Source organism: Myodes glareolus, chromosome 22, assembly GCF_982192425.1.
Source record: "Myodes glareolus chromosome 22, mMyoGla1.1, whole genome shotgun sequence".
Classification (NCBI taxonomy): Eukaryota; Metazoa; Chordata; class Mammalia; order Rodentia; family Cricetidae; genus Myodes; species Myodes glareolus.
In genome coordinates, this window is record NC_142047.1 from 11,774,848 (window position 1) to 11,898,909 (window position 124,062).

Here is a 124,062-nt window from a genome sequence, read left to right on the forward strand (position 1 = left end):
GGATTGTTAAAACAACCCTGAGCAGCATTGCAGGAAATACCATTCCAGATCTTAAAGTATATTACAAAACCGTAGTAATGAAAACAATATGGCACTGACACAAAAGCAGACAAGGAGACCAATGGAACAAAATCAAAGATCCAAACATGAGGGTTTTTTTTAACTTCAGCCAGTTAATATTTGACAAATATACCAAAATTATAAACTGAAGAAGAAAAAACATCTTCAACAAATGGTGTTTGGTAATTGGATGTCTACAGCCACATGAACAAAATTAGACACTTATCTATCACATGGCACAAAACTAACTCCAAATGTATCAAGCCCTAAACAGGAAATACTGAAAAAGCTAGAAAAAAACATAGGGAGACCCCCTACCTGATACAGGAGTAGGAAAGGGCTTTCTGAATAAGAGTCCTGTACACTAGAATTAAGGTCAATGACTGACAAGTAGGTCTTCATAAAACTAAAAAGCTTTGGGGCAGATAAAAATACAGTCAATTAGTGACTAGGAAGTCCCCAGAATGGCCATAAATCCTTGTCAGCTGAATATCCACAGAGGACTAATATGCCAAATATACAAAAGACTCACAAAACAAAGAGTCAAGAAAAAAGAAGACTCCACTTGACAAAATAAGATTAAGATCTGAACAGAAAGTTCTCAAAAGAAGAAAAACCTGCCTAAGAAATATCTAAAAAGTTGTTCATTATTCTTAGCAATTAGAGAAATGCAAATCAAAACAACTCTGAGATTTCACCTTACCCCAGTCAGAAGGATAAGATCAACAGGACAGCCTACAACAGGAGCTGGAGGGGATGCAGGGAAAAGGCAGCATCCGTTCCCTGGTGCTGGGATTGCAAACTGGTGAAGCCACTCAGAAATTAGGGTGGAAAATTCTCAAGAAGCTAAGAATATGGCCCAGCTATACCAGCCCTTGATGTATGACCACAACACTTGACATTCTACTCCACAGATCCTTGCTCAGCCATGTCCGTTGCTGCTCTGTTCTCCATGGTTGGGAAATGGATACAACCCAAACGACCTAGGAGTGGGGCGTGGATAATGAAGCATTGAGTGAGGTCAGCAAGACCTGAAAGGATGGACGCTGCATGGTCTCCCTCAATCTGAGGCGCCTAGCTCCAAATCTGCAGACGTGAGTGCATGGTCCAGGGCAGCTGCAGAAACCAGGAAAGTAAAACAGGACCATTGCCAGGACGGGGGAGTCTGGGAGTGATAGAGGGGGAGTGATGGGGTACAGTGATCTGATGAAGGAGGTGGGAGGGGGGCTTTTTTGGGAGGATGAGGAGATAAACACAGAAGAAAGGAAGAGGAAAAAAAACAATAAGGATGTCTAAAAGAGCTACAGAGTACCACACTATGAACTATTTACTTTTAAAAAATGTATAATACCCACAACTCTTTCTATGAATATAAAGTTTTAATCAACTTTTCTCATCTTGGCTGCTTGTGACCCCCCAATCACCTGTCTTAGTTAGGGTTTCTGTTCCTATGATGAAACACCATAAGCAAAATGCAAGTCGGGGAGGAAAGGGTTTATTTGGATCATACTTTCATATCACTGTTCATCATCAAAGTAAGTCAGGACAGAAACTCAAACAAGACAGAAACCTGGAGGTAGGAGGAGCTGATACAGAGGCCATGGAGGGGTGCTACTTACTGGTTTGGTCCCCAGGGCTTGTTCAGCCTGCTTTCTTATAGAACCCAGGACTACCAGACCTGGGGTGGCAGCACCCACAATGGACTGGTCCTTTCCCATCAATTACTAATTAAGAAAATACATTATAGGCTTGCCTATACCCCAGTCTTATATTAATATTGATCCTCAGTGACTTTAGTACCCCACTCACCAATAGGTAGGTAATCCAGGCAGAAACTAAACAGATAAATGCTAGAATTTAAAAATGACATTAATCGAATGGACCTAGTGGGTATTTACAGAATATTTCACTCAAACACAAAAGAGTATACCTTCTTCTCAGCAGCTCATGGAACTTTCTCCGTAATTGACCACATACTTAAGTACAAAGCACATCTCATCAGACATAAGAAAACTGAAATAACGCCCTGCATCCTATATGACCACCATGGATTAAAGATGAATATCATCAACAACAGAAAGCTTACAGACTCGTGGAAACCGAACAACTCACTACTGGATGAGAAGTGGGTAAAGACAGAAAGAAATTAAGAACTTTTTAAAAGTGACTGAAAACGACAACACAACATCCCAAACTTATGGAACAGAACAAAGGGACTTCAAAGAGACACGATAATAGCACTAAGTATCTATATAAAGAATTGGAAAGATCTTACATAGCAACGTAACAACACACCTGAAAGCCTAGAACAAAAAGAAGAAATAACATCTGAAAAAGAGTAGATTCAAGAAATAATAATGTTCAGGGCTAAAATCAATAAAATAGAAACAAAAAGTACAAAGAATCAATGAAAGGAAAATTTGTTCATTTAAGAAAATCCATAAGATTGGCAAACCCTTACCTTAACCAAACTAATTAAAATACTGAGAGAAAAGATCAAAAATAGAGGCAAAAGGAACACATCACAACAGCCACTGAGGAAATTCAGAGAATCATCTGATTTTACAAATCTGCACTCCACCAACCAAACTGGAAAACCTAAAAGAAACAGACAAATTTCTTTATATGTGTGTGTGTGTATGTGTATATATATATATATATATATATATATATATATATATACACACATACATACATATGTCCTACCAAGGTTAAATCAAATTAGATAAGCAAAACTAAGCTTGGTGCAAAGCAGATCTCTGAATTCAAAGCTAGCCTTGTCTATAAAGCAAGTTCCGGGACAGCCAGAGCTGCACAGAGAAACTTTGTCTCAAAAACAAACAATCAAACAAAAAAGGTAAGCAATTTAAAGATACTCATAACCATTAGTGAAACAGAAATAGAAAAGTTTCCCACTCAAAAAAGGAAAAGAAAAGAAAAGGAAAGGAAAGAAAAGAAAAGAAAGAAACCCAGGGCAAGATGGATTCAATGTAGAATTCTACCAGACCTATAAAGAAGAATTAATGCCAATATGCCTCAAATTATTCCAGACAATAGAAACTAATGCCCAATTCTCTTTACAGCTCAACAACTACCCTGACACCTAAACCACACAAAGACGCAAAAGTAAAGAAAATTACAAACTTGTTTCCTTTATGAACATAGATACAAAAGTTTTCAATAAAATACTTGCGAACCAAATCCAAGAATATGTCAAAAAGATTATCTGCCTTGATCAAGTTGGCTTCATCTCAGAGATGCATGGTTGGCTAAAGATAAGAAAACTGATAAATGTAATCCGTCACATAAACAGGCTAAAAAACAAAAACCACATGATCATCTCATTAGACTCAGAAAAGGCTCTTGACAGATCCAACATCCATTTATGGTAAGTGCCCTGGAGAGATTGGGAATGTAAGGAATATGTCTCAATAGAATAAAGGCAATTTACAGCAAGCCCACAGCCAACATCAACCTAAACAGAAAGAACTCAAATCATTTCCACTAAAATCAAGAACAAGACAAAGATGAATATTCTTTCTATACTTACTCAATATATTACTTGAAATTTTTGCTAAAGCATTATAACAACTGCAGGAGCTCATGGGGATACAAATAGGAAGGGAAGAAGTCAAAGTATCTTTATTTGCAGGTGATATGATTGTATACATAAATAACTCTAAAAACTCCACCGGAAACTCTTACAGCTGATAGACATTTTCAGTAAGGTAGCAGGATATAAAATTAATATTCCACAATCAGTAGTCTTCCTGTAAACCAATAACAAACAGACTGAGAAAGAAACCAGGAAACAACACCTTCCACAATCCTCTGAAGAGGCAGAGGGGGAAGGGAGGGACGGAGGGAGGAAGGAAAGAAAGAGTGAGAGAGAGGAAGGAAGGAAGGAAGGAAGGAAGGAAGGAAGGAAGGAAGGAAGGAAGGAAGGAAGGAAGGAAGGAAGGAAGGAAGGAAGGAAGACAGGAGAGAGAGAGGGAGGAAGAGAGAGAGCGATCCATTCTATAAGCTCTGTTACTCTAAAGAACCCTGACTAAGGTCGTTCCCTTTCCCCTGGCTGGCAGCGCGGAGGCCGCAGGATGCCTGGCGTTACTGTAAAAGACGTTCACCAGCAGGAGTTCCTCAGAGCTCTGGCAGCCTTCCTCAGAAAGTCCTGGAAGCTGAAAGTCCCCGAATGGGTGGACACAGTCAAGCTGGCCGAACATAAAGAGCTTGCCCCCTGTGATGAGAACTGGTTCTACACACGAGCTGCTTCTACAGCACGGCACCTGTACCTGCGTGGTGGTGCAGGGGTTGGCTCCATGACCAAGATCTATGGAGGATAGCGGAGAAACGGTGTCAGGCCCAGCCACTTCAGCAGAGGCCCCAAGAGTGTGGCCCGCCGCGTTCTCCAAGCCCTGGAGGGGCTGAAAATGGGGGAAAAGGACCAAGATGGGGGCCACAAGCTAACACCTCAGGGACAGAGAGATCTAGACAGGATTGCCGGACAGGTGGCAGCTGCCAACAAGAAGCATTAGAACAAAGGATGCTGGGTTAATAAATTGCCCCATTCATAAAAAAAAAAAAAGAACCCTGACTAATACATCTCCTGACTCATAGATCAGTGTGTCACTCAGCCAGCATCAGAGACGCTTCCTCCAGCAGCAAATAGGACTAATATGGAGATCCACAACTGGACAATGTACAGAAAGTAAGATACTCTCTGTAAAATAAAGAAGAATGCTCAGTTAAGTGGGATGACCCCATCAAATCCCTCCCCTCAGGGCTCAAGGAACTATACAGAAGAAGGGCTAGAAAATTTGTAGGAGCTGGGGTGGTGGATGACAGCAAGGATAGTGTTTCTAGATCCAACAGAACGGAAGCACGTATGAACTTAGAGACTGTGACAGCATGCGTAGGGCCGGCACAGGCCCAAGCCGGATGTGGTGGTGGGGACACAAGCTCCCATCTCCAACCAAGAAGTTATCTCCAATTAACAACCATTCACATAGGAAAAATTAGCTTCTCCAAGGGCATCTCATTGGGTGTACAAACCACATTTAAGGGCAGCCTCATGCCCAGCAGTAAACGGGCAACAGAAAACAAACAAATGCCACAGTATTTTTGAAGATATTTTTTAAACTTTATTGGTCTTTTGCTGCATATTATGGTTTCTGACTTTGTGTGTGTGTGTGTGTGTGTGTGTGTGTGAGAGAGAGAGAGAGAGAGAGAGAGAGAGAGAGAGAGAGAGAGAGAGAGAGAGAGATCCTTTCAGGGTTTTTTCTGTTTGTTTTCTTTTGTTCTGAGGTTTTTTTTCTGTTTGTTCTTTAAAGAGGGAGAAAGAAGGCATGGAGTTGTAAGGTGAAGGGAGATCTGGGAAGAGATGAGGGAGTAGAAACCATGATCAGAACACATTGTATGAAAAATTTATTTTCTTGTTTCCCTTTTATTAAACATAGATTCTCTTCTCACACACTATAATCTGAATACAGTTTCCCCTCCTCGACTCTGCCCAGTTCTTACCCACCTCCTCTCCCATCTGGATCTACTCCCTTTCTGTCTCTCATTGGAAAAGAACAGACTTCTGAGAGATAACAGCTTCTTTCTTAGGTCCATTTTCTTGCAATATCTTTTTTAACCCTCTACCCTGAGGTAATATCTGTCTTTGGTGCTGAGGTTGTTTTTTGGATGCAGCAAAAGGATGGGCCCTGTTTTGTATCCATTCTGTTGGTCAGTATCTTCTGGGGGTGAATAGAGACCATTGATATTGAGAGATATCAATGACCGATGATTGTTGATTCCTATTATTTTGATGGTGGTGATGGTTGTGGTGGTGTGTGTGATGTGTGTGAGTGTGTGTATGCATGTGTGCATTTCTCTTCCTTTGATTTTGGTGGTCTGGAATTATTTATCCTCTGTGTTTTATTGTTGTAGTGAACCTCTTTAAGTTGGAGTTTTCCTTCTAGCATCCTCTGTAGGGCTAGATTTGTAGATGAATATTGTTTAAATTTGGTTTACTATGGAATATCTTATTTTCTCCATCTATGGTGATTGAAAGTTTTACTGGGTCTAATAGTCTGGGCTGTCATCTGTGGTCTCTTGGATTCTGCAGCACATCTGTCCAGGACCTTCTGCCTTGTAGAATATCCACTGAGAAGTCTGGTTTAATTCTAATAGGTCTGCCTTCATATGTTACATGGTCTTTTTCCCTCAAAGCTTTTAATATTTTTTTTGTTATGCACATTAAGTGTTTTGATTATTATGTGGTGTGGAGACTTTCTTTTCTGGTCCAATCTATTTGGTGTTCTGTAAGCTTCTTGTACCTTAATAGACATCTCCTTCTTTAGGTTAGGAAATTTTTCTCCTATGATTTTGTTGAAATCATTTTCTGACCCTTTGAGTTGTGTTTCCTTCTCTTTCCTCTATTCCTGTTATTCTTAGATTTGGCCTTTTCATAGTGTCCCAGAACTTCTGGATGTTTTGTGTCAGGAGAATTTTAGGTTTAACACTTTCTTTGATCAATGTATGTTGTTGGTTGTTTTTTTTTTACTCTTTTGTTCTTTTGGAGGCCCACCATTGAGCTCCTGAATAATTACACATGGAGGCTTTTTCTTAATTATAAATACCTGGCCTTAGCTTGGCTTGTTTCCAGCCAGCTTTTCTTAACTTATATTAGCCTGTTTACCTTTTTCTTCTGGGATTTTACCTTTATTTTTGTATATCTTTTTTTTAACTTCTTACTCTACGGCTTGCTGTGTAGCTGGATGACTGGCCCCTGGAGTCCTTCTCCTTCTCTCAATCCACCCCAATCTCCCTTTTTCTATTTATTCTCTCTGCCTTCCAGCCCCACCTATCCTTTCTCCCGCCTTGCTATTGGCCATTAATCTCTTTATTAGACCAATCAGGTGTTTTAGACAGGCAAAGTAACACCGCTCCAGAGTTAAACAAATGCAACATGAGAATACAACACATCTTTGCATCATTAAAACAAACGTTCCACAGTACAAGCAAATGTAACACATCTTAAACTAATATTCCACAACAAATGCATCCACTTTTCTATCATATCTCCAATGCTCAAGAGTCTTTCTTCAATTTCTTGTATTCTGTTGGTGAGGCTTGCCTCTGTAGTTCCTGTCCAAATTCCCAAATTTTTCTTTTCCTAAATTCCCTCACTGTGAGTTTTCTTCACCAATCCTGCGTCCACTTTATGGTCTTGAATAATTTTATTCACTTCCTTACACTGTTTGTGTTTTCTTGGATTTCTTTAAGGGATTTATTCATTTTCTACTTAAGAACCTCTATCATTCTCATACAGGCGGTTTTAAGGTCTTTTTCTTGGGCTTTCGGCTGTGTTGGAATATTCAGTGCCTGCTGTGGTAAGGTTGCTGGGCAGCAGTGGAGACATATTGCCCTGGCAGTCATTGTGTTTTTATGCAGATTTCTGGGCATTGGGGGATGGGATGATTATAGCTCTAGGTGATGATTTCTGGATTTGAGTCTGTTGGATGAGTGTCTTGTTCCTTGGTTTCTGCTTCCTCCCTGGACATTAGGAGAATGTGATGACTATGAGCTAGCTGATAGGAAATTTCCTGTGGACCTGTTTCCCTGGCCTGCTCAGCTGGTGTGTTCCCATGGAATGCCTACTGATTTTGGAGGCTGGGATAGTGAGATTTGTTTGGGAGAAGTGTGAAGGAGAAGACCTTGTGATCTATTGGGTTTGGGGTCAGTGACAAAGGGAGACACAGCAGGTTTTCCATTATAGAGCTGGAGATGAGCCTAGGGGGTTGGATCTGGGGGAACAGAGGGAGAAGAGTTAGCCCACCTGGTTTTCTGGCATGCCTGGCTCGAGGGTTGGCAGGGAGTGCCTGCTGGAAACAGGGACTGGGATAAAACAACCAAGTGAGGGGAGGGAGGTTGGGAGAGGATGGTCCACAGGAGATGTGGGATTGGGGTGGGGGTGACTACAACTGATGTTCTGTTGCAGAGCCAGGGATGAGACTGGAGGATGGGACCAGAGGGGAAGGAATGTAAACATTGCAGCTCAGATAGAAAGGTATCCTGACAGGCAAGAGCCAAGGAATACCACAAAGTCACTGTAAACATTGCAGCTCTGCTCCAGTGGAGGTGTTACTGCTCTGCCCTGGGAAAGGTTTCCCCAGTGCAAGTGTAACAACTCTGTGCCCACAGGGGAGGTTTCCCCAGTGCAAGTGTAACAACTCTGCTCCACAGGGGAGGTTTCCCCAGTGGAGTGTAACAACTCTGCTCCACAGGGGAGGTTTCCCCAGTGGAGTGTAACAACTCTGCTCCACAGGGGAGGTTTCCCCAGTGGAGTGTAACAACTCTGTGCCCACAGGGGAGGCTTCCCCAGTGAAGTGTTACAGCTCTGCTCCACTCGTGAAAGTTGCTACAGATCTTGTGTCACTGCTGGACTTCAATCAAGCAAAAGGTCACTGCCCACAACAAATCTCACTCAAGAGATTTATTGGGAAGGAAAAATCCAGGAACGTGGCTGCCTCCGCTAGGGTGAGAAGCAGCCGGCAACTGAACAGAATGCAGGACTCATATAGGGTTTCTTGGGGGTGCAGACTTTCCAGGGTGGGTTAGAATGATGAGGTTTTGTAGCCTGATTCTGGGGCAAGCTCGGGGATTGGTGGGATTTCAAGTCCTTGGCCCTGTCCTGGGGTCAAGTAAGGGTTAGGGTGCTTTTCGTTGCTCCTAGTCTTGGGGTAACGTGTTGTGGGATAATTGTACACTATGTGAAGACATATTGTTGTTATTAATAAAAAGCTGAACGACCAATAGCTAGGCAGGAGGTATGGGTGGGACTTCCAGGCAGAGAGAGGATGTAGGAGGAGAATTCTAGGCACATGGGAGAACCTAGAGGAGACACAGAGGAAGCAGGATGGGCAGTATGTGACAGACAGAGATTAACAGAAATTGGTTTGTTTAAGAATTAAGATCTAGTGAAAAACAAGCCTAAGCTAAGGCCAAACTTTCATAATTAATAAATCTCCATGTCACTATTTGTGAGCTAGCAGCACAAAGAAAAATTAAACTACAGTCAACTCAGGGTCAGGCCCTTAGCCCTTTTACTCTACAGTCCCCCCTCTTTTGTTTATTATTAATAAACTATCAGGGGTTGGAAGGGAGCAACACTACCATTACACTAATTCCTGTAGACTGGGGGCATATGGTCAGGATATAATTGGGAGCTGCTGGCCTCTGACTCCAGAGCTAGGGGCTGGTAATTCTGTAACAGCAACAGGTTAAAAGTCTGATAAGAACATTTTGATCTGTTGTTGAAGAAATATAGGCAAGAAGTTCCTAAGGCAGGGTGCAGTAGGGTTAAGAAAAAGAAGAAAGGTTTAAAATGGGTAGCATCCAGTTCCATACTGAGTAAACCAGTGGCCAAAGGCATCAAGATGCTTCTTATGTTTTTTGAAGCTCTGTCTGGAGTTCCCAGACCACCTCTCTCTGCTATTAGTAAATCAAATCCTCTCTGATTTTGTGGTACGACGGTGGCCAGTGAGTCTATTTGACCCTGAACGGTCAGGATGGTCTGAGCCACCCATTGAAGATCCTGGATGGACTGTGAGAAAGGCTGATGGTAAATAGCTAGGGAGGTAGTCAGCCCGCTGCTCCAGCAGCGACACCCGCAAGCCACACCCACAGTTACACCCAGGACTTCCAGGAAGGGTATGGCCTGAATGGTTTGTGTGTCGTACCATGCCGCTATAAATCCAGCGATGGGAAGCAACAAGGGAAACACCAGGGCACCTGTCCCAGACCAGCTAGTGGGTAGGCAGCAATCAACCGAGTGCTGCAGGGAATCGAGGCATTGTGAATGTTTGGACATAGGGACTGGGTGGTAGCTAAGGTCATGGCGTTATTGCAGTCTGTGGAATCCAGTGTGCCCACACGTGTGTTCCTGAGGAGCTGAAGCAGTCTGTGAGACTGAAGAGAGAAATGTGGGAGAGATAAGGGGTGGTGGTGATATCTGGCTTAGAGAAATTAACAAGGAGTGAGAGAGTCTAATAAGAGAATGGGTGAGGTCACAATGGTGGCTGTGAGTTTGACCCAGGAGGGACACACAACCAGTATTCTTCAAAGTGGTCAGGCGGAGCACCATTCAATAGCTGATAAGCACAGCTTAAGCTCTGAAACAAGAGATGGTATGACAGGAAGAAGAGATCAATATCATCAAAAAGGGTGATGCTAGGGATGTCAGGACCTTTGAGGAGCCCTGGACCACTTCTTCTACCGTGTCTATACCTAGGGATTGAGAGAGTGGAGTGTGTAGCCTCTGTATTCTGAGCATGCCTGATGGGCAGCTGGGATACATGCTATTGTAAGTTTACAATGACTCCTGCCTCCCGTCTGGGGTGCCACGGGTCCTTAATTAGGATAAAAGATCAAGTCAGCAGGGCTCTTGTAGGGCCGGGTGGATCTCTGTGAGTTCAAGACCAGCCTGATCTACAAGAGCTAGTTCCAGAACAGACTCCAAAGCTACAGCAAGAAGAATCCAGGAGGGCGGCTGCCTCTAGGGTGGGAAGAAGCAACGAACTGAACAGAGTGCAGAGCTTATATAGGGTTCCTGGGCGAAAGGAGCTTTCCAGGGTGGCTGGGATTGGTGAGTTTTGTGGCCTGGTTCTGGGGCAAGCTCAGGGATTGGTGGGTTTTCAAGTCCTTGACCCTGGTCCTGGGGTCAAGTCAGGGCCTACAAGGAGGGAGAGGTGAGGGTCTTCAGTTAGCTTCTCTGTTTCTCTGTTCTGCTCAGCTGGAGTGTCCCCAGTGGATGCCTGCTGGTATAGGAAGCTGGGATGAGTTGGGGAAAGGGAGGTTTGGAAAGATCTTTGCTCTCCATTGGGGATGAGGTCAGAGAGGAAAGCAAGACCATAGCAAGTATTCTGCTTACAGAGCCGGGGATGAGACTGGGAGATTGGATCTCAGGAGCAGAAGGAGAGGTGTGGATCAGCCTTCAGCCTACCTGTTGCCCTGACAGGAGTGGTCCTTGGGTTAACAGGCTGCCCGCTGGGGTTGGGGTCTGGGACAGAGCAATGAGTTGGGGAACAGTGGTTAGAAGGGGAAGATCTGTGTGCTCTACAGATGTGTCTGGGGGACAGGGAAAGCTGCCACACAACTGGGGATGAAACTGGGGGATTTCATCTGGGGAAACAGGGGGAAGAGAAGATCTGTAGTCAGCCTACCTGGTCTAAAATTAAAAGAGAAAAAAGAAAAACAGTTATTGTCATTGCTGCTTCACTAATTTGAATATTGTGTCAAGCTTAAGTTTGGAAATGCTGCTAGAACCAGGACCGCTTGTTTTAAGGCTTTAAGTGTGTTAGTACATTGTGAGCTAACAACTATGGTTAGCTTAACAGTTTTAATTTATGTGAGTTCATTCTTCTTGTAAGTCAGTTCGGTTTGTGTAAATGCTAGACCAGTGACTTGTACAATGAAAGCTCTAAGCCACTGAAAAACAGAAGTTGAAGAATGTACCAGAAGACAGAAAGGCCTCTCATATTTATTGATTGGTGACCTTAGTATTGTGAAAATGTCCATCCTACCGAACGTAATCTTCAGATTCAACATCATCTTTAAAATTCCAGTACAATTCATCAGAGAAATTAAAAAACAATCTATTTTTACTTTCATAATTAACATTTTATTCATATATGTTAGTTTTCCTTTATAATTATAAATTTTACAGAAAAAAACATAAAAGTTGTTGACATTTGAAAAATCACAACAACCCAGGCATGGTGATGTAGGCTTTCAATCCCAGCACAGGCAAAGGCACAGGCAGGTGGATCTCTGTGAGCTGAAGAACAGCCTGGTCTACAAAGCAAGTTCCGGGTCAGCCAGAGCTACACAGAAAAACCCTGTCTACAAGGACAAGGAGAAAAAGAAAGAGAAGGAGGGAGAGGGAAGAGAAGGGAAAAAAGGAAGGAAGGAAGGAAGGAAGGAAGGAAGGAAGGAAGGAAGGAAGGAAGGAAGGAAGGAAAAAAAAGCCACAACATATGGTAAGTTTCATCCCTTTCTGAGTCTTTGATGGGCTGATGGGTTGAACAGATGATCCATAGAAACTAATGGCTGTTTTCTCATCAGAGAAAAAATAAAACCTTTATCATATTACTAAATGCAAGCAGAAGTATACTGCATGTCTTTCAAGTGTATTTTGTCTGAAAGCAAATTATTTTACTATGAAGATTTATGTCTCCTACTGGAGTAAATTCAGCTCCACTGTCTAGTAAATCTGCTCCTAGCTTATCCCGGGATCCTCCTGGATATCTGGTGTCCCAGGCCTCCGCCTCCATCCTCATCTCTGTTATTCACTTTATCCACCCAGTTATGTCCTCTGGGTTCAAAACGAGTCCATTTTCGTAGATCAAACAAAGTTTATGTGTATGTGTTCTAAGTGTGCACAACTGTTACATGATATCCTGAAAACATAATTTATTTTATCATGTTTATTTGCTGGAGTGGTTGTTTGACTCAAATTCAAAGTCTAAACCCATTTCTTGAATAACACTTGAATAACATCACTTTTACATCACTCGTTGCAAAACAAAATTCAATATGTCAAATCTATTTTATCAGTTCATGGTTTGACAAAAATTTTAAGCTCTATTTTGATGACCAGTTTCAACAGAAAAACAATCTTAATTTCATAAGGAAACACAAAAGATCTAAGATAGACAAAACAATTCTGCTGTTGATTTGTTGTTGTTGTTTTTGTTTTTTGAGACAGAGTTTCTGTGTAGCCCTGACTATTTGGAACTAGCTCTGATGACCAGGCTGACGTTGAACTCAGAGATCTGTCTGCCTCTGCCTCCTGAATGATGGAATTAAAGGTGTGCGCCACCACTGCCCAACTACAAAACAATTCTGAACAACAATAATACTGATGGAGGTATCAATATCTCAGATTTCAAGCTATATTACAGAACTATATAAATGAAAACTCCGTGGTACTGACATAAAAATATACTCATGGACCAACAGAAGCAACTGAAGGACCACATATAAACCCAGAGCCTACAGCTACTTCTTTTTACAAGAAGCTAATAATCCACATTAGAGAAATGGCAGCATCTTCAAAAAGGGTGCTGGTCAAACTGAACAGCTAAGGAAAGTGAAACTCAATCCTCACCTCCCACCCAGAAAAAAAAATAGTCAACTCCAAACAAATCAAGGGCCTCAGCACAAGACCTGATACCCTAAATGTGACAGACTAGAAAGTATGGAATATGGGCATCTGTGTTCATTGTGGCTCTGTTTACAATAGCTAGGAAATTAAAATAGGCTATATTTCCACTAACTAATGAATGAATAATGAAAATGTCATTTATACAAATGCTCAGCTACTAAGAAAAATGAAAGTGTGAAATTCATAGGAAAATGGATGGAGCTAGAAACATTCACTCTGACCAAAAAAGACAGGATGCTTTTTCTCATTTGTGGATGTGCGCTGTGACTCTTTAGCTACGGGTTACCGGACTTGGAATACCCACAGAGGTCAGGAAATCACAAAGCGGCCGTGAGAAGGAGTTGGGAGGGAGGGGAGGAGGCACTGGTTAAAAGGGTTCAAAAGGAACTGTGAAACCGGAAGGGACAAACTGCTGTGTGAGAGGAGAGGACAGGGTGAGGAGGGCAACCTGAAGGGTTAACTAACCCTACAGACTTTTCACACCAGTCACATGGAACAACTGTACAAGTGCCTTAGCGCAGCTCTAACTAAGCACATAAAAAGCGCTACAGAACCGTTACTGGATAACGTGATAACAGAGGCTAACAAATCCAAATCCCAGGCCTGGGAGGGAGGTATTTCTTTGGTAGGTATTGCCTGGAGAATTCTCAAAGACTCCCAAACATTACAGATTATTTCCAACGTTCTCGGTTACTGTCCAGAACTTTACGGTTAAGATCATATTGTTGAGTCATAGATCTGGAAAAATCAAATCGGTACTGTAAGGGAAGCTTCACCTTGCTGGCTGGCTTTCATTGTGCTGGAAATGTGCTATGCATGCTGCCAGAGGAGAAAAGCCATCATCTGTCTTACCCACGTGTGAATCTTGTGAGCTACAGTAATGGTTGGCCTGGCACGACTTGCTCACTGGCACAATAGTGGCATGGATGTTGTGGGCATAACTAGCCCCATTTAGATCAGATTTGAGGTCAGCTACACAAGTTGAAACCCATGCCTGGCCCCATTATTGGGCCGAGAACCTATGGCTAGACAGATAATAGACTCTAGAAGAGAATATACTACTATTATTCTGCTAAATGGACATAAATATCACACCAACTCAAGAATTATCATTTCATTCATAGATTAAAGCACATATCTCTATGCTCATCATAGGAACTTGTGTTTGCAGAAGGAGATAGCACAGAGACCCACAGCTGGCCGGGAACTGGAGACTGTCGAGCGTTCAGCCCTAAGCGGAACATACATACTGCGCTCCTACTCCAAAGGTTCAGCGGTGGTTGCAGAAGAGGCAGAAAGACTGTAAGATCCAAAGGTGGTGAATGACTACAAGGAAAATTGGAGGACAGTGCACATCCAAGGACCTTGGTCAGACTCAGCAAAAGACACAGAGATCTGGGTGCAGGCGGGGCCTGGGGCGAGAGAGCTCACAGGCGTGACTCCTGTCTGGGCTTGGAGGGGAGGCATGCATGGATGACACAGTGTGAACGAAACGTGTAGCTGGGCTGTGTGGGAAGACAGAATTGAGTCAAACTCAGGGAGAGAGCTCGCAAATGGGTGGAAATGGGACTCCACCTGAGTCTGCGCCTGGAGGCTTGGAGTGGCCAGGAGCGGCATAGAGTCCTGGATCGGACACAGCAAGACAGTACGTAGATGCTAAACTAGGGATGTTTTATCATTGAGATGATTATATCACCACCTGCAACCACTGGTTTTCCCAGCACTCAACACATATTTAGTGTTTCCTGTGTAACAGGTTTTTGTCTGATGGAGCACAGTAACAGTTTTAACTTGGAGGTTCGAATGGGTGCATTGCAGGCATAGATACTCTCTTCTGTAGCTTTTAGATTAAATTGATCAGCAAATTAAATTGATCAAATTTCCTAAAACTGCTGCATCGGAGAATGGCTCAGAGGATTCTATGCCCTGAGCGCTAAAGCCTGGGCCCAATTTTGAGTAACTTAGTGTTTGGTGACTTGTGTCTGTTTTCTAGAGTCAACCAAGCTGTTAATTAAACCCAGTGCAGCATCTCCATGGCAATGACTTTGGCATCAGGAGACCCATTGAAGACCTTGTACTATGTAACTACTTTATGGTCACTATTAGCTGTGACTGTGATCATTGGTTAATTAATATAAAAGGGCCTGAGAAGGCTGATTGCATTTGATTTGGGTCTGGGCCTCAGACGCCGGGCCTCAGATGCCAGGCCACGGTTACATGTCTGACTCCAAGAACATGCCGGGCCTTACCTCACCTCAGTGCCCTCTCCTCGTCTAGCAGTTTAACACGACTTCTGCCCTGCGGCCCCTGTGTCTCTGGCCTTTCTCCAGATAGAGAACAGAAAAGAGGAGCTGACCCGTGAAGAGCAGACATCTGCCTTCAACTGATGCCGTTAACACTGGGAAACAAGGGCAAACCTACAACAGCACCCAGGCTTTCCTGTCTCAGGTAAGGAACAGAGGAGGCTGAGGGGTCCCACCTGGGGCAGTGCCAATAACGAATCGGAAAGCCATACTTTAAGGACGCAGTTTCCAAACATTAGTCAGGAATAATTAACCTTAAAGTGAATTCCTACAAAGCTATACATTTAAATTTCATACCTGTTCTAAATAAACTTCATTGTTGCTCTGCCTAAATTTACATAGATGTTTTCATCCAATTCTGATTAAATTCAGCAAGTCACTCCATAGCATTTTAACTGTAAGAAGTTAAACAGTGAGCTTTCTGCAAAACTAAGAGGTACTAGGAAAGATTTAGAAAAAAATACACTACTTAACACAGAGTTCATTATTCAGTAAATGTACAAATAATTGTAGCTGAAGAGTGTAAGAAAATCCTGCATTCTGGGGACACAGAATCACAATCAAGAACGCTGACAGAAAGGCACAGAGAACAGGGAGAAAACTCTAAAACGCAAAAGAAACTGCTATATACAAACAGCTGTCTCCAAGAGCCCGTATCACTGATGGGTACCGTTCTCCCAAGCACAGAGCAAACAGTGCTGTTGCTATTGCCTTCACTTTGGCTTCCTGGCCTTACTATCTTCCAGTTCCCTGTCTGTCAGCTGTCTTCTAGGCTAGACCCTTAAGATGGCTCACGACTGTCACATTTACTGACTTCCTAAAGGCCCTCTGATAGTGATGAGGATTAGCCAGGTCTCTGAAGAACGATCATCAGGCTACCTGCCTGGTGTCTTCTTATACCAACAGAAATGCAAACAGCGCTGTGCGAGTTACTCTCAATGCTGTCCGCTCTTCCACCCCCACTTTCTCGGTTTTTATCAGTTGTTTCAGAATTTCATACAATGGATATTGATTGTATTCAACTTTTTACCCCACTACCCCCAAATCTATCTCCTCTTCCCAAGCCACTCAACTGTGTCTTTTGTTTAACCCATCAAGTCCGATTTCTGCTGCCCAAATACTCTTGGATGTGTGACCCTCCCTGGAGGGTGGTCAACCCACCACAGACCACACGCTTAAAAGTGACCCTTCCTCTCCCAGAAGGTATTAGTTGCCAATTCCTCTCATGCCCACCTCCTCTCTCCATGCTGGAATTTTGTCTAGACAAGAAGGTAGCATCCTCTCTGTGTCCTTCTGAACGGAGGTATTTACAGAAAGGACATCTGCTAACATTTTTGGACCCTGGCCCCAGCTCCAGAATGCATTAATTTCCAAGGTAAAATGGATGAGGCGATGTCTCAACAGATTACACAGGTGCTTCTTTTCTTTAGATATACTCACGGAGACTGAAGGGATGCGCTGCCCTTTCGTCCTTGTCCCCTCCCCCACAGAGCCACTCACACAACATACAAGGTAGTCTAACCCTGGTTCTGTTAGCTTTGGGAGTGAACCTAAGTGGAGTCCCTAACATCTATGGTTCTCAAAGTTCTGGTCTGTATAGGGGAGATATTGAAAGCACATGGCTGTTGTGAGGACCAAGTGAGATTACATAATAAACACTAATTCTAATTACTAATTGCACTGCTACAAAATAGATCCAAATCTTGATTAAGTAAATGATGCATGATGGTGGCGCACGCCTTTAATCCCAGCACTCAGGAGGCAGCGGGAGGTGGATCTCTGTGCGTTCGAGGCCAGCCTGGTCTACAGAATGAGTTCCAGGACAGTCAGAGCTACTCAAAGAGACCCTCTCTCAAAACACAAACAAACAAACAAAAACAGAAAGAAAGAGAGAAAGACAGACAAAGAAAGAGACAGAGAGAGACAGACAGAAAGAAAGAAAGAAAGAAAGAAAGAAAGAAAGAAAAGAAAGGAAGAAAGAAAGAAAAGAAAGAAAGGAAGAAAGAAAGAAAGAAAGAGAAAATGATAGTAATTCTGGAAATATCACAAACAATATTAATAAATTGGTAATCTTGGGATGATGTTTGCAGAGACTGAACTCATATTTTGAGGCTTTATTGTTGTTGCTCACTTGTTTGCTACTCTGTCTCCCTTTCTTCTTTCTTTGTTGAGACATGGTCTCACAACACAACTCTGGATGGCTTTGAACTTGAAGCTGTCATTCTGCCTCCCCAGTGTCGTGAACATAAGGAGTGCCCCACATCACTCACCTTTACTTATTTATTTTGTGAACTGAAAGCTAAAATTGTATTCATTACGTACAAAAATGATAGCTTGAAGAATGCACACATTGTGAAGTGGTTAATATAGATAATTAACACATAGCACGTCACACAGCTTCGCCTTTATGACGGAAGTAACACTGTTAACAAGTCCTAAAATGCAGTATTGACGTTTGCTGTGGCTTCATGATCTCAACGTGAGGTTTACTGCAAGGAAATAAAAAAAATGGGGAGAAAGTTGTCTCTCATCTCACAGGCCTGTATCGATCTATTTCTCTTCAGTAAATGTGCTGCTTCCTGTGTACACAGCAGCACATTAGAGTCCTTCTGAATTCCGATGGCCAGTTAATGCAGAAATAGCTAAATAGCTCGATCAAAACGCCAACATGCTTAGTGCTAGTTATGAAACTACTTATTGTATCCTCAAGATATTTCAGGGAATTTTGGCTTGAAATACCTTTCTAAATGTTTGTAATACCCTGCCTTGAATATTTAGAATTGTACTCTCTTTCGTTTGAGAAAGAAATGTCAATTTAATTAATATTTATATCTATAATACAACATGATAGGTCAGGTGATAATAAACTACTATAGTTATTAGACGATTTGTTCCAGTCTTTAGAAGCTCCATATACTACTGAAGTAAAGGCACAAAATGCTGAAGACATAGCTTAAGATATGTGTTTAATAATTATAAGTCATTCTATGATGAGAATCCTCTAATCATCTATAATTTGATCATTGGTCTTTATCTCCGTTTGCTGTCCTCCAAATAGAAAACCTGGGAACCTCCTTTACTGGCTATCACATGCTGAAAACACATGTAGAAAACCTGGGAACCTCCTTTACTGGCTATCACATGTTGAAAACACATGTAGAAAACCTGCATGTGTGACTCTGAGCAGACAAGGATGCTCATGGCTGGGGGGAGCACTTGCCTTTCCACAATGCAGAGAGGAGCGCCTGGAAGGCAGATTTATATGCAGCTAGCAAGAGCCTTATAGGAGACAGGGTGTCACTTGCTGCTCCTATGCTGTGCTCCTATGGTGCTCACTATGGCTGGGAACTTGCCGTGATCCCTTGCCTCAGCCTCCCCATCGCACTGTGTGCTTGGATTATAGGTGTATGCCACAGAACAGAACTCGCCCATTTTAATTCACTTTAAATATAGGTCCGTAAGCATTCTCTGTTTATAGAATTAGCATTGTGTGTGTGTGTGTGTGTGTGTGTGTGTGTGTGTGTGTGCGCACATGTATGTGTATGTGATCTCTATTAACCCCCACTAGCCTTGAGAAACAGGAATTGTTCACTTCAGCAGAACAATAAAAAATCAGAGTCAAAAGTAAAGGCGATAAAATCTGCCTGAACTCAAAGCACATCTCATTCCTATGCTTCCTAACTTCGCATGAGGGCTGAGAATTTAAAAACTGAACTTAGAACTGCGAATAGATTTACCAAACTATCGGTCAGTAAATCCTTCATGTGAGACTTTGGGCAAGTAACCAGGCGTTACTGTGGGGAAGAAGATGTCTGTCCCTTCCCAGGTCTGAGGAGGGCTAAGAACAATGATAAAAACAAAACACATCAGAAAAGAGACAGCGCTAATCCAGGAGCAAGAAGCCGTAGGGGTCACCAGAACTATTTGTCTGCTTGGACTAAAATTATAAACACTAAGTAGTATCCGGTTTCATGAATGTTGTGCCCAAAGTGCTTTGGTCATATGGCAGATTTTAAAAAAATCAAACACAAGTTAAAAACACTGTTTGCCAAGAATGTGCACAGTGCTTCTCAACATCACAGCCTTAGCAATGACCTCTTCTATGGACCATGTCTTACCTTTGAACCCTGAGCAAATAGATGTCTTGACTGGGATCTATTTCTATATTTATTATTACTGCACATCTAGTGCCTGAAAAATGATTGTAATCACACAGTTTAGTATTTCTGTTTGGTGGCTTCTATTGAAATCTCGCCTAAGGTAAGCTACATTGCCAAACTGCTTATTATTAGCATTAAAGCAATAACTTTGTTTTTAAATGTGATGCATACAATGATATTCACTGTACCTTTCTCACTTCCCTAGATTCCTATGTCCCAGAGAGCAGCAAGGACACTTAAGCTTAGAATAACTCTAGGGAACACAACTCCAAACTCAGATTCTCTTCTGTTCTTTTTCCTCATTTTTAAAATGATCTATTTCTTTTTATTTTATGTGCATTGGTGTTTTGCCTGCATTTATGTCTGTGTGAGGGTGCCAAGTCACTTTGAGCTGCATTGCAGACAGTTGTGACCTGCCATCTGCGTGCTGGGAATTGAACCCAGGTCCACTAGAAGAGCACCCTGTGCTCTTAGCTGTGAGCCATCTCTCCAGTCCCTATTTTTCCTAATTTTTATTCTTTGTGGTTTTTTTGATTGGTTGGTTGGGGGGGGTTGGTTTTTCTTTTTTCCTTTTTTTCAAGACAGGGTTTCTCTGTGTACCATAGCTGTCCTGTAATTCACTCTGTAGACCAGGCTGGCATTGAACTCATAGAGATCCGCCTGCCTCTGCCTTCTGAGTGCTGGGATTAAAGGCGTGAGCCACCACTGCCCAGCTTTTCTAATTTTTAAACTAAATTTGTCTTTAGGGTTTTAATGGATGACATCTAGGCCATGTGGCACAGAAATCCTTAAAATATAATGATAGTAAGCAATCTTTATGCCCAAGAAGAAATAGCCCCGATGACACTGCAACTCAAGATAAGAGCCCACTCAGGACTGAGGCCAATGACAACAGCCTTGCAGAATAGTTAATGATTTACGAGAAACTCTTAAGTGCTTAATGTGGTCCCAGACATGCAGGAAAATTGAGTTCAATATTTATCAACTTCACATCTTTCTCTCAAGGGGACAAATGTATTGAAGCGATATGAAAGCAAGACAATGCAATCTTTCAGAATTAAGGGAACGTCATATTAAGTTTTTCATTCAATGCCTTATATGAGTCTGAGAAAGAAACAATTACTTCTATCAGAAATTACCAAAACTTTTCCTGAATATGTGATTTGAATGGAGCCTAACTATAAGGCACTTATAAATAAAAATATAAATAGTCTAACTTCAACAAATAATAGAGGCAAGAAAGCACAGTGCTCCTCTTTCCGGCCATGTGAGGTACAGGTCTTCAGAACAGCGTGGTAGCTGAGCTTTGCCTTCTCAAAGGAAACACTTTGAAATGTGTGAGGATTTTGAACTATGCAGTAACCACGAATAAACTTTTTATGAGGGGAGTAGCATAACGTTTTCTTATATTTTAATTTGATATTTATATTATCTTATATACAAGAAGATAAATCTGCCATCAGGGAGACAAAGTGGTGAAGACACACAGGAAAGACAGTCATGGAGTGACTTAGAGGTTGTAGGGGGAACGTGGTAAAAGTTTGACCAGAACCCTCTCCAAAGCCTGTAGTTCTCGCTGAAGAAGAAGAAGAGACTTGGACAAGCACTGAAGTGTGGGTAGAATATTCTGTCTTGGGATGGATAAATAGAGAGAAGGAAGGATGTGCCTGAATTTTACTTTAGAGTAGAATAAAAATGCAGAAGAAAGGATCACCGTGATGAAGGTAGCAGATGGCAGAATTTATGGCTCCTACAATAAAATAACAAGGCAAACACAACGGAGAATGTGTAGCTACATGTTACTGGAAAATTAAAGCCAGTAGTAGGAATTTAGATGCACAGAAAATGGAAAGCCAGTGAGCATTGCATGAGCTGCAGACAAGGACGGCGATTTCAGGAGCTGGTTTCCTAGTTGTAGACGATTTCCTTCAAAGACTGTGGATGCAAGTTAGCCAAAGGGATGGGTGCTGCCATGCCCAGGCATCCAAACACAAACCGTGGAATGAAGATAAAAGTACAATTCAGTCAGAAGCTTAGGAACTCGGGGGCTATGCTACCAGGACTACTGTGACGCCAATGCTAATAGACAACAGCTTGACTTCGGATCTTCATTGCGCGGCGGAATAACAGGAAGGAAGAGAAATGACAAACTTAGAAGTAAAACCTGGGAGCACATACAGTATCACTGTCCAGATCACCTCCTGTGTCCAGTATCACCTCCTGTGCTTCTGCTAATGCGTAAGGACTTCCCTCATTCCCTCCCTGCGCGGACTGAACTCTGATAGGTCCTCATCCCCCCCCCCCCAACCCCCACCTCCCTGCCCGGACTGAACTCCGATAGACGCTCCATGGAGTGTTTGAACGGGACTGTGGTAGGCCCTAATGCCCCCTGCTAGGTCCTCAACCCCTCCCTGCCAGGACTGAACTCTGATCTGCTAGGTCCTCATCCCCTCCCTGCCCGGACTGAACTCTGATCTGATAGGTCCTCATCCCCTCCCTGCCCGGACTGAACTCTGATCTGATAGGTCCTCATCCCCTCCCTGCCCGGACTGAACTCTGATCTGATAGGTCCTCATCCCCTCCCTGCCCGGACTGAACTCTGATCTGATAGGTCCTCATCCCCTCCCTGCCCGGACTGAACTCTGATCTGATAGGTCCTCATCCCCTCCCTGCGCGGACTGAACTCCGGTAGACGCTCCATGGAGTGTGTGAACGGGACTGTGGTGAAGGAGTTTGTCTTCCTCGGCTTCTCGACTCTGGCTGAGCTGCAGCTGCTGCTGTTCATTGTCTTCCTGCTCCTCTATGTGTTCACCCTCAGCACCAACGCCGTGATTATCTCCACCATCGTGCTCGACAGAGCCCTTCACACCCCCATGTACTTCTTCCTCTCTGTCCTCTCCTGTTCGGAGACCTGCTACACCTTTGTCATTGTGCCCAAGATGCTGGTCGACTTGCTGGCTCGGAAGAAGAGCATCTCGTTCCTCGGCTGTGCCATCCAAATGTTCGCCTTCCTCTTCCTTGGCTGTTCCCACTCCTTCCTGCTGGCAGCCATGGGTTATGATCGCTACGTGGCCATTTGCCACCCTCTACGCTACACGGTGCTCATGGGGCACAGGGTGTGTGTGGGGCTGGTAGCCGCCGCCTGTGTCTGCGGCTTCACTGTGGCACAGATTATCACAGCCTTGGTGTTTCACCTGCCCTTCCAGGCTTCCAGCCAACTCCATCACTTTTTCTGTGACATCGCCCCTGTTCTCAAGTCGGCATGTCACCACGCCCACTTTACGCAGATTACCATCTTCCTGCTCTGCGCGTTGGTCCTGGTCATCCCTCTGTTGTTGATCTGGGCATCATACATTCACATCATTTCTGCCATCCTCCAGTTCCCCTCCACATTAGGGAGGTACAAAGCATTTTCCACCTGCGCGTCTCACCTCATTGTTGTCGTAGTCCACTACGGATGTGCCTCTTTTATCTACCTAAGGCCCAAGTCCAACTACTCTTCAAGCCAGGATGCTCTGATATCGGTGTCCTACACTATCCTGACGCCATTGTTCAACCCAGTTATCTACAGCTTACGAAACAAAGAGTTCAAATCAGCTCTTCATAGAGTTATAGGAAGAACAGTCACCTTGAGACAATGCTAATCTATGCCCTGCCTTTTTCCAAATAACTAAGAATAAAGGACACGGAGGGAGATTCTCAAGATGGAAATAACTGAGCATCATGTTCAGAAATAGAGACTAGTTTTCCCTCACTTCCAATATAAGATTCAGAACCACACAATGTCTTGCCTTGATGACATGAATTATTGTCCAGTAAAGAATATTACAGGAACCTATTTCTGTTCTAGGGAGCCAGTGTTGAGGCTAATCTTGACTGTCAATGCAAATAGCATCTAGAATCAGCTAAGACACACATGTCTGGGCAGATGTGTGAAAGCATTTCCAGAAGGGATTAGCTGAGGGGAGGTCATCCCTCAGAGAGAACAGAACCTTTCCACATGTAGCCCAGACGTAAAGAGGTCTGAGGAAAGGGTGTCGTCTGCCGGCCTGCTTTCCCATATTGCACCTATGTCTGCTATTTTTGTTGTGGCTGCTGCTGCCACCACCCTGGGATGGCTGCTTTAGAATCCCGACATGGACAAGGAGAGAGGACATGGACAAGGGACAAGGACAGAAGACACGGGCAGAGGACAAGTGGGCCTCCAGGGACCCTCCAGGCCTTTAGTACAAACTTTTCGACTGCTGAGAAGTCAGCCTCATGGAATGAGCATCCATATGCTCTCAGCCTCTGCAGCATGCACATAGCTATTATTGGACTGCACAGCCAGTCTCTATGGTACAGACCATTCTACTGGCTCTATCCCCTGGGGAGCCTTGTCTAATGTGCCTGGAAAGCACTTTTTTCCAGGTTGTGCTCTTTCGAAATAATTGCTGAGTTGTGTTATTTTGATATAATTGTTACAATTTTAATGAGATAATTGGACAACTACCAGTCAAAGCCTGTCACATATGTTATAAACAATTGATGCTCTCATGAGAAAGTCACAAAACAACTATTTGGTGTTTCTTTACGTTTTTAATTCACTGTGTGCTGATAACATCAGTGTATCTAATGAATAAGACTTTCTTTTTCAATTTCTATGCACGGGGAACAAATCAAAGTTTAAAACCTATTTTTCTCAGCATTTGCCAGGTGGAGAACTGTACAAGGAATCTCCAGTATCTGTTCTTCACGTGACTCTGAACCATGTGTTTAGACCAGAACCACAGAGGGATGCTTTGTTTTTCTCTTTATTAGAGACAGGAGCCAAACAGAACTCTGCAACACAGATGTCTGTCATGTTTCCTTCCATGCTCTGCTTGCAAATAAAGAGCCTCCAAATTCATTTTTTTCTTCTTTTTTTTTTCTTTTCTTCCACAAATTAGTTCTTCAGTGGTCTGCTATGTGTCAGTCAACTTCATTTCTTCTGTGTCTTTAAAGCTTGAGACAGTGTAAGGATAGGGCTTGAAGAGAACGAGTACTAAAGCAAACTCGATTGAACTTAGGCAGCCGCTAAGTCATTTTTTCTTTTGCATGATAATGACCTCAGTCTTCTAGCAAGTGTCTCGTGAAAAGAAAATGAACTTATGGGCTTACAACCCGTGAATTATTGTGTATCAACGAGTCATGAGTACACGGGTCAGCAAGATGGCTCGGTGGGTAAAGGTGTAAGCTGTCAAGCCTGAACACTTGATCTTGATCCCTAGAACAAGCATGGTGGAAAGAGAAAAATTAACTCCTGCAAGTTATCATTTGACCTCCACATTTATGCAATGGCATGTGCACCCCAACACACAGGTATATATTATACACACACACACACACACACACACACACACACACACTTGATAATGTAAAGCTTAATAGAAATAAGCTTTTTTAAATAGAAAACAAACAGCATCCCTCAAACTCAAACAACAACAAGGTCATGGATGTTAGACTGCATTTTCTGGCATTTGATTCTCTGTCTTATTTCTCCATATGACTAAAGAAGTAAATGTACCAGACTGGAGAGCTGGCTCAGTGGTTAAGAGCACTGCCTGCTCTTACAAAAGTCCTGAGTTCAATTCCCAGCAACTACATGGTGGTTCACAACCATCTATAATGAGGTCTGGTGGCCTCTTCTGGCCTGCAGGATTACATGCAGGCAGAACACTGTATAAATAATGTAACATATATATTATACATGTAATATATACATGTATATATTATACATATATATTATACATTTTAAATGTGTGTCACATTTAAAAAAAAAGGAAGTAAATGTACCTTGAGCCCATGATCTCTAAAGTTTAAATTGAACTTCTTGGTCTCAGTCATATACACGTACACACACAGAGAGACACAGACACACAGACAGACAGACAGACAGACACACACACACACACACACACAATGGTGGTAGCCCATGCTTTAATCCCAGCTCTTGGGAGGCAGGGCATTCGGATCTCTGTTAGTTCAAGGCCAGTCTGGTCTACAAAGCAACTTCCAGGACAGTCAGGAAACCCTGTCTCAAAAAAATTTATTCTAGTCTAGATTTTGTGGGTGGCCTGGGGAGGGTATAGATGGGAACAGGGATGATCAAGTGAAGGAAGGAAGAGACAGAGGGAGAGCGTATGGGTAGAGATGACTGGAATTGGCGGATTGGGGGCAGATGATATGAAAAACAGTGCAGTGAAAGCTTCCTTGAACCTGGGTGTGACCCTAGTGAGGACTCCTAGTAATGGAGGATACAGAGTCTAAACCAGGCGTCTTCCTGTTATGGGGAAATGACAGCTCAGAGTTTGTGGAAGTAGCCAACCAATGACTGGTCTAACCTGAGGGGACCATGCCACCAAACTGAGCCCATGCCCTATATTGCATGACAAGAAACCAGAAGCATGGATGGCCCCGAGACCTAGGGTAGAATCAAACACAACTGACCAATATATATATATATATATATATATATATATATATATATATATATATATATATATATATAGAGAGAGAGAGAGAGAGAGAGAGAGAGAGAGAGAGAGGTGATTCCTAACAAAATACCCATAGATCGGGGCCTAGTCCAGTTGTCATCAGAGACGCCTCCTCCAGCAAATGATGGGAGCAGATGCAGAGACCTACATCCAAACAGACAGAGCTTAGGGAACCCCGTGGAAAAGGGGGAGGAAGGACTGTAAGAGCTGGAGGGGTCAAGTGCACCAGGAGAACACGGCCCAGAATCAACTAAGCAGGGCTCATGGGGCTCCCAGAGACTAAATCAGCAATCGTGGAGCCTGCTTGGGTCTGTGCTAGGTTCTCTGCCCATGCACTGTGGTTGTCTAGCTTTGAGTTTGTGTGGGACTCCTAACAGTGAGAGTGCGAGGGGTGTCCCTGACTTTTACTTGCTAGCGGGACCCTTTTCCTCCTACTGAGTTGCCTCTTCCAGCCCTGATAAGGGGTTTGTATCCAAACACAGTCCATCTTGTTATACCATGTTCAGTTGATATCCCTGGGAGACCTGCTCTTTTCCGAAGAGAGACTGAGGAGCAGTAAATCTGGGGGAGCGGAGGGGTGCTGGGAGGAATGGAGAGGGGAAGCTGCGGTCAGGATGTATTGTATGAGAGAAGAATAACTAAATTAAAAAAGAAGAGAAAAACCAAAAGAAGAAAAGGAAGTAAACGAGGGAGGGAGGGAGGGAGGGAGGGAGGGAGGGAGGGAGGGAGGGAGGGAGGGAGGGAGGAAATTCAGCCAATTTTGCCCAGCGCACACCTTTAATTTCAGCACTCAGAGGAAGAGGCAGGCGGGTCTCTATGAGTTTGAGGCCAGCCTGGTCTACAGAACAAGTTCTAGGACAGTCAGGGCTACACAGAGAAACCCTGTTTTGAAAAAAATCTAAGTATGCCTCTTCTGAGTACACATAAAAATTTGTTATTCTTTGTCAGGTGGTATCTGTTTGCTTTCTTACCTGGTCAATACTTGTCTCAGGTTTTGATTCAATAAAAAGCTAAAATGTCCCTTAATGGTTAAAAAAAAAAAACACACCGACTTGCCCTCAGTTGGAGTAGGCTAACAAGGCTCAGTTTTTTTCAAAGTGGTCAGCCCTGAAATTATATACAGAAACAAAAATGAACTCAGCAGGTTATATTAAGTATTTGTGAATATACATGCATAGGTAACAACAGTAATTAAAGAATAAGAAGCCATCCATTTGAGAGGGATGCATTTTGATCGGTTCCATCTGTGTCGAAGAGACACGGGAGGTGTTGCAGGGAGGGACATGGAAGGACCGGAGGGAGGAAAGGCTGGGGAGTGATGTGATTACATTGAAATAAAACTCGGTTTTTTTTTTTTACTTTTCCACTTTTTGAGATTATAATATAATTACAACATTTCTCTCTTCTGTTTCTTCCCTCATCCCCTCCCACAGACAACTCCACACACCCCTTCAAATGCATGGTCTCCTTCACTCATCATCATTACATATATATGCACATGAATATATATTCCTAAATATAACCTGCCCATACAGTTTCTGGTATGTATGTTTTCAGAGCCGATCAGTTGGAAATAGACAACCAATTGGTGTGTCTAGGCAAGACCACACCCCCAGCTTTCCTCCATGGCCAGCTCTTCTTGGTGTAGGGGTGGGGCCTGGTAGGCTTCCTCCACCTACTGTGGCATGTCCGTTGGTAGAGCTGCTGTTCAGCTCATGTTTGAGCAGTCGTGGGTGGAACTTCTGACATTAGAGGAGACACAATCCAACAGCAAACTCCCTGATCCTCTGACTCTCACAATCTTTCTTTGTTCCCTGAACTTTGAGTATGGGAGTGTTTTGTAGATGTATCCATTGGGACTGGGCCCCACAGCTCTGTGTTTCATGCCTTTGATGTGGGGTTCCCCTCTGTATACTGTGAATATGTTTTACTACCACTGGTTAATAAAGAAGCTGCTTTGATCTATGGCAGGGCAGAATATTGCTAGGTGAATAAACTAAACTGAGTGCAGGGAAAAAGAAGGTGGAGTCAGGCAGATTCCATGCAGCCACCCAAGAAGCAAGATGTGAGGTAACAAACCATGAGCCTCATAGTAAAATATAAAATAATAAAAATGGGTTAATTTAAGACGCAAGAGCTAGTTAATAAGTCTGAGCTAATAGGCCAAACAGTTTAAAATTAATATAAGCCTCTGTGTGTTTCTTTGGGGCTGAATGACTAAGGGGCCAGGTGGGACAGAAACTTCTGTTTACATATCTTTACCTCCATTCTTTGTATACCAGTTTTTAATATCTGTCCCTACTGTGCCCCATATTTCTATGCCTAAAATTCCCTGGTCTGGAAACCAGGGGTTGACTGTATGCACAAACTGGAAAATATCAGTCAGCCAACCTGTGCTAACTTGATTTCCCTTAATAATACCAGTAAAAATATCATCTTTCCTGAGACACTCTGCCTCATCCTGAGGGGAAAACAAACACAAGGGAGGAAAATCTAGATCACTCACCCATCTTTACCTGACACTTCTATGGTGGCGGGGAGGTCCGAGGCACCCTGAGTAAGATCCTATCCACACCGAACCACTAGAGAATTGCCTCTTCCGTGGGCAGTCCTGGGGTTGTCTTTCCAAACTCCTGTCCCTGGCACTGAGTGCTGGGAGGCCAGCCCTCAGCAGGTCAGGGAAACTGGAGTCGGCAAAACTTTACCTACAAAATTGAATTCTCCATTTCATTAACAAAAACATTTTAACCTAACTTTACTTACAATCTACATCTCTAAATTCTTTCTAAGGGTGCCGGTTGAAATGTTTAATGGTGTAAGCTCCTCCAGCAGCAATGTTTGGGAAAAGTCAATCACTATTATTGTACATACCAGGGGCACTGCCCAGTGAGGGGCTAGGAATCCCGTCAGAGTTTGCAACAACTCATAGATTATGAGGAACATGGTTATTGCGAGAGCAATGAGCAGAGCTGTGCTCAATAACAGCATGAGGGCCTCAGGACACGCAGTCCTTGGGGCTCTGCCTCTCCTAGGCTCACCCAACGTGGTTAGCCTGCTGAGCCGTTTTCTTAGAGTTTCAAAGTGCTTGCAGCTCCTCTCAAATGATCCCCAACATCTCCCCCTTTGAAATTGGTTGAATGAAGTGCATGAATTTCTCTCTGGGCAGAGTGGACAGCAGCTCCCAGATTTCTGAAGGTGACTGTCCTAACCCAACACTCACTAGTCGGGGGTCAGCAGCACCCTATGTGAGACACTTATCCACACCGACCATTAGAGAATTGCCTCTTCCGACATCTTCATGAGAATGACTGCTCTCTGGCCAACCACCCGAGGAGAACTGCCTCTTCCCTGGACAGCTCTCAGTAAATTATCTCTTTCCGGTACCTGTTTGGGCACTGCATGGTGCCAAGAGATCCAGCTCTGAGCAGGTCAGAGAGTCCAGAGAGGAGACGCAGAGTAGGCTGTCCCAGCTTCATTTCCTTCTCTGTCTGCTCCTACCTGCTCTGTTCTTACCCGGCTGTTTCCCTTCTGTTTCTTCCCTGTTTTCCTTTACATAATTTCCTGATGTTTTCTTCCTATATCATTCCTGATGCTTTTCTTTTCTTCTCTAATTTTTCTCTTATCCCTTTTATACTCCTAAGGGAAAAGTGCAAGAAAAGATTTCCTCACAGTGCAAGAAAATATTTCCTCACAGCCACAATCTACATATTTTCCAAAAACAAATTAAAATCTTTACACAGGAAGAAATCACATTATGATCACAAGTTACATATTTTTCTTAGAAGTCCACAAGTAGTTAAACATTTTTCTATTAATTTTCCACCATAATATCCTCACCTCAAAGCAGAGATTCTTTCATAATATATGAACAAAGTTTTAAGGAACCAAGTATAGTTCAGCTGGTTTCTTCTGCAGGCAGCTGCTTGCAGTTTCAGTGTAGCGAATTCCTGTTGTTTCTACTCTACAACGCTAAACAAGGCCAGGTGATAGTGTGGTGCTCACCTTTAATCCCAGGACTTGGGAGAGGGGCAGAGGCAGGTGGATCTCTGTGAGTTCAAGGTCAACCTGGTCTACAGAGTAAGCTACAGATCAAGACTACATTAAGAAACCCTGTCTCAAAAAACCAAGCAGTCAGCTAGCCATATATTTTTCTTTATACACAATAGGGTCATTATTTCTTTTCACAACTTTGCTTTTTTGAGGTGCATCCTAGGACCTGTGATTAATTCTGTAAGCTACGTGACCAAGGGGCTCAGCCCTAACATTGAGTGTTGAGACATAATTGCTTTCTTTGGTCATCAGTCTGTTTTTCCAAAGGCAGAATTCATGGATCTATAATGCATGAAACTTCCTTGTTCTTATTTTCCATCCTTCGGAAATCTCACATGTAACAACAGGGAAGGTGACTTTTAGACTACTTTTGTCTTTTTATATCTCACTGGAGGAACTGGCAGAATAAAACTAAACCATTTCCCTAAACCTCTTTCCTTTCTTAGCCGCCTATATCCTGTAGGCTAACTCAGAAAGTTCAGTTAAACCATAGACCTAACTAATCATCATTGCTTTCATAAAAAAAAAAAAAAACCATATTCATTATGGTCTGGAAGTGAATTGCCCAGTGAGGAGTGGGATTTTCCCAAAAAACTATAGCACTATACCAGATACAGTGGGATCCTTTCCCATAGGAACCACACCGTGCCTAATCCAGCAGGGACACGGCTGCAGCAAGCAGGAAGAAGCGCAGCCGGAGCAGGGGGCGTTCTGGAAACAATCCTCCTGGGACTTTGCCTCTCCGGGATGTACCAGCGTAGCTTTGCTATCCGCTGGGCTATATTCCACGAGCTGTAGTGCTGACGGCAGCTCCTCTGACATGGCCACCGGCAGTTATGACTTTCTAAAATGGTTTCTGTCTGTTGCAGAGAGAAGTACCCCTGATGGCAGGTGATGACTCCTTTTATCTGTGGGTGCAAGCAAAAATATTTAGGTATTGTTGTTGGGATTTTTGTTTGTCTTGTTTTGTACGTTGCTTGGTTGTTCGAGATATGGTTTCTCTGTGTACCCCTGGTGGTCCTGGAACTCAGTCTGTACACCAGGTTGACTTTGAACTCACAGAGACCCCCTGCCTCTGCTTCCTTCAGTGCTGTGATTAAAGGTGCGCACCACCACTGCAAGGCTATGTGTTGCTGTTAAGGAAGTATGCTGGATTAGCAAAGTTGTGCTTGGAAATTCTCCTCCAAGAACCGTGACTTCATTAGCACTGAGTAGTTCATCAGGGTCCAAGTGCCAAGCATGGTTTCCCTCTTACTGAGCAGATCTGAAGTCTAACTGGAAATCTCTTGCTTATCACAAAGGTGTGTGTGTCGCCACTGCGCCCTTAGGGTTACGGTGACCTGTTGGCTATTGATGGGGTTCATAGTCATCATAGCTGGGAGGAGTGTTGGTTGCTTCCGTTCTTTGGAAACTGACATGGAGCCTTCTTGTACCGTAAAAACTAGTCCTTAGGGCAGAAGTATTCAGGGTAGTTCCAGCTCAGGGGTCTCTGGGGCAAGTTTCTGAAAAGCACGATGTCTTCATCAATAGGAACTTACCTTCTACCACTAGGGGGAGACCAAGGGCAACACTGTAGCCTGTATGTTTTGAGAGTCTCTTGACCAGCCCAGGCCAACGACTCAAAGGTGGCTTCTCACGCCTGGTTTGAGTGCATTTTTAGGTGGTGTGTTGGATAGTAGTTTTATGTCGGCTCAATTAAGAAAATGCCTCCATCTTTTGCAACCAGGCATAGCCTCCAGGGAAGGGACTGGGACACCAGCCCAGCCACAAAACCCTTCTCCTACAACTTGTCCTGCCTACAAGATATGCTGAGGTAAAGGCGGTCAACCAATGACGGGTCCAACTTGAGACCTATGTCACTGCCACGAGTGAGACCCCATGCCTGGCTCTGCCTCGAGGCCCAGGACCAGAAGCTGATAGCCCGGAGATCAAACAGAACGTGACTGACAAAAGAAAAAGTCAATGGAATGATTTCTAGTGCTATTCTGCCATACTCATAGACCAGAGCCAAGCGCAATGAACAACAAACAGATGCACAAGCCAAACAAGCCCTCTCCTCCCTGACTTGCTTTTGGGTTGTGGTGTTTCATCATAGCAGTAGGAACCCTAACTAAGGTGATCTTTGGCTCTTGGAGGAATCACCAGCAGCCAAGACGAGAAAAGTTGATCAAACTTTATATGTATATTTATACAAAGAATTGTGTGTACTATAGCTTTTTCAGGCAAATAGTTCATAATGGTGTAAGCTCCTCAAGCCACAGGGCCAGGCCACTCCCGCAAGGACCTCTAATGGCCAGGTTCCACCCACAGAACACTCTAAAAAAGCTCTGGACATGAAATTCCATCAATCTCCACCCTGGAAAGCTCCACACTGTTCGGTTTGCTGCTGTTTCTCACCTGAGCAGAGACAACCACCCCTGGTTTTTTCCCTCCCAATAGATCTCTTGTGTGAGATTTGTTGTGCAGTGTGACTTTGTGGCATTTCTTCGCTCTGGCTGCAAGGAAGCCCCCTCCCTAAAAAGCCCCCCTTCCACCTCCCTCATCAGATCACTGTACCCCTTCACTCCCCCTCTATCACTTCCAGATTCCCCCATCCTGGCAATGGTCCTGTTTTACTTTCCTGGTTTCTGTAGCTGCCCTGAACCATGCACTCCATCTGCAGATTTGAAGCTGGGAGCCTCAGATGAGGGAGAACATGCAGCGTCTGTCTTTGCAGGTCTGGACCATGCACACCCATCTGCAGATTTGGAGCTAGGAGCCTCAGATGAGAGAGAACATGCAGTGTCCGTCTTTGCGGGTCTTGCTGCTTAATGCTTTTTTTTATCCACGCACCATTCCCAGGTCGTTTGGGTTGCTTCCTTTTCCCAAACATGGAGAACAGAGTCGCAATGGACATGGCTGAGCAAGGATCTGTGAAGTAGAATGTCATGTCTTTCGGTCATACACCAAGGGCTGGTATAGCTGGGCCATATTCTTAGCTTCTTGAGAATTTTCCACACTGATTTCTGAGTAGCTTCACCAGTTTGCAATCCCAGCACCAGGGAACGGATGCTCCCTTTTCCCTGCATCCCCTCCAGCTCCTGTTGTAGGCTGTCCTGTTGATCTTATCCTTCTGACTGGGGTAAGGTGAAATCTCAGAGTTGTTTTGATTTGCATTTCCCTAATTACTAAGGATGATAAACAGATCTGAGCTACTTCTTAGCTGGATTTTTTTCTTCCTCTTCTTTTGAGAACTTTCTACTCGGGTCTTAGGTCCATTTTTCAAATGGTTTATATTGTTTTGGTGGTTTTTTTGTTTTTTTTTTCTTGGAAGGGTTTTTAATTTTTATTTTAAATTTATTTATTATTTATTTATTTATTTTGCATCCTAACTTCAGTTTCTCCTCCCTCTTTTCTTCCCAGTGTTATCCCCTCCCTTGCCTTCTGCCCGCCATCACTCCTCCTCTGTGTCCTTCAGAAAAGGGCAGGTATCCCGTGGATATCAACAAAACAAGGACTATCAAGCTGCAGTAAGACTAAGCACCTCTCCTTGTAGTAAGGCTGGGCAAAGGCACCAAAGTATGAGGAATAGGGGTCCAAAAGTTAGCAAAAATAGTTAGAGACAGTCCCTGTCCCTACTATTTAAGAGTCCCACAAGAGAACCAAGCTACACAACTGTCTCATATATGCAGAGGGCCTAGGTCAGTCCCACGCAGACTCCCTGACTGTCCATTCAGGATCTGTGAGCTCCTATGAGCCCAGTGTTCTTGACCCCTCTGGCTCCTACAATCCTACCTCCCCTTTTTCTGCAGGATTCCCTAAGCTCTGCCTCATGTTTGGCTGTGGGTCTGCATCTGTTTCCATCGGTTGCTGGATGAAGTCTCTCTGATAACAGTCGAGGTAGGCTCTTTGTTTTGTGAGGTTTTGTATATTCAGGATATTAGCCCTCTGTGAATAATCAGCTGACAAGAATTCATAGCCATTCTGTAGGCTTCCACTTCACCTGATTGGCTATCTCTTTATCTGTCCTAAAGCTTTTTAGTGTTATGAGGTCCCACTTGTCAGTCATTGGCCTTAATTCTAGTGCAGATGGACTTCTATCCAGAAAGCCCTTTCCTACGCCTACATCAGGTAGGGTCCCCCATCCTTTCACTGTTTTGCGTTTAGGGCTTGATGCATTTGGAGTGAGTTTTATGCAAGGGGATAGATACAGGTCTAATTTCATTCTTCTGCATGTGGACATCCAATTTCCAAGCACCACTGTTGAAGATACTTTTTTTTCTGCAGTCTATGTTTTTGGCATCTTTGTCAAACATTAATATAAAGTAACATGTAGTCATGCTTGGGTCTTAAATTGTGTTCGATGACCTATATGTCTGCTTTTGTGCCAGTGCCATACTGTTTTCATTACTATGGCTCCGTAATATACTTTAAGATCTGGAATGGTATTTCCTCCAATGTTGCTCAGGACTGTTTTAACAATCCAGGTTAAAACTGTGTTTTTTGCGAAAAGGCAGTTACAAACTGAAGTCTCTGACTTGTCTATCAGCTTTCCAAGTTTCCCGCAGATACACTAGAGATGGAGATGCTAAAGTTTCATCCCGCCTTTGGTGAGCCCAAAATAAAAATAAATGCTTTGAGCAAAAATGTTTCCAGGTATCTGCTATAAAACAACTTATATATCTAGATCGCTGTCTCACTAGCCGGTCAGCAGGCAAGATGGCTGGGGGCAGGCTTCTTCGCCACCACCCCTCATTGGACCCTGTAATCTACAAGTCCCACTCTGCCCCCCCACCCCCAACAATCCTCCATGGCATCAGGGGCTCCTGGAGAACAGACACTGCCTGCACCAATTGGAACAAGAGCGGCTCCTGGAGACACACACCTCCCACACAGATTGCATGAAGTGAGGCTCCTGGAGACACACACACCTCTCACACAGATTGCATGAAGTGAGGCTCCCGGAGACACAGACACCAATTTCACCAATTACCTGAAGAGTATCCCGTGAAGGCACAGACTGCCAGAATAGATTGGATGAAAAGCTGACCCTGGAGGCACAACTGGAGGAAGAAATGGGGAGACGCTACTCAAGAACACACTCTACAACAAAACGAGCAATGTGGCACCACCAGAACCCAGTGGATCTACAACAGCAGGGCCTGAACATCCCAATGCAGAAGACACAGAAGAAAATAACCTTAAAAATAACTTTATGAAGATGATAAAGGCCCTTAAGAGGAAATGAAAAAAGTCCTTAAAGAAATTAAAGAAAAGACAAAAAAATGAAAGAAATTAACAAATCCTTTAAAGAAAGGAAGAGAGTCAAGAAAACGCAAACAGGTGAAGACAACACGTCAAGACCTGGAAATTGAAATAGAGGCGATAAGAAAAACACACACAGCGAGGGAAATCTGGAAATGGAAAATCTGGGTAAATAAGCAGGAGCTACAGAGGGAAGCATCACCAACAGAGTACAAGAGATGGAAGAGAGACTCTCAGGCACTGAAGACACAGCAGGGAAAATAGGTTCGTTGATCAAAAAAGATTGAAGCCTGCAAAGTTATAACACAAAACATCCAGGAAATCTAGAACACCAGAACCAAACTGAACCAAAGAATAATAGGGACAGAAGGATAAGAATTCCAGGTCAAAGACACACAAAATATATTCCTCTGTCTCTTCAATGCCTGGTGGTGGACATCAGAAACTTTAAAGATCCAGCCTCTAAGGTTTCCTCTCAGGGTTCTAAAGAGGGGCTCCATAATAAGTGAAAGGAGCTAAAATCTGGTGGTTTAGAAGTCTACTCATAACATATTCTTTCCATCCATGACTCTTTATTGTTCTTTCTTCCTTGTCCTCTATTCTAATTCTTTTGTCCAAACTGCCTATAACTTCTTAGCTCTAATTCTCTATCTTAATTCTAATTCCAATTCCAATTCTCTGCTTTCTTCTTCTTCTTCTTCTTCTTCTTCTTCTTCTTCTTCTTCTTCTTCTTCTCTTCTTCTTCTTCTTCTTTTCTTCTTCCTCCTCATCCTCCTCCTCCTCTGCCTCCTTCTCCTCTAGGAGGTCCTTCTATCTTTGTGTTACTTTCATTGGTTAATAAAGAAACTGCTTCACTTGATAATTTATATATATATATATATGATAATGATTAGCTTTTGGGGAAGAATTCATGTATATTTTATATGTAAGAGAAAGCTGAATAAATTTGTAAAATATAAATGTTTTTGTTTTCTGGTAAATTTTTGTTTTGTGTTTTTAATATAATTTATGCATAAACTTTATCAAGTAACATACAATCGCTATTCAGGCAGGTTTATTTTTGAATAATTTTGAATTACAGAATATTTATTTTATTTTAAAATGTAAAATATGTATATATTGTTATTGTATATTTCTCAAAAACATTCAATTAAAAATGTGTTTAAAATTTTAAAAAAAGGAACGAAAGAAACTGCTTTGGGCCTATTGATAGGGCAGAACTTAGGTAGGGAAGACAGAACTGAATGCTGGAGGGAAGAAGTCAGAGTTGGAGAGACACTATGGAGCCACCAGAGTCAGGCATGCTGAATCTTTGCTGGGAAGACACTGCCACATGGTGATATACAGATTAATAGAAATGGGTTAAATCAAGATGTGAGAGTTAGCCAATAAGAGGCTAGAGCTAATGGGCCAAGCAGTGATTTAATTAATACAGTTTCTGTGTGGTTATAACAGGGCTAAGCTAGCCGGATGGCCGGGATGAACAAGCAGGCTCTCCTCCTACATCCTTCTCCCTCTTCTTCATATTCCTATCTCTGCTGATTTCTGGGATGCTTCTGCTCCAGCTTCTGTTCTCTCTCTTTGTTCTAACCCAGCTATAAAGACCCAAAATCTTTCAGGCATAGAGAGTAACCAGGAAATCTATGTAAACAGACAAGGGAAGTTTATGGCCCTTGATCCATTAGCACATTCTTCCAAATGTAGCAAGCTCTGAGGGCCTTTTATATCTGAAGTTTACACCTATTGCTCTAAGCAGTTGAAACAAAGAGAAGATCCAAGTCTCTAAATTATCAGATCAGAGACACCAGTGGAGGTTTGGTCTTCCTCTGGGTTGTGTGTAGATGGTTAGTTACTTTTCCTGAGAGTAAGACATGAGCGGTAAATCTCCTGAACTAAATCATCAGTGAACTGAGGAAGGTGAGCACGAGGAGTTAGGAATCTTTTAATGCAAGATTGGTTTTAGGTCATTGCTTTTCTTATTTACAAGTTAGGTAAAACCAGGGCATGCTTATTTTTGCTATCTATTTGAGCATCTATGAATCAAAAGCTTTGGGCATGTAGTAATTCTGTGTCCTTGAATATCTGGGAATGTCTTAAGTGGAACACTGTTGCCTGGACCCTAAACATTGACCAAATACCTATCAATAAAGATAATTGCAGGAAGGCAAGTCTCTACCCTTTACATCGAAAAAAGGAACAGAGACCTGGTAGTGGGAAGCAGGTTTCTTGACTGTGTGACTATTTTCATACATAGCCAGGAGATGTGATCACTAAACCCCAAATGCATAGGGAAAATTGTGCCCAGATCAAATAGTGCTGAACTGTGGGAGATAAATCCCAAATTTGTAACAGATGAGAATAAGCTACAGAGAAATCTACAGAAAGAAACAGCCACTTTATTCACAAGGCAATATTTCCAACATGACTTGCGTCTTGGCCTAATTCCTCCAAAAAAGCCCTTGGCTCTGATGGGTTGATTTTGTGAAATGAGGCTAATTAATTACTGAATGATCCAATGACTTATAGCAAGGATAAGTTGCTCAGCTTTGATACTGCTGGATCAAAGAATGGGGGGGTTCAGTCCTGCCTCAACTTGGTATGCCAGAGTTTGTTGATTCCCCAAAAGAGACCTAATGCCCTCTCAGAAATGGATAGGGAAAGGAAAAGGGGGAAATTGGGTGAAGGAAAAGGGGAAGGAGAGAAATTGGGGTAAAGATGTAAAATTTAAAAATTAAATTAAAAACTAAAAGAAAAAATAACATATATCTAATCACTTAATAAATGAATAAAATAGACCTCCAAGATTGTTAAGATGCTATACTGGTATTTTAGAATTAGTTTTCTGGATTTTTATCACAGAACCAATTTTTCTTATAAAATGTTTTCTAGGGGCTAGAGAAATGACTCAGTGAGCAAAAGCACTTACTGTTCTTACAGCAGATCAGAGCTGAGTCCCCAATAACTGTACTGATAGGCAACAGCACCTGTAACTCCAGCTCCAGAGAACATAGCACCCTCTGCTGGCCTCTGAGGGCATCTGCAGCCATGCCAGCATGTGCGCACACACACACACACACACACACACACACACACACACAAAATAATAAACAGAAAATCAACATGGAGAAGGCTGGCCAAACTTCTCAAGGGATGATGGGCATTCAGCTCCATGATGGCAGCTCTTAGCATGACTGATGCTCAAGGTTCCCCAGTAACATTTGAATTCAAATAATGTAAGCCTGCAATAATTACTATGTTTTTCTGATCTATGAGAAGTGACAAAGACAACTGTCATGGAAGTTCAAAAGGCCCTTGACATATGGGCAGCACTGTGGAGAGAACCTGTACCATTTATTTTATTTTATTTTATTTAGCTCTACATTTTTCTCTGCTCCCCTCCCTTTCTCTCCCCTCTCCTTCTACCATCTCCCATGGTCCCCATGTTCCCAATTTACTCAGGAGATCTTGTCCTTTTTACTTCCCATGTAGATTATATTCATATGTTTCTCTCTTAGGGTTCCCATTGTTGTCTAGATTCTCTGGGATTGTGAATTGTAGGCTGATTTTCTTTGTTTAATGTCTAAAAGCCACTTATGAGTGAGTACTTATGATATTTGTCTTTCTGGGTCTGGGTTACCTTACTCAAAATGATGTTTTCTAGTTCCATCTGCTTGCCTCCAAATTTCAAGCTGTTGTTGTTTTTTCTGCTGTGTAGTACTCCACTGTGTAACTGTACCACATTTTTCTTATCTATTCTTCGATTGAGGGGCATTTAGGTTGTTTCCAGGTTCTGGCTATGACAAACAGTGCTGCTATGAACATAATTGAGCACATGTCCTTGTGGCACAGTTGAGCATCCTTTGGATATATACCCAAAAGTGGTATTATTGGGTCTTGAGGAAGGTTGTTTCCTAATTTTCTCAGAAATCTCCACACTGACATCCAAAGGGGCTGGAGAATCTGTATCATTCTTAAAGCATAGTGTCATAATTATCACCGATTATGGACATGTGTGCTCAGTCTTCCAAGACATAAGTTCTTATTAAGTCTATACCAGATTTTGATTTGTTCCTTTATGGTTTATTGTGAACATCATGATTTTGGGACCTCCTGGTGGGAAAAGGTCTTGATGTTTGGGGCACAAATTTTATGATAGGATATAACAATTTTTTTCTTTTAATTGTTTTTATTGAGCTATAGTTTTCTCTGCTCCCCTCCCCTTTCTCCCCCTTCCCTTCTACCCTTTCCCATGATCCCTATGCTCTCAATTTACTCAGGAGATCTTGTCTTTTTCTACCAGTTTGCACACCCCCCAGCAATGCAAGAGTGTTCCCTTTACCCCACAACCTCTCCAGCATAAGTTGTCATCAGTGTTTTTGATCTTGGTCATTCTTACAGGTGTAAGATGAATCTCAGAGTTGTTTTGATTTGCATTTCTCTGATGACTGAGGATGTTGAGCATTTCGTTAAGTGTCTTTCAGCCATTTTAGATTCATTTGTTGAGAGTTTTCTGATTAGGCCTATACCCATTTTTTATTGGATTATTTGTCATTTTGATGACCAATTTCTTGAGTTCTTTGTATATTTTGGAGATCAGCCTTCTATCCAATGTGAGGTTGGTGAAGATCTTTTCCCATTTTGCAGGTTGACATTTTGTCTTATTGACCATGTCGTTTGATTTACGAAAGCATCTCAGTTTCAGAAGGTCCCACTTATTATTTCTCTCAGTGTCTGTGCTGCTCGGGTTATATCTAGGAAGTGGTCTCCTGTGCCAATACATTCAAGTGTACTTCCCACTTTCTATTCTGTGAGGTTCAATGTGGTTGGTTTTGTGTTCAGATCTTTGATCCTTTTGGACTTGAGTTTTGTGCATGGGGATGATATGGGTTTATTTTCATTTTCCCACAATGTCTATATCCAGTTATGCCAGCACCATTTGTTGAATATGCTTTCTTTTTTCCATTTTATATTTTTTACTTCTTTGTCAAAACTCAGGTGTTCGAAGATGTGTGGATTGATATCCGGGTCTTCAATTCAGTTCCATTGGTCCTCCTGTCTGTTTTTATGCCAATACCAGGCTGTTTTCAGTACTATAGCTCTGTAGTAGAGTTTGAAGTCAAGGATGATGATGATGCCTCCAGAAGTTCTTTTATTGTACAGGATTGTTTTGGCTATCATGGGCTTCTTCCATATGAAGTTGAGTATTGTTCTTTTGAGGTCTGTGAAGAATTTTGCTGGGATTTTGATGGGCATTACATTGAATCTGTAAATTGTTTTTGGTAAGACTGTCATTTTTACTATGCATAACAATTTGTTGCATGATGTATCAGCTATGTGATTTGATGTCCTGACTAATGACATCTTTTCTCCCAGCATCCCCTCAGAAGAGGATTCTGTGAGCTCTGCCCCACATTGTCTTCCCATGGCTTCCTTAGAAAAGTAGAGACTTTTAAAGTATACCAATCTTTAGGTGTGAGACCTATCCTGAAATAATTGCAGAAACCAGGACAATAAGGAACTATTGCCAAAGTGGGGGTACGAGATTAGTTAAGAGCTGAAACCTTTTTAAAATAATTTTTGAGCTTATAAAAAAATCACATCATTTCCCCGCTTCCTTGTCCTCCCCTCAAAACTCCCAGGCACATGCACCCACCTCCCTCTTTCTTTCTAATTGAAGGCATCGTTTTCTTTAATTGATCTCTCTCACACACACACATACACACACACACACACACACTTAAAATATAAATGTGATCTGCTCAGGCTATACAATGTTATTTGTATGTAAATTTTCAGGGCTGACCCCTTTGTATTGGACAACCAATGGGTGTGCTCTTCCTGGGGAAGGCTAGTGCTCCCCATTTCAGCTTATAGTCAACTTTATTTGGGGTTTGGCTTGTTCAGAAAGTCCATTCGTTTCTTTGCTGAGGTTACAGAATTTGTTTTTTGGCTGGAGGTCTCTGAAAAGAACTCCTTGGGCTGGTGTGGTGTGGGTCTGTGTGCCCAGTGAACTGGCATCTTGTTTTGATGTCCATCCTTTTCTATTATGGATGTGCCTCTTTTGTCTACATTACAGGAAGAAAAAGAGCTAAACTGAGGCAGAACAATGGAGTCTCTGTTACTTAAGCCACACAGTTAATGCTACAAGTGAGAGTATGTTCTCTATCATGAAGACTTATATATTAGAACAGATTTTTAGAACACATTTTAACATTGAGCACAGTAATTACAGGTGATGTCATGAGGGGATCTTGCTGATGTCCAGAGCACACACGTGTTATGCTTGTGATCACAAAGTCCCACTTTAAGTACCTACATTAGCTGCAGCCCAAGGTTCATATCCCCAAAGTAATATTTCCTTAAAAACCATTTGATAAGCACAGCAGGGATGACAGCAGTAACACAATATATTATACTGTGAAAATACAGTCATATATTCTAAATATCATTTCACATATTTCTTTCTTTGATATGGACTGCCAGTCTCCGGTCTCTCAGCCTGCTGTGTGTTTACTTCTCTCAATTCTAAATCTCTACTTCTACTGCACACACTGCAATAGAGTGAGTCTTCTGTCTGCCTCATAGGATGGCAGAAGTCTCGGATATTTACTCAAGAGGCTATATCATGTTATTTTCTGATATGCTGTTGGCTATTATAATCAAGATTCAGTTAAAGAAAATAAAAGCCAAGAGATGGCACCTCTTTGAAACAGTCAGTACTGGAAATGGTTGTATGGACACGAGGTCTCTGAAGAGCTAAGAAGAAATGCATGTTTACAATTGAAAGGGTCAGCTGAAGTGTTCACACTTGCAATGAGGAAATGACATTGAGAAACTGATAGTTTGAAGGAGAGATGATAGGGGAGTTCAGCCAATCACATTCTGTCTGTGGGGCGTGTTGCCCTAAGGCAAAAATTTACCTATAAACCTGGCGGGTGCGCTTCCCCGCCCTCTCTTGGCCCCTGCTTTCCCTTGGGACTCTGGTGTAAGTTTTCTTTCAGTTTATTAGAGCTGTATCTTTTGTATTAAGCTAGTCTGGCTGATTTTTAATTATCGATCGACCACGCCCGCTACAGAGAGACTCTGGAGTTCTAGCACTAGGAGATCTCAGAAGGGGAAGAGCTTGGCAGCTGATCAAGCTGATTAAATGACAAATGGGGTATTCTCAGTGGGGGCGGGGTGGCAGGAGCTGCCGTAATTACCCAGGGGAATGATGTGGAAGTGACTTATCCCTCTGAGGAGATGCAGTACAGGCTGTGTTGGCTCAAAAACACAGCTCTCACTTCAGAGGAATGAGATTGTTTATCCTGGAGCAACTGGAAGTCATCACAGCCCAGGAACACAGATTTAGAGACTTAGATATCTCAAATATATGTCTACAAAATTTAAACGTCAAGACTATAAACAACCCAGAAAAACGAGTGTCTCAGTTAGGGTTTCTATTGCTATGATGAAACAGCATGACCAAAAATCAAGTCGGGGAGGAAAAGGCTTATTTGGCTTAACACTTCCATATTGTTGTTCATCATTGAAGGAAGTCAGGACAGGAACCAAAACACGGCAGGGACCTGGAGGCAGGAGCTGATGCAGAGGCCATGGAGAGGTGCTGTTTACTGGTTTGCTCCTCGTGGCTTGCTCAGCCTGCTTTCTTGTAGAACCCGGGAGCACCAGCCCAGGTGTGGCACCACCCACAATAGGCTGGGCCTTTTCCCATCAATCACTAAATTTAAAAATGCCTTACAGCCAATTGTTGTAGAATATTATTTTAAGTTGTGTTATATTTGTTTGTGCTGTGAAACATTTGTTTAATGATGCAAAGATGTGTTGCATTCTTTTATGTTACGTTTGTTTAACTCTGTGAAGCTGTAATTCTTTGCCTGTCTAAAACACCTCATAGGATGGCAGAAGTCTCGGATATTTAATCAAGAGGCTATATCATGTTATTTTCTGATATGCTGTTGGCTATTATAAGCAAGATTCAGCTAAAGAAAAAAAACAACCAAGAGACGGCACCTCCTTGAAACCAGCAGTCAGTACTGGAAATGGTTGTATGGACACGGGGTCTCTGAAGAGCTAAGAAGAAATGCATGTTTACAATTGAAAGGGTCAGCTGAATGGCCAATAGCGAGGCAAGAGAAAGGATAGGCAGGGCTGACAGGCAGAGAGAACAAATAGAAGGAGGAATCTGAGAAGAAAAAGATCTAGGAGCAAGAGAAGGAGGACTCCAGGGGCCAGTGACTCAGCTACACAGCAAGGCACGGAGTAAGAAATAAAGAAAGGTGTATACAGATGCAAAAGGTAGGTAGGATAGTTTAAGTTAAGGAAAGCGAGCTAGAAACAAGCCAAGCTAAGGCAGGGCATTTGTAAGAAAGAATAAGATTCCATGTATAATTTATCTGGGAGCTAAGAGAAAAGAAGAATAAAACAACCAAGAATACCCGAAACCTCATGCGGACAGCTTCTCAGCTGAGGTCCTCTCCTTTCAGACGGCTCTAGCGTGTGTATCAAGCTGACTTCAGACTACCTAGCACGATGAACTGTGGAAAATAACAAAAAAAAAAATCTCAAAAGAAGAAAGACAAATGGCTAATGAGCAATTTTAAAAGTTTTCAACATCTGACTCCCCATAGGAAGCCGTACCCTCTCCGAGGAGCGGATGGGGATGAGGTGGGGAGAAGATGGGAGGAGCAGGAGGGGAGGGAGTGGGAACTGGGATTGGTATGTAAAATAAGAAGATTGTTTTTAAAAATAAATATTTTTAAAAAAGAAAAAAAAGTGTTCACCATCTTTAGCCATCAGGAATTTCAGGTGAAAACTCTACTAATTTTCCATCTCACCTAATCAGACTGCTCATCACTGGGCATACAACGGCAACAAGCTGGGGTGGACGTGAGGATACAACAGTGTTTGCACACGGTTGGGGAGAAATGTCCACTAGTGCGGACACTTTTTGCACCAATCTTAGAGCTTCTCCACACACTGGAAGTAGAACGGCCGCACAACCATGGACCACTCCTGGGCACGTACACAAAGCACTTTAGAGCCTACTACAAAAGAAAACTGTATTTAAGAGATTCTCAGGTCCCATCTGTGCTGCATCCAACCTCTCCACCCAGTCAGACCTCCCCACCCTTCTTAAGAGTCTAGCCTGGTGTTTCTCCCTGACCCTCCTCATCCATCCCTTCTCCCACACCCACGGCATCTACCCCAGATCCCACACCCAGTGTCCCAGCCTAGTCTTGGCACCCTGACTACCCGGTAGTCAGTCAGTAGCTACCTGCCACCACCCTCGGGTCCCTTCTGAGACACCCAAACTCTCATCCTAGCCAGAACTCCCATGCCATTCTCCAGGATCATCCACACCTTCTCCCCAAGCCACCAGATCTTGCCTGGGACCCATATCCAGTGTTCTAGCCTAGTCTAGTCACCCCTGCCTGTGCTGCAATCTACCTTTTCCAGAACCCTCCCTCCCTATCCCCAAACCAACCGGCCCATCCCATGACACATTCCACCTTCCCACCCAGCAGGTCCCACTCCCATACTCCAACCTTAGACACAGAGGCGCATCCTGTACATCAGCCCTGTGCCCTCTGTCAAAGCTGACTTCATTTCATCTAAGCCATTTCCAACCATGAGGTCGACCCACTCCCACATCTCTGTCTCAACCTGCTCTATCCATGTCAGACTGAAAACTAACAAATTAATTCATGTGCTCAGAGCTCACTGTGGTAATCCCAACAAGGTGAAAGGCAAAGTCAGCATCTTCTCTCCAAACCCAGCAGTCCGGTAGAAAAGTCTGACAATGAGAATCTCCCAGTTTAACCCCAGAACACAGGATGTAAAAGAGCAGTGGCACACTTCATCGACAGCTCAAGGAGTTAAAAGAGAGCAAGAAAGCTGAAGGAAATTAGGGAGAAAAATGTTGAGGAGAACAAACACTTGAGTGATGCCCAAGAGAACACACACATGAGGCTGAGGGAAATGGCAGACGATCTAAAATTGAGAATAAAATTCAATCAGGAGATAGAAATGTTGGAAAGGCCTCAAGCTAAAATGAAGATATAAGATATAATTTAAGGACCCAATAGTTCAACTCTAAAACTCAAAGGAAAGCATTACAAGTTGAATAAATCAGGCAGAAGATAGACTATCCTGACTCAAACATAAGGTAGAGCATCTAGACAAATAGCAATGAATATGAAAAGAGTCAGTACAGGAAAGTAATGTACAGGAACTGTGAAGCGGCATGAAAAAACTAAACCCTCAAATTATAGGCATAAACGAGGGAGAAGAGTCAATGGTATAAACCAGGTCTTCAACAAGATTGTAAGGAAAAACTTCCCCAAACTAAAAAAAAAAAGACACACCATACAAATTCAAGAAGCATATAGAACACCATATAAATAAGACTAGAAAAAATCCCCATGGTATATCACAACTAACACACTGATTATACAGAAAAAAAATAAAATATATGGAAATCTACAAGGAGAGAAAAACACAAACGACATAAAAGAAAAACCCATCAGAAAAACAACAGACTTTTCAATGGAAGCCATGAAATCCAGGCGAGCCTGGAACAGTGAACTCCAAGTCCTAAATGACCAGCCTAGAACAACACACCCAGAAAACTACCCACCATAATTGAGAGAGGAGGAAAATATTTCCACGATATTAAAAGTCTAAAGAAAAATATACCCAACAGGCAGTGGTGGTGTACACCTTTAATCCCAGCACTTGGGAGGTAAAGGTAGGTAGACCACTGTGAATTTAAAGCCAGACTGTCTACAGAGTCAGTTCCAAGACAGCCAGGGCTACACAGAGAAATCCTGTCTAGAAACAAAAGAAAAAAGAAAAAAATTATATCCAAAAAATCAAACCTGAAGGAAAATAGGAAGTAATATTTCAAGCTGAAGCGAGAAAGGAGCAGAGCAGAGAGGCTGGGAAGAGATACAAAGTCATAACTATTGAAACACAAAGTACCACTGAGAATACAAACACCAAGCTCAATGACATGCTGACCATAATCAGCACATATATTTCAATGACTTTAAATATCAATGGCCTTGATTCTCCAACCAAAAGACTTGGGTTCACTGAAGGGATCAAGGAACAAAATCTACCTACCTGTTATCTACAAGAAACACATCTTAACTTTACAGATAGACCCCTCCTTAGAATAAAGGGATGGACAAAAGCACTCCAATCAGATGAGACCAGGAAGCAAGCGGGCATCACTAAGCTAATATCTGGAAAAACAGACTTCGACCTGGAACTAAAGAGGAGAGAAAAGAAGGACACTTCGTTCTAATCAGGGAAACAATTAACCAAGAAGACATCACTCTCTAAACATAGATGCACAAAACTCTGGTGAGCTCAATTTTAATTTTTTTTTTCTTTTTGGTTTTTTGAGACAGAGTTTCTCTGTGTAGTCCCGGCTACCCTGGAATTTGCTTTGTTGACCAGGCTGGCCTCAGACTCACAGAGATCCACCCGCTTTTGCCTCCTGAGTGTTGGGATTAAAGGTGTGCACCACCACCACCACTGGACTTCAATCTCATAAAAATTCTGGATTTAAAGACACAGCTCAACATTAAGCTATTAACTGTAGATGATATCAACACCTCACTCTTTCCAAAGGACAGGCCATCTGCACAAAAATAAATAAACAGAAAAACATCAGAATTAATTGGCATCATACTTCAAATGTACTTAACAAATACCTGCAAGGTATTATACCCTAACCCCAAAGACTATACATTCCACTCAGCAAGGAGCTTCTCTGACATGGAGAACATCCTGGGACACAAAACAAATTTCTACAAATTCAAAAAGATGAAATCACTCATCGTATCATATCTGACCACAGTGCAATAAAACTTAAAACTCACAGCAAACTTATGGAGATTAAACAGCTCATGACTGAATGATGAATGGGTCAAAGAAGAAATCAAGAAACAAATTTTAAAAAAACTTCCTAGAACTAAATTAAAACCAAAACATAACACAATAAAAGCCCTGGGACAATAGAAAGCAACTCTACCAGGGAAGTTTATAACTCTGAGTGCATATATCCAAAACTCAGAAAGAGCAAATAAATGGCTTAAATGGTGCAAAACAAGAATTTGGAAAAACAAGAACAAACTAACTTCAAACCAAGTTGATGGCAAGAATTCATGAAAACCAGTGTAGAAATCAACAGAATAGAAACAAAGGAAACAATACCAAGAAACAACAAACATAAGAACTTATTCTTTGAGAAGATTAAAGAAATGGAAAGACCCTTGATCCAAGAAATCAAAAGAAAGGAAAGGAGAGAGAGAGAGAGAGAGAGAGAGAGAGAGAGAGAGAGCCCAAATTAACAAACTCATAAATGAACAGGGAAACATCACAACAGACATCAAAGACACTCTGAGTTTTATAGGGGAAGATTTACAATCCTGGACTCCACTACGCTGGAAATCCTAAAGGAAATAAATGAGATTCTACATTCATCCAAACCACCAAAATGAAACCAAGAAGGAGCCAACAACCTAAACAGAGTGAACACAAATGAGGAGACTGAAGCAGTAATTAAAGGCCTCCCAACTATAGAAGGTCCAAGGCCAGATAAATTCAGAGCAGAATTCTACCAGACACTCAAAGAAGATGTAGAGGAAATCCTTCTTAAACTATTCAAAAACAGAACCAGAGGGAGCACTCCCAAACAACCAGAGGGAGCACTCCCAAACTCCTTCTGCAAAGCTAGCATTACTCTAATACCAAAATTAGGTAAATACACAACACAAAAAGAAAACTACAGGCCAAACTCCTGGAGCTGATGAACATAGACTCAAAACTGCTCAAAAAATACTTGCATACAGAATACAGACATATATCAAAAAAGATTACATGCTGTGACCAAGTTGGCTTTATCCCTGAAATGCAGGGATGGTTCATACACAAGCCAATAAATGTAATAGATCACATAAATGAGCATAAAGACAAAAAAAATCACATGATCATCTCAATAGATAACAGAAAAAAAAATCTTTTGAAAAAAACCAGCATGCCTTCATGATAAAAGTGCTAGAAGGACCATACTTCAACGTAGAAAAGCTAAGTATGAGAACAAACAGCCAACATCATCCTAAATAGAGAAAATCTTAAAACAATCCCACTGGAGTCAGAAATGACACAGTGCGGGGCTAGGATGGGGGATAATGATAAATCCAGAAGAAGGAAGAGAGAAAAATAACAATAAGGATAAGATCTAAAACCGTCACGAGGAATCACACTATTAACTAGTAATCTTTAAAAACACTGTAATGCACAGTCATAGTTTAATTTACACATATATAGTAAAAATTTTCATCTGTGCTGACAAATCTTCCTCCAAGAGCCAAAGACCACCTAACAAAATCCCCAACACCAAGAATAAGAAACTCTCTCTTGAGTTATTGGTTATGAATGTCCACAAGACTGCCAAACACTACAGGCTATTGCTATTTCCCCTGAGATGGACGTCCCTATTGCTAAAGACCCCATGCACTTCAGACACAGGGCTCAGGGGACCCTTAGCTGGAACTGACCCAAAAGCCTCCTCCCTGAGGACTGCCTTTAATGATACCAGAAAGCAACATGAAAGCCCCAAAGGAGGTAAACAAATACCAACATGGCATGTCAGCCTTCAGGGTACAGTAGTGGCACATAGGCCTTGGCAGTAATAAAGAGTTCTCTAGTTGGACTTAAGACTCACTCAAGGGGGAAAAACAAGCCTGGGACTGGAATCCTAGGCAACTACCCAGGGCTAGTGACGTCATGGATCTCAGAAGAGAACTTATAACCAGCACACTAACCAGCACAGCCCCTAACTACACTCTAAATATTTGCCCTAATACCAACAGAAAAGTATAATATCCACCCCTCATCAAGGAAACCTCTCTTTACAAAAATCACAACCAATTGAATGCTGAGTTGGGAGGACCACTCCCAATGGACACACCTCCAAAACAAGTCCTGCACCCACTGCTCAGTGAACACCGCAGAAGGGAGGCAGAGAGTTCGAGCCAGAGGATCAGGCAGTTGTTGGGAACCTGTCTCCTAGTAACGTCAGAAGCTACACCACAGTCTCACCAACTTGACTGTCTAAAAATCAGCTAAACAAGGACAACAGTAAACATTCAAAGTTGACAGGGAAAAGCACATGAGGTTTCCATCCTGTAATCTGCTAAAATTTAGCAATAACCAGTGCGTGGCTTCCCTGGGGGCTCTGCCTCTTGGTGCAGACCCAGCTCAGCATCTCCCAGCAGGCCCTCCCAGCCCTCCCTTCTAACTCCCTTCTCTGCTCCCTTCTGTCAGCTGCCATCCCCAGAAGCACTTTCTACCAGGGACCCCAGCGGCCACACTGGGCTGGCACTCAGGTAGGAGATTCTCAACATCCTTCCTGTCCTCCATCATGCTTGGTGCAGACTTAGTCCCGTAGTCCTGTAGCAGCCGACTTGCAGGGGTCCCTTGTCCCCAACCAACTTTATGCACTGGAGATTCCACCACTTGGTGAGGACCCAGGGTTCCTAGTCCTCTTCTCACTGTCGCTCGAGACTTATTCTTAGCCATTCTGACAGGTTTAAGATGGAATCTCAGATGTTTTGATTTGCATTTCCCTGATGATTAAGAATGTTGAGCATTTCCTTAAATGTCTTCTGGCCATTTGAGATTCTTCTGTTGAGAATTCTCTGTTTAACTCTGTAGACCATTTTTTAAATCGGATTATTTTGTATTTTGATGTCTAGTTTATTGAGTTCTTTATGTATTTTGGAGATCCACCCTCTGTCAGATGTGGGGTTGGTGAAGATCTTTTCCCATTCTGTAGGCTGACGTTTTGTCTTGTTGACCGTGTCCTTTGCCTTACAGAAGCTTCTCAGTTTCAGGAGGTTCCATTTATTAATTGCTACTCTCAGTGCCTGTGTTACTGGTGTTATATTTAGGAGGTGGTCTCCTGTGCCAATGCATTCAAGGCTACTTTCCACCTTCCCTTCTATCAGGTTCAATGTAACTGGATTTATGTTGAGGTCTTTGATTTCCTTGGACTTTAGTTCTGTGCATGGCAAGATATGGATCTATTTTTTAAATTATTTTTATTTTATTTAATTGCTATTTTGCCTGCATGTGTATCTGATATTGGAATTGCAGACAGTTTTGAGCTCCCATGTGGGAGCTGGGAATTGAACCCGGGTCCTCTAGAAGAGCAATCAGTGCCAATACCAAACTTTTTATTGCCATAGCTCTACAGTAGAGTTTGAAGTCAGGGATGGTGATGTCTCCAGAAGTTCCTTTATTGTATGGGATTGTTTTACCTATTCTGGGCTTTTTGTTTTTCCATATGAAATTGAGTATTGTTCTTTCAAGATCTGTGAAGAATTGTGTTGGGATTTTGATGAGGATTTAACTGAATCTGTAGATTGCTTTTGGTAAGATTGCCATTTTTATTGTGTCAATCTACCTATCCAAGAGCATGGATATGCTCTGATATCTGATATCTTTTCAACTTCTTTCTTTAAAGACTAAAGTTCTTGTCACACAGGTCTTTCATTTGCTTGGTAGGAATTACCCCAAAGATATTTTATATTTGTGGCTATTGCAAATGATGATGTTTCTCTGGCTTCTTTCTCATACTGTTCATCATTTGTATATAGGAGGGCAACTGATTTTTTTTTGAGTTAATCTTGTATCCTGCCACTTTAGTAAAGGTGTTTTTATCAGCTGTGGGAGTTCCTGGGTAGAATTTTTGGGGTCACCTATCAGAATGGCTAAGATCAAAAATACTGAGGAGAACTTATGTTGGAGAGACGTGGAGTAAAGGGAACACTCCTCCATTGCTGGTGGGAATGCAAACTTGTACAACCACTTTAGAAATCAGTATGGCAGTTTCTCAGAAAATTGGGACTCAATCTACCTCAAGACCCAGCAATACCACTCTTGGACATATACCCAAAGGATGCACAATAATTCTACAAGGACACTTGCTCAATAGTGTTCATAGCAGCATTATTTGTAATAGCCAGAACCTGAAAACAACATAGAAGCCCCTCAACAAAAGAATGAATAAAGAAAATGTGGTACATTTATACAATGGAGTATTCCTCAACTGTAAAAAAACAATAACATCTTAAAATTTGCAGGAAAATGCATAGAACTAGGAAAAAACAACCTGAGTGAGGTAACCCAAACTCAGAAAGACAAACACGGCATGTACTCACTCATAAGTAGATACTAGATGTAAAGTAAGAGATAATCAGACTGCAATCCACAGCTCCAGAGAAGCTATGTTACAAGGAGGACCCTCAAAGGAACACATGGATTGCCCTAGGAAAGGGAATTAGATGAGATCTCCTGGGTATACTGGGGGTAAAGGGGTGGTAAAGTGGAGGGAATGGTGGATGAGAACATGAGGGAATGGGCTGGTTGAGTTGGGGGAGGGATGGAATGGGAGAGCAATGAAAGAGATATCTTGATAAAGAGAGCCACTCTGGGGTTAAAGAGAAACCTGGTGCTAGGGAAATTCCCAGGAACCCACAAGGATGAACCCAGCTAAGACTCTAAGCAACAGTGGAGACGGTGCCTAAACTGGCCTTCCCTGTAATCAGATTGATGACTACGCCAACTACCATCATAGAATTTTCATCCAGTAACTGATGGAAGCAAATGCAGAGATCCACAACCAAACACCAGGTCAAGCTCTGGGAATCCAGTAAAAGAGAGGGAGGAAGGAGTATATGAGCAAAGGAGGTCAAGATCATGAAGGGGAAATCTACAGAGACAGCTGAACCAAGCTCATGGGAACTCATGAGCTCTATCTAGACCAACAGCTGTGGAGCCTCCATGGGACCGAACTAGGGCCTCTGCATGTGAGAGACAGTTGTGTAGCTTGGTCTATCTGAGGGGTTCCTGGAAGGAGGACCAGGATCTATCCCTGATGCATGAGTGGTGCGGGAGAATTATCTGTATTCTGTCAATCATATTTTAATAAAACGCTGATTGGCCAGGCAGGCAGTATAGGCGGGAAAGCCAGACAGGAAGTAGGGGTGGAGCAAAGAGACTGGGAGAATTCTGGGAAGCAGAGAGGTTCCTCTGCCATTCCTGTGCAGACCACGGAAGAAGCAACATGTAAGCTGTCACACTGAGAAAGGTAATGAGCCCATGTGGCTAACGTAGATAAGAATAATGGGGTAACATAAGTTATAAGAGCTAATAAGTAGCCTGACCTAATGAGCCAATCAGTTTATAACCTTATGGAGTCTTGTGTGTGATTTTTCCTTGGGACTTGCTGGCTTGTTGGGGTACTGGGTGGGACAGAAACCCCAACAAGCCAGCCCTCATACTACAGATGGCGCCCACGTGGATAACTGAATCCACAGAAAGCCTGAGGAAGCTTGGGAAAGAATAGAGTAAAGCATGTTTTCTTGGTAGTAGCAATTTCTCGAGTCTGCTCTGCTTGCTAGAGGCAAGCAAATGCTCTCATCTAAGAGAGGCTTCCTGACTCAGCTTTAACTGCAAAACCCTGCAGCTCATTAAGAGGTCCTGCCATGAAACACTTAAACTGTGTTGATGAAAAGCTGAACGCATGCTTTTCGGTTTTCAGTCGTAGCAGGAAAAACGCTGCGCTGTTTTAAAATGCCGGCTTTCTGGGCTGTCCTGCCAGGGCAATCTCTGACTCTTTCAGGCAGGCAGTCCGACTGAGTGTGGTCTGTGAGCAGAATGCTGCAGCTTGCTTGCTAGCAAGGACCTTGAAACGCCATAGAGTTGTGGCAGTAAACATAGCTCTGGCTGGTACCTCAGCCACGAGGATTTAGCCGTCAAAGCCACTGCTCTCCATATTGCTTAGTAAATTAAAGGCTCATGTGGTCAGAAAAAGAGAGATATACAGTAAAGAGAGATTCAAAGAGGAAGAAAACCTCTAAATATTTTACAGTGTGTTAAAAATATATGCAGGCTAAAAGTTAAAGTTCTTAATGTAAAAAAAAGGAAGAAAGAGAATAGTTGGGTGTGGTGGTACACACCTTAAATCCCAATGCCTGGGAGGCAGAGGCATATTGACCTCTGTGACTTCAAGGGACAGAGGTAGAGATTGACCTCTGTGACTTCAAGGTGTGGTAGTGCACACCTTTAATCCCAATGCCTGGGAGGCAGGGACAGACAGATCTCTGTGAGTTCAAGGTGTGGTAGCATACACCTTTAATCCCAGCACTGGGGAGGCAGAGACAGGAGGATCTCTGAGTTCAAGGACAGCCTGGTCTACAGAGTTATTCCAGGACAAAGATATACAGAGAGCCTGTCTCAAAAAGTAAAAGTAAAAATAAAAGAAATAGAAGTAAAATAAAGCTGCATAAATATGGAAAATACACAGAGAATCTTGATACTGTGTGTTATGCTCTCTTTTAATTGTTTGAATGCTGAGGAAGGAGCAACAGTCACCAAAAGACATTTGTTTATAAATGCTGCTGAACTAACCCAAGATAGACATTTTGAAAATACCTTGGCTTCAAAACTGAAGTCAAAAAGTATGTTACTTTGGAGAAGAGATTCTGCTTTTGTTTCCACAGAAAATGAGAGGCTATGGATTTATTCAGAGTTAAGAAAAATCATCTTTGACCAAGGGAGGCCACCTGAGAAATCGACAGGAACAGATGGCCCAGATGACAGAGTTCTACATCCAGAACTGATTCAAGACTGCTGCCTGAGATGATCAAGACTCCCAGGATACTTCAGTCAGGACTTGACTATAACTCTAAATTTTCTTTAGGTCCCCTTAAGACTATCAGCGCCCCCAACCAGCAGGAAGTAGCCTGAAATACTACGCCCACATTCCCAACAAATGGATTATGGGTATTTTTCCTTTGTTTAAAAAAAAAAAGAGAGGGAAATGGTGCGGGAGAATTATCTGTATTCTGTCAATCATATTTTAATAAAACGCTGATTGGCCAGGCAGGCAGTATAGGCGGGAAAGCCAGACAGGAAGTAGGGGTGGAGCAAAGAGACTGGGAGAATTCTGGGAAGCAGAGAGGTTCCTCTGCCATTCCTGTGCAGACCACGGAAGAAGCAACATGTAAGCTGTCACACTGAGAAAGGTAATGAGCCCATGTGGCTAACGTAGATAAGAATAATGGGGTAACATAAGTTATAAGAGCTAATAAGTAGCCTGACCTAATGAGCCAATCAGTTTATAACCTTATGGAGTCTTGTGTGTGATTTTTCCTTGGGACTTGCTGGCTTGTTGGGGTACTGGGTGGGACAGAAACCCCAACAAGCCAGCCCTCATACTACACATGAGCTAGCTTGTAAGAGCCTATTCCCTCGGGTGGGATACCATGCTCAGCCTCAATGCAGTGGGGAGAGGCTTCACCCCCCCCTCAACTTAATGGACCAGGCTTTATTGACTCCCGTGGGAGCCCTTGCCCTTTGGGAGGAGTGGATACAGAGTGGGCTTGGGAGGGGGCATAGGCAAGGGAAGCAAGAGGAAGGGTGGGAGGGAGAACTGGTCGGAATGTAAAATGAAGTTTTAAAAAAAAATTTAAATCATTTAAAAAAAGAATAATCACTTTGAGGTAAAGTATCTTTAATGTTTTCTTGGCAATGATTATGCAAAAAAAGTATTTTAATAAAAAATATAAAATATATAGAAAATATTTATTCTTTGTTCTACTGCAGCCTTCTTGCAGGAGTCCTTCCTTCCACTGCACTTCTACTCCCTGGTGACTCCTTCTTGGTGTTAGGTCCCCTAGCTTGAAGCATTAATCTAATTATTCTTTATGAATAAAAAAATCAGAAGTGACATGTCAACCTGAAACATCAGAGAACAGAGAAGCCACCACCACCTCCTACCTGCTCTGTTCTGTCTTCCAAAAGTGGCCAAGATCCCCTCTCAGTCTGTTTGAAGTTCTCCAAACATCTATGATTAATTTTGGTCAACTCATGGCTAGCTGTGCCCCTTGACTCCAAGCAAGCTTTATTATCAGAACATGATCAAAATATCACACACTTCCCCTTTTTTGTCTAAATAAAAAGGGAAGGCTTTTTATTATATATAGTAAAGCTATATATAATAAATACAATAACTATGTACAAATATATACAGATAAGAATTACGTTAACAATATTAAAATATCAAATTTGCATTTGATAAATTCAGAGAAAATACACCATAATGTATCCTATCTTGGTGACTCCAAAGTGTTGTACCTAATTCACTTTCTATCCAAAACTAACTTTTTATATCTCTCAATCTAAAACACTTTACACCACTTTTGTGAGTTTCTTTTCTGAATTTGATAACAAGGAAAACCATAACTATCTAGTCTTCAACTCCATCAAAGACCCGAAAAGATATATTGTTACCTGAGTAAACAGGAAGTACAGAACAAACAAGTTCCAAATGACAGAAATGACAAATGTAAGAAATGACAGAAGCTAGCTGTCTGGGCAGTCATGCAAGGTTCCTCTGCAATGTTGGGGCATTCATATTCAACCTACAGGCCTCGAATATCTGACAGACTTCTCTGTGAAGCTGGAATTTTGAAAGACTCTCCTGTCTTGTTTTGGCACTTTTCGGCAGTCACTTTCATTTGCGTCCTGCAGAAGCAAACATTTGGGAAGATTTATGAAGTTTTATCCTGTTGGAAATGTGATATACCACTAGGCCAATTGACTCTTTTACTTGAGAAATTTTCTCTGGATGGTTTGACCTTTTTCTTCAGATGTCTTATTCGTTCAGTGGTTTTCAGATTCCTTAGTTGAATGTCTTCATTGTCCTATAAACCAAAAACAAAACCCTGCCCCACCATAACTTCAGGGAGTTTCCTTTTTGGCAAGTTATATCTGATCGGATGAAAGGTATTTGTTGCCGGGAGGGGTGGTGCATATCTTTAATCCTAGCACTTGGGAGGCAGAGGCAGATGGATCTCTGTGAGTTTGAGGCCAGCCTGGACTACAAGAGCTAGTTCCAAAGCCACAGAGAAACCTTGTCTCAAAAAACCAAAAAAAAAAAAAAAAAGAAAGAAAGAAAGAAAGAAAGAAAAGAAAGAAAAAAAGAAAGGAAGAAAGAAAGAAAGAAAGAAAGAAAAAAGAAATGTATTTGTTAGTCTTATAGGTTAGTTGAGATTGAATGGCCACATTGTTTGATGAACTATCACCTCTTCTAATCAAGACGTCTCTCCTGTTTGAATCTAATCTTTATCCATTTTTATGGTATCCATAGCTTTTCTCCTCCTGTGGAAACAAAAGCTAAACCTCTTCCCCAATGTAACACATATCCTGGTTTCCATTTTGAGGTCAACACATTCTTAAGGCATACAGGTTATTCAATTAAGTAGTTTCTTCTATTATCCAAGGTCTTCAACAACTTTCATTCCTTTTTCACTAGCATTTAGAACATTCGAAGTTAATAAAGCATTATGCAATCTACCCCTGGGGGGTCTTTATTACCCCTTTCTGTTTATTAAGCATATATTTTAGAATGCAAATAGATATTTCTACAACTGCTTGTCCTACAGGATTGTGTGGTATACCTATAATATGTTCTATGTTGTAATACACAAAAATTTTACTAGACATATATGCTGGAGCATTATCAGTCTTAATTTGTGCAGGGATCCCCATAATGGTCATAACTTCTAATAAATATGTAATATAAATCAGTCTTTTCAGAACTCAAAGCAGTTGCTTATTGAAATCCTGAATGTGTACCAATGGTATGGTGTACATATTTTAATTTTTAAAACTCTGCAAAATAAAACATATCCATTTGCCAAATTTCACTCCTTTGAGTACTCTTTGGACTACTTTCTGTAGGTAATAAAGTTTGGTTATAAAAAATAGAAGTAGGACATTTCCTTATAATTTCCTTGGCTTGTTGCCAAGAGATGAAAAAATCTTTTTTCAAACCTTGCTCTTAACGTGGTGTTTCTTATGAAATTCTGAGACTTCTAGCACATTTCCTACCAATAGTTGATCAATTTCATCATTATCTTGTGCCAGAAGGCCTGGTAGACCTGTATGGGATATGATATGTGTTATATAAAAGGGGTGATTTCTATTTCTGATTATATCTTCAAATTGAATAAAGAACAAATTTAATTCTGGAATAGGTTCAACAGTTTCAATATGTAAAGCAAGTCATTCTGCATATTGAGAGTCAGTAACTATATTAAGAGGTTCTGAAAATCTAATAATACCATGAGAATAGCAATATAATTCTGAGTATTGAGCAGAATCCTAAGGACTTTGAGCCATTGTACTTAAATTACCTAACTTAAAACCTGCCTTTCCTGATTTACTTGCATCAGTATAGAACCTAGGAGCTCCAGATATTGGTGTTCCCTGTATAATGTGAGGAAGAACCCAACTGGTTCTTTTTATAAATTGAATTCTCTTATTTTGGGGGTCATTTATTGTTAATCCCTCCCAAAATATTACTTCAAATTCTTTGCCAATGTTCATTTTCCACTCATAAAGAGGAAATTTCAGCATTAGTAAAATATACCACAATTTCTGTTGGATTCATTCCCATTAATTGATGAGGTCTCAATTTTCCTTTTAGAATCAGTTCAGAAACTTTTCTACATACGTCTTTAATTTTTCTTCTCCGTTTATGTGGTAAAAATGTTTATTCCAAAATATTATCCTCTTTCTGCTAAAGAATTCCATTAGGGCTGGATGGTGGTGGCACACCTTTAATCTCAGTACTTGGGAGGCAGAGGCAGGTGGATCTCTATGAGTTCAAGGCCAGCCTGGTCTACTAGAGCATGTTCCAGGACAGGCTCCAAAGCTATACAGATAAACCCTGTCTCAGAAAGAAAGAAAGAAAGAAAGAAAGAAAGAAAGAAAGAAAGAAAGAAAGAAGAAGAAGGAAGGAAGGAAGGAAGGAAGGAAGGAAGGAAGGAAGGAAGGAAGGAAGAAAGAAAGAAAGAAAGAAAGAAAGAAAGAAAGAAAGAAAGAAAGAATTCCAGTAAGAGAACAAGTAGGAGGTAGAATAACTAGAACACAGTTGAGTTCTGAATCCAAATGATCCACATGTGCATCCTGCAATATTTTTCTCCATCATAGTTCTTTCTCAGCTTTGGTTGATAATTTTCCTGGACTATTTAAGTCCTTATCATCTTGCAAGGTTTGGAATAAAATACTTAGTTGTTGAGTTGTCAATCCAATTGTGGATCCTAGTTAGCTAATATCATCCAGCAATTTTTAAAAATCATTAAGAGTTTATAACTCATATCTCCTGATTTGTATTTTCTAGGGTTGAAATTTTGTAAACCTATCTTATATCCTAGGTAATTAATATAATCATCTCTTTTTATTTTTTCAGGGGTAATTTGTAGTCCCCAACAAGGCAATTTTTTTTACTTCCTCAAATATTTTCTCTAAGGTATTTGCATCTGGATGGTCAGTGACTATTCTTTATAATACCTTCTAATATTTTTCTCAGAAATATATATTAGTTTATGGTTTGTTTCTGAGACTGGAGGAATATTAATCTGGATATTCCATTGCTGTAACAAGTCACATCCCCATAGGTTCCTTACTATGTTAGACCATATGACTTTAATTATCCTCTCTGTCTTCTGGCCCTAAACATTTGACCCATCTCATGCTTTGTTTTACTTGAGATAAAGTTCCAATCCCTAAAAGCTGAACATTAACTCCTGAAGAGGCCAACTTGGATGCTAAGATTTTGGTGTAATTATTGTTATATCTGCTCCTGTGACTACCAAATCCTCAATTACAATGCCATTTATTCATATTTTTAACTTTAGACTTTGATCATTTATAGAAGTTTATCAAAATATTTGCTTTATGGTTTTTCCTAAAAACTTTATCTTCTAAAGCTGTTCTGTCATCCAAAAAGCAGTACGGTTTTCTATGACAGGCATTAGACTTTTAATTGTTCTGTATAGGAGCTTCCCCAATGCTGACAGGGAATGATTGAATCATATTTGATATGGGGGTCTGAGAGAAGCACCCTCTGGCATTTCCAAGTGACAAAGGATCTCCTTGCCTATCCCATGTTGCCTTTGCCACATCTTCTGTGTGTTCCAGAAGACATGGGCCTTCTATTTGGATTCTGCCTAGAAAAAAACATTGTTCTTAGAAATGCCTTGCCTATAATCTCTTTTCAGATGATCTGATTTACCACAATTAAAACAGCTAGCCTTTTGATTTTTCTTAAAATTTTTAGAAGTCATTTCTCCTATCCAAGTATCATCATAAGTGTGAGACCCAATATCAGCTGTATTTCTAATCCATTCATCTATGGGTTCTGATCTTGCGTTTAAAGGCCTGATCACCTTTTACATTCAGAATTAGAATTTTCAAAACCCAAAGATTTATTTAATAGTTGTCTAACTTCTGGATATGATATTTACAACTGAAGTCAATCTTTGTAAAACTTCAGTGAAGGCTTCTTTTGGGTCTTACACAATTGTAGGAAATGGCTCAGTTCTCTTTCCTGATTCTTTAATCTTGTCTCAAGCATTCAAAGATGCTGTATGGCATAGGGGAAAGGTATGATCATCAAATATAGTCTGTCTTTCCACATCAGCATAATGACCCTCACTGAAGATTTTGTCTTGGGAAATCTCGTAATCTCTAATCCTATCTTGCTGTTCAATGGCCCTAGCTTCCTCTCTCCACCAGGTACTCCACTGTAACTAAGGAGCAGCTTCCAATACTGCTGTAACTAAATCTTTCCAGTCTTGTGAAATAATCCTGTTCCAGGTAGCCCATGAATTTAACATCTGCTTCACAAAAGGTGAATGCATACCATATGAAACTGTCGCTTTCTTAAATCTCTTCAAATCTAATATTTCTATAGCATCCCAGTTAACTCTTGAATAGCCTTGGGGACATCTCTCTGGTGGTAATGATAATGAGAAGCCAATGATAATGGCACTGGGATTTGTCTCTACTGCATGTACTGCCTGGATGTAGCGAGGAGGGCCTTGGACTTCCCACAGGGCAGGGTACCTTGCCCTCTCTCAGGACTGGAGGAGGGGAATGTGGAGGGAAGTGGGGAGGGAAGCGGGAGGAGGGGAGGAAGTAGAAATTTTGTTTGGCATTATTTATAAAGTTAAAAAAAAAGAATGGCCAAGATCAAAAACACTGATGACAACTTATGCTGAAGAGGATGTGGGGAAAAGAGAACACTCCTGCATTGCTGGTGTGAGTGCAAGCTGGTACAGCCCCTTTGGATGTCAGTGTGGCGATTTCTCGGAAAATTAGCAAACAACCCACCTCAAGACCCAGCAATACCACTTTTGGGTATATATCCAAAGAATGTTCAATTGTGCCACAAGGACATGTGCTCAGCTATGTTCATAGCAGCATTGTTTGTCATAGCCAGAACCTGGAAACAACCTAAATGCCCTTCGACCAAAGAATGGATAAGGAAAATGTGGTACATTTACACAATGGAGTACTACACAGCAGAAAAAAATAATGACATCTTGAATTTTGCAGGCAAATGGATGGAGCTATAAAGCATCATTATGAGTGAGGAACCCAGACACAGAAAGACAAATATCATATGTACTCACTTATGAGTGATTCTTTAAACATAAAGCAAAGAAAACCAAATCACAATCCCAGAGAACCTAGACAACGATGAAGACCCTAAGAGAGACATACATGGATCTAATCTACGTGGGAGGTAGAAAAAGATAAGATCGCCTGAGTAAATTGGGAGCATGGGAACCTTGGGAGAGGGTTAAAGGGGAGGGGGCAGAGAAAAATGTAGAGCTCAATAAAAATCAATAAAAAATAGATCAATTTAGATTCACTAACAATATAACAGGTAAAAAAATAAACTCAGATAAATATTTGTCTACAAAAACAAAAAAAAGAAATTATGAAATTTGCCACTAAATAAAGGAGCTAGAAAAAAAATCATCCTCAATGAGGTAACCCAGCCTAACAAATACTGTATGTTTCTCTCATGTGTGGATATTAGTTTTTAAGTCTTCCATATCTGTACTACAATCTCTATAGCCACAACTTAGGTATCTAGTGAGGGATGAGGAGGAAGGAGAAGATCTCCAAAGGAAGAGTAAATACAATATATTTTTATAAAGATATAAGAACAAGATTAGTCAGGGAGTTTTTAAATGAGAGAGGGAGTAATGTGGGGAGGGAAAGCTAACACTGGTGGATACATAGAGAACGACAGGGACTTACAGGTGGAGAGCTAAGCAGTCCAACGATGCACACCCCTGAAGGACAAGCCAAGAGTCCAGTAGTTGTTCAGTCAATGGGGCTGCACGTCTCACAGCCCCAGCCTGGCGCTGGCATCCTACAGGACTGCTGGTCTTCCGCCTACAGTAGAATCCCAAAGAAGTAGATTCCAATGCCAGCAAAGGGATGGATGCCTCAGCAACAGGACAGATGAACTTGCCAGCAGGAGTGAGGACAAGCAGGCAAAAGAGAGAGCTTCCTTCTCCCATGTCCATTCACGTGGGCTGCCACAAGAAGCTATGACCCAGATTTAGGATGGGTCTTCCTACTTCAAACGATCCAGATTTCGGGATTTTTCAATCAGGAAAGAATCCCTCACATGTGCTCATCTGCTTGGGTTTTAGCTAGTTTCAGATGTAGGAAAGCTGACAACCACGATTAGCCATTACAGACAGACTGAAAGACTGTGTGAGACACAGAGAGAGAGAGAGAGAGATTAGTGTGAGTATGTGTGTCACAGAGAAACAGAGGAAGAAAGGGGGAACTTGAGTGTGTGAGAGACACAGAAAGACTGTGTGACACAGAAAGAAAGCATGGGTGTGTGACATGTAATGTCACACATGAGTCAGAGCATGTAATGCAGAGACGCAAAGTCAGTGTGCTATATGTGACGGGGGGCACACGGAGAGATGGGGAGCTAGAGCGTTCATAAAACACAGGAAAGTCAGAGAGTCGGAGAGGAAAAGAGCAACGGAGAGCATTGTATGACACGCACAGAGGCGGGGACAAAAGACAGAGAGACAGAAACAGAAAATGTGAGCGAGAAAGACAGACGGGTGTGTATGAGTGTGTGAGTGTGTGAGTGTGTGTGTGTGTGTGTGTGTGTGACACACAGAGAGGGACAAAGAAAGAGTGTGTGCATGTGACAGAAAGAGACAGACAGATAAAAACAAAGAGGGAAAGAGACAGACAGCATGTGTATGACACACCAAGAGGCAGGGACAAAGGACAGAGAGACAGAAACAGAAAATATGAGTGAGATACAGAGACACACAAGTAAGAGGCAGAGTGTATTGTGACAGAGAGAGAAAGAAAAAGACTATCTGCATGAGACATTCAGGTCAGAGAGAGAGGAGCGACAGAAAAGACGGGAGAGAAGTGAACTGACACACAGAGACTGTGTTTGTGTGTGACACAGAGACAAAGAAACACTGTGTGTGTGACAAAGAGAAATAGAGGCAGGGGATGTAGAGTAAGACACATGGGAAGACTGAGAGTGTGGGAGATACAGAGACACAGAGATACAGAGAGAGAGAGGTCGGCAGAAAGAAGTGTGGGCATCTGAGACACAGTCAGAGACAGAGAGCACTGTGACACAAGAGAATCGTGTATTTGTGACTGAGACTGAAAGATGGAAGACAGTGTGTGAGAGACAGAGAGAGGAAGACAGTGTGTGAGAGAAAGAGAGAGGAAGACAGTGTGGGAGAGACAGAGAGAGGAAGACAGTGTGTGAGAGAAAGAGAGAGGAAGACAGTGTGGGAGAGACAGAGAGAGAGATACAGGGATATAAAGAGGGTACGTGTGACAGAGAGACATGGAGAAAACCCTAATTCCGAAAACACACACTCAGACACGGAACCTAGCGGAATGGAGCTAGAGCTGACCCTCTACCTCCTCCCTGAGAACTATCCCATAATACCTGAAGAGGCTGTGCAAGCTGACACAAGAAAAAAAAAAGCACTGAAGAGCTGGCTACCCAGCCAGAATGCCCATGACACACAGCAATGCTATTGCAGCAAGGGTGCAAGTCACATCTCGGGGACAGCCAGCACCCATCTAATTGAACTGTAGGCATGTTCAGCAGAAGGGACTCTATGCTGCAGAAAGGACTTCATGCCTGGTACTGTAAACCTGGTCATGACCCTAGAGGAGAACCTCCTACTGAGATTGTCCTAAACCAGTATAATTTTTTATAATTTTTAATTGCATTCTAAATACTTTTCCTTTGACACAAAGATAAGTAATGCTCTCACCCTTCAACGATGCTTTTTTGCAGCAGATGCAGCAGCAAACGGAGCTCATTACAGAAATCCATAACTGGTCAAAATGCAGAGAACAATTGACCATGGGACGCCCACTCTAAATTAATGCATTGGCAATGCAACCTGTACACCTAAGGCTTGGGGAACATTGTGGAAGAGTGCTGAGGGCAAGACAAGGAGCGGGAGGATTCGCCCTGACGGTGGCACAGAAGAAGGGCTCATCTGTGTTTGGGAGCAAGGAAGAGGGTGGCTCCTTCAGAAACTCTGGGAAGATCCAGGCTTCCAAGACCAACAGGTCTGCCTGGCCCATTGTCAGGATTGGCCTGGGGGGTGGGGATGCTCAGTGGTAGAGCACTCGCTTACTGTGTTCTAACCCAGGATCACAAACGTATTATTTTTAGAACAACTGGGAGGAGGGCTCAGTCATTGCCATGATTGCTTTACAGACACAAGGACCTAAATTCAGTCCCCAAACCCCACTTCAGAAAGGTTTTGGTGTGGTGGCACATGCTTGCCATCCAGAACCACAGACAGGCAGATAGTTAAATCCCTCGGACCTGCTGGCCAGCCAGCCTAGCCTACTTGGAGAGTTTAAAGCCAGCGTGAGACACTATCTCAGTCAAGATGGACAGCGCCAGAGTAATGGTACCCAGAGTTGACCTCAGACCTCCAGATACACTCCTACACACATATATGCACACCGATACCCCTATAAAAAGTGAACGGAGATCGGGGGTTAGAAGCGGAGGTGTACTTCAATGGTAGAGCACTTGTCTACTGTGCGGTAGGCTTTGGGGTCTATCCCAACAGAAAAAAACAAAATTTAAAAAAAGAATATGAGCTTGAGAAACGGTTCCGTCTATAAAATGCTTGCTATGCAAACATGCAGTGTCCTCAGTATCCATGTATACTGCAGGCTTGGTAATCCTATCACTGGGCAGAGGAAGCATAGACAGGCCAACCACCGGAGCTCCCTGGACAACCAATCTAGTCAACTAGCCGCCGCCGCACGGCCCTGTCTCCTCCAGACCGCCAGAGGGTGCCAGCAGGCCAGGAAGCCTTCTCTCCCGCTCATCTCCATGACCCCCACGGAGGGCTAGATGACCCGGAAGCTGTGGCACTGATAGGAGCAGTGCTTCCAGGTGCGAGCGAGGTGACCCCGGCTGCCAAAGGAGGGTGAGACAGAGCAGCTATGGGGGCGCACCTGGTCCGGCGCTATGCTTGGGACGCCTCGGTGGAGCCTGATCCCCTGCAGATGCCCAGCTTCCCGCCGGACTACGGCTTCCCGGAGCGCAAGGAGCGCGGTGAGCTCAGAGCGCAGGCGCGACCGCAGACCCCGCGGAACTCGGTGTTGCCTGTCTGCAGAGGGTCGGGTCGGGAGAGCGCCTGAACTCCTCTAATGTGGGGGCTGTACGGGTATGGCTGGAGCAAAGGGCTGGGACCGGACAGCCGAGAGCGGGGAAAACGAGGTACTCTTCGTCCTGGGAGGAAGCCTAGGGACGCGGAGCCCAGGGACGTGTTCTCCATACAGGTGATGCATACAGATATGCGTCTCTGTACAGGTGTCACTCATATTTAACTATGTATAATAAGGTCGGAGGTGGGGCGGTAATACGGTACATCTGTCTTGTCTGTGTGATGTGCTGAGAATAGAGCCCAGGGCCTTTTTGTGTACATGCACGGCCCTTGTTCTTCCTGTGTGGTGACATCTCAGACTTACAGAGTGACAGTTCTGGGCAAAGTCCCATTTTGGCACTTGGGATGCTCCATGGTAGCAGAGAGACACTGGCACTATCTTCGGGGAGCCTATTGGGCAAGCAGATGTGGGAAGCAAAACCTGAGGTGTGGAAGCAGGTTTCGTGACAGGCAGTGGAAGCAAAGACTAATAAGAGGCATGTGTATGGAATTAATGAAGCTGGTTCCACGGACGGATGGAGCCCTCACTTTTAAGCAAAGGAAAGGTACAAATTTGCTTTCCCAAAAGGCTTGTGGTGTAGGCTGGGAGTAGCATGAGTTCGAATCCCCTTGTGGAAACGTGAACAGAAGTCTTATCAGCCCAGGTAGGGAACCAATGTAAAGATACAAATGTAGGGAACCAAGGTAAGGATAGCAGTGAAGTTCAGCTTGGTGAATCAGTGAGCTATACTGCAGTTACTGGAGCAGAAGTGGCACAGCCACCGTCACCAAAAGCCTACCCCAGCAATAGTGACCGCTTGTTTAATCTCCTTCCTCCAGGGAGCTTGGCTGATCTGCACTGGTCTCTGGGCAGTCTTTACAGCCTAGGGAAGCTTGAGGAAGGAGTGACCTAGTGAATCAGGTCAGTTTCAGGGCTTCCTAAAGCTGTCATTTATGTCCAGTTCAATAAAGCTCTCCTCCCTGGCTTGGTGGCACACACCTTTAATTGCAGCACTTGGGAGGCAGAGGCAGGTGAATCTCTGTGAGTTCCAGGCCAGTCTGGTCTCCAAAGCAAATTCCAGGACAGCCAAGGCTACACAGAGAATCCCTGACTTGAAACAAAAAGCAAACATACAAACAAAAGAGGTTTTTATGTAGGAGAAAGCTGTCACGTGTGAAAGGCTGGTGGAGCTGCACCAGTGCTCCCAGTGCAGTGCTCCCAGTGCAGGGAGGCAAAGGCAGAGCCGGGTCTCGCTGGTCAGTCAGTCTGGCCAGTAAGTGAGCTCTAAGTTCTGTGAGGAAGACACCTGACCCTGTCTTCTGGCCTCCACATGCACAGGTCGTGACTGCTCAGGGAACCCTCCAGGGGATGGAGCCCAAAGGGTGTGTGCTGGGAGGTGGTGTCGTCACTCCAGGGCCCTGATTCTGGGGAGTCCTCCAGCCCCAACTGAGCCTGCAGGCCACTTATCCACCTGACACCCTGCTTTACCCACAATCGGCTTTGAAAATAACCAGCATTCCCTGCCTCTCTGGCTTGGCTAAACCAGAAAACCCTGGTAAAACTCAGGCAGTCCTGTGGCCCCAGTATCCAGGTTGCTTCCTCCTTGGACCCCTTCTTGTTGTGGAGTCAGACTGGTCTAACTCAGCCCTTTCCCTTCGGCCTCTGAAGCACTGAGATCATAGGCCCAGTGTGCTCAGTGATGCTAGCCTTCGGATTACTTCCATGGCTCTTCCTCCATCTTAGGCATGCTCCTGTTGGAAAGCAGGAACAGCTTCCCCTCTCCACTCCCGTGTGTCCTCAAACTCTTCCTCACCTGTTACTCCAAATGATCTGCCTGGAAGAGCCCCCATTTCAGGTGAACCCCTTATTCAATGCAAGGACCCTGCTTTGGAGTCAGTCTCCTGTCAGCATGTCAATCACTGCCTATCAGTGGTTTTGCAACATTCCCCCGGACCAGACATGGTAGATGCAGCAGCAGGACACAGCAGCGCTGTCTAAAACCAGCTGTCAAATCCTGTTCTGGCCTCACCCTCCCCAGCTTCTCCCTTAATGAAGAGCTTCTCTCAAAACTCCTCAGCCCAATCACTAAGCCCCACCGTCATTCCTCAGTTGTACATTGGCCACCTCCATCTCCCTGGACTCTGATTCTTCCTCAGTTCGCTATTGAGTGCCTAGAAGCCAAGGCCTGTATGTCCTGTCCTGGAGAGTTCCCAACTGCCTTGTGTGCAGTGTCCTGCCAAGTTTATCTCCAAGGGAAGCTTTAACTTTGAACTCAGGAATGACACTGATGGCTTTTTATTTAAATTGCTGTTAGTGCTTTGTTGTGGGTGTGTACGTGTATGCACACGTGTGTTGGCCGTGTATGCACACATGTGTTGGCCGGGAGTCCGCATTCCGAGTGTCTTCCTTGAGTCATTCTCCACCTTCTCCCTCCCTGGAACCACCACACCCTCCGTGCTGCCTTAATTTTTAACACAAGGTTTCATTGTGTAGCGGACTGGTCACAAACTCTAAATCCCCCCTCAGCGTCTTAAGTGTTGAGATCACAGGGAAAAGCCAACAGGCCCAGCCTGAATCTGCTCTAGATCTTGCTATATAGCACAGGCTAGCCTCAAACTTAAAATCCTCTTACCTCAGTCTCCTGGTTGCTGAGATTACTGGCATGCACCCTTCCCTCTGCCTTTAATGGCTGGCATGTACCCTGCAGTCTCAGAGCTCTGACCTCCCCTCAGACCTCCCGTACTCACTTTCCCAGTCACTGAAAAGGACATTGCCACCTTCCTTGGGCTCAGGGCCTGGCCCAGGAGGTGGGGCAGCCCTGATACCAGTCCTGTTGCCTCAAGGCTTTGGACCATTTAACCTGGCTCACCCCTCACCTTCTGGCCCCCCTTTCAAACATTCCATACCCCTGGTTTTTGGTCTTATTGACCCCTGGTCAATAAGGCTGCCAGGTAATGAGTATATTCTGCCTACTTTGTCTCCCTCTGAAGACGGATACCATCTACCTGCCTGGCTCCCCGCTATGTTCCTTAGCAGGCGCAGTGCACTAAAGCCTTGCTGCGGCCTACTGTGAACTGGAGATGAAACAGGATTGGGTTGCTAACCTGACCTCCAGGCTGGGTGGCTCCAGCAAGAGCTTGCCTGCCTGTGAAGTGAGCCCTGGGCCCGAGTACAGAGGTGTAGCATGGAGCGACCACGCTGGCTTCATCAGCCAACTAGAGTAACAACAGAGGTGTGGGTCAGAACCCCGTGACGGCTGTAGAGGTGTGGATCAGACCCCGTGACGGCTGTAGGTGTGGGTCAGACCCCGTGACGGCTGTAGAGGTGTAGGTCAGACCCCGTGACGGCTGTAGAGAGGGGTTTGGAAACCCGAATTGGGAGGCGAGTGCAACAAAGAAGGCGGGGAAAGCCTTCCCTGAGGCCAGCCCTGGGTCCTGTCTGGGCACCAGGCTGTCACAAGGACCTGAGTCCACGTGAGAAGGAGGATGCGATCTGGAAGCAGAGCAGGAGACGACAGCACTGAGGAAGGACAGCAGTGACTGGAACATGGTGGTTAGTGAGGGTGAGGATTCCCTAAGACCTCATGCATACTAGGCAAGCGCACGACCGCTGTCTTTGTTTTATTTTATTTTGATTACGTGTCTGTGTAGAGATTTGGCCATAAGAGTTCAGGGGCCAAACAAGGCCAGAGAGGGCATTAGATCCCCTAGAGCTGGAGTTAAAGGCAGTGGCTGTGAGCTGCCTAACATGGGTTTTAGGAACAAAACCCCAGTTCTCGACAAGAGCCACTGAGCCATTTTTCCAGCCAACTTTTATACATTGTTTCACATGAGGGTTCTCCTCCTTGGCTGCCCGCATTGGCCTTGAACGCACTCTGTAGCCTAGGCAGGTCTTAAACGTGTGATCTGCACAGCTGGGGTGCAGGCCTTGAGCCACCAGGCCTTCTGTGGGAGCATGGTTTAATGCAAGGAAAGGGGGCTGGGACCAAGGCACGGGTGGAGAGGTCAGCCTGCAGACACAGCAGACTGAGTCCTGCTGAGTGACAAAGAAGTGGGATTGTGGGGGCACAGTGGGTACAGGCTGGGGTATGGCAACTGTTCCTAACCCAGGGATGAGACATCCCAGTCTAGAGTAATCACCTTGCCAAGGCCGGAGCACTCAGTGTACGCCACGTACATGGTGACATTTGTGTCGACATCAGACCCATCCATGACAGTTCCAACATCCTAGAAGTTAGCAATGAACTTGTACACTAGGCTGGCTGCACTGGCACCGCCTAATGATGCATTCCTGAGACACTTCATGTTGGCTTAGCTGGCAGCACCCATGCTGGAACGGGCATCTCTCTGTAGAGGGGACGCAGAGCTCCACCTCCATTGGGACTTTTTGGCAGACAGCAGTGTGTCGCTAGAGGAAAGGATGTGTTGAAAACTCCGTACCAGTTCTCACAAAACCCAAAGGAACAGTGCCCCTTCCTTCTATCAGGGTGAGGCCATAATTCAAATGGGTTCTAAACCAATGAGGGACACCCTGGTGTGGCTCATTTGTGCTGTGTGCACCCAAGGGATTGGTGGAGCTGGGGGCTGGCTCTGGTGCTGAAAGCCTCTCTCCTCCCACAGTGATGGTGGCCACGCAACAGGAGATGAATGATGCCCAGCTGACCCTGCAGCAGCGTGACTACTGCGCCCACTACCTCATCCGGCTGTTAAAGTGCAAGCGGGACAGCTTCCCCAACTTCCTGGCGTGCAAGCATGAGCAGCATGACTGGGACTACTGCGAGCACCTGGAGTGAGTTGCCCTGCACCCCCACACATGGACACGGGGAAGAGGCTGGAGTCATCTGGGAGGGGGGCTAAGCCAGAATTTACTGCGAAGCCTCACCCTAGCAAGGGTTTCCTGGTGGCTGGGGATGGAGTCAGGCACCTAGGGCACTGAAACCCTGTCTGTTCTGCCCACAGCTATGTGAAGCGGATGAAGGAGTTTGAACGTGAGCGGCGACTGCTCCAGAGGAAGAAGCGGAGGGAAGAGAAGGCAGAACGGATAGCCCAAGGCCAGGGAGAAGGAGAGGTGGGCCCCGAGGTGGCCCTCTAGGGGTCACCCACCTGCCTGTGGACCTGTCAGTGAAATAAAAGTCTTGGGTCACCTGCCCAGCCTTTTTGTCTGCACTGCCTCGAGGGTGGGAGGAACAGTGTGGTCCCCGTACTTCTACAGAACACAAAGCCCAAGTCTAGCTGGGTAAACAGGTTTATTGTTGCTGCTGGAGAGCCACGGTTACCCCAGGACAGTGGGGCAGAAGGCAGAGTGCTACTTGGCTGAACCCATGAAGAACTTCTCAGAGCAGGAAAGGGATAATGGGCATGCGCAGGGGTGGGTAGTCACGGAACTCCTTCAGGTAGCTGCGATGCTTGCCCTTGGCCCAGATAGTCATCTGGGTGAAGCCCACCAAGGAGAAGAGGGCCACTGTGGGCAGAACAAGGTTATCAGAATGGGGATGCCCAGCCGGAAGGGTAGGGCACTGCACGGGTACAAGGGACTCACCTGGAACACACTGCGTCATGATGGCAAAGCCAATCCAAGACCCCACCTGTGGACAGCACAAGCAGGGTGAAGGCACAGAGGGAAGCCCCACATCACATGTATCTCTGGGAAGGAGGGCAGCAGTCTCCCCAAACTGCTTCACTACTCCCCACGACCCACCCAATACTTTACCTCATGTAGGACCCCAAACCTGGGAGGAAGAAGGTAGTCGGTCCCTCACCTCATAAGTGTAGTTAGGACAGGACACCAACAGAAATAGCCAGGTGAAGGGGTTCTTGGTGGGGTAGGGGATCTTCCTGGTTTTGGACCCTGGCATGCAGAACAAGGGTAAGTCAGATGCCTCACCCAGCTCACCCAGTCCCAGCCCCAGCCCCAGCCCGCCACTCACCAGCTGGCCGCAGGTCCCGAAGAGCCATGTGGATGGAGAAGTTGCCCAGCTGGCAGATCTATCAAGGATAACAGGGTCAGTCCAGAGCCCCTAGGCTCACCCCACCCAGCCACCTCACCTCACCACACTTGTTTGCCGCCCCAGCCTCTTTACCACAAAGATGGTCAGCGCCAGCTTAACCTGCTGGGCTCCGTAGGCTGCAGAAAAGGCAGGAAGAAGAGCCCCATAAGAAGAGGTTATGATAAAGTCACAGGGTGAGGGCACTGTCTGGCTCCACTTACTAGGGGGTGTGTAGAGAGGGTGGTTGATGTAATAGGCCATCCATGCAGCAAAGCCCCAGTAGTAGGTACAGTTCTGAAAGAGAGCAGCTGAGTTAGCCTGGGGTGGGCAGGTGCTGATGGTGGGCAGGGCCAAAAGAGTAAGGATGCTCACTTTGAAGATGTTCCGCAAAGGCATGGTTCCGTGAGAGAAGCGGTGCACGAAGAGTGTCTCCAGCAGACGCTTGATGTAGTGGAATGAGTGGCAGATGCAGGCAAGGCTGGGGGGGGGGGGGTAGCTGACTCAGCTGGGGTTGATCCAGCCCTCCACTCTCCCTCCCACCCACCCTCATCCGGGCTCTACTCACTGCACCACTGTGTGCCGACTGGATGTGAAGTCATATTTGTGGCCATAAATGAATGGTACCCGGAAGTAGAAGAGCAGGTAGATAAAAAGAGGCCCAGCATACTCAGTTAGGAAGACCTGGGGGTACCCAGAGACAAGGTGAGTAGCCCTAGAGCGGCTGAAGGCAGAGACCAGGGAAGGGGTCAGGGCTCACCGTCACCCAGCTGATCTGGGCCCCCAGGTCCCGGAAGAAGAGTGTGGCTGTGGTGCCCACAGGAAGCTTCTGCAAGACATCTTCATCTTTCAGGGACTTTCCCTCTACAGAGATCAGTCAGTATTCAGGTGCTGCCCTGGTTTCCTGACCCCACGCGCCCAAGGGAAAGGCTGGTGGACAGCTGTACTCACTGGGGTCCAAGCGGAGGGACTGGCGGGCAGGGTACCACTGCGGATCTGCTAGGAGAAGGTGAGCGGTTGCAGCACCCAGTGTGACTGGGTTCAGCTGCCTCTCAAGGTTCCCAGAACTCTGGGACCCTGGGCTCCTCCCACCCTGTGCAAGGACACACACGGGGCCAAACAGCAATAGGATTTTGTCCTTTGGATAACAAGAGCATTCCTGCTGGTGGCCACACGGGGGCAGCCTGCCCAGTAGGACGGGCCCCACTCACTGCTCCATTGTGCTGACAGGCCTCTACAAAACCCTGCAGAAGCCCAGGTCCCATCCAGAGGGCTGACAGGAGTGGGGATAGAAGTATAGGGGCTCAGACTCACGTGTCCTGGTGAAGAGGTTCTTGATTTCAGCAATGGTGGCCTGAGGCTCCACCTGACAGAAAACAGGGTAAAGCCCTAAGAGAGCCTAGACCCAGGATCTGGGGCAGGGTGCCAGGCACAGGCAGGTCCCAAGCCAGCTGGCTTCAGTGGGGGTATATCTGACTTCCACCTCCTTTACAGACACACGGCCCTTTCAGGCTTACTTGTCCCATCCCCTACCAGGCAGCCAGCTTCCAGCCCATGCAGGGGCCACAACTGCTCATGGTTCTCAACCTCCCTAGTGCTGCGACCCTTTAATACATGTTGTGACCCCAACAATAAAATTATTTCATTGTTATTTCACAAGTGTAATTTTGCTGTGATGAATCATAATGTAAATATTTGATATGCAGACTATCTGATAGGCAACCCCAAAGGGGTCAAGACCCACAGGTTGAGAACCGCTGCTCTAGATGAAGGCAATACCCCTTAGTGCCCTCTGAAGGACAAGGGGACCACAGCCCTACAGCTGTGAGGAGCCGGGACTCAGGCTCTTGGCACTTCACCACCAGGGCCAGTCCTACCTTGTCCAGGAAGCACAGCTTCTCCCTCGTCTTCGCGTCCAGAATCTCCACCTCGAAGAAGAGAACCGCCTTTTTATGCTTCTTGGCTACCTTGTGGGGCATGGGCATGGGAAGACCATCGAGGCCCTGGTGGGCCTCCTTGGCCACCATGCTCAAGCTGATATCCATGCCACTGCCGGCCCTACTGCTCTGCCTACCAGGCTGTGATGCCCACTGCCAGCCGCCAGCCCCCACCTCCGACCTCCCCTCACAAAGCTGCTCTGAGCTGGGCTGGGCAGCATGATCAAATTCTGCCGCGGTGCTGGAAGGAAGCCTGTGTCTGACCAGGCCCAGCCAAGCTTCAATGCCAGATGTAACCCGAGTGGCACCAGGGCCCAGCCCGGCTAAATATAAAACCAATCCCAGCCGAGTCCCCCAGAGGAGCCACACCACAGTCCTCCCCTGGGGACTACACTCACAGAGGAAGTTGAGTGGCCACAGACCCTCAAAAGTGCCAGGGGCAAGACCTCCCAGAGAAGGAAGAGTCCACAGCCTGTGCAGGGACGGCTAGCCCAGCCCAGCCCCAGTGCCCAGCTCTGGCTGACAGGTTACTAGGCCTGGGGAAATGCCAGCTATCTGGAGAATCTGTGAGACAGATCACCCATTTCCACTTCTAAGCTGTAAGGGACACTGGATTATGTCCCTTGTGCATTTGTGTTGCCAGGGAGGTGACAAATTCCAGAGTCACTGGTGCAGAGTCCATTCCTAAGTATGGAGAGGAAAGAGTGAGCAAAGCCCTCCACCCCCTCCACCCACCTCATTTTTCCCCAGTTCACCCACACGTGGTTCAAAACCAGCTGTACAGCAGTCTACCACATCAGGCCAACACCAATGTGCTCACCCGTGGATGAGTCCTGCTCCAAAGCCTTCAACACACAACCCAGGCCTGCCTGTACCCCTGGGGTCTGCAGCCCCTAAAGGAGAAGACCTAGGCTAGAGCTAGACAATGGTGCTAGGAACAGAGTAAGGAGACAGCCCCCAGGGGATCTGAGCCATCTGGCCCAGAAGGTCAGAGAAGGCTGCTGGCATGAAGTTCTGCACTGCCCATGCTGGCCGGGAGAGGCCTGAGGGCCCTGAGGGGATCTACGACTTCTCCTCCTGAAGGAGGGGGCATCACAGGCCAGAGAAGCTGGCCACTGTCACCTTCATGCTCCCAACAGCAGAGGCCAAGGCAGAAGAATCCTAGGGCCTGTCCCCAGCCTGGCCCGCTAGGGGTCCCTGAGAGGATGTGCATGGACCAATATGGTGCTGGCACAAGGGATGTATGTGCAAGTGTGCATGTATATGTAGGGAGGCCCCATGGAGGTGACCCTACACAGTGAAGTAGCCCTATAGGGCCTGGGTCTGAATTCAGATCAAGGCTCCTATGCCAGCCAGTGGTGCCCAGGACTGCTTGCCCATACATGCCATGCTACATCATGGTAACAGCACAGACAAGAGCACAGAGATCACGTGCTATCAGCTGCAAACTCTACCTCACCCTGTGGCCTGAGGAGCAGATGACTGCACCCCACAAGGACAATACCAGATTAAGAGCTGTCATACGCTGGGATCCCACTAAACAGAAACAAGAGGAAATGAGAATGTGAGGAATGTGCTGGAAGGGGCTAGGTGGCAGGGCCCTGGGCTGCAGGTGTATTAATAGTTGCTGGACCCTATGAGCACAATGCCACATGCTCGGAGTTCATGTGAATCACTGGAAGGCGGCACAATGTCCACTGGGAGAGAAGGCCACAGAGTTCCTGCTGAACCACTCAACAGCTTAAAATACAACCAGCCCCTCTCCCTACTGGGCCAGCTGCCGGGGAGGGCTGAAACCCTACTCTCCCCTAGCTGGGGCTCTGAACAAGGCCAGAAACCCTGGTGCACCAACTGGCTACAAGTGGGTGGCAGGACAGCCGCATGGAGAGGGGCCACACTGAGCAGCCATCCCCAAGCCACAAGGAGAGGAGCTGCCTGAAGCAGGTGAGTCAGGGGCCTCCCCGTCCTACGCAGATCCCCACAGCTGCCTTCTCCCAGCGGGCCAGAGGTCCTTCTCACTACGTTTTTTTCAACTCCCAGAGTCTCTAGAAGGATTTCAAAATCAAAAGTAAGATAAAGGCTATGATAAGTGCAGCAAGGAGGTTGGCTGGGTGAAAAAAGCCAGACTTTCAGGGTCAGAGTGGCCAGGACCAGATCAGGGCAGACAGCAGCCTGTTGGTGTCCCCACGGGGGGGGGGGGGGGGGGGGGGGAGGCAGCGGGAGGAGATGCTAAAGGACATCTGCTCTTTGTGGGTGCTGCAAAGGTGTCCAGTCACAGAGGTGGGGCTGCACAATGAAACGTGCTGAATACCACGTTGTGTGCTTTTGGGGTGGGGTGGCACTCAGGTGAGAAAGGATCTGACTCTAACCCAGGATGGCCTTAAACTCAAAACACTACCTCAGCTTCCCAAGTGCCGAGGAACTGGTTGTCTACCACACCCCCTGAGCTGTGCACTTTATTTACAGTCACAGGAACCCCCTCCGAAAGCTCTGGGACTGTATGTAGGGGCTCTCACACTGTGAGCAGATACTGTACCACCTGAGTTACACCCAACCCCCCCAAAAGCTCTGGGACTGTATGTAGGGGCTCTCACACTGTGAGCAGATACTGTACCACCTGAGTTACATCCCAGCCCCCACAGGCAATGGACAGGCAAAGTGTTCAACAAAAAGAAAAAGAAAACACAGCTCCAGGGTTGTGGTCTCCAGGTGGGGTCTCCCCTCTCCAGACAGAGACTGGGGAAATCTGTGTGCACTTCTTAGACCTTGGTCCCCACACCACTCCTCAGTCACTGCCACTCCCACCCCTGTCCTGCACTTCTCTCTCTCTCTCTCTCTCTCTCTCTCTCTCTCTCTCTCTCTCACACACACACACACACACACACACACACACACACACACACACACACGCCAACCTAAAGTACAACCCTGAAGGGTATCCAGGTCTGGGGTCAGAGAGCACAGCAGGGTACTGAGAGGTGCCCCAACCAGGGGTCCTGAACCCTAAAGGCAGGCAGCCAGCAGGCTCTGGCCTCTCCTGGGGAGGAAGCACCACAGCTGAGCTAAGGAAGGGAACCCTATTAGACAGCTACAGATAAGGATAGCCCAGAAGGATAACCTGAGTCCCCAGGCTGGGGGACCCCCTGCTGCTGAAAGCACAATGGACAGGGTCAAGGACAAGGGCAAGAGCCCTGGCACAGGGCTCCCTGCTGGTTCCGCGATGACAGTTCCACTAGTCTGTGAAGAATTCTCACCCAGAGACTGAGATAACAAGGCCAGGCCCAGCCAAGAGCGACTCCTGCTAGCCCAAGGTCAAGGACAGCAAAGCAGTGGCAGGGAGCAGCCCACCCTAAAGGGTGGGGGCAGGAGTGAGGCGGGGTGTGGTGTGGTGTGGTGTAGCAGGCCTTGGCACTCCACTGTGTGGCAAATGGAGGTTCCTGGTTCTGAGACTGGGAAGCAGCACTCTTGAGGTGGTCCCAGCCTGGCAGGGAACCGCCAAGGCAGAGAAGCCTGCTCTGCATCACCACCGCAGGGCTCCTACCTCCCTCCTCAGGATAGTGGGCACATCTTACTTATCCCATCACCAGTTTTAAAACAGCAACCCCACCAGGCACAGCGGCACACACCTATGGCCCCAGTACTCAGCACATGGACTCAGGATCAGCAGTTCAGAGACAACCCTAGCAACATACCAAGTTTGAGGCCAGCCTGAGCTACATGAGACCCTGTCTTCAAAAAAAAATTGTATGGCTGCAAGTGGTACTCTAGTTCCTGTGACCCGCCGCCCCCTTGCAGTGTCCTGGGCCTGGCAGTCATTCTCTAGCACCCAGTGGCCCCAGGTGGAGCAGAGCTCAGCAGTAACTTCTTATTACCCCTCACAGCTCCCGCCACCCTTGTCTGGCTGCTCCTTCACCTCTCCAGGAGGCTTGTTCTGTCCCAGACCACATCAAAGGCAGCCATGTGGGATGAGCCCCCGCTCCCTGGATGTTTCTGAGCCTACACAGCACTCTGGGCTACCAGGCCTTGCACACCTACTTCTGAAGTAGCCGTACACTGACAGAATGAATCAGCTCTCCAGGCTCCAGCCCTCAAAGAAATATGGGGTACCCCTCAATGGTGACCCAAGAGCTGATTAGGCTCTGCATAGCCTAGAGGTAGCAACACACACTCCCTGGGCACTGAGCTTAAAAAAGACCACTTCCCAGCTATACAGCCCTTGACAAGCTATGCACTTTCTCAGCTGCAGGGGAAGGGGGGCTTCCTCTCCAACTGCCACCTACCATGGTTAGCGTAGGAATTGGAGATAACAAAAAAAGAAGATGGAAGGAAGGAAGGAAGGAAGGAAGGAAGGAAGGAAGGAAGGAAAGAAGGAAAGAAGGAAAGAAAAACAAAGCACAGAAACATTTAACATCTTCCATCTAGAATAAATGCTTCCAAAACACTGGACCAGGCACGGTAGCACATGCCTATACTCCCAGCACTGGGAGGTGAGGGCAGAAGGATCAGAAAATGGGAGGCCAGACCAAGACTTTGTCTCAGAAAAAAAGGAAACGCACAAGAATATCATATAATTGGACTGCCATAGCAGAACAGTGGCAGAAGTGCAAAGGAACCAAGGTCAGAGGGCTGAAAGAATTATGCCCCAGCCAGCTGGTAGCAGTGAACCTAAACACAAGCAACAAGGGGCCATGCGGGGGTAGGAAAGGAAAGGGGGCGGTGACAGCCAGTAGAGGCAGCAATACTTTCCACTGCCCCCTTGTGCCAACAGGTGGAAGGATAAGCCAGCATACAGTCCTAACTATTATGGTCAAGCAGGCTGGGACCCAGACAGCCCCAAGCTTACTCCACTACCAGTTGCAGCAGAGAGACCTTGGGAAGCCATTGTGGCCTCCCGACTCTCTCCCTCCCCGGGGCCTCAGGACAGAGGTGGGGACAAACACTTCCAAGTCTTTCCCTCACTTCTAGCTCACTTCTAGCGAGCAGGGGCAAGGGGAAGGACAAACTGCAGCAACTTGTACTGTCACCAGAGTTGAGGGAAATCGAGATAGGGAGAAGAGAACAGGGACAGAGCTGCAGGGCCAATGGCCCTAGCCGGCAGGAAGCAGGGGCAGGAAGACCACCCGAAGTTCAAGGCTAGTCAGGTCTACACAGGTCCAGGTCAGAAAGACCCTATCTCAAAAATAATAATAACAAATAAAGATAAAAACAATGTGAAGGAATGAAAAGGTTGGCCAAGACCTCTCTATGAGTTGTGTGAGCAAAGGGCCCTGGGGGAAGGACACAGTCATTTCCCATTAGGGAAAGAAGTTCCAGGCAGAGGCCACAGCAAAGACAAAGGCTCAAAGGTTGCACTGTGCCCAGTTTGCCTGAGGAGCAGGGAGAGACCCGGCTGTCCAAGGCCTAGCGGGCTCTGATGGACTCACACAGAGTACCATGCCAGAGCTGGACAAACAGTGTGAGGAGATGAGGCAGAAGCCAAGAGACCAAGATAGTGAGGATGGGAGAAAGTGAATAATGGCTGAATTCTAGACAGATGGACAGCGGAGCAACAGATCCCAAGAAAGCCTCAAAGTGGGGACAAGCAGCAAGAGTGTGACCGCTGAGCCCAGTAGGAAGGAGCAGTCCCATGAAGGCCAGGCTGGAAGAGTGGGGTATGCAATGTCTACTCGCCACAAGGACTCAAGGCACATGCCCTCTTCACAAATGTGGGCCCTCCTGCCTGGAAGCAAAGCTATGGCAGAGAAGCTCACTTTACAGGCCAGCTTGGTGTCACCACCCAGCCTTCCAGGTCAGTCACTAACGTACACATCTAAAACTCTGGGCATTCAACTATGGGACCTGCTCAATGGTTCTAGACGGGGACACTGGCAAACAGTTATAACCCTGCCCAGACACAACAGCTTAGTGAGTGCCTCTCCTTTTGTGGCCCAGTAGCCTGAGGACACTGGAACTGAGTGTCTTGGTTACTCTTCTCCTACTTGATAGAACCAAGACCATGCCCAAGGCTTTCTTACAAAAGAAAGTATTTACTTTGGAGCTCATGGTTCCTGAGGGTTAGAGTCATGGCAAGGAGCATGGCAGTAGTGGTGTCTGAGAATTTACATCTTGAAACATAAACACGAGGCAGAGAAAATTGTGCATGGTGAGGGCTTCTGAATCCTCAAGGTGCCCTGCCCCGTGACACACCTCCTAACCCTTTCCAAACAATTCCACCAACTAGGGACCAAATATTACAATATGTAAGCCCATGGGGGCCACTGTCATTTAAACAACCACAGCAGGCTTCACATTTACACCTCAGATGAGGAAGCAGGGTCCACAAGCTGAGAAGCACAACCAGGTCACCTGGGACTAAGTGCCTGAGTCAGGATATCAGCCATATATGATTTCAGTGATGCAGAGAGCAAGACAATCCAGCCACAAAGCAGCACCTCCATGTGAAAGATTCACTGAGCCTCTGGTCCTTCAGCTAGCTGTTGTGAGCACTCATGAGGCATAAGGGCATGTGCACTCTTCTTAGGGATACTGCGAGCCCAGAGGACAGAGACCTGATCCAACACTGGCCTAAGTAAACACGGGGCAGACAGCTTACCAGTTAGATAGACAGCTTCCCCATGTTCACCTGAGACTCTAGCTCAATGTTTTTGGCCTCCGTTCCCTTTTACTTTCCAGAAATACCCAGTAACCCTAATAATGTTACGATAGCTGCTGACTGGGATGTGGCTGCCAGAAAGCCAGCACAGACTGCACCTGCTCTAGCCCAAACTCGTCCTCCCAGGGTCTTGGCATTTGGCTTCATTTCTCCAGGCTGCACCAGGGGCAAGGGAGCAGGTTCTTCACTACCAGCCTCTCTAGGGGCCGTACTGGGAACAGGTTGCCCAGGGCAGGAACGGCAGAGACACTGGCCACCTATACTTGGCCTGTAACCAGGCCTTGGTCTCCAGTCCCTGTGACAGGAGCCAGGGTCTGAACACCATGTCCACAGACTCTCAATTCAGGACTGGCACCAAGTGAAGTGGGGGAGGGGAGAAGACGGAAAGGGCGGGGGGGGGAGGAAGAGAAGGAAGAGAGGAAGACTGGACTGCAGAGAGCTCAGCAGGGGAATACCTGCCACCAAGACACACACAATTTTTTTTCTGTTGGAGATTTCTTTTCTGTTTGTTTTGTTTTTGAGAAAGGATCTCACTATATGGCCCTGACTGGCCTAGACCTGGCCAGGTAGACCAGGCTGACCTTGAACTCAGAGATCTACCTGCCTCTGCTTCTGCCAACATTTTTTAAGTTATTTTGTGCTAGGTGTAGTGGTGTACACCTTTAAACCCAGTATTCTGAAGTCAGGGGAAGATAAATATCTGTGACTCTGAGGCCAGCCTGATCTACACAGTGAGTTCCAGGTCAGGCAAGGCTACATAGTGAGATTCTATCTCAAAAAGCAACAAAAAGCTGCACTGACCTCTAGCACCACAAAGGGCTAAATAAATAAAAATAAACAAAATGAGATGTGATGAAGGATAAAGCATTTGACTAGTATATGCAAGGTTCCTAGGTTACATCCTCAGCATGGCAGAGAGGCAGGAAGAAAGGGCACCCAAGATCCAATTATCCAGGAGGCAACTCACACAGCCACACATACAGACACAGCCACACATGGGGGGGGAGATACAGCACACCTTTACCTTAAAGGGGCAGTCTCCATTTTCAAATGCATGCAGAATGCATCACCTACACAGAACATGTGGATGCTACAGAGGAGTCAAGGGCTGACCCCTATTTCTTGACTCCAGAACCCTATGTACCTACCTCTACTAACCCAACCTGGCACAGTGAGGCTATACCCAAGTCACCTAAAACCAGAGAAGCCAAATGCAGGATGGAGCAACAACCCATGTTTTCCTACGGGAGGCGAAGGCCACCCTCCAGCCTGGGAAAGCAGGGGTATCTCCAACACGAGGTAAGGTCAGACAGGCAAGGGGGATGTATATGGGAGGCTCTTAACTCTCGGTGGGGTTGCATGGAAATTCACAAAGACTGCTGTGGGCTAAGCACGGTGGTGCACGCCTAGAATCCCAGCACTGGGGCAGAGCAAGCTGCATTCAAAGCTAACCTGGGCTATGCAGCAAAATTCTGTCACAAAAGAAAAAGATTGCTATAGCACCACCCAGTGGACTGACAGAAGAACCCTGCCTAGTTGCCAACATCAGAAAGTCTAACAGCTGACCAGCACTACAGCTTCAGAACTCCCACGGGAAGGGCTGAGACCTACACTTCACAGGCAGAAGGCCCTGAACTCAATTCCTAGCACTACAAAAAGGAAGGAAGGAAAGAAGGAAGGAAGGAAGGAAGGAAGGAAGGAAGGAAGGAAGGAAGGAAGGAAGGAAGGAAGGAAGGAAGGAAGGAAATCTTCCTGGTGGCTGGGCTGTATCTCCCTAGACATCAGTGCTTAATTGTATGCAAGGCCAGGGATTTTATCCTCAGCAAAAAATAAAACACTTCCCCGCCCCGGGCCAGACGGGGCAGCCATCTCCAAACACCCCATCATGCTGCCGCAGCCCACCCAGAAGTCCTCCCTTGCTCTCCCTCCCTTTCCCTGAAGGGCGTGGCCAGGCAGCGCTCATTCGCCCTCCTGCTCTCACAAGGCTGCTAGATTGAGATGGCACCCTACTGATAAGAAACTGCAGCTGGGGAGCACAAGTGTCCAGCCCAGGACAAGGCTAAGAGCTCAGAGGGCTTTTGTTCCTTAGTCTGGACATGGCCTTACTGCAGGAGCTGCCGCTGCAGCCTGGGTACCCTCTGCCTCCTCCCAAGTCGCACCTGTCCTGTTCCCAGGCCTTCACACTTATCACTCTCTTGCAATTGGTGATCTAATACAGACCCCTCTCCATTTCTGGACAGGAAGACTCTGGCAAGCCAGGAGGCTAAAGGAAGCCAAAGATACCAATCTGGGAGGATTCACAACCTTCCACTGTCTCCACCCACGCCAGCAGGCAGGTGAGTCTGCCCATGAGCTCAGTTTGCCAAACAGCCCTCTAGGATCCTATTCACAACTCTTTCTTTTTTTTTCCCTCTCTCTCTCTCTTTCTCTCTCTCTCTCTCTCTCTCTCTCTCTCTCTCTCTCTCTCTCTCTCTTTTTTTGGTTTTTCAAGACAGGGTTTCTCTGTGTAAGGTTTGGAGCCTGTCCTGGAACTCGCTCTGTAGACCAGACCAGGCTGGCCTCGAACTTACAGAGATCCGCCTGCCTCTGCCACCACCGCCTGGCATCACAACCCATTCTTTTTTTTTAATTTTTTTAAAAGAGGATTAGCTTTATTATTATTATTATTATTATTATTATTATTGTTATTATTATTATTATGTATACAACACTCTTGTCTGTGTGTCTGCCTGAAGGCCAGAAGAGGGCATCAAATCTCATTTCAGATGGTTGTGAGCCACCATGTGGTCGCTGGGAACTGAACTCAGGACCTTTGGAAGAGCAGGCAATGCTCTTAACCACTGAGTCATCTCTCCAGCCCCCCCAACTCATTCTTAAAGAAAGATTTCACCTTTACTAGTGATCCCTTTTTGCATGTGAAACATCAATGCCCATTCAGGTCTCTGGAGATTCAGCCAGGAAAGGAGAGCTTGCTGAGTATACATAAGGTCTAGTTTCAAGCCCCAGTATAAAAGAGAGACAGCAAGAAAATGAATACAGTAAACAGTTCTATGTAACACATGAGAAGGTAGTGTGGCATCAGAAAATGAAGCACGAAAAGGAGAAAGGGGTGTAGTGCGTGCGGGAGGCAGGTATAGTTTTTTTACATAAAGTTGTCAAGAAATGCCTCCTTGCCACACTGAAGACAAAGGCAGGTGGAACTCTGAGAGTGTGAAGCTACCTGGCCTACACGAAGTAGCAGGCCAGCCAGGCAACAAGAGTACATGGTGAAATTCTGCTGGGGTGGAGGAGGGAGGATGGCACTCCCTGAAGGAGATGTACAACCAAGACCTGAAGGAGTAAGAGCTTACAGGTGGCCATCCTCAAGGGCCTGTGCATAGTGTGGCCTGGAGCCACGTGCATGACAGAATGAAGAGGTGTAAACAGGAGGGGACAGACAGATGGTCCCAAGGGTGGCAAGGGGGGGGGGTGTGAGGATTTGGTCTTCTACTGTGAGTGGAGCTATGGAGAGCTCTGGGCAGAGGAGAGTAGGGTCTGGCTTGAGTTTAATTTTGCTGGCTTTGTTTTGATTTTTGACATAGGATCTCACTGTGTAGCCCTGTCTGACCTGGAACTCACTCCATACATCATGCTTGTAGAGATCTGTTGCCTCCTGGGTGCTGGGACTAAAGGCGTGCACCACCACGGTGGCCCCAGCTCTGGGCTAAATTCTTGAAGGATCCTTTGGAAAGAATTAGTAGTCTGGGGGCAGAGTCCAGCTTAAGGTTGGGAAAACAATTCCCTCAAAATTACAACAGTGCTAGATATGGAGAAATGATGGCTTTAATGAAGAAAGTGGTTAGCTCTGGCTAACAGGCCAACACTGGCCACTACTGAGGTTTCACTGTTGTTTTTGTGACCTCTCCCCCCCCCCGAAAAAAACTAACTATATAACCCAGGCTAGCCTTGAATTTTCATTCCCTCTGCCTCAGTCTAGAGTGCTGGGCCAACAAGCTTGCTTACATACTTGCTAACATTTTTAACTGATTTGGGGAACAAAAATCAAAAAAGCCTATTTCAAGACACATGTATGCAAATGGAATTCCAACATCTGGGTCTACAGACTTCTGAAACACCCCTCCAGGCCTGTCGGTTGACACCCCAGCTGCTTCTGGGCCTCAGGGACCCAGCTGAGGAAGGGCTACTGGGCAAGACCCTCCTCGGATCAAGTATGGCAGCCGGGCTTTAGTCTGGCGGGGAAGGGGACCTGCAGTCAGATGGACAGAGGGCAGAGGGAAAGGACAGAGACAGTTAAGTGGCTGAAGAGAGGGAGGCACGGTCTGCCATTAAACAGGAGAGGACTCTGAGAGTGGGAGGGAAGCTGAAGCCGAGACTCGGGTTCGGGCATACTATTTGTTTTGTTAGTCTGGGGTTTTTCATTTTCAGTTGTTTAGATTAGTTTTGTTGCTGCTGTTTCGTGTGTGTGTGTGTGTGTGTGTGTGTGTGTGTGTGTGTGTGTGTGAGAACCTGGAAGCTACGCATTTCAACACCGGGAGGCTAAAGCAAGAGGATCTCAAGTTCAGGCCAGCCTGGGCTACAAGGCAGAAACTTTATCTCAAAAATAAAAAGAGCCAGGCAGTGGTGACACACGCCTTTAATCCCAGCACTTGGAAGGTAGAGGCAGGAGGATCTCTGTGAGATCAAGGCCAGCCTGGTCTACAAGAGCTAGATCCAAGATGGGCTCCAAAGCTACAGAGAAACCCTGTCTCAAAAAACCAAAAAGTAAAAAGAATACACCTGGCTCTGGGTGTGGCTTGAGATGGTAGGGTTCTTGTCTAGACCTGCTTAGAAGACACAAAGCCCCAGATCCCATCCACGGCACCAGAAAAAGAGTGTATTATCCCTATCTCCTGCTTTAGCAATGACAGTGGTTTTTTTTTCCCCCACCTTATCATGGGGAGGCTACACATCGATATTTGTGTGTGGCTGTCACATAAGTTTATACAGGCCAGAAGACAAACTCAGTTGTTATTCAACCTTATTCTGAGACAGGCCTCTCACAAGCCGACAGCTCACTGATTCCAACAGTCTGGCTGGCCACAGAGTCCCGGCATGGGGACCACAGGCATGCATATGGCATTTTCACATGGGTATTAAGAATGAAACTCAAGCCCTCATGTTTGCATGGCATACACTTTACCAAATGAGCCATCTCCCTAGCCCCCAGTTATTGTTTATTTATTTATTCATGCATTTATTTATTAAGGAGCATGTGTATGGAGGTCAGAGGACAACTCTGTGGAGCTGGTTTTCTCCTCCATCTTCACTTGGGTTCTAGGGGCTTGAACTCTGGTCCTCAGGCTTGCATGACAAGTACCTTTACTGCTGAGCCATCTCAGCAGCCCTCCCACCACCTTTTCTTATATTTATTTATTGTATATGTATGAGTGTTTACATGTGCACAATGTATGTTCCTGGTGCCCATGCAGGTCAGAAGAGGGTGTCATATCCCCTGGAACTAGAATTACAAATGGTTGTAAACACCAAACTCAGGTCCTCTCTAAGAGCAACAAGTGCTCTCAAATGCCGAGCCATCTCTCAGGCCCCCTACCACCACCATTTAAAGGTGGTATGTAATGAAGTACCTGTAAATGACATCATCTCTAGACTACTGTTCTGGAGACTTTATGTAAACACTGATGGGATTCTCCTAGTCTATAACATCTGAACAGTAAGTTAATACCAAAATATCATTGCCTTTAATTCCAGCTCTCAGGAGGCAGAGGAAGGTACATCTGAGTTCGAGGCTAGCCTGATCTACAGAGTGAGTTCCAGGACAGTCAGGGCTACACAGAGAAACCCTGTCTCAAAAAAACAAACAAAAAACAAAACCACTCCAGGAATGGGTGGTGCGGAGACTTGAGGAGGCTAAGGCAGCAGCATCAGTGGCTTCTAGAGAAGCTGCGGCATCTACCTTGACGCTGGGTTCTCTCCCCTCCCTCCCAGCACTCTGCAGCACATCACGACCAGGCCAGCCTTTCCTGCTGATCAGATGGAGACCGTGGCTGTAAGGCAGGCTCTGCTACAGGCCAGGCTTGCACTTGGTCCCCTGCCTCTGTTACAAGCACAGCAGGTTCCTCTCCTTAATGCAGCCACCAGCTGAGTTCACAGACATAATGGGGAGGGAAAGAACAGAGTTGAAGTAAACTCCACAGTTCCTCAGAGCACACTCCTGAGTTATCTACGAAGGAGATGTCCACAGCCAGGGCCACTGGTATACACCTGCTATCCCAACACCTGAAAGGTTGAGGCAGGAGGACTGCCAAGTCAGCCTAGCTTACATAGCGAGACCCACCTCAAAAGAACTACCATAAAAGGCTGGCAAGTTCAAGGACCTGAGTTTGACTCAAAAACCTACAGGGAGAAAGCCAAGAGTTTAATCCCAGCACTGAGAAGGTATAGGTAGCATTGTCATGATTATGAGGCTCGCCTGGGCTACACAGTGAGATTCTCTCTCAAAAAGAGGGGAGGGTGGGTGGGTGGTTGACATCACTCAGCCATAGTGGGCTCAAGTCCCAGTCCAGCCCTAATGCCAGCCTGTGGCAGCTTCAGGACTGACCAAGCCATCAAGCCTGTGTTTTGTACTGCACCACTCAGCTCTCTGAGGCTGACTGCAGTGGCCTCCTTCGCAGTGATCTAAGTTCCAGTGTTCCTCAGGGCAAGTCTAGGCGAGAAAATCCCACAGCCCCAGAAGCCTAGACCCTTCCCTCAGCAGGGGAAAGAGAGGGCAGAGAACCAGAAGGCACAGGGCTCAGGAACCCAGTCTGCAAACGGTGAGCTCCGAGCCATGATGGCCCACAGAAGGCTCTCTGAGGGAAGTACTCAGGCAGTCTGGAGCACTGGGACTCTCTGGAGCAAGTCACTGCAGTGCCTTGGTGGGTTTGGCTCTTAAAAGCCTTCAGGGTGCTGGGGGCAGGAAGACAACAGTGGAGCAAGTGTGGCTGCAAAGACAGTGTAGAAGGATCAGGAGCCTTGGACTAAGGAAGGTACAGCTGTAGGGGTGGGGGAGGGGTATCTTTTCCCGGCTCCTGGAGCACCACTAACTAGTACATGCCACCAGTTTTCAGAAAAAACAAAGTATGTATGTCAGAGCTAACAAGGTGAAGCATGTCAGTCACGCTAGCACTTAGGACACCGAGACAATAAGGCCATACTGGTAAGTAAGTTCCAGGAAAGCCTCATCAATAGGAAGGTTAAGCTGATTATAAAATGCTTCCCAACTTAACATTAAACTCTTGCTGTGAGCCAGGCGGTGACGCATGCCTTTAATTCCAGCACTCGGGAGGCAGAAGCAGGAGGATCTGAGTTTGAGGTCAGCCTGGTCTACAGAGAAACTGTGTCTCAAAAAACAAAACAAACAAACAAGTGCTTGCTGCTCTGATAGAGTTCCATTCCCAGTGTCCAAGTCAGAATGGCTCACAACGTCCTGTAACTCCAACCCCAGAGGAACCAAGGCCCCTTTGGGCCTCAGGCTCGAATACTGAAGAAAAACCAAGAAAGTAAAGAAAGGGGAGGAACAGCAAACACCAGAGCACTAAAGTAAGGCTTGACTGTCTTCACAGGGACAGAAACCCGCGTAGACTACCATGCACCCCAACCCTGGGCCACACCCTCTGGTGGGCTTCTAGGGAGATGGATCATGTGGCTGCCCGGAGAACTTGCCCTTGTTGTGCTCTGTGGGTCAGCGGCCAGAAACAGACTCTCGTCACCAAGAGATCCACAAGCTCTGAGGTCAGGTGGTAACTAGGAAGGAGTCAGAGCAGGATACACAGACACACACAGACACCCCCCACCCCCAGGGAGAGAAAAGATCACAACACGACACATACACACTAGGGAGAGAAAAAAAGATCAAGAAAGAAAGAGAAAACTCTCAAACATTACACCATTTGGGCTGGGAATGTGGCTCCGTGAGTGCTTACCTAGCACACAACCCAGGGCTCCATCTTCAGCACCAAATAAACCTGCATGGTGGCACACAAGGTACTAGCAGGAGGACAAGTTCAAAGTCATTCTTAGCTACAAAATGTATTCAAAGCTAGCCTGGACTACATGAAAGCCTGTGTCAAAAGGTATGTGTATGTAGCAGACATAATCTTAGCATGCAGGAGCCAAGACAGGATCACAAGTTCAAGACCATAAACAGGCAATATCCTGACTTCAAAAAATAAAAAATAAAAATAAAAACACCTACAGTGAGCATGGGCACATTTGTCCTTGCCCTTATGCCCTGACAGTACAGAAGACCTGCACACTCCTTAAGTGAAGATCACAACAGCTGTAGAAGGGACTTGAAAATGCTTGTTTTTCTTCATCCTCGGGGGTGCTAGAACCAGTCCCCAGGATACCAAGCGACAAAGTGATGCTTCTGATAGACCTAAAGATTCTGGTACTGTGTTTTGACAGCAACCCCAAAGTGACCTTCCCCAAGGTTCTCATAACCAGAGCTCCACCCACCATCTACACATGCACACATGGGTCAGATTCTGGCAGGGTCCTCCAGCTCCAGAGGCTGCCTGATGCCAAGCGTACTTCCTTCCCTACCTGACTTGACGGACCAGGACTCCCATACCCCAGTCCAGGGGCAAGAGGATTCAGAAGGTACCAGGAGGGTACCCCAGGGCTGCCTGCAAAATGACAGAAGCTCTGCCTGCAGTGAAAGCTATGCACAGCTTCCAACCTATTTCCAGTGCTTTTCTCTCTTGCAAGCAAGGCTGGGAGAGGCTGAAAACAAGGAACAGTGGCCCTGTGCCTTTCCAGTACAATGGTTATGCCAGGACCCCCAAGGACTTAAAAATAACCTGCCCTAGATAGTTACACATTAGGCAAATCAATAGGTAAGAGTGTCATCATCCCTGGTATAAAGTTCACACATCCCTAGGGAAGCTACAAACTCATGCTGTGTCCTGCCAGCCTGTCAACATCGGCTCCCACAAGAAGGCTGGGCTCTAGGCAGTGTCTGCTCTCTCAACAGGGCTCAGAGTAAGGACTGGGACAAGGGGATAGGCCAGGGATGAAGACAATCCCAAACCGGTGGTCCGAGTACTGCAGGATGCTGGCCAGCCTCCATCCATCTGGCAGGGCATTAATACTCAAGAGGATATTAGTAGCCATCCAATCAATAAAAGGAAAATAAAAAGACGATTTCTCAAAAGAAATACAAATGGCCAAGAAAAACAAAATATCGGTCAGATTTGGTGGTCACACCTTTAACCCCAGCGCTCAACAGACGGGGCAAGAGGAGCTCTGAGTCTGAGGCCAGCCAGCTGGGCTACACAGCGAATTCCAGGCCAGTAAGAGCTTCACAATGAAAACCTGGCTCAAAAAGAAAACCAGATGTGGTCGGCATAACTTTAATCCCAGCACTCTGAAGGCAGAGGCAGGGATTTCTGTGAGTTCAAGGCCAACCTGGTCTACAAAATGAGCTCCAGGTCAACCAGGGCTAGACAGAGAAACCCTGTCTCAAAATACAAAGACAGACAGACAGACAGACAGACAGACAGACAGACAGACAGAAAAAGCAAGCATGTCAGGGTAGACCCTTCCTGCCTTCATGGCTGTTCCAGGCCAAGTGTACTCCCCAACGTCATGACGGGCAGGGGGCACAGGAGCATGATACTTCAGGCAGCAAACAGGGACACAGACTTCCCTTTATCTAATGATTTATAACCGGAGACTTGGCTGCAGTCAGGAAGAATGCCCAGTACCTCCCTCCCTCAGCCCCAGGCACTGGCATTCTGAGAAAAGTCAAGGTAAAATAACCAAGCTGAGGACAGGCCAGGTGGTCCCAAAAGGCCATGTCCTTTACAATCACATGTCCACTCCCTCAGTCTATCACCACCAAGGGTGACCTGAACTCTGCCACTTGACAGCTATGAGCATGAAGTTTCACTATTCTGTGCTTTAATTTCCCCATATGTCAAGTGGGGATAAGTACCATACCTGCTTCATATAAGTGATAGGGCTAGACCACAGCAGTACTGGCAGAAGGACCGGAGTGAAGGACAGTGGAAGAGCAGGCTTAGCATGCTCCAGCCCCTGGGCTCCTCCCCAGTTCCAGGAGACAGTGGTGCCAGTCTTTAATCCAGAACTCAAGAGGAAGGACAGAGCTCCAGGAGTTCAAGGTCAGACTGGTCTATACAAGGAGTTCCAGCTAGGTAGGGCTGCACAGGAGACCTTGTCTGTTAAAAAGGGTGGAGAGCACAAAAGAGAAACTAAAGGCACTGAGCACATGTACCATGTAAGCACGGTTTTCCAATGATTATGATGGCCAGCTACACTCTCATAGCTGGAGTGAGCATCCCCAACTGTTAAAACATTCTCATCTGTCACTATCAATAGCACCATGAGGTGTTAAGACCTGAACTTGACCAACCAGCTTTCCCACCCAGCCCTGTCAAAGAGCAGGAGTCCCAACCAAAGCCAACAATGTTATCAGAACTAGAAGTCTGTTCTGGAACAGCTCTGCGCAGTGGCCGGTGTGTCCAAGCCACTTGCTCCTCTCTCTCTACTCAGGAGTCAGTGAAGCAAGGTTCTGCTGGGTTCTGGGGGCCTCTAAGTTGCCCACAGCAAAGCTGAGCTAACAACTGCACATCACGGCCATCAGCTCAGCTCCTCCCAGAGTCCTTCGGTCTCCCCACCTTCTCCACTGTGACTCAACCTCCTCCATATACATCCATCCACCTTCTCTTCAAGTCTCTTCTGCTCTGCCTGACCCAAAGCCCTGAGGTACAAGTGCTGGGCAATGCAAGGTACTGAGCTAAGTAGACACTGTGCACCTAACGCTCGCCAGAGCACAGACACTTGGAAGGGACGACCATAGTAGAGATGGTTATCCCTGGGATAACCTCATCAAGATGCAATCAGGGCAGGCAAGGGGGTAGGGAGCTGACTGCAGTACCAGCCCCTTTTTAAGACATGAACATCCCCTCAGTGGCCAATTAAGCTGCTAACCTGATGTCCCTGAAAATGCAATAAGGGCCAATACATACTCATTATGTCATTTCAGGATAAGAAGGCTAGAGGTTAAAACATTTGCCCATGAGGACTAGCTAGTTAGCTAGGTTAAGAGCACCGGCTGCTCTTCCAGAGGACCTTTGTTCAATTCCCAGCTCACAACTGTCTGTAACTCCAACTGCAGGGAATCGGATGCCCACCAACTTCTGGCCTCCAAAGACATCAGACACTCATGTGGTACAAAGATATATACAGGCAGGCATAACACCCATACCCATACACATAAAATAAAAATAAAATTATGCGCCCATGGGCTCACCCCTGCCAGAGGCGGAGAAAGATCTCAGTCCAGCTCTGCTGCAAAGCCTGAAAGTCTTGCTGTCTTCCCAGGACAGAGAATCAGCACAGATACAGCTAACCCAAGTCAGGGACTGGTCCAGGGAAAGCCCGGGCCCAGGTTCAGTTCCTACATGTACAGTACAAGTGTTCATGCTGCCATCACCTGCCCGACTATGCTGAGCAGAGGACCATCTTAAGGATTCTGCAGGGAAGATGTGTAAACTGAACCACTTCCTGCCCAGGGCATGAGCCACACCTGTGATCACGGTCCAAGGCCTGCTAATTAGGAAAGGAGTGAAAGGCTCGTAGCAGCTGGACCTAACAGCACACACCTGCACCAGCACAGAAAAGAAACCTAAAAAGAAGTGTGCCAGGCGGAGAGGTTCATGACTTTAATCCTGGTACCTGAAAGGCAGAGGCAGGCTGATCTCTTGTGAACTCCAGGCCAGGGCTGCCTAAAAACAGTATCTCAAAAAAACGAAAACAAAAACAGACAAAAACAAGAACCTAGACGCAGCACACACACCCTCTCCTGAACGCACAGCCTGGACGGTATTCCTAGCCTCGTCATGCTGCTCACTAACACTCGTGGTTCTTTCACAGCCAAGCACGTTTGGTCCCAAGGAGCAAGCACAGACAAGCTGAGAGGTTAGCCAATCCACGGAGGCAAGTCACTGTTGCATCAAAGGGCCACGCCAGAGCCCAGCCTCAGGGCTGCCTCCGTGTGTGCACACAGGTCTACTTTCCCTTCACCTGTCACCCACCAGCTTTCTGCCTCAGAACAATTGCCTCAGAGCACCAAGTATGGTGACACACGCCTGCAATGCCAACAACCAAGGCCGGGTCAGGAAAAACACAAATTCATGTCAGCCTAGGTTACACAGTGAGACCCTGGTAAAGAACCCAAGGGGCAGGTAGAGCTCTGAGTTTGAAGTTAGCCTGATCTAAGCAGCAAGCTGCAGGTCAGCCAGGGCTACACACTGAGACTCTACATCAAAAAAAGATGGCAGGGAGGGAAGGAAGAAGGGAGGGAGGGAGGGAGGGAAAAGGGAAGGAAAAGAAAAGAGAAAAGAAATAGGAGAGCCAGAGTGACAGACAGTGGTTTATAGGCATTTGCTGAGTTTGGATCGCAGAACCCACAAACACCACATGCCTGTGCCCCAAGCTGTGGTGGACAGAGATGCAGTCCTGGGTATTGCTGGCCTCCAGCCTAGCTCCAGGTTCAGGAAATGTCCCTGCTTCAAAACTCAGGCCAATAATAATAAAATGCACCAGCACCTTCCCTCTGGCCTCTGAACAGGTCCATGAACACACAAGTGCATGTGTGGCATATACAGACAAACAAACAATGATAATAATAATAATTGTTTTAATTTTGAAATTAAGGGCTAAGATCTGGCACGGTGGTAGAGCACTTGTTCAGCACATATGTGGAAGGCCCTGGGTTCCGATGTCTAACATTAAAAACGATAAGTTTTTTAAATGCCTCTTGACTTTGAGAATTTTCATACTAAATCCCTGGAGGGAGCCAGCCAAGCAGAAACCTGCCTGAGGCAAGGTAATAAATTGGTCCAGAATGATCTGTAAGATGGGTACCTTTATAGCCAGTATGGTGATTCACACCATTCCATGAGCTTGAGGTCAGAGGCTCTACCTACAAGGACAGACTCTCATGAGATTCACAGGCAGATTTACAAGGCATAGTAGCCAGCTTCGGCTACCACAGGGATCATCTCCAATGTCATCTCCACTGGAAAAACACTAATAAAAAAAAAAAAAAGACTTGCGCCTATGACAAGCAGCTCGCATACCAACCCTGCTGATTTACACCAAGCCCACATCTAACCTGTTCTAGAAGTTTCACCTCAGCTAGGCCTAGGCTATGGAAGGGATTCTCTTTCCTGCTAAATAAGCTATGAACCGAGCTGATAGGAAACTTATCAAAAAGCCACAGTATCTCCTCCAGGTAGAATCCTGTCCACTGTGCCTTGGATCTTCACTGTTGTCACTAACTGACCGTAAACTTTTCTGAGCATGACCATTGTTTAGGGTTGCTGACCTGCATGCACATTATGTGCACCTGGTTTATGCAATGTCCAGAGGACAGAGGAGGGTGCTGGAGCCCTAGAACTGGTGGTACAGATGGGTTAGACACGTGGTGTTGGGAACTGAACCTGGACCTTCTGGAAGAGCTCTTAACCTCTGATCCATCTTTCCAGCCCCTCAGGCTGGAGGTGCAGCTGAGTGCAAGATCCTGGGTTCCATCTCAGCATCATCAAGTCCAAAACGGTCAGTGTGCATCATAGTATCCCAAATGTCTGTCTATGGACAAAAAGTCTTTTAATTCAAGGTATCCTAGAAAGTCGGTTCTCTCCTGCCACCTTGTGGGGTGCAGAGATCAAACTCAAACAGGCCTTCAAAAAACCATCTCTACCAGATGAGCCATCTTACTGTGTCCAAGAAAGTCTTTTGAGAGAGGGAGGCCTTCCCGAGGACTGCCTTCCCGAGGCTGCCTGCGGGTAAAGGATGGACTCAGTCCTTCAAAAGATCTATCATTTTGCTTTTTTAAATTACATTTTTAGCTAAGCATGGTAGCATACGCTTTTAAGCCCAGCTCCTGGAGAGACAGGCGGATCTTTGAATTCGAGCCTAGCCTGGTCTACAGGACTAGGGTTACAGAGAAAACCTGTTTCAAAAAAAAAAAAATTCTGTTACAACCACGTGTGAGAAGTCAGAGAACAACTGGTAGGTGTTGTTACCATCTTACCAGGGAGGCCTGGAACTCACTGTGTAGCCAAGGATGACTCTGAACTTCTAATCCCAATGCCTTCCCCTCCAAGCATGAGCCACCATGCCTGGTTTCTGCAGTACTAGAGATGGAGCCCAGGGCCTCCTGCATGTCAGTCAAACACTCCAGAAATCTGTTCTTCAGTGTGGGTATCTGACACTTTTCCCCCAAGATCTTAACTGTGAAAGGATAGCTTCCATTTTTATTGGTCTGCACCAAGAGTTCTGAAAACTGGGCTAGAAGATGGTAGATGCTCCCATCCCGGAACGACGGTCTCAGTGGGTACTGGGCAAGTGTCAATAGGGAATAACAAAATACTGCGAAATAACTTTTCCCTCCAAGGTCACCTTGGCTTTCTTTTTGCTTGGGGGTTTTGTTACGTTGTTTGTTTGTCTATTCTGTTTGGTTTGGATTTTTGAGACAGGATTTTCTAGCCCAAGTTGGCATCAAAGTCACTATGTAGTTGAAGATAACCTTCAACACCTGATCCTCTGCCTCCATCTCCCACAGAGCTAGAACTAAGGGCATGTGCCAGCTTGCCTGACTTTATTCCGTGTCAGGGATTCAATCACATAAGGAAAAGTCTCTACCAAATGAAATGCAACCCTATTCCCCAGTTTGGTGCTTATCTGCCTTTGTTGTGCAATGCTGAGGTGGAACCCAGAACTTCATGCATGCATGTGAAACAAGGGCTCCAACGCTGGGCTACCACCAGCCCATCTTAGGGCACGCTGAGAAACAAGGCAAAGGAAAGACTGAAGAACACTGGAGCATATTTCCAGGCCAAACCAGGAGTCCCAGGCTGTGCTCAGGTTCCTAGAGCCAAAGCACCCATCTCCATGGTCCTCAAAACCTACCTGGCCTGATTTTCAAGGAGCAAATTAAAATGACTGACTGCAAATTCCATCTTCTACCTGTGCTCTTCAAACTGAACACAGCTTCTGCCCCAGGGCAAGGGACTAGGTGTGAAAGGGAAAGCACACCAGGGGGAAACAAAAACAAGAAACTTTCTTTTGAAAGCAGAGTTGGGGGCGGGGCATAAGGATTACAGACTCCCACCTCCTGGCTCCTGTCACCTGTTAAAATGATAGAGGTCTTCTAGACTAAAGGTGTCAAAGGACCTGAGGAAATTTAAAATAATTATAATCGTTTTATAATATTATTACACTTGTTACATATAAAAATAATCAAAATAGAGATGACTAGAAGTAGTGGTATTCAATTTGTTATAAAAATAAATTATCTCCCATATATTGGAGATTCCTAAAGTATTTCAATTTCCAGAGACAAGAGGTGGCTGCCAGGGACTGGGAAAATGGGAAATGGGGAGATACTCTATGAGTTTAGAATTTCAGTTTTACAAGATAAAAAAAAAAGTTTAAGAGGCTTGTGTAGCAGGTGCAAGGCCCTGAGCTCCATCCCTAGCAATACAAGGAGAACTGCAGAGATGGGGTAGGGGAACAACACACAACCTATTGGATAGTGGTGAAATTTGAACAATATGTAGACTTAATAATGCTGAGTTGTACAGTAAAATGGCTACCGAAGAAAATGAGCAAGTTTCATCACAAATTTAAAATGTGGGGAGAAAGACAAGCAATCTCTCAATTTGCTAACTCTCATTTACAGAACTGCATGTCTAGTGGTTAGGAACTATACCTTTGAAATCTTCGTTCCCTCTCTCTGTTTTGCAGATACTAGTTGGGATCTTTCGACAGCTCACCTGACAGCTCTAACTTTCACCTATATTCCCAGTAAGAGATTAAGTAAGCACCCAATCTCAGTAGGACAAAACAGAATCGTAGTAAAACGGTAGTTAGCCCTTACTAACGCATTCTTCCTATGAATGTGAGCAATCGGTTACTGTTTTATGATAGTTACTTAAAAGTCAGCAATAACGAAACTAATATCAGTTTGATCGAAAAGAGAATCCCAAGACTTTGTTTTAAGAGGAAAAGGGACCCAAGACTTAGAGTCAGAAGACTTAAGCTTCCAGAATGATCTTGCGCTTTCAGACTTCTTCCCTAGCGGTCACCGGCTGCCGTAACCAACTCCCTCGCCACCCAGGCATCTAGAGCGAAGAGTGGGTGCGAAGGTCGGAAGAGGCAGCCAGTTGCAGAGCCCCTTCCTGAACCCCATGCGCTGACGCCGTGCAAGGATTGTGCAAGAGACTCGCTCGCACCAAGAACAAGAGCTCCGCACTGCACTTCCGAACACCTGCCACGCAGGCCACCGAGGATGCTGCAAGGAAGCTGCAAGCATCTCCTGGTCCTGCAAGACCCTAAGAAAAGGTAGCCCCCAAAACGCCGGGGTAGCAAAAATACCTTCCTGCACATGCGCAATGAGATTTACCAGCAGGCCCCGGGCACACTGCGCCTGCGCCATCGGCGAGGAGCCGGGCCGTACTAGAGGGTCCCGAGGCCCTGAAGGAGACTGTGCGGTCTGCGGCAGTCACGGTCCGGGCCCCGCGCCGCTTACCTCGTAGTGCTTCATGGCTCCTCCACAGGATGGCGCCGCTCCGCTGCAGCTCAGGTGCCGCCCCGCCGCACGAAACACTGCCCAAGCACACACGCCGGGAGACGCGCTCCACTAACTTCGGCTCCGCCCCTCCCTACGCGCGCGTCCCGCCGCCAATCAGCGTGGGGTGCACCCACAGCTCTCGCCACACGACTAACCAATCAGCGTCCGAGACTCAACGCGGGGCGGGGGAGGGAGGGAAATGCTTTACTCCCCCCTCCCATCCAGGCAGGCAAGATTAAAGCAGGGTCACTAACCAATCAAAAGAGAGCCTCGGCGCAACGCGCCGTCTGGCCCCGCCCCTTGCAGAGCCGCTGTAGAAATCCAGCGAAGCCAGGTTTATTTAGGTCAGTGCACCAGAACCGGAGCAAAGCGCTGAGATTACGCTGAGAGCTGAGATGAGGTGAGTTCTAACGTGCAGAGAGGCTGAGACGCCTAAGACATGAAACCTCTGATATTACCACCAGGACCCTTGAAAAGACTCCGTATACCATGAGTTGGGGAAGGAAAAGAAAGCCTGCACCGCCTTCTGCAGTGTCTTCGCTGCTCCTTCCTAAGACACCCCCGGTCAGTCGAGCTGACCCTATAAGCAAAAACCACGTTTGTCTCTGCCTGTGTGATGGTATACAGTATGGTTACTACTGGTCACATGTAGCTACTGAGCCCTTGAAATATACAAACAGAATGACCAGTGCTGCCAATCTAAAATACATGACATCAGAGAATTGTGCAAAGGACTTGCTGCCAAGCCTAATGAGCTACATTCAATCTCAGGGACTCACAAAATGTAAGGCTGGAACAGATTCTGGCAACTTATCGTCTGATCTCCAACAGGCATCATGGTACATGTGCAAACACACACAGCCACATTCATAAATAAAATGTAATTTTTCATTCTGTTTTGTTTTTCGAGACAGGGTTTCTCTGTGTAACAGCCCTGGCTGTCCTGGAGCTTGCTTTGCAGACCAGGCTGGCCTCAAACTCACAGAGACCCACCTGTGTCTACCTTTCGAGTGCTGGGATTAAAGTGTGCACCACTACACTCAGTTTTAAATATAAAATTTTTAAAAGCATAGTGCAGCCAAATATGATGACACACACTCTTAGTCCCAGTACTCGGGAGGTAGTGGCATATCTCTCTGAGCTGTTATGTATATAGCCACATCCAGGCCCTGTCTCAGAAAAACAAAATGAGAAGAATCTTACAAGCATGTTCAGCACTATGAGGACTGAGTGGGTGGAGGTGGACAGGGACACACACACACACACACACACAGAGAGAGAGAGAGAGAGAGAGAGAGAGAGAGAGAGAGAGAGAAAGAGTCATTTGCCTTGAGGCACCTGGCATCAGGTACCATTATGGTGCAAATATATGGTGGGGTATGGGAGAGAGAGAGAGAGACAGACAGACAGACAGACAGACAGACAGAATAGTTCCTGTCTTGTGGAGAGACGCAGATCTGAAGAAGGGAAGGCAGTGAAGAACAGGTTGATTTGGGAGGCCTGCTTGCCACTCTGGGTCATGGTGACATCTGGTCCTGGGCTGCTGCCAAGGGTCATGTCTGGGTCCGTGGCCCTGTTGCAGCTTCAGTCTGTGTTGATGTCATGACACCTGTTACCACTGAAGCTCGTGCGGCTGCCTGGGTCTGGGCTCCACCTGGGGCCAAGTTGGTGTCCAAGGGCCCCCCAGCAGCCAGTGTGACACTGATCTGCGTGGCCTCCACTGCCACTGGGCCCACACTGCTGCCGAGTGCCATGTCTGGGTCCGTGATTCTGCTGCAGCTGGAGTCTATGTTGATATCCACTGCCCCTGTTACCACAGTGGCCCATGTGAGTCATGTGTTGAACTATGTGTTGAACCATGTGTTGAAACACGAAGGCCATGCTGAACTGACCCTGCCCCTCACTTGCATGGAGAATGCTGACCCCATCCCTCGAGGGCCTTGGGATAATGGACCCCCATGACACTGGCAGGGGAAAGCTGTCCCCACACACACACTTCTCTCCCCATCCGCACCCCACACTTGGGAAAGCTGACTCAGCCACTCACCTGATGGGGGTGTTCCAGGAGCCTGGTCAGGGCCAGAAGAACCTACTTACCACCCAGACTCTCTCTAACATCCACCCCATCTATGCCCTGCTGGAGCATGTAAACCCAGGATCTCCATGGCTCTGGAGAAGCACAGGATGTCCGAGAGGAGATTCGGTGAGGATCCAGCATTGACAGTGTACCAGAAGCCAGAGGCCTTGAGCCTGACCAGCAACACATCACACAACGAAGTGAAGTGAAGACCTGGACAAAAGGGCACACGGCTCCCAAGCCCAAGACAAATGAAGAGGTGGCAGAGAGGCTGGAAAGACAAAGGAGCAAAATAGTTTTTGTCTTACTTGCTTTATTTAGTTTTTGTTTTGTTTGTTTTGTCTTTAATTAACATTATTTGCATTTTTATTTTTATCTTATTTTTATAAATTTTTTTTTTAGTTTTCCTTTGACAGGGAACATACAAGATCCAGAGGAACTAGGAAATGAGTGGGATTGGCATGTGAAATTCCCAAAGAATCAATTAAAAAATTATGTTCATAAAAAGCCAAACAAAAAAAATCAATAAATAAAGAGTATATAGTTCAGGGCTGAGGACTTCCCGACTCGATACAAGGTATATGTTAAGAAGAAGAATATAGCTGGGCTGTGGTAGTGCAAGCCTTTAATTCCTGCACTCAGAGGCAGAGACAAGATGTTTAAAGAAATTTGATTTCTAAATTTTATATGTATGAGTGTTTTGCCCACATGTATGTATGTGCCTGGTGGCATGGAGGCCAGAAGCAGAGGGTAGAAGCCAGAAGAGAGCATCAGATCCCTCTCCCCAGTCCCAAAGGTACAGGATGCTAAAAGGGAGGTGAAACATTTCACCCTTCAGAGAGGCTCCTTAGACTCGGGAAGTAAGACAATTGCTTCAGGAAGTCCCTGAAACTGACCAGACTCACAGACATCTCCCTCCCCAAACACATATGAGCAATGAAGACTGCTGAGAGATATCCCGACCACTGGGGCTGCCAGGAAAGGGCAGAGCAGCTAAGCTGACTCCAGAGAAAGTGCCCTGTAAACGTGGCTGTACGCAAGCCTATGGGACATTTCCTTAAACGGTGGCTGATGCAAGAAGGTCCAGCCCATTGTGAGTGGTGCCACTCTAGGCTGGAGGTCCTGGGTTCATAAGCAAGCGGAATGGCCAGGCAATGGTAGTGCACACCTTTAATGCCAACACTCAGGAGGCAGAGGCAGGAGTATCTCTGAATTCAAGTCCAGCCTGGTCTACAGAGCTAGTTCCAGGACGGCCAAGGCTACACAAAGAATCCCTATTTTGAGTGGGGGGGGGGGAGAAGGAGAGAGAGGAGGAATGAAAGAAACAAAGGAAAGCAGGCTATGCACGCCATGAAAGACAAGGCAGCAAGCAGTACTCCTCCATGGTCTCTGCATCAGCTGCTGCCTCCAGGTTCCAGCTCCTGCCCTGCTTGAGGTCCTGTCCTGACTTTCTTCAGTGATGGACTACAGTGTGGTAGTATAAGTCAAATAAAACATTTCCTCCCGGGTGGTTAAAATAATATTAGCTCCCATAGGTTCACATATTTGAATGCTTGGTCACCAGAGAGTGGCACTGTTTTAAAAGGACTAGGAGGTGTGGCCTTGTTGGGGCAGGTGAGTCACTGGAAGTGGGTGCTGAGGTTTCAAGAGCCCAAGCCAGATCCAGTAGCTCTCTCTTCCTGTTGCCTGCAGATCCAGATATAACTCTCAGCCACCATGTCTGCCTGCATTTGGACATGTTCCCTGCCATGAGGATAATGGACTAAATCTCTGAAACTGTAAACAAGACCCAGTTAAATGTTTTCCTTTAGGGGCTGGGGAGATGGCTTAGAGGTTAAGAGTACTGGTTGCTCTTCCAGAGGTCCTGAGTTCAATTTCCAGCCATCACATGGTGGCTCACAACCATCTGTAATGAGATCTGGCACCCTCTTCTGGCCTGCAAGGATACATGCAGGCAGAACACTGTATACATACATAATAAATAAAAAATTTTAAAAACGTTTTCTTTCATAAGAGTTGCCTTGGTCACGGTGTCTCTCCACAGCACAGAACACCGACTAAGACACCGGTTTCCTTTAGTCATGTGTTTCATCACAGCAACAGAGCCCTAACTAGAGTAAGGGGCAATGCACACAATCTCTATGTATCAACAATAAACACACTGAAAGAGATCGTGAACACACTCCCATTCACAATAGTCTCCAAAAAAATAAAATAATTAAGAATAAACATAATCAAGGAAGTGAAAGACCTCTATAACGGAAACTTGAAACCACTGAAGAAGCAGATTCGGGACGACCTTTCCAGATTCCGGGACATTAATTAGAGTAGCAGGAATAACAGCATGATACTGGCACACAAAACAAACATAGAAACAAACCAAATATGCCAGGTGGTGGTGGTACATGCCTTTAATTCCAGCACTCAGAGGCAGAGACAGGTGGATCTCTGTGAGTTCAAGGCCAGCCTGGTCTACAAGAGCTAGTTCCAGGACAGGCTCCAAAGCACAAGAGAAACCCTGTGTTGAAAAAAATCCCCTCCAAAACAAAAAACTCAAACATGAGTACACAGTCATCTAATAGTTGAAAACGTACACTAGAGGAAAGGTAGCATTTTCAACAAATGATACTGGGGGAAAGTGGATGTCCACATGCAGAAGAATGAGCTTACACTCAAACCTATCCCCTGGCATGATCATAGACATACATGTAAAGGGAACCAAAACACCAGAACTGCTAGAAGCAAGCACAGGCTGATCATAGAGATGCAGGTGTAGGCAAGGACTTGGAACAGGACTCTATTTGCCCAGAAGTTATGGCCTAAAGAAGAACCCCCTCCCCAAAAGCAAGGCCATAAAACAGCCCCAAGACTTCAAGAAACTTCCACCCATGGAATTCTGAGAAGCATCCAACCCCTCCTCCTACACACACACACACACACACACACACACACACACACACACACACACACACAAATTGTTCTTAGCCCCTAAACAGCCTATTCTCCCATAGCCTTGGATACTAAACCACAGGGGGGTTGGAGGCACCAACCACTAGAAGCAGCACAAGTCTTCTCCCACTGTTTTGAGGTCTTACTATTTTCCTCTGCTAATTTATTTTCTTGTCATGTTGATGACAAGTGAGACTTCATGAAACTAAAGTTTCAGTGCAACTAAGTAAACAAGTGAAGAGGAAGTCCACAGAGGAGTGGGGAGATCTCCGTTAGCTACACAGCTAACAGAGGATTAATATCCAGAAAATACAAAGAACCCAGAAAACAAAAAGTCAAGAAAACAAATCACCCAATTAAAAAGCAGTCTATGATCAGAATGGAAGAGTTTTCAGTAGAAGAAACAAAATGGCTAATAAGGTATATCTCAAAGTACTCATTTTCCTTTAGAGCTAGAACGGAAATTCATCTCACCTGTCAGAATGGGTAAAATCAGGAAAGCAACCATCAGCAAACTCTAGAGGACGTGGGAAGGTGAACCCTTTCCTGGTGGAACTGTAAACAGGGGCCGACACTATGAAATCAGTACGAGAACTCTCAAAAAGCCAAAAATAACTAAATCTACCGTATAATCCAGCTGACTGCTCCTTGGTATATGATATGACCGAAGGACTCACCATCCTACCCCACAGACACCTGCTCAGCCGCATTTGTTGCCACCCAATTCCCAATAGCTAGGCAATGGAAACCACCTGAGAGTTCTTCACCTGACGACTGGCTAATGACAACGTGGTGCATGTATACTGTCGAACTATTCTGCTGTAAAGAAAAATGAAATCATGAACTCGGGAGGTAAATGGATAGAACTTGAAAAGATCCTATTGAAATAACCCAGACCCAGAAAAGCAAATACCACACATTCTCCTAAATTGAGGTCCCTAGCTCCAAATCTTCAGATCTGAGTCCATAACATGAACTGCAGGAACCAGGAAAGTTAGAAAGGATCATGTCAGGGGTGTGTTGGAGAGGGGAATAGCAGCTTACAGGAGATACGGGGAAACGGGGATGGCTTTAATCACAGAATGGGAGACTGCCGCTACAGAATGAGAGGGAGGGAAGAGGAATGAGTAAAACTAAGGAAGTTTGAAAAAGTCATAGTGGATCATATTATTTTATGTCTACCTAAAATTATATGTAATCCAAGTGAGTGTACATATAGTCTCAATGAAGCTGTGCCAGCTGTGGAACTAACGCACCCTCCCAGAGCCCAGCAGCTCTACTGTCTGGCAGAGACCTCAGTACCAGGCATGAGAAAACCTTTTTTCTTTATTTTAAAATTTTATTCATTTTAAATACCAACCACAGTTCTCCCTCCCTCCTCTCCTTTGCGTCCCCCTACCTCCCTCTTCCCTCCAATACACCCCAACCCCTGTCATCCACTCCTCAAAGAGAACAAGGCCTCCCATGGGAGTCAACAAAGACTGATATATCAAGTTGTGGCAGGATCAGGCCCGTCGGCCCCACCACAGGGAATGGACTCCAAGAAGCCCATTCATGTACCAGGGATAAATTCTGGCCCCACTTCCAGGGGCCCTAAAAACAGACCAAGCCACATAACCCACATTCAGGGGGCCTAGGTTCAGTTTCATGCAGGCTCCCCAGTTGTCAGTCCAGAGTCTGTGATCTCCCAGTAGCTTGGATCAGCTGTCTCTGTTGGGGAGAAACCCTTTTTCACGACTCCCAAAACAATATAGGCGATTGCTGTCGCCCTTTGCTGTCCCAGCTGTTAGATATGCTGAAGTTCCAGAGCAGTTCAGATACAGGATTAGAGGACATGAGCTGGGCTGGACCTGGGAGCCTCCTTCCTGAGGACCAGCTTCCATAGTAACAGAAGGCGCTATGAGGACCAGCTTCCATAGTAACAGGAGGTACTATGGGGACCAGCTTCCATAGTAACAGGAGGTGCTCTGCTGCCAAGGGAAAGAAGAAACCAATACTGCAACCTGAGTGAAAAAAGAAACAAAAAAGAAAGGAAGGACATGACTGCTCCTAGGTACAGTGGAGGAGGAGGTTTACTGTTAGGTAAAAGGCAGAGTGTGGGCAGAGCCAGGGACATCTGAGCGTCCAGAGTGGACTCACACATGGGGAGAGAGGTCAGGAGGGTACCAGGTGCAGCAGCCAGGAGGCCAAGTGTACAAACAGGCATGGGTAACGAAATGTCTGGATTATACAGGGAAGAGCCTCTGGGTAAAGTGCAGCCCCTGGGCTGGAGAGTTCAGGATAGAGGGCAGGGTGTGCCAGATACATCCTGTAACAGGTAGGGTCTGAGGGATGCTGGGAGAACCTGGCAGCCAGTGTCAGCTCTGATATGTTACATAGGTGCCTCAACCATTTCTCAGCTGTGAAGCCTCAAAGTCCAATGACCAGCGTACCCCTAAAGGCGCACTTACATCTTAGCAGTAACAACAGCTGTCTAGCCAGACAGCGATGGCACACTCTTTAAGCCCAGCACTTGGGAGGCAGAGGCAGGTGGATCTCAGTCGGTTTGAGGCCAGCCTGCTCAGCAAGAGGGAAATCACGTCTGGTACCATATACCTGGCTGACTCCAGGCAGCTTGTGACATCATGAATCGTCGAGAACCTGCTACTGCCTCCTTACTACCCCCACAGCTCCTAACTGCATTCTAGGTGTTTATATTTCTACCCACACACAAGGGTAGCTCTCCCTCCTCACCAAAGCAGCAGATTCCCTCTGCGTGGTAAACAGAGCCCACTACAGAAAGCCACAACAGGTCAAAATGCAGAAAGCAACTAACTGCTCCTGGGGCGCATAGACCCAGTCGATAGATCTAAAGCACAACCCCCACATCGAGAAAGAGAGGATGAAAAGATTCTAAGAGTCGGAGGATCAGGAAGTCTGTTGTGTGGTTGTGTACCCTGGGAAATGGCAGCGTACACCCACGATACCTCAATAATATGGCTGCCTGAGTAAGGCTTGAATAATGACATGAGGAGAAAGACGCGCTAATGTGGAAGAGGGAAATCTCACAGAGCCCCACCTTTAGACAAAGAACTACAGGTAACTAAAGACTGCTGAGAGAGAATTAGTCTTCTCCAGGGACGAGCCCCCTAATTGATTATCCACTACTAAGTGATCAGCTCGGAAATCATGTACATATGAACAGCGGCAAACGGACTCTGGTGTCTTCTTTGGGAAACCATCAAATGGCACATGTATGCAGTGGGAGGGACCAGAGGACCCAGAGCCCAGGATTAGGAGGCCACAGTTGCTTCCTCAGAGGACTCAGCAGCAGTCGTGGTCACGGCCATAGGCCCACGGAGGTAAGGGCCAAGACAAGAGGGATTCCTGTCACCAAGCTTGGCCACCTGGCTAAGGACATGAAGACCTACCTGTTCTCCCTGCTCATCAAGGAATCTGAGATTGTTGAGTTTTCCTGGGTACATCCCTAAAGGATGAGGGTTTAAAGCACACACCAGTGCAGAAGCAGACTCAGGCTGGCCAGAGGACCAGATTCAAGGCTTTTGTTGCTATCGAGAACTACAATGGTTATGCTGATTTTGTGGTCCAAGGAGGTAGCACAGCCATTAGAGGCCATCATCCTGGCCACGCTTTCCATTGCCCCTGTGTGGAGAGACTACTTTGGGGAATAAGACTGGCAAGCCACACAAAGTGACAGGCCACAGTGGCTCTGTGTTGGTGCATCTCACCCCTGTCCTCAGAGGCACTGGCATAGTCTCTGGTTCTGTGCCCCAGAAGCTGCTAATGATGGCCGGTACTGATGACTACTGCACACCAGCCAGGGATGGCACTGCCACCCTGGGCAACTTTGCCAGGGTCACCTTTGATACCATCTGCAAGACGTACAGCTACTTGACCCCTGACCTCTGGATAGAGACTGTGTTCACCAAGTCTCCTTATCAGGAATTCACTGATCATCTTGTGAAAACCCACACCAGAGTTTCTGCTCAGAGGACCCAGGCTCCAGCTGTGGCCACCACATAAGGGTTTTCATACAAGAAAAATGAAGTGAATTAAGCCTGTTAGAAAAACGACCAACAGCAGAGGCACACACCTCAAATCCAAGAATCCGGAAGCAGAAGCAGGTTGATCTCTGTGAGCTCAAGGCCAGCCCGGACTACAGAGTGAGTTCTAGGACAGCCAAGGCTACACAAAGAAACCCTGTCTAAAAAAAGAAAACAAAAAAACAAACAAACAAACAAACAAAAAAGAGCCAGGCAATGATAGCACACTCCTTTAATCCCAGCACTCGGGAGGCAGAAGCTGGTCAATCTCTGTGAGTTTGAGGCCCTCATGGACTACAGAGCAAATCCCAGGACAGGCTCCAAAGCTATAGATAAAACCTGTTTCAAAATCAAAAAGAAAGGAAGGAAGGAAGGGAGGGAGGGAGGGAGGGAGGGAGGGAGGGAGGGAGGGAGGGAGGGAGGGAAAAGAAAGAAAAGAAGAAAAACGAACTCAGTGGATTGTAACAATAATTAAATGAAAAGAGACCATGAAATTGAGAAGTGATAGATGGATATGCGAGGTACTGGAAGGGAGAGAGGAAGGAGGAAAATGATGTAATGACACTTTTTATAACAGTTCCTAGATTAATCTTACTTTACGTGTATGAGTGTTTAGGCTGTATGCATGTAGGTACACCATATACGTGCCTATTGGATTCCATGAAACTGGGCTTACCAATGATTGTGAGCCACCATGTAGGTCCTGGGAATTGAATCTGGGTCCTCTGTTAAGACCGGCAAGTGCTCTTAACAGCTGAACCACCTTTCCAGGCCCCTGTACTTTAATTTGGGGGTGAGGGAGAGGTGGCCAGCTCCAGAACACCTGAGGTGTTCTGTTAACAAGAGCGTACACACACACACACACACACACACACACACACACACACACACACACAAAACACCAGCCCATAATTCCAAGTAGTCATGAGATTGAAACAGGAAGGTTGTTAAATTCAAGGCCAGCCTGGGCTATGTAGCCAGATCATAGCCTGCCCTCCCCACCCCCGCCAAAAAAAAAAAGAAAAGAAAAGAAAAAAGAAAAAGAAAAAACACAAAGAAAATCAGTGACAGTGTCCTTCCAGTGAAAGGCTTTGGGTTTGATTTCTGGCGCCACAATCTTGAGGCAGAGAGGACTAGCTCAGTAGAGGAAGGGAAACATCAGAAACTAGACAGTCCTGTTTCAGTTAACAGATGTAGAAGGCTAAGAAGTCCTTAAAGGCAGTTAGTTCCCTGATGACAGGGAGCAGGGCAGGACCAAGGTGAGTCAGTGCTTGTGACCCATCCAGCAGGAGTGCTGAGAATTGCTCTTTGAGAACAGTAGATGCTTTTAAGCACTGAGCCATCTCTCCAGCTCCTAGTTTGGGCTCTCTGAAGGAGAATCTTGAAGCAAGGTCTAGGTAATCCTTGAACTTCGATCCTCCAGCCTCTGCCTCCTAAGTGGCTAGACTGGCAAGGGTGAAGGCCGGTGCCTGGTTCCTGCTTTGGATGGGTGTTGCTGGTGCTGGGGATCCCTGGGCAGCCTCAGCTGACTTCCCATAACCAGGCCATTAGCAGACAATAGATCCAGCCCTGAATGAAGAATAGCCACATTGTTCAAGCCTGTCACTGTGAGGCAGCTTTGTCAGGGCCTGTCTGGAGACAGAGCTTCCAACTGTGCCCTGGCATACCTAGCACAGAGCTGATTCATCCCTAATGACGGACGGCGGTACACCCATCATCACTCGCTGACTGCAAGTCGCAGAGCATCGTCAGGATCTGCTGAGGAGGCGGCCCAGGGACTCCTCTACCCTGATTTTTGGAGACCATGAGGTCATTTGGATAACGAGGATCTGGCTTCAATAGACAGCTCTCACAGTGCCCTGGTATTTCCCACTCAGGATAAGGTAGGTGGTGAGCTTCCTGGAACTGCCCCATATTGTTTCAGAGTGTGACCCTGGCACAGAGCTGTCTGAGGGAGGCTGTAGAGCCAGGTTTGGACATGCGAAAGCTGTTTAGCTGCTTTCTGCTGTGGCAAGAGCTCTGACAGACTCCCAAGTCCCACCCACCCCACTCACCTGTAATTCCTGTAAGATTCTAAGCTCAAAGGCAGCCTAGGTTTTGTAGCTATACCTTAGCGAAAGAAGGAAAGAAACAGAAAAGAAAAAGGAAAGGAAGAAAAAAGAAAGAGAGAAAAGAAAAGAACAACACAAGGAAGGTGGTGGTGGCACACGCCTTTGATCCCAGCACTTGGGAGGCAGAGGCAGGCGGATCTCAATGAGTTTGAAGTCAGTCTGATTTATAGAGTGAGTTCCAGGACAGCTATGGCTACACAGAGAAACAAAACAAAGCAAAACAAAACAAAACAAAACAAAATTTAAGTCTTTAAAAATAGTGAGAAAATTTCATCCTCAAAGAATTCCCGTGTCCCCTGTCTGTGGCAGTTCCCCATCCCTAGCAACTGCTGATCTCCTCACATACTTTAGTGTTTTCTGGAAGGTCATAGGAAAAAGCAGCACACAGCCCTTTGAGCCCGGCTTCTTTCACTGACATAGGCATGTGAAGTGCGCTGGCATTGTTTCCCGTATTCACGGCTCTTTTCTTTTTATGACCGGATCATATTCCATTGAACGCATGGATCACCGCTTGTACAGCCACTAAACCACTGAAGGACATTCAGGTTCCAGTAGCTGTTGCTAACTATCCAGAAAGTCTCAGTAAAAATCAAATACCATTTGTTACACAGACTTAAGTTTATTCAACTTTTAAAAATTATACTTACTGGGATGGAAAGATGGCTCAGCTTTTAAAGCCGAGGCTCACAACCAAAAGTGTAAAATTACACTTCCTTTGTGTGCACGTGGGAGAGGTACACATGTCACAGTTTGCATGGGGATAAGAGAACAACTTCAGGGAGCCAGTTCTTTTCTTCCGCCACGTGTGTCCCAACAATCAGATGCAGATCCTCCGCCTTGCTGGCAAGAGTCCTTCCGGGCTAGTCTGTTTTGCCATCTTTGAACATCGAGTATCTGTTTTGTGTCTTCCTTGGCTTCTTTTTTTTGACGCAGTATCTTGCAATGCATCCCAGGCTGCCCTGGAATTAGACATCTTCCTGTTTCAGCCTCTTTAGTGCTGGAATCAATTTGAACATAACTTTTTATTGCACATAGACTTCCACCTAGGAATGCCAGTGGTGGTTAATGGAGCTGCCATGTTTTTAAACATCTCTGACTGACAGGTAAGGAGTTGAAAAGAGCAATAGTAAATACTGTTTTGTTTTGTATTTGTTTTCATTTGTTTTGTTTTTAGAGACAGGGTTTCTTTGTGAAGTTCTGGCTATCCTAGACCAGAGAGGACTAAAACTCACAGAGATCTGCCTGCCTCTGCCTCCTGAGTGCTGGGATTATAGATGTGTATCACCACCACCAGGCAATAGCAAAATTCTTTAATGCTTTACCAACATTTGAGCCACATCAGACACCAGTGCCCCGTATAAGGGCTCAGTCCAGCAAGCTCTTCCATGCTTTACTCTGTGTGGCCTGGGCTAGCTCTGATAACTTAAATTAACCCGTTTCTATTCATCTGTGTGCTGCCTGCCCCCAGGCTCATTTACCTCATCTGCGCACTTCCCATCCTGCTCGCTCTGCGTCTCAAGGAATCTCCTGTGACTCCGAAAACTCCGTCCTTCTTCTTACCAGTGTTCTCTCTGCCCCCAAAATCCTGCCTAACCATCAGCCAATCAACTTGTTATTAATAACGAGAGCAACACATCTTCACAGTGTGCAAGGATTATTCCACGGCACAGTTGACTCCGCCTTCCCTGAGCCAGCTGGGCTAGTCCTCTAATACATTCATTCCCAGCCCCCTGAGCAACACCCACGTGGCAGCACCAGGAAGTAAAATCTATGATGTCCATTTTATACAGTATAGACCTACTCCCAGGATGCAGGCCTTGACTTTAGACAGCTAAATCCAAATGTACTGCTTAGCTCCTGGCTAAGGGTCTGAGGCTGGTGAGGCTGTACACACCTTTAACCCCAGTACTAAGAAGACAGGGGCAGGCAGATGTTGAGTTCCAGGCCAGCTAAGGCTACATGGCAAGAAGTATCAAAAAAAAAATTTGTGTCTAGGGGTCAGCAAGACAGTTGAGCAGATAAAGGCCCATGCTGCCAAGCCTTAAAGTCTAAATCCAATCTCTAGGACATACATGCTGGAAGGAACTGACTCCCAGAAGCTGTTCTCTGACCTCCACATGGGCACCAAACCTGGTTCACACACAGTAAATGCAAACATAACTTCATGTGTGTGTGTGTGTGCACATTCACTGTCCACAGGGGAGGAGGGCAGGTTATGGGGGTGCACAGGTTTATGTGAGCATGTATATGAAGGCCAGAGGACTTACGGAGCCATTCCTCAGGATCAGTCCACCTTGGTTTTGCTTGTTTGTTTGACAGCATTTCTCTGTGTAGCCTTGGCTGTCCTAGAACTTGCTCTGAGATCCTCCTGCCTCTGCGTGCTGGGATTAAGACTGTGTGTCACCTCTAGGCAGTGTTTGTTTTCCACACCTGTTTTTAAACCACTGAAACTTCCTGATAACATGGTGGCAGGTGCTTGCCAGCTCTGCATTAAGGAGATTGAGGTGGGACAATCACAAGTTCAAGGCCAGTCTGGGGTACTGAGCTAGAGGGTCAGACCTTGCTTAAAAAACATTAGCAGTCACAGTAGTAGCTAAAATACCCCTCGTGACTCTGCCCATCACTACTAAAAGAGCGGGACATTTCCAGCCTTGAAGTTGTCCCCAAACACAAAGATTTCCTTTGCACAACAGGCTGGACAAGATAGAACCCTCCCAGACAGCAAAAAAGCCTTAGTGAAACCCGGACAAGCCCACCAGAGGTACACCTGCACGTCTCCATTAAAGCCATACCCGAAATTTGAAGAGTCCCTCATGCTGGGTGCTTTACCGCTCTTCTGCTCATGCTCGGCGCTTCCCCACTAGGATCGCTCCTTCTTCTCTTCACACACGTTTTATTTCCACTCATCTATTCTGAGGCAAGGTCTCACTCTGTAGGCCAGGCAGACCTCACACAGGACTCCTGTGGCAGCTTCCTGGAGCTGGAATTAAAACAAGGTGCCAAGGTGCCAGACCCGCTTGTTATTTCTCGCCAAGTGACTGGTTCTGGACACCCTCTGCTGAGCTAGTGGGTTCCCTAGTCCCCAGTCTCTTGGCGTCGGGGGCTCAACTGTGTTTTAGATAGAGTCCTTTTCAGTTCTCTTGGAATCAGTGCGGCGAGGAAAACCGGAACACACACACCCTGATCAACCATCAAGGGAAGGTTAGGGTCATCTTTCTCAGGGGTCTCAGGCTGCACAAGGTAAGGATCAGCAGAGCCTCTTCTGCTGCCGGGTGCCAGAGAGGAGGTGTCAGCGTCGTCCACTAAATATTAGCCATTCCTTTGTCCTTGGTCTATCTTGAGGACTTCCACTGATGCCAAATAACGTCAGCTTCCCGTACACAGCAGCCATTCCCATTTTACAGATGAGCACAACTGAGGCCAGAATGGTTACTTTACCAGCCCAAGGTCACACAGTTAGGAAGTGTTGGGATCTAAAATGAGGCCTACTCTCTGACTACAAAAAAGTCAGGCTTTCATGCTCTGACTTCCAAGCTCCTCTGCCTGCAGGAACAACCACCGACTACTCCAGCTTCTCTAAGCCTGGCAGTTTCAGAAGCTCTTTCCCTTTCCGAACTCGGCTGTTTCCTTGACCACCATCATCCCACTCTCAGGAAACCTAAAGATTCAAGCAACAGGGGCACTCTGTTCCCCCACGGCGAAAAAGCACCCACGTCAAACACCTGGAAATAGAAAGCACCTAGTGGATCTTGAAAGAGATGCAAACCCACACAGCAAGATCCAATCTCTGCTTGGTGGTAAACGCAGACAGCAAGGGAAGTGACATTTACCACGACCGCCAAGAACCCAGACAATCCCAGGAGGAATCAGCAGGAAGAAAAGTCTGAGTGACAGCCGGACTGGGGCGATCCCTCGCCAGACCAGCCTCACCTTGCTTAACAGTAACGGCCTGGACGGAGCCAGCGGCAGAAGAGGGCGGGGTGCGTGCTTGGAGGTTCGGGTCAGGCAGCAACAAGTCACCGGGCAGGACCGCCCTGCTCGGCACCTAGAGCTAGGGTGCGGCCGCCCGCTCCGGCCTCTGTAGTCCCGTCCCTTCCCTCGTGTCGTCACTGGTACGCAGTGAGAGCGGGCCGCGATTGGCTGTCTCCACCGTGGAGGCGGGACCTCAGGTGCGGGCGCGCGCGCCCCGGGGAGGCGTTGACCAGGGTAGAGCGGGGAGGGGCGTGGCCCCTCGCGGAAGGCCGTTGGCAGCCGGGTCCCACCCCGGATGTGCGACGTCACGGAGCGGGCAGCAGCGATTGGCCGGAGTGGCGCGGCGCGCCGGGAGGGGCGGAAGGTTCTGGAGGGCTGGCGGGATCTGGAAGCTTCCGCCGGACGGGTATATAGAGTCCGGGACGGGGCAGCTGCGGAGCCGGAGGCGGCGACAGCTGGGCGGCGGTGGCCATGGGCAAGGACTATTACCAGACGCTGGGCTTGGCCCGCGGCGCGTCCGACGACGAGATCAAGCGAGCCTACCGCCGCCAGGCGCTGCGCTACCACCCCGACAAGAACAAGGAGCCCGGCGCCGAGGAGAAGTTCAAGGAGATAGCCGAGGCCTACGATGTGCTCAGCGACCCGCGCAAGCGCGAGATTTTCGACCGCTACGGAGAGGAAGGTACGCGTGCGCGCGGCCGGGGGTGACCCGCCGTTTGACAGGCGGGGAAACCGAGGCACCGGGTCCTCTCTGAGGCCTCGGCCCGGGGATCCGGCGGCCGTACCGCCTCCGCCCTCTGATCGGCGGCCTCAGCCGGGAGGAGGAGCTTTGGGCGCGCCGCTCGTACAGAAGCTTCTAGCACGTCTGCCGCAGCCCCTCCCGGCCGGCCGCCCGCACAGGGCCGGAACGCTGCAGACGAAGGGCGGCGGTCGCGATCGCCAGGGTATGAGAATCTGAAAATTGCCCGGGTGTTTTGTTTCCCTCGCCCCGCTAGCCCGCAAGCTCAGTGCTTAACCCAGAGTTGAGCCTTTTCCGGTTGCAGTGCGTAGGAACTTCTCTGTAGGTGTTACAGCGTGGCTGGGAGGATGGGGCAGTCAGGTAGACGTGGTGGCACCGACAACTGGAGGCCTTACTGCCGAACTGTCACGAAGTAAAAGGGAGTGATGTGTTTCCTCCTCCTGCTGCCATTAGCAGTTAAAGACTTGACATTGGTTTTTACCTAACTAGAACAAGCTTTAAAATATATATTTCCCCTTCCACTACGGTTACCGGGGCTATAGATATATAGATATATATTTAAATAAAAGCAAAACTTGTTGAGCCTGGTGCGGGAGCTTACACCCCTACTTTGGAGACTGAAGCATTGTTGTGAATTAGCCGCATATCTGAGCCACAGTATGAACTACTGTTTTTCCAAAAGAACAGGATATAAGTGACATTCCTAGCTCTGGAACGTCTGAGTCAGAAGGATTGCCTAAGGCTAACCTGGACTACTCAACAAGTTCAAGCACTGTAGCATCACAGTCACAAGATCTCACTGTTCGGGCTTTTATGTATTTCTAATTTATTTTTACTTCTGTATATATGAGTGTCTGCATATATGTATGCACATGCTTCGAGAGAATAGGGTGTTGAATCCTGGAACTGGAGTTACTCGGTTGTCTGCTGCCATGTGGGAGTTGGTAACCGAACATGGTTCCTGTGCCAGGGGAGCAAGTGCTCTTAATTTCTGAGCCATCTCCAGCGTCTCATGTTGGAGCCCTGCCTGGTCTGGAACTTGCAGAGACCAACCAGCTTCTGTTGTCAGAGTGCTAGGTGGGGTCCAGGCATTCGGCACCATGCCAAGCTTTTTATTTTAAGGGTTTGTTTTGGTGGGTTTGTTTGTTTCCCAGGAGCTGTGGAAATTGCTCTGTAGCCCAAGCTGGCATTGAGAGACCAACCTGCCTCTGCCTCCCAAGTGCTGGCATTAAAGGCGTGTGCCACCACTGCCCGACTATTTTAAGGGTTTTATGTTTTATGAATGTGTTGATTTATTGCCGTACTGGAAATGGAAACCAAAGGCTTTGACTCTTCTATAGTAACTCTGACTTGTGATTTTTTTGTTTTCCAGGCCTAAAGGGTGGTGGCCCCAGTGTTGGTAACAGTGGTGGTGCTAATGGTACCTCTTTCAGCTACACATTCCATGGAGACCCTCATGCCATGTTTGCTGAGTTCTTTGGTGGCAGAAACCCATTTGATACCTTTTTCGGAGGGCAGCGCAACGGGGAGGAAGGCATGGACATCGATGACCCGTTCTCTGCCTTTCCCATGGGTATGGGTGGCTTCACCAATGTGAACTTTGGACGTTCCCGTCCTGCCCAAGAGCCCTCCCGAAAGAAGCAAGATCCCCCAGTCACCCACGACCTCCGGGTCTCCCTTGAAGAGATCTACAGCGGCTGTACCAAGAAAATGAAAATCTCCCACAAGCGACTGAACCCTGATGGAAAGAGCATTCGAAATGAGGATAAGATCCTGACCATCGAAGTGAAGAGGGGCTGGAAAGAAGGGACCAAAATCACATTTCCCAAGGAAGGGGACCAGACCTCCAACAACATTCCAGCTGACATCGTCTTTGTTTTAAAGGACAAGCCACACAATATCTTCAAGAGAGATGGTTCTGATGTCATCTATCCAGCCAGGATTAGCCTTCGGGAGGTAAGGTACCAGGTGGGAGGAATCGTGAGAGGTGACTGCTGTGGGAGCAGTGGGGAGGCTGGCTGAGGCTCTTCTGTGCCAACAGCATGGGTAGATGTGGAGTGGGGGCTCAACTGCATAGGTCTGGTGGCCTAGAGGGGTCAAGCGTCCTAAGCCAGCTCCCATTTGACACGGTCCTTTTGCGTCCCTAGGCTCTCTGTGGTTGCACTGTGAACGTTCCCACTCTGGACGGCAGGACCATCCCTGTTGTATTCAAAGATGTCATCAGGCCTGGTATGCGGCGGAAAGTTCCTGGAGAAGGCCTGCCTCTCCCCAAAACACCTGAAAAACGTGGGGACCTTGTTATCGAATTTGAAGTCATCTTCCCCGAAAGGATTCCCCTGACATCCAGAACCGTCCTGGAGCAGATTCTTCCCATCTAGCCACCTGCATTCCCCAAGGACTGAGCAGGGACTTTTCCAGAACTGCAGATTTCCAGACCGTTCACTGGTTGCATACTGCGGGAGGGCCCAGGGAGGGCTTCTGCTCTGCCGAATGTTTTCCACAGAATATATTACAATCTTTCAAAGTCGCGCACTAGACTACAGTGATTTTTTGAGCGATAGGCAGGCGGTGGGAACAGCAGCCCTCCTGGAATAGAGCCACCCTCTGCACCCTAGCTCCTGCCCGAGGGTGTGAGGCAGGCCTGCAACTGGACTCACCCCTCTGCTGTCCTTTAGTTTCTGGCTGTCATGTGGCAGTGGCCCACCATCTCGGGTGCCAGACCCTGTGCATTAGTCAGTCTCCACTGTGTGAGAGGTTCTTGTTTTCTTCTGTATTTGTCCCCAGCCTTGTTTCTCCCCAGAAGAATCCTGTCTTGTCTTGGCCATCTCACATTGAGACCAATTCAGTAGGACTGCCAGGCCAGCATCACAAGCAATACCTGGTTACAGGACCACAGGGCCAGCCTCAGGTGGGCAAGTCTCACTGCCACCTCCCTCCAGGTTTGAGACTTGGACAACCTGAAAATTCCCTGGACTTCTGGCTCTGTTGAAGTCGGCTGGTTGGCTTATGGTCATGGTGTTTGTCAGCCCAAAGGTAGTCCTTGGCCATACCTGGAACTTCAGAGACCCAGGTGATTTTTTTGTGTGTGTGTGTAATGGACTCTGAACTCTCAAAAGGATACATTCCTTTTGAATTTTGCACAGCCCTAAATATAATCCCTTTATATAAAAGGGTCTTTGCTTCTGATGAAAGGAGCACTGTGGAACGTCTGTAAATATGTTTTTATAATTCCATTCAAAGCTGGTGTGCACTCGGATGAAAGCAGTCCCTGTCAACTACTGCTGTCCAGGGCTGTGATGGAATAGACCTTGGGAGTGAAGGTGTCTGTTCTTTGAAGCTAGCCCGGTGCTCTGACATTTGACTCATTGTAAGTTGCCACTATGAACATGAGACCAAAGTGTGTGACTTGTCATTATGCAGTGTGACAGCATTAAAGACTGATGCTAAACCTCAGGGGAGCAGTCCTTCGACTCTGTTTGAGGGCTTTGCTGGGGGGAGGGCGGCATGGTGAGAGTGCTTCCTTATCCTCTAAAGAAAGCTGTTTCCCTTCCTGCCCCGTTCTGAACCCCAGCATCACTGTGGTGAAGGCTGGGGTAGGGCAGGCCTGCCCCGAGCACCTTTTCTGCCTTGCAAGGCTCCTGACCACATCTGAGAACCTAGTAACCAACCACCAGGGCTAAGGGTTAAAGTACCTTGTACCCGAATCCCCACTGACAACTAGGTAGACCTGGCTAGACCAGAGCTAGGAGACTAGGCTAGCTGCTTAGAGCTGGCCCAGGGTCTGTTCTGCCCTGTGGAAAAGTGAGAAAAAAAATGCACTTCCTACCCTAACTTTCTGTGTATATGCTAGGAACTTAAATTGCTTTAGAGAGCTGTTGATTATAAGGCAAATAGGGCCTGATAGAGTATTGGTCCAGCCTATGCAAATTCACATAGGAGTGGCTTTCCCTCACCACCAAGACAGGTTAGCCCAAGTCAGAACAACCAGAGAGAATCCCAGAATATCTTTATTGTGAGTACCAATAGCCTGGTACTCACCAGGTGCTCAGCTACTACACACCTGTGGCTGCAGACTGTCCACCAAGAGTGACACCTGGGGGCGACCTTTGTGTGGTGAGCTTCTGCAGCTTGTCCTTGGTAGGGAAGTGTCCCCAGACATACTGTTTTACAAACCCACAAAGCATGGCCAGCAACCTGGGGAGTGGGAGATTCTTTAGGGAGCATATTGTTATTAGGGGCCAGGACACATGGGTCAGCAGCACAAAGTACTGGTATGTGTGAGTGAGGCCCTGGGTTATAGCCTTGTACCCCAGACCCCTTTACATGCTCTGAGAGGAGAGCAGGGCCTGCCCTGAGCCTGAGGTTCCCTTCCTCTTACTACAAGGCACCAAAGAAATAGAAACCCGTTTTTTGTGCCTTCAAGAGCGTGCCTGAGGGCTCAGTAGTTAACAGACTTGCTCTTGTGTAGGCTGCTTGGTCAGTTCCAGCGCCCACATGGTAGTTGCCTCCACTTAGAACTGCAGTTCCAGGGTATCTGACACCCTCTTCTGGCTGCAGGCATTAAACATGCACAGGATACACATAATACATGCAGGCAAAGCGCTCTTACACGGAAATAAATCTTAAAAACTCATGAGACTGCCTATATTTATGTAAGTGCAACTTCTAAGTTTTCGGTTTCACTTCTTGGCTGCCATTAGCACACTGAAACTGGAAAGGGCTCCGGGAATGAAGCTCATCCACCACCAGAGGTATTCTCGGGCCTGAGGTGCTACACAGAACGCTGCTAGCTCTTTAGGCTTTGCTTTCCCCTTTCGTGTGGCACAGCGAAGCAGTAGAGCTGCTTCACTCCGAATACCCATTAGCTCAACTGGGGCGGAAGGGTTGTAAATCCCGTTAATGGACGGCTGTTGCTGAACTCTTGCTTCCAGGTCTAAATACCAAGCTATATGATGTTGGAGAAGGAAACTAACCTCATTATACCAATGTTCCAGCTGTGAAATGGGTATAATAATAGGACCTCTTCCTGAGTATGATGTCTTACACCTAACCAATAAACTACTGCTCAAAACCATCCTAAGAAACCTAGACCCTGTCTCAAAAAAGTAAAAAAGAACTGGGTGTGGAGACCCTTTCTCAAAAAAAAAAAAAAAAAAAAAAAAAAAAAGGCAAGTCAGGCTGGAAAGATGTCTCGGTGGTCGAGTCATAAATCTATAGAAAACCCAAGTTTGGTTTCCGGCACCCAGGTCAGGTGGCTTGCAGGGTTTCCAAGGTTCTCTCCGACCTCGGGGGGCACCTGTGCTCACATGCAAACCCACACAGACGACGCGCTCATAATTGAAAATCTTTAAAAGTAAAAGGGCTTGGGCATGGTGGCACACACCTTTGATCCCAGAACTTGGCAGAGCCAGGAGGAGCTCTGGGTTTGAGGCCGACAGCCTACATAGTGAGTTCCAGGACAGCCAGAGCTACATAGTAAGACACTCGGCCCCCATACGAAAAAAAAAAGCATTGAGCGTGTGGCTTAGCAATAGAGTGCTTGCCCAGCGTGCACAAGGACCTGAGTTCCATTCCCTGTACTGCAAATGTATAAAAACACGTAGCTGTCTTTAGGTTTGTAAGGGTTCCCAGGTACGTAAATGGCGCACACACCAGACAGGTACTGACACAACAGTATTGTCTGTCCGTTCCACCCACACACCTTTCCAAAGGCAGACAAGTCTGTCCTGGGTCAATGCTGTTGCCAAGTCCCAGGAATCAAACACAGGTGTATTGCTGACCTCGGTGGAGGTCTACCGAAGCAGATGGCACAACTAAAGTAGGCCTTGCCACCTCTGGCCGCCATCGGACAGCAGCAGAAAACAGGTACCAAGGCTGGGCACCCCAGCTCCAGCACTCTGTTACTGTGTGTTGTTGGGTAAATGGCTCCACCTCTCTGATTCTCTCAGTAATCTTTGAAAAATAGAAGAAATGTCCAGGTATAATAACAAATCCCTGAGTCCCAGCACTCTGGAGGTAGGGGCCAGCCTTGTCTGCATATCCAGGCCAGCAGAGCTATAGAGGGAAACGCTCTTTCCAAAAGGCAAGGGAACACTGGAGAGATGGCTCAGTGGTTAAGAGCACTGACTGCTCTTCCGGAGGACTCAGGTGTGATTCTCAGCACCCATGTGGTAGCTCACAACTGGTGTAAGTCTTAGTTACAGGCCTGGTGGATCCGATGACAGCCTCAGTGGGCACCGGGCATGCCCATGGTGCCTACCCATACAGGCAAATAACACAGCCAATGTGTGAAAGTTCGGGGCCTCAAAGAAACCACCACTCCAACAGCTGGCCAAGATGGACTATTGTTGACCAAGAGGGTCAGCTCCAAAGAGACAGGAAGTGCGTTTGGTCTTATTCCAACCTCTCATGACTATGTCTTTCCCTCATTGGTTGGGGTCCAACCTCGCATGACTGCGTCTTTTCCCCCATTGGTTGGGGTCTAACCTCACACTTTATCCTATTGGCTAGTCTGAAAAGACTTGCTGACAGGAAATGAAGGAGGAAGGGGGACAGAAGCCATTGCTTCAGGCCTTCAAATCCCCGGGGCGTAAAGGTTCATAAGGTGGAAGAGATAAAAAGATGGTAATTCCTAGGCCCTTGTTAAAGAAGACTCATCTTACACCCTTACACATGAGAGAAAATAATAAAACAATTTTAAGTAATAAGCTGAACTCTGGGGCTGGGTGGTTGGCTCAGTCAGTAAGGGGCTTGAGTTCTGATCCCCAACTCTCACAAAGTTTGGGGGCCATGGCAGGTCACCTCTAATCCCAGCAGTTTACCTAGGGTAAACTGGCTGCTATGCTAGCTAAAACGAGGAGCTGCGGGTTCAGTCAGAGCCCCTGGTGGAGAGTAGTGGAGAAAACAATATCAACTTGGGGCCTGGACATGCACCCACAAGTCCAAACACTCATACCACATACATGCCACAGAAAAAACTCTCAGAATTCCAATCCCCAGTGTTGAGAGGCACAAAAGACATGAATTCAAGGGCACCCTTAGCTACATAATGAGATCATCTTGTGAGGTATCCACCAGAGAAAACTCCTCAGACACAGGTTCAAGGCCATAGAAAGTCTTTATTAGCCGTCTGGCTGCTACTGGGTGTTTGGGTCCCTGTGGCAACCCTGAGCCTTTCTCAGGGTGGGCTTTTAAGCACAAAAACCACATCTTAAGTTGACACATCTCAATTAACAAGAGCAGTTAGCCAGGAGCAGAACAATAAAAGCCAGAAAGCAAGGTCAGTGTAGTGCATTCAGGGGCTTTCCCAGAACTATGGATCTGATGGATTGTAGTGGCAGGTGTGGGCCACATCCCGCCACCTGGCTAGCTTAACCCCTGAAATAACCACACAGAAATTCTATTAATTAAATTATTGCTCTAGCCTCTTATTGGCTAACTCTCACATCTTGATTAACCTATTTCTATTAAATCTGTGCATCACCACATGACTGGCTTACCAGCAAGAGCCTAACCTACATCCGTCTCAGGCAGGAAATTCATGACGTCTGCCTCTTTGCCCTTCTTCCCAGAATTCTGTTCTGTCTTCCCCACCTGCCTGAGATCCGCCCTATCAACTAGGCCAAGGCAGTTTCTTTAATAACCAATGAAAGCAACACAAATACAGAAGGACCTCCTACACCAGGTCTCTGTTCTCATTTTCGCAAGAAATGCTGCCTACATGCTGGGTTCCATGGCCTGAAAGGTACTTCCATCTTTGAGTCAGTTATATTAGGTCTGGGGCCCTGTTCCAAGGTCAAACAAAACACACGGCAACTCCTCGGTCAAGTTGAAGGTCAATGAGAGCCCTGTGCTTAGCACACGAGAGGTCATGCTATGATCCCCAGCATGGCTGTGAGAGGAGAAAGGAGATATTTCCTAAGAAGGCCGTTTTCTGTTCTCACTACTGCTAAAGACTCGCTGTGTGACAGTCATATAACGAGCATTCATCCACTTAGTGTTTATGGAGAAGTCCTGAGCTTGCTGCTGGGAACAGGCATGAATAAAACTGCCAGGAACGTCTGCCTTTGGGCTGGTGCGACGGTTCAGCCCTGTAAAAGTCGACATGAGTTTGACACCCAGAACCAACTGGTAGAGAGGAGCCAATCCCTCAAGTTGTCCCCTGGCCTCCCCTAGAATGCTATGCATGCACATAACATGCACAACAAGCAGATAAAAAGATAAATGTCTTTAAGAGAAAAAAAGTTTAAGTGTCTATCTTTGGGCTGGGCCCTGACTCGATAGTGTCTGCCATCACCTAGGAAGCTCTGGGCTCCATACCCATCGAAGAAAAGGAGGAAGGAAGGGAGGAGGGAAGGGAAACAACCCCATCCTAGCAGCCATGGGACCCTAGGCTCCACTCCCAGCACTGCAATACATACAGGCATGTTCTCAACCCTTGTGGGGCCGATGGTCAGGGGGGAGCGGATGAGCAGAAGAACACGCGGATAGAGCATCCCATGTGCCGGCTGTCAACAGAGCCGGTGCTGGCGGAGCCGTGGGTGGGAGGTGTTGGGACATTTTTAAATAACAGCATGTCCCTTGCCAAGAAGGTGGCATTTAAGCAAAGACCAGAGATGTGCAGAGGAACAGGATGCAGAAAAGAGCACCCAGGCAGGGGGAGCAGTTGTGCAAAGGCCCTGGGACGGGAGGCGGGCGGGGCACAGCAGAGCGATGCTTGCAGAGTGCAGGTGAATGTCACAGTCCTGGTGGGCTACAGGACAACCTTACATTTGTCCCGTGAGGAGATTGATCGCTAGGGTTTAGGGTTAGGAATTGTTTTAGGTTTTCTCTGCTTGTGGCAGGGGCTACAGGGACACATGGCACCATACACACGCGAGGGTCAGAGGACAAATTCTGGGAACCAGTACTCGCTTTCCCACCATGTAGGTCTCGGGGCTTCAGGCTTGGCCAAAAGCGCCTTCACCCACTGAGCCACCCTGCCTGTCTGAATGGGTGTCGTTTTTATTGCAGCGTTAACTTCAGGTCCTGGGAAGAAGTCATCAGAAAGCAGAGTGCAGAACAGTGAGTATCATCTGCTTTCCTAATTGGCAGGCTTCCCGGTGTGGCAAGCAGGCCTGAGGCCCACACTTCTGAGGCTGAAGCAGGAGAATTGCCAGTTCTGGACCCGCCTGGGCTACATGGCAATTCCATGCTTCGTGGAGAGATTGGTCAGCAGTTAAGAGCAGTTGCTTCTGGAGGGACCTGAGTTTGATTCCCGGCACCCACATGGTGACTCAAAACTATTAACTCCAGTTTCAGGGGATCCAAAGCCCTCTTCTGGCTTCCACAGGCACCAGGTGTGCATGGAGTACACATATATACATACATGCAGGCAAGACGTTCATACACATGAAATAAGTCTGTAGACAACAATGACTAGGCTAGAGAGCTTGTACTCACTGTTCTCCTGCTGTGATGAGACGCTGTCACCAAGGCAACTTACAGAAGAACAAGTTTACTTGGGGCTTATGGTTCCAAAGGGTTAAGGTTCAACAGGTGGGGAGCATGGCAGCAGGCAGGAACATGAGGATGAAGCCGTAGCTGAGAACTCATTTGTTGAGACAGCAGCAAGACTCAGAGAGAGAATCTGGCCCAGGTGTGGGATTCCGAAACTTCAAAGCCCACGCCAAGTGACACACCTCCTCCAACAAGGTGTGCCTCCCAAACCTTCCCAAACAGTTCCACCAATTCAGGGACCAAGTATTCACATGTATGAGCCTAGGGGGCCATTGTGTTAGTTTGTTGGAGATAGGGTTTTCTCTGGCTATCCTGGAACTCACTCTGTAGACCAGGCTGTCCTGGAACTCACAGAGATCCACCTGCCCCGCCTCCCAAGTGCCGGGATTAAAGGCATGCGCCACCACTGCCTAGCTTTGGGAACCTGTCCCGCCTCCCAAGTGCCGGGATTAAAGGCGTGCTCCACCACTGCCTAGCTTTGGGAACCACTCTTACTCAAACCATCACGATGGCTCAGTTTATAAAGATGCTTGTTTCCAAGTCTGACAACCTGAGTTCCACCCCCAGAACCCATATGGTAGTAGGAAAAAAAAGGACCCTTAAGACTTGTGTGCCCCCCCCAATATATTTTTTTTTAAATTTATTAAAGAGCCAGACATGCCCCAGTGCTAATCTGTCACATGGTGGCATGGGCAAGTGAAAGACCCCTCATTCCCCCACCCCAACACACACACACACACACACACACACACACACACACACACACACACACACACACAATGTCTTAGGCAGGAGGGAGAGCTGTCCCCAATACTCATCTGTCATATGGCCCTATGGGCAGGGAAGAGATTCCTCACCAACCCTCACCCCTGCCTCAGGAGGGAGAACTGTCCCTGCCCCTCATCAACTGCAGCACTTGGGAGAGTGGCCCCTATGCCTCTCCAGGCAACACAGCAGATCTGGCCCTCAAGGTGTAGGAGTGGGAGAACCGCCCCTGAGGATGTGAAAGCAGAAGTGACCCACCCCTTGCTCATCACTGCAAGGGGTGAACTAGCCAGGGCAGTGCTGGAGAGCGCACCCTGGTGGCGAGGACAAGGGAGAGCTGGTGGCTGACTAGCCCTGCAATTACCCAAGTCCAGAAACAACATCCACTCCATCTATGATCTGCTGGAACACTGGTGTGGTGTGGTGTGTGTGTGTGTGTGTGTGTGTGTGTGTGTGTGTGTGTGTGTGGTGGGGTCCTGCAGACCTAGGACTACAGGAGCTCCATGACACAGGGCAACAACGGGGTGTCCAGGAAGAGTCCCAGTGAGAGCCCAGTATCCATAGTGTAGCCGAGACCAGGGCCCCACACCAGATGAATGATTCTTTGTGATGAGCGCCTGCATGTAAAGATGCATGGATAAAGGGTTTACCGTGTGACTCCCTGTGCCACACTGCAGCTTCCATGACAAGGTTTTCCCTCTCTTCCTTTTTTGATCTTAAATTTTATTTGTTTTATTTGGGGGTGGTTACAGAGGGCAGATGGGAGGGGATGGTGATGAGTGGGATTGGGGTACACGATGTGAAAGACACAAAAAATAAATAAAAGAAAAGGAAAGTTAGAAAAAGGAAGCCAGGCATGGTGTTGAACACCCTTAATCACATGGCTCTCAAGGCAGAAGCAGGTAGATCTCTGAATTCAAGGCCAACCTGGTCCACAGAGTGAGCGCCTGGCCAGCCAGTCAGTACTACATGGTGAGACCCTGTCTCAAAAATAAAGCAAAACAAACACAGAATAAATGTTAAAATTTATTTTTAAAGTATGTAAATTATAAATTATATATAAAATTACATATAAAATGTTTAATGTAGACTTTTGTGCATTGTTGCACACACTTAGAATCCCAGCACCAGGAAGGCAGAGACGAGAGGGTCCCAAGGCTCGCTGGCCAGCCAGGTTAGCCAAATCAGCAAGTGCCTGGTCCCAGCGAAGGACCTGAACTGGAGGCCTAAAGTGAGCACTTGCTGGGAAAGGACACTGAGATTGATCTCTGGCTGCCACAGGCACACATTTTACACACACTCAGTGGGAAAAATGCAGCCTTTCAAGCTCGTGGCCTCACCTCAGACAGGCCTGTACCTGCTCACAGCCTGCCAAGTCATGCTTGTCCCAGGGCACTAGAGTCCAGTTTGCTCTCACACTCTGGAGTTGTTCAGCCAGACACCTGCTTCTTTCTTCTGGACGGGGGTTGGTTGGTTGGTTTGAGGGTTTGTGGTTTGTTTTTTTCTTTTTGGTTTGCT

General features: G+C 46.2%; 5 protein-coding genes and 1 pseudogene across 26 annotated transcripts; 5 read left to right on the forward strand and 1 right to left on the reverse strand.

Moving 5' to 3' along the window:
• The first annotated feature begins 4,154 nt into the window (after positions 1–4,154).
• LOC146891459 (small ribosomal subunit protein eS19 pseudogene) lies at positions 4,155–4,592 on the forward strand (annotated as a pseudogene).
• Positions 4,593–22,368: 17,776 nt separating this feature from the next.
• On the forward strand, positions 22,369–24,601 carry LOC125407120 (olfactory receptor 10K2-like). The gene has a single exon (XM_048444471.3). The coding sequence runs from the start codon at positions 22,430–22,432 to the stop codon at positions 23,372–23,374; it is 945 nt and encodes a 314-aa protein (XP_048300428.2). The 5' UTR covers positions 22,369–22,429; the 3' UTR covers positions 23,375–24,601.
• Positions 24,602–64,893: 40,292 nt separating this feature from the next.
• Ndufb7 (NADH:ubiquinone oxidoreductase subunit B7) lies at positions 64,894–70,326 on the forward strand. Its single transcript, XM_048444535.3, has 3 exons — positions 64,894–65,084; positions 69,796–69,964; positions 70,135–70,326. The coding sequence occupies exons 1-3, from the start codon at positions 64,973–64,975 to the stop codon at positions 70,265–70,267; spliced, it is 414 nt and encodes a 137-aa protein (XP_048300492.3). The 5' UTR covers positions 64,894–64,972; the 3' UTR covers positions 70,268–70,326.
• A 78-nt stretch (positions 70,327–70,404) lies between these two features.
• Positions 70,405–96,496, reverse strand: Tecr (trans-2,3-enoyl-CoA reductase). 4 transcript variants are annotated; one of them, XM_048444527.3, is made up of 13 exons: positions 96,349–96,496; positions 73,037–73,087; positions 72,474–72,525; positions 72,111–72,155; positions 71,920–72,023; positions 71,728–71,843; positions 71,535–71,640; positions 71,384–71,456; positions 71,256–71,299; positions 71,103–71,160; positions 70,935–71,023; positions 70,715–70,760; positions 70,405–70,636 (listed from the first exon to the last, which is right to left on the reverse strand). In XM_048444527.3, exons 1-13 carry the CDS (start codon positions 96,361–96,363, stop codon positions 70,509–70,511), a joined length of 927 nt encoding a protein of 308 aa, XP_048300484.1. In that variant the 5' UTR covers positions 96,364–96,496; the 3' UTR covers positions 70,405–70,508. The 4 variants fall into 4 exon arrangements, with proteins under 4 accessions (XP_048300484.1, XP_048300485.1, XP_085538281.1 ...); XM_048444528.3 differs by lacking the exon at positions 96,349–96,496 and adding an exon at positions 89,730–89,753; XM_085682155.2 differs by lacking the exon at positions 96,349–96,496 and adding an exon at positions 73,234–73,332.
• On the forward strand, positions 74,474–100,469 carry LOC125407151 (uncharacterized). 19 transcript variants are annotated; one of them, XR_015736051.1, is made up of 6 exons: positions 74,474–75,039; positions 80,995–81,047; positions 81,989–82,084; positions 93,302–93,371; positions 95,565–95,636; positions 95,938–100,469. XR_015736051.1 is itself a non-coding variant. In XM_085682164.2 (5 exons), the coding sequence occupies exons 1-5, from the start codon at positions 74,978–74,980 to the stop codon at positions 95,569–95,571; spliced, it is 288 nt and encodes a 95-aa protein (XP_085538290.2). In that variant the 5' UTR covers positions 74,475–74,977; the 3' UTR covers positions 95,572–100,469. The 19 variants fall into 19 exon arrangements, 7 of the variants coding, with proteins under 7 accessions (XP_085538290.2, XP_085538288.2, XP_087756791.1 ...); XR_015736052.1 differs by having other exon boundaries at positions 100,160–100,469; XR_015736050.1 differs by having other exon boundaries at positions 95,565–95,624; positions 95,886–100,469.
• Positions 100,470–111,935: 11,466 nt separating this feature from the next.
• On the forward strand, positions 111,936–115,734 carry Dnajb1 (DnaJ heat shock protein family (Hsp40) member B1). The gene is made up of 3 exons (XM_048444529.3): positions 111,936–112,224; positions 113,654–114,237; positions 114,429–115,734. Exons 1-3 carry the CDS (start codon positions 112,014–112,016, stop codon positions 114,657–114,659), a joined length of 1,026 nt encoding a protein of 341 aa, XP_048300486.2. The 5' UTR covers positions 111,936–112,013; the 3' UTR covers positions 114,660–115,734.
• The last annotated feature ends 8,328 nt before the right edge of the window (positions 115,735–124,062 follow it).

Coding starts and splice junctions, on each gene's coding strand:
- Tecr (XM_048444526.3), bottom strand. CDS start 73,204: ATGGATATCAGCTTGAGCATGGTGGCCAAGGAGGCCCACCAGGGCCTC. Junction 71,641..71,727: donor AGTCGGCACACAGTGGTGCA/GTGAGTAGAGCC, acceptor CCCCCCCCCCAG/CCTTGCCTGCATCTGCCACT. Junction 70,761..70,934: donor GTCCTAACTACACTTATGAG/GTGAGGGACCGA, acceptor TGCTGTCCACAG/GTGGGGTCTTGGATTGGCTT.
- Ndufb7 (XM_048444535.3), top strand. CDS start 64,973: ATGGGGGCGCACCTGGTCCGGCGCTATGCTTGGGACGCCTCGGTGGAG. Junction 65,085..69,795: donor CCCGGAGCGCAAGGAGCGCG/GTGAGCTCAGAG, acceptor CTCCTCCCACAG/TGATGGTGGCCACGCAACAG. Junction 69,965..70,134: donor GACTACTGCGAGCACCTGGA/GTGAGTTGCCCT, acceptor TTCTGCCCACAG/CTATGTGAAGCGGATGAAGG.
- LOC125407151 (XM_085682162.2), top strand. CDS start 74,978: ATGGAGAGGGGCCACACTGAGCAGCCATCCCCAAGCCACAAGGAGAGG. Junction 81,048..81,988: donor AGGGGTATCTCCAACACGAG/GTAAGGTCAGAC, acceptor ATTTCTGGACAG/GAAGACTCTGGCAAGCCAGG. Junction 95,637..100,159: donor TATTCCCAGTAAGAGATTAA/GTAAGCACCCAA, acceptor TGTTGCCTGCAG/ATCCAGATATAACTCTCAGC.
- LOC125407120 (XM_048444471.3), top strand. CDS start 22,430: ATGGAGTGTGTGAACGGGACTGTGGTGAAGGAGTTTGTCTTCCTCGGC.
- Dnajb1 (XM_048444529.3), top strand. CDS start 112,014: ATGGGCAAGGACTATTACCAGACGCTGGGCTTGGCCCGCGGCGCGTCC. Junction 112,225..113,653: donor CGACCGCTACGGAGAGGAAG/GTACGCGTGCGC, acceptor TTTGTTTTCCAG/GCCTAAAGGGTGGTGGCCCC. Junction 114,238..114,428: donor CCAGGATTAGCCTTCGGGAG/GTAAGGTACCAG, acceptor TTGCGTCCCTAG/GCTCTCTGTGGTTGCACTGT.